Below are 144,179 nucleotides of genomic sequence, written 5' to 3'. Positions count from 1 at the left end.
TTTTTTGCAATCAAGCTGAGCTTTGCAATCGACTTAAATCTACGAAAGTTTTCGGTAAATTGTCGCATGAAAAAGCATTCATTTACCTACTAAGGAAAGTACAAGTAGTATCAATACACTTTGACTGCCACAAGAATCAAATTTCAATACATAAGTCACGTACAGTCAACATTGATGGTCAAGACTGAACTGAAAGGCTACAAGATGACATCAACGCTCTGCTATAATATCCCAGTCCGTTCCCGCATAAAATGACCACACAGTGAATATCCCTTTCCTAATGGCCACTTCGGTCAGACGTTCACAAAATTGTATTAAAATTTAATTGACTTTGTACTTTGTTCCCGCAACTACACCGGAAAATCATATTTTCCACAAAAGTTATTATCGATTTCGCAACACTCGGCCTTTCAAACGCCGCGCTTCCCCCCAGTGATATAAAATTGATGCAGGCAAGCTAGGCAATTTGGAAAATTATTTGTTCTGAACTAATAGCTGCAATGTCCTTGCAAATGGTGGCATATAGTTTTATATAATTAATCAAGGTTCCCTCGGGGCAGACTAAACCTAAGACCTCACCACATTTTTCGTTGAGAAACCAGCTACCAGTAAGGCCTTCATCATTTCAAGGACACCGCTGAAATGAACGTTATATAATGCAAATACACTCTTCTTGAAAATATTTTCATTCTTGACCGGGGACAGATGATTGGCAAAATTATAACACCATAAGGTTTTGCTTTGCAGGTGCTTAATTTCGAGACTAATCTGTCCACGCTGACATTGAAATCGTCTCTCGAGACGCCACTCATGATAAGTAGCAATTAGATCCAATTTGACTTCGGTCAATTCTAAGTTAAACAAAGCCTTAGTAAACGACCTTCTTCTACCTCCCGTTCCCGCGGGACTGTTCCAAAGCATTGAATCAGTCTCAACTATGGTTCTCTCCCTTTCTTGCATGCTGCTCAATTTTTTCTGCCTTAGCTGTTCACGAATAGTTCGCAACACCTTCTCCACTGGCTCCAAGCCTAGGTTGTCTCCGTCATGAGCCTCATAATATTTTTAGGTGTTAAACGTCTTTCTCAAACAATATTTGCTAGGATGTGTATAGCCAGCATGGTAGATACGATGCCCTTGGTTCGCCTGGATATCTGTAAGAAGTATCCTTGCTAATACGTAGTATAGGTGGCCCTATCGTGATGTCGTCCAGTGCTTCGAAAATGCTGTGGTGTCGGGAATGCAATTAGCCGATAAGCAACTCCTAGTCTCCTACGGTTTAATTTGCTTTCCAGCACAGTTGCCCAGGAGATATGTTACGTAGTGTAGGCGTATCTACCCTGCAAAATGGTATATTAACATGAAATTTGGGGTGGGGGTAGAGGGTAGCATATATAGCGCCTATGTGCGCCTCCCCCCAGAGGGTTGTCAAATAACACAAAACCAGTAACTTTTAGTGGAAATTGATCTAAAGCTCCTTTAAAGTGCTTGAGAAGATTTTCAGAGTAAGGTATGATGGAAGTCAGTGTGATAAATAATAACGGAGCTGTGATCAAAATAATGCAATTCCCTGAATTTTTGATTTAAAAATCAATAAAAACAAAACCTGGTTTTCTCATATAAGTTGAAAGTAAGCCGAATCCCTTGAGAGTCTACTGTATTTAAGCTTGCCTGGGTCGTTTAGTTGCTAGGAAAATGGCGGCAGATTTGAAGAATCTTTAGAAAAAATTTAAACGCACGCATCTCCGTTAATACTAAGATTTTCAAGAAAAGGAGCTTAATACGTGAGAGGCGGATTAAACATGCAAAATGACGGATAGATGGGGTTGTCTCAGTGCTTTCAAAATGGCCGGAAAGTGGAGGAATCTTTTGAAAAACTTTAAACCTTTAATATTGTGAATTTCGAGAAGAATAGCTTCATTCGTGACTACTTGTTCAAAGGAAGGAAGAAACTGGATACATAAAGGTGTACATAGGTTACAAAATGTCGCATAGGTTGGATGGTCTAAGTGTAGAGAAAAAGGACGGAAATTGAATGAATCTTTTGAAAAATTTTAAACGCCCGTATCTTCGTTAATATTAAGGATTTCGAGAAAAGTAGGTCAACTTGTGATCAATTGTTTAGAGGAAAATTACACCTGCGAAGTGGTAACATAGGTCGAGTAGCTCACCTCCTGCGGAAGTGGCCGGAAAGTGCAGGAACCATTTGAGAAATTTTGAGCGCCTGTATCCCCGTTTGTATTGAGAATTTCGACAAAAGGAGCTTAAATCATGATCACCTGTTTAGAGGAAAATTAGACCTGCAAAATGATATATAGGTTGGGTAGTCTAGGGGATGGGAAAGTAATCGAAAAGTGGAACAATTTTGGAAAAACTTTAAACGCGCGTACAGGAGCTTAATTCGTGATCATTACTTAGAGGAGAATTAGACCGGCAAAACTGTATATTGGTTGGGTGGCCTAGCTTCTGGGAAAGCGACCGAAAAGTGAATGCATCTTTTGAAAAATGTTCAACGCAGATCTGTGCTAATTTTGAGAATATCGAAAAGAGGAGCTTAATTCGTGGTCATTTGTTTGAAGGAAAATTAGAACCGCAAAATGGTAAATAGGTTGGGTGGTCTAGTTGTTTGAACGGTGGCCGAAAATTGAAAGAATCTTTTGGGAAACTAAAAGCGAGTATCTTCGATAATATTGAGAATTTCGAGAAAACAGGCTTAATTCGTGATCACTTGTTTAGAGGAGAATTAGACCTCCAAAGTGGCATATAGTTTGAGTGGTTTAGATGTTGAGAAAATGGCCGCAAAGTGGAGGAATTTTTTGAAAAACTTTAAGGAAGTTAATTCCTGACGATTTATTTAGAAAAGAATTGGACCCGTAAAATCTCGTATAGGTTAGGTGGTCTATGTGCTGGGAAAATGGCCGGAAAATGTAAGAACTTCTTGAGAATTTTTAAACGCCTGTATCCCCGTTTATATTGAGAGTTTCAAGAGAAAGAACCTGCAAAGTGATACATAGGTTGGGTGGTTTAGATCCTAGAAAAATGGGCGAAAAGTGGAGGAATCTTTTGATAAATTTTAAACGCGCGTATCTCCATTAATATTGATAATTTCAAGAAAATGGGACTAACTCCTAACCACTTGTTTAGAACAGAATTAGACCTGCAAAATGGTGTATAGTTTTGGTGGTCAACGTGCTGAGAAAATGGGCGGAAAGTAAAGGAATCTTTTTAAAAACTTTAAACGTCCGTACCTCCGTTAATATTGAGACTCTCGCGAAAAGGAGTTTAATTCGCGATCACTTGTTTAGACGAGAAGACCGGCACCGTCTAGTTTCTGGAACAATGGCCATGGATTTGGAATGCCAATCACACACTAATTTCATAGTTTGATATATAAAATCGTCTTTACACTTACACTTATCACCTTCTAACTGCCTTAAAATAGAATCGTCAGATAATGAAATATTCTCTCATATTAAACACCCAAAGTTTGAGACTCCTTTGCTTGCGGTTTTCGACGTTTTCGTAGATTTTTTTTTTCATTCTGATGAGATTACTTCCTCCTTCCATCTTTGCCGGATATGTGTTTAAATGACCCCTGTTCATGCACCTACTGCTGAATTTGAATTGGTCTGCGAGTATGTCTTCATTCTCGTTGCCTTGTTTGGTTTTAGCTCGACTTCAGTAAATTAAAATCAATTTACTGTCTGTCCGCCTGCCTGTCTGCCTCATGCGATCTCCTCACAAATGGCTACACCTATTGACACGAAATTCGGTAGAGAATTTAGAACTGCATGGGAGGCATGTACTGGATTACATTGCTGGGCGTTGAACTTAAGGGCGGCAAGGGTCTCCATACATGTAAAAGGTGGGTCCAACAATTTTTTTCATTCAATGCAACCCTAGCCCTAAGTAATGAAGGGCCTCGATTATCGCTTTCCAAAGCATAGGTTAGTTTTGATATTAGTTACGGTTAAAGTATTGCGGGTATCCGAAAGGGATTAATTACCCATACTCATCTCCCGAGGACCCATTCTTAGAGGATATCATGGTATCTAAGCCTCAAAATTCCCTACGGTACAATATCTACTCAAATAAAGTTAATATGTAATACTTTTATATTTTGGAAATATAATTTAATAATAAAATTTACTTTAGCACTTATTTTCATCCTAGATACGTAAAGTAGTAAAGTGCAGTAACAGATATTTAAATATGGACCATACTGGAAAGTTTGTTGGAGACCATACTATTAGCAGTTATAGTAGGTCAACGTTGCCTCTTTCGCGACACGTTACTACTCCATAAGAGGTAAAATGTCAGGACCACATTGAATCGAATGTCAGGTTTATTTTGCATATACATATACACTGGGAGCTCTCTTTCACTTAAATTCGCTTTTGATTTTGTTAGCCAAGTATTATAAATTACCAATGAATACATAGTGCACAATCTTTACTTATATTTCCCCTTTTGTTACATAACATGTTAAAGATAACATTTTGAAAGAGCTTCAAACGTAAGTAGCTGCTAAGCAATTAAACTAAACTTTTAATATGCTTAGAAATAAAGAAGAAAAGTCGCTAAGACTTGGTTCACCTCAGGCAGAAGTCATACATCCATCCGTTGTGATTCTAATTCTCCAAATTTATAATTAATGCGAAAAAGCTGTAAGCACTTTGGATGATCTAAAATCAAAACATAAGAAAGTGTTTAGAAAACCACGGAAGAATGGAGAGTATACCGACGTTAATGTATTTAAACCGATTGTGAAATATCCACCAGCCTTAATTATTGTTGGTTTTTTCAAACGTTCCATAAAGTAGCAGACCAGCTTTTTGTATGGCAACGGTAGTTCGGGCCAGTTTGAAGAGTAGAGCGCAGTTGATACCAAATCACTGGCTACAATAACCTCATTTCCATAATAGCAAGGTAGATAATTTTGGATCAAAATGCAAATCATGAAAAAGAAGAATAGAGAAAATGTCCCACTATCAGCCACAGGAGAAAGCTAGAAAAAAACAGAATGTTATTTATCTGTGAAAGCTTGATGGTATACCAATAACGTTTCTTTGGAAACCAAACTTTTCCAAAAATGAAATATTAAATTCAATGCAAAACCACCTACGTACCAATGCCAGCTGAAAAGCAGTGAAACAAATGACAATTCCGCTAACGTTGAATTGGATGAAATACGGCACGGATAAGATAGTTTGAATGTCTTCAGCTAACCTGGATTAGGAGTTGTATTAAGAAAAGGCTAAAAAATAACGATATTACCTTGTTACAAGCTGGTGCATCTCTATGCACCGAACGAGAGCATGAATTGTCTTTTCGTCTGGAAATAACTCCCCATCTCTTCGTGAATTACCAATAGCTGCTAACCTCCTAGAAACCAAACGGAAAAAGATAGATACCTGGAATGACAGATACCCACCTGTCAAATCAGTGGATACATTTGTTGTGCACGAAAGTCCCATTGCAAATACTTGGTAACTATATGCAATCCAAAAGTATTTCTGATTGTGTTTCCAGTCAAATGGAAACCATCCAGGGTATGGTAATTTATCACCATCTCCAAATGCTGAAGCATATAAGGCAGAGAGAATGCAGGACCATCCACAAACTAAAAGAAAGTTACGTTGTCTGTTGAAGGAACTGTAAGCTATTTTGAACATTTCGAGTTCGCCATCAGTTTCCGGTTCTATCAACGGGGAGTTCACTCCCTCTAAGAATTGTAGCAGATTTCCACTTCTTACAACCAAATTCAAAATTTTTATTAGCATTAAAATAATTGTTAACGTCATGTAAAAGGATTCCGTTATGTCTTCAATGTTTTTAATTGACGCTAAATTGATACACATCGAAATACCAAACGCAAAGAAAAGAAATGTTTGCACTAGCACTGCATAGACCTTGTACAAGAAGGGCCATCCCTTCTGTCCAGTCCATATACCAGAAATTTGAAATACAACTTTCATGAAATCGAAGGGTTGAGTGATGGAGAACGCTTCCATGCTATTATCGATGAAGCAAACTCGAATTCGAGAAACTGACTGATAGCCTAGACGCGGACACTTTATATATGTTTAGTTCCTTTAATCTCTCTATCAACGCTAGAGAAGTGCAAGGCTTTCTTCATTATAAAATAATCATGAACTTTCCAGTATGGCTTTCTTTTAATTACAGGTGTCCTGGAATGTTAAACTCGGTGACTTTCAAATCGGCTTTCTAAAATTATTGCAAATGTGATGAGTCCAGTATTTAACCTAATGGTAGTCACGCTTGGGGGAAAAATATTTTCTCTTAAATAAAACCAAGTCGGAAACCCGAAGCTAGTGTTTCAGATATGAAAGGTTTTGTGGATTTTTTATGTACGAATATTTTAGTACTCGATGGGTTCCATTTGTACGAAAATCGTAGTGCATATGTATGTATTAAGTAAGTCACACTATTCCGTAAAATAAACAACCGAGATCCAGTCTAGTTCCCGGTTTTGCAACGTAGTCCACTGATTCGACGTTCCTAACAACTGTTTTTAACTCCATCAAAGACAGTTCCAAGCCCATTTTAGACAAGAAGAGGGACGAGTCACTATAGTGTGACAGGGCGTATAACATCCAGGGTGTCAGGGAATACGTTTAGTAGTATTCGTTATTAATTTATTGCACCATTGTAGAATGTCCACAAGCACCTCGACAACGATATCGAAGGCCTCTGGAATGCTCGTTTTCTCCAATTTAAGACATTCGAGAATTGGGTGAGATTAGTTCAGAGGCAACTGATCACAAATCGACAATCAGTTGACCGAATTTCAATCAGCAGTAAATCTTAAAGCTGCCTTCGGATGTACGTAAAAATAGAGGCACTGACATCGACCTCGGAGGAGGTCCTCATTTAATGGTCGATTGTCTTCGCTTGCATGTCTCTTCCGACGCTTCTTGCAGGTTTGGTCATCTGCGACCCACCACGTTCAGCATCAATAGCTTAAGTGATCTACCTGTCACTAGATGACGGTCAAAAGACAGTATAGGTCCCACGGCGAAAACATGAATTGGAATCCACAATGGAGCAAAAAACCTGAGAAATGCCTGCTGAAAAAGCACTTACTTTACTACCAAATCCTTTCTCCGCCTAGAAGTGGCGACGCTGGGAGTTCTTTCTTAACGCAAAGCAGCAAACGGAAAACGATGAACGCAAGACAAAAAAAGGGCTCATTTTTTGTCTTGCGTTCATCGTTAACAAAAATTAGGCCTATGGACTCTGCGCTTCCGAAGAAAAAGTCTAAGTATAGGCTTCAGTAAAGTTCACGCCTCTACAAAGATGACTCGAAGAACGATCTTGATGAATGTCAAGACATATGAGAAGCCAATATAGACTAAGATAGGCTCACTATTCGTTGGCATGGTACTCCGGACTCGAATAACAACACCGTCTAGAATCCCCTCTGACAATCAGGTAAAAGTGAATACTAAATTCATTCACAACAAAGCCCTCCGTGTTAATAATAATCGTTGGCACAGCAATCCATATTGGATCATGGCCTTGCAATGTGTTAGAACACTTCACTCAAAATCGTAATTATACACTACAGTACACTGTAGGAGGGAATGTGGTCAGCATTGCGTTCGCCCGAGATTATTACTCTGATTTGACTCAGGTACTCATTTATTCCTCCTTTCTCCATAATGGATGCAACGAAAATTGTAATCAAAGGCCCTGGATGATCTTCACAATTAACGTTATCAATAATTTCGCCCCAAAAATATTGACCCCAGACGCAAAAATAGTGGGAACGGCTGCTTCAGTTAGCAACAGAGAATCTCAAAAAACACGGTTAGACGGAGAGACCTATCGCGAAAGGATTTCACAGAGAGAAACAAGAAGCCTGGGAGAACCAACAGGTCTGTGAACTCGAAAAATATGGGAAGTTTTACCAAGACGTCAGCAAGATGAAGCCATATACACGTCGATACTCATCCTGTCGAAACTAAAAGGGAAGTCTAATTTCTGACCGCATGAGAGCATTGGAGCGACAGGTTGATGAACTGCTCAACAACCGAAATAAAGGCGAGTTGGGGGTCCCGTCAACTGTAAACGATTGACAAACGCTGCCAACACCAATCATTGAAGAAACAGTCCGTGCAATTCATATTCCTAAAAATCATAAGTCGCCAGCAGCCGATGGAATTACAACCGAATTTGGTTAAATATGGAGGCGACCAACTACACCAACCTTTTTATGAACTTACACTCAAGGTGTGGGACAGCGAATCAATGTCTGATAACTGACAAAAGGGCATTATTTGCCCCATACATAAAAAGGGCATGTCAGTCAATGCAGCAATATCACTTTTAGGAGTACCATCTTGAAAATATTCTCCGCTGTCTTGCCCATAGGCCCACAACATTCCTTTTTAACTAATTATTAATCAATTAATTTTAACAATAAATAGGAAACCGTTGATAATTTCTCCTGTCTCGAGGCGCAAATCACAACTGATAACAGCAAGGACGATGAAATTCACGCAGGATTGCTGAAAAATCCGTCTGAGGATATTGATAAGCATTGGGCCACCATCAAGAATACTCCTTTCACAGGCGCTGTTCAGACCGTGAGCTACGTCCCAAATGGGTGTCACAACATCTGACTGTCTAAGAAATTATGAAATCAGAACGATAAACGTAATAGATTGAAGGCTGTTTTGTTCACTATGAGTGGTGGCAAGTGTGATGCGCTTGTAACCATTTCGGTCACGCAGCTTCCAGGGCAGAGGTGAGGCAACGTATGATAAGTTGCCTCTGTCCTGAATGAATCCGTTACCTATTTTCGTTAAAGGATATATGTTATTACGATAGTCAGAGATTGTAGTCGCAAATCTTACTTCTTCTTCTTACTCACGGTAACGAGCAGTTGAAGAGGTAGAAGAACCACTCCACCACCGATCTCAACCGTGTCACCTCCCATGAAATGTCACGATTTGTGAATGAAGTGGCTAATTACCGTACCTTGCAAGTACAAACTGTTCCCCCGAATAGAGAAGAGATCATCTCGGTCATCAATAAACCCGAGGCCCGGCCGAAAAAAAGAATAACAACACCGACTACATTTGTTCAAAATGAGCAACAGGAGAAAAATCCATTCTGGAGCCGCTTGTCAACTCTCAGATCTCCGCCAAAGCCAAACGCTGTGAAAAGTAACGTACGGTCATTTACCGCAAAAGGAGAAGGAGTGCACAAAAAAAGTAATCCGGCCGAGGCTCATAGCACTTCTTCGAGTGTGAACTTTGACTAACGTCGAAACCCAAATGGGAACGAAAACAATAAATACTAAACATACGCGCTAATTTGCCCAGAGCCAATATTGAAAAGGGTCAAAGCTTATACCTACCTAAAAAATCATGAGGGAAATCTCTCAAGATCCAAAGGGCCCAGAATGGCTCTCATATTTCAGGTGATAAAATGCAACTTGGACAAAACTGAAGGCTTCTGCAACCAAGTTCAGAGCTCAGTATGGGAGAATGTCACAGTAGGGGCACAAAAACATGAAATCGGTGTACAGTGAAAGGATATCGACAAAGTGACATCCAGAGGAGGTATCTGCATTCTGTTGAAAGAACAATTGAAGTTATTGGAACTTGAAGAAGAATCAAGTATATAGTATTACCTAAATGGTCGCAATGCGCTGGAAACAGGGCAAAAATTGCTATCGGACGGAAAGGTATGTAGGGAGCGGATGGGTTATATGCCACATACGAGCGCAAACTTCATTAGAGAAACACTCCAAGTGGCTTATGTTTGGATCTTACACGAAGGCATGTGCCGGCGGCATTGATCGGTCCGATCGGTTGGGAAGAACGTCAAGTCGTGCATTAGGAACCCCAAATTCGCATTGTGCGAAGACACCCACAGTGATAACCAGACAATTATTTTCAATCTATGGAAATTGCCACAGGGGCATATCCAAAAGTAAGAAGAACATCAGGCTAGTCAACTAAAACCCTGGATGAACTACCTTCGTAAAGGTTTAACTAGGCCAACCTATTAAAGCTGACAGCAGTATGGAGAGAGCACAGAGGACAATAGGCCGGATCGATGGCATATATGAAAGCCAACAAAAACCTCATGCTAGCTACCCAGCGGAGCAAGAGAGAGTACTGTAACGACCTAAGAATGTGACAGCAATTCTTACAGTCACCAAAGCGGATATTTCTTGCAACATAGAAGCAGCCGAAGTTGGTACTGCTGCCTAAGACTGGCAAATCTCCAGGTGGGTGAACCTGGGTGAATTTCTTCTCGATACTCTGGGACAAATGTTAAAACAAGTAATTTACAGTAGATTACTCTCGTTTATTGGATGTCAAGGAGTTCTTTCAAAACGGCGGCTTTCCGCGAAGTCAGATCAGCGGTGGATGGTATCAAACTGGTTATTGGCTTGGCCGAAAACGAGATAAACGGAAAAGCTAGTACCAACAAATATTGAATTCTGATGACGCTGGACGCGAGAGATGCTTTAAATTCGGGTAGTTGGAGCTTAACACGGAAGTTCCTTGTAACGATTGGTAATCCCACCTATCTCACAGCTATTATTGGTAGCTATTAAGCAGAAACAAGACTTTAGTACAACACCAATGACCAACCTCAGGAGAACATTATCTATGCGGGTATCACGCAAGACTCCGTATTAAGTCTACCGATGTCATTGTACATTATAATGAAGTATTTAGTCCACCGATTCCGGGAGAGGCGACGATGCTATATTAGCCGATGATACATCATTAGTTATAGTCCCAAAGCATCTAGAAGATGCTAAGTTATACGCATGCAAAGTATTCAGTGCTCTTAACACCTGGTTAGAGAACGCTGGGCTGACACTTGCCGAGGAAACAGCGGAAGAAGTGCGCATTATCAAGCGCTATTACAGAAATTGTACCGTCATTAGAATTCGCAATCACGTCATCACTTTCAAGGCGGCCATCAAATATTGCACTCGGGAGTTAGCCTAGGTCAAAGTTATTTCCTTCGTGTAAACCGTTAATGTTAATGTTTTGCAAAGCAATTACATATAGCATTGGAGTTACATATATATAAAATCCAGATCGAGCAAGCGGCGCGAGATCTTGGGCTACACATCAATGAAGGCAAGGCAAAATATATGGTGGCAACGTCAGCACCGAAGACAAATCAACCAACAACATCAAACCGCACTGGTCAAACACGAAGAAGAATAAGGATAGGAGAATACAACTTTGAGACCGTTGATAATTTCTCCTATCTAGGGTCGAAAATCACAACCGATAACAGCTACGATGATGAAATCCGCGCACGGTTGTTGTCAGCCAACAGAGCTTATTTCAGCTTACAAAGACTGTTCCACTCGAAACGTCTCACCATAGGGTCAAAGCTCTTACTGTTCAAGACTATGATCTTGCCAGTCCTCATGTATTCCTCAGAAACTTGGGTTCTTAGCAAAAAAAATTGCGAACTCTTGGCCGCGTTCGAGAGAAGAATCCTCCGAAGAATTTTTGGCCCCCTACATGAGGATGGAAGATTCCGTAGCCTACACAATGACGAACTCTATGAGCGATACCATGACCGTCCGGTTGTGGATAAAATCCGGCTCAATAGGTTACGGTGGGCGGGTCACTTAATCCGAATGGATGAGGATGATCCCACCCGGAAAGTCTATAAGGGCAATATCTATGGTAGGAAAAGAAGACCCTGCCTAAGATGGAGCGATGGCGTAGGTCAGGACGCCAGACAGCTTTTAGGGATATCGAATTGATGGACCTCGGCGCAAAACCCGGATGTCTGGAGTTCCTTATTAAGGCAGGCCTAGACCGGATACCAGTTGTTGCGCCGTTGATGATGATGATATATAAATGGAATAGTGAATGGGAAAACACAGAAAATAAAAACAAGATGATAAGCTTGCCAACTTTCCACTATATTTAAAAATGTGCTGAAATACACATATAATTTAAGAATATATATTTGACGAACATATCGAGGGTGATATATTTAAATATTAGAATGCCCGGTAATTCCAACTTCCTTCCTAATTTTCCAAATTAATAATAAGCGCAAACAAGCTATAAGCACCCCGAATAATCTGAAAATACAGCCATTAATACTATATTACATATATTAAAATAACCTTGATATAAATACCGATGCTAGAGCGACCAATCCAATTGTAAAATATCCACCTGCTTTCGGAGTTATTGGCTTTTTCAAACCCTCCATGAAGTGAAATACATGCTTTTTATACTCCATGGAAAGTGCCGGCCAATTGGAGAAGTACAGCGATGTTAGCACCTGACCACTCTCAACAATAACCTCATTGCCGTAATAGCAGGGCAAGGAGTTTTCGAAGAGCATGCATACCATGAAGAGGAAATACAAGAAAAAGGTTCCCGTATCAGCTATTGGGGAAAGCTGTGAAATATAAAAAAGAAAACATGTTCTTTTCAATGAAATAATTTTTTCTAAATATGAACGGTTTATAACTAGGATGTTTCACAATAACTACTTATTGTAGGTTTTACAAGTCTAATTCTGAATTTTCCAGACCAATTGAGAAATTTCCAAACCAACTTCAGCCTTTTTAAGTCGATTTCAAAATTTTCCATTTCAAATTTACATTTTTCCATCACTGGCGCTCTTTAGAAAAAAAAACCGGAGCAGCTCACCAATTTTCTTTGGTAAATTGTTTTAATAGACCATGTTATTCGGTTTGGGAAAAAATATAATCCCCTCAATCTGCTATTTTTTTAATGACCTCTAGATATAAAATAGTGTACTTGTGGCTGTAATTAATTCCGCCGTTTCCTATAGAATCTTATTAATATCCAATGAAAACCGGGAGGACTTCCTAGGTATTAAGAAGCTTAAATGTTCCGTTGTGAAAGTAATAGTTTAGACATTTACCATTCCCAGATGACGCCTTTGGACCATTATATTTTCAGCGCGGTTCAGTAGGGCATATAATGATCGAAAATTGATGGGTAGCCCACATTTTTTTGAAAGAATTCCAGCTCCATTCTCATCAAGAAGTAAAAAGTTGATATAAAACTGAATTGGAAAGGGAAAAATCTAAAATTTTTAAATGGAAAATTATGAAATTGACTTGGAAAAATCTGAAGTTAGTTTGGAATTCCCAAAATTAGTTTGGAGAATTCTGAATTGGTTTGGAAAATTCCGAATTTGATTTGCAAAAACTATATATCACTTCGTTCACTAAAATATGACCTCAATAAGCTTTAAATTTTGAAGTCAAACCTAGCCTTGCTAGATCCTGCGATCAATATACCATATACTATATGATGGAGCAAGGGTAGTAATCATAGTCGGCCTTGAAGGACTGGCATATATATTATGGTATACACACGCATATACCGACACAGATTCCAATACAACTAGAAGCAATTCATTTTCGATAAGGTAACGATTTGGTGCGACGATACAATTGGATCTGGGCCTTGAGATGTGTTAAAAAACTTCATTCAAGACCGTAACGGTAAATGATTAAGTACCTTGAAAGAGACAATATGGTCAGCATTGCGCTCGTCCGTGATTATTACCCCGATTTGATTCAAGAGCTCATTCACAGCTCAGTCGACGAGAATCCGACGTTAAATCACGATACAAATCCCACTGCCACCAATGATATTTAAACCGCAAGCCTAGTGCTCTAACCAGCTATCTGACAAACCGATAACAATAAGAAATAATATCGGTGACAAGATGCCCTTCTTTGAAACTCAAATTTCTTTGAGATTTAACACTGATGACATTTTTCATCATTATATGTCACTCTGTTAATAGCTATTTGTTTCTCCGGAATGTCAACCCTATGTAGAGCGCTCCAAATACACTCCCTGTTCACGCTATCGAACGCCTTTTCGAAAAACATGAAGAGCAGATGAAGCAAAGATCTATACCCACACACTGTTCCAAAATCAATCGCAGGCTGTTTATGTGACCAATGCAGGAGGATCTGGAGCGCTATCGGTTGTTCAAGCTTTCGAGGTGGCCCTTTATTGATTCCACGATTACTTAATAGTAGAGGTGAATAACTATGCATGGAATCCGTCAAGGGTAGCGGGAAATAAATCTGCAGGGAAACCGTCAAGCACAGCAGGTTTACTTCATTTGATTGTTTCTCTTCTATTTGAAGAAGCAGTCCGTATCCACATGTTACGTTGGCTAGCCATTTCATCCACATGAGGCGGAGCTTCCCAGGATATTACACGGTTAGGAACCGTGATGAAGTGTTCTTTCCACCCCTTCAGCTACTCGTCATCGATGACCAGGACGATCGAAGGATTTACCACCACAAGAAAGTTCTTTCGTGATGTGGAATACGATCTTGAAATCATTATTATATGCGACAGTATGTTAAATTCCTGGGGATTTCGTACGGTATCAGAACTCGGGCCCATCTCCCTCGTCGACACTCGCAGCAGTCAAAAGAGCCTTCAATCAGTTCGAGTCACTGATCCGACTCTACGATTTTGCAGTCAGCGAGAACTTGTGACTCCCCTTTGACATGCGGTCGACGACCTGAGCAACACCCGCGAAAATAGTGCTCCTGATAGCGGCCAATGTTTATAAATATTCGCAGGCAGAGTACTCAGAGGATTGTGGTGCTCCTTAACCTGGATGAGAATCTTGCAGTAAGAATTTTGTCAGGAGCCGGCTCCCAGATCAGGCGAGCGCGTCTTGCCATAGCCGTGACTAGCCATCCGACATAAATTCGTGTCTGCTACCACTTGACTTTCCAAAATACAAAAGCATATTGTCGCAAGAGAAAGAGAAGTACTCTCCAGAGCCCAACCATTTTACCCTGCTTACGCCCAGGATATCCACCTTATATTGCTAGAATTCCCACTAGAGCTAAAGAAAACGAGCATTCTGGGGATTCACAATACCTTTAGCGAAAAGCGTGCGCACATTTCAGGAAACAATCATAGTCCATTTTCGATAAGCAACGATTTTCGGCGTGAGGTCACTGTTAACGTTCCGTTAGAAACAAAGTGTCGAAAAATGTTGCTTGCTAGCTGACCAAATTCTCTTTTACGACAAGCAAAGAAGAATAGGTATATTTTTCCCCAACTCAAAGGGCACCCCAAACTACAATATCATTGAAAAATGAGAGAAAAAAGAATTAAAACGAAATCATAAATAATAAGCTTTTCGCCTGAAACAAGACATGAGTTCCTCTTTTTCAGTAGATATCGACCTATCGGCGTTAAAATTATTCAGGCTGAAGACTGAATTGGCAGCGACTTAATCCAGAACATGGTACATGAGGAAGTGTGTAGACAATTTCATGAACTTTGAGGTCATCCTTCTGGCATGCAGAGTATTTTAAGTGAATTACGGCCCTAGGCCTACCAAAAAGGAAGTTCGACGAGTCATAAACAGCTCGAAAAACTGAATAGCTGTGATATTGATCGAATGCAGCACTCCTGTTACAAGATTGCCAGTATTCGCCGTCGGTTGGCTTATAGCATAAATCTGATGGTTAGTTTTCCGGAGGAATTTCCACCCTTCCCTACAACGGAGATTATCTACCTTCTCTAAAAAAAGACGCTGTAAGACCCGCAGACGCAATAAGGATTACTTGCTTACCAACCTTCTATAAATTTATGTTTTTTTATTAGTGGAAATATGGATTAAAAGGAGTTGGTGATTTAAAGGATACTCAACTGTCCGAAATCCTGCGACAACTGAAATCGAATCGGCTTATGCTCAAACCGCATCTTTCGGGAAACAACAAAGCAAGCGCAATGAACATGTTCAGTATCCCTTCACTAGCATATGCTTTCGGAACATTGCCGTAAATGATAACCGGTCTGAAAAATGTCCAGCGGCGAATGTCGAAATCATCTGATCCTTAAAACGTTATGGCGCCTCAAAGAAGGGGCAAGACGCCCCTTCCCTCTGTACCCACTTTTGGGCATCGCGACGACGATTCCTCTATCAATAAGCTCACTAATGATACGAAAATACCCCTTTTCGGGCGCCATAACTTTCTGAGAAGTGTTATAGATTTTTTACGTAGGTAGAAAGGAAGGAGGCGCTGACAAATCAACCTTTATCATTTTACCATGATGATACCAAAGCGCTAGGCCTTTTTAATGGGGCGGGAGGGGACTGTCGCGATTTCCTAACGTGATTTGAGAGAAACCCCTCCTTTCCGTCTGCGAGAATGGGGTCCGTATATATATAATATGTGCTTTTTTAAATTTTCGAAATAAAGTTCAATCAAATGTGCTCATGACAAACATCTCTTTCTTACTAGAAGGACATTGCTTTCAGGAATCTAACCCACATCCGGAAGTGAAGCCTGATAATATACAAAATATTACAAAATGCCCGTGGGTAAATCAGTTATAAAACGTAAGAGCCCCTATTACTTCCTATTCTGAGTCCTTGCTCCAGTTTCGCAAAGTTTCTAAATTTGAGAATAGATAATTTGAATCAGCAGTTTATGCGAAGCGCTACAATAAAATTCTAGAATTTCACAAATGAAATAGAACAAGAGTGAGGATTGTTCGAATTTGTATTCCATCGATTATTGCATTTGTAATATTGAAGCAAAAAAAGGAGAAACACTAATACGTATCAAAGTTATATAACGTTAAAAGAGATACTCCCTCTGAAATCCACAATTTCACATTTGTGACGAGCGTAAGCTTAGATTCCAGAGTCATTTATGTTCAAATTTAATACTCACCAAAGTCATCTGGAAAGCTGTAAAACAAAGTACAATTCCGCCAGTGTTAAACTGTACAAAAATTGGCCAAGTTAAAATATCTTGGGCGTCATTCGCGAGCCTAGGAATAAAGAGCGATTTACAAAATCCTGCCCAAAAAATACCATTTACCTTGTAACAAACTGATGCATTCGAATACATCCCAGCAATTTTCTACATGCTTCTCCGTTTGGAAGCTCTTTACCATTGTAGCCGGAATGACCAATATTTTCAATCCTTTTTGAAATCATGCGAAAGAAAATGGCAATTTGACAAAACATGTAACCATTCATCAAATCTGCAGCTGCATTTGTTGTACACGACAAACCCATTGCTAAAATTTGATATCCGTAGATTATCCAAAAGTATCTTTCGTTATTTTTCCAATCGAGAGGATACCAGCCGGGGAACGGTAGCCTATCTCTTCCAATCGCTGAAGAATACAAAGCAGCGACAAGACAGAAATAAGCACTCCCGAAAAAAGTATTTCTCTGCCAGTTGAAATTTTTATATGCTCTTCGAAAAAGCTGAATCTCCTCTTCAGTATGTGGTTGTATTAAGGATGCATTGATACCCTTTACAAAGTTCAAAAGTTTCTTGTGTTTCATCACAATATTCACAATCTTCACCATCAATGACACCGTAGTTAGAGTCATATAAAGTGACTCAGTTATGCTTTCAATGCTCTCGATAAAAGCTAGATTTATGCACATGGATAAAAAGAAAGATACGAAGAAAGCCAATTGCACCACTACTAAGTAGAATAGCTGAAGAAAACTCCAGGAAATGTGGTCATTCCAGATACCAGCGACTCTGAATACACTTATCAAAAACTGGAACGGTTGACTGGCGTTCAAGCTCGACATACTGAAATCGTGCGGATAATAGACGCTGTTGCGGTTGAATTCCTTCTATTTATACTAAGGGAAAGCCGCAAAGAATTCAATTTTTAAAGAATGGAAAATACAAATTGTTTTCAATTTTTAATTAGTATTATGGAGTGATTGCATACATAGAATATTAAGGAGGTCAAAAGGCCCATATGACAGGGACATAACATCATAGAAAGTATTTAACCCGGTTGAAATGGTGAATTTTTCATTCCATCCAATGGATACAGATGACAGAAAGTTAAACTTTCAAAAATAGCAAAGCACAACAACACTACATCGCCGAGTTCATTTATGAAGGGCATTCATTGTTAATATCATTGGAAACACGTCGGGAAGTAAACAGCGCAGCCAATTTTTATTATTCAAATAGACCAACTGCCTGAATTCAATGAATTTATAAATCGCAATATCTGTCTGAAAGCGAAAGATGAAAGACATAAAACTATTTTAAAGTACCAAAAAGCTCAGCTATAACTCTCCAAGGAAGCAACCTTCCTTTTTATATAAACTTCGGATTCACCTTAAAATTCGTAGTGATTATAGAAAGGGAGACAAATATAATAAATTGGCAGCTATCCCGTACACGGAAATCCAGTATTGCCCTGGGTCACCGCAGAATTACAAGACCCAGAACGATTTATCCTGTAAAATTAAGGTGCTGAAAGCTTTCAATGAGGACAAAAATTTACTGCTAAACCAAAAGCATACACAACTTCGATTTTGCCAATCATAATCCCAGTGAGGAGGGAGCCTTTAACATTAATAAAAAATTTTTCCGCGGAGACAATTGGCAATCAACCCGCTTATAGTGTTGGAAGGCAGCCCTTAAAGAAAAAACAAAACAGAAAACTGTTATAAGGGTCCTGCCGCTGTAACCTCTGCACTTCAAACATGTAAGCATATGGTACACCATAGTATGGTGGTTGTCGACGAGAGCGGGAATAAGCTGATCAAATAATATTATTCCTCAAAACTTAGCGTTCGGGACAATTTCAACATTAGTTCTCATTACGCGGTAGCCTCCGAGGCGGAATAGAGAGGCAGTGTTAAGAATGTTTTCCTAACTGTCGATTTTACCGAGGTTTATAGTAAGAAAATTCGGGGATAAATAAATTTAAATAACTCTTCAACGAATTCGTGACCGCCACATGATAGCTCCAAATAGCACAGTTTTTCAGTGTATCAATGTAGCAACGAAATTCACAAATAAGGTGGTAAGCCCCTAAATAGATAAATCATCAGATCAATTAATACGAGAATTCGGTTGGTTGGTTTTTCCAAAGATCTCCAGACTACCTTGGTTAACAACCAATTTGACCAGACCGCCAAACTACTCTTTTACAACAGAAAATCTGCACACGCCAAAATGGAACGCGATCCTTACATTGTCAAAAGGAAATTAGTCGAATCAAATAATCTTTCAGGCTGTCCACAGGCGGAGATTCTTTTTTCCTGATTATGGTTTCTGGAAGACCCTATGCAAAACCATCTTACTGTTTAATTTATCAGTAAATTATCGCTCATAATGTGTGATCACATGAACCATCCCAAGTATGCTAAGTACTGCCTACATTATAATCGGGAGAAAAATTAAGTAAAGCACACAATATTCTTAAGAGTGTATCTTGAATCCACACCATTCACCAAGAACAATGTCAAAAATGCCACTAATTGGTCTGAAGCTGCGTAACTGAGAAATAGAACCAGGGAACTTTTACCGCTGCATGAATCCCAAGGAATTTTTGAAGGCATCCTAAATCTATTTCTTACCCACTTAGAGATGGATAAAAAGGAACTAATAATGCACATTGACCTGCGCCCGATAGGTCGTCAATACCACACCACTCAAATCTCAATTGGTTTCTAAATTTTGATTCAAAACGGTGAAAATCAGGGAAGCCAGGCAAACATTTTGAAAGCCCTTTACTACCCGGTTAGTTGCTTCTGTACCCTTAGTAGTAGTTTCGTACTGGCTATAATTGGTACCCCAAATAACGGAGGACATAGCTCTTTGTACATGACTTTAAGAGAAGTTTCACTTCAAGCAGATGCCGATAAGTAAAGACAGTAATGACGTCAGAAAGGCCTCGCATTAATTGGTATGAAAATTAAGCATGCAATTGACACAGTCCCTTCTTAAAGTTTTTGTATGAAATAAACCTTATTAAGATCGATCGATATCTACCTGTCTATTACACCGGATTTACTCGGAAACGACTGATGTTATTGTCACGAAGGGACTCGATTAGTACCGGAACTGACCTAATTTCTGATATTGGAAAAAGCACAGGGGAGTGAGAATTCAAAGTGTGTGCCCTAAAGAGTGAGACAGGTATCGTTCTCAGAACATATCATCATCATCAATGGTGCAACAGCCAATATCCATAGACCAGACCTTAGTAAGGAACTCCAGGCATCCCAGTTTTTCGCCGAGATCCACCAATACGATATCTCTAAGAACTGTCTTGCCTCCTAGCCCACGCCATCACTCCATCTGTGGCAAAGTCTTCTTCTTCTTCTTTTTCTATAATAGATATTGCATTGGATCATCCTCACCCATACAGATTAAATGACCCGCCCACTGCAATCTATTGAGCTGAATTTTAACCATCATCAGACAATGTAGGCTGCGGAATCATCCTTTCTCATGTGGGGGGCCAAAAATTCTTCAGAGAATTCTTCTCTTGACCTAAGTCTCCGAGGAATACATGAATACTGGCATTGTCATCACGTTATTGCGCAGTACGAACTTTAACCCTATGGTGGGACGCTTCCAGCGAAATAGTTTTTGTAAAACAGAAATAGTCTGTTTTGACTGCCAGTAACCCTGCGCGCAATTCAACGGCGTTGTTGTTATCGGATGTGATTTTCGAACTGGCGAACAAGCATATGTCCTAGATTCGCAGCGGGACTGAGGCCGTTTCCACATTGTTCAACATATTTATTCTCACCGTTAAGAGTAGTCAACAAGGATGTGCATTTAATCACCATTTACTTTCATTCCTACACCTTCTGTTGAAATTTGCTGAATTGGTAAAGCCAGATAAAGCCAGCAGGATCACTCTCGAGACCATTGAACATTAACCACGGTCTAAGACAAGAGGAGTGCCCCATCATGTGCCCTCATTAATTTCGCCCTGGAGAAAGTGTTCGGCGATGCTGATGCTAATGGAGGAGGCACCATTCTCTTCAAGTTCACTCAACTACTGGCCTATACTGACGATATTGATATTATGCCTTCATCCGTATGGAGAAGGCAGCGCGCGTTCTTGGGATGCTCATTAATAAAGGCAGGGCGAAATACATGGTGGCAACGTTAACACCAAAGAACAAAAGGCGACAATGTCAAATCGCACTGGTCAAACGGGAACAATACACATAGGACACACAACTTTGAAATCGTTAATAATTTCCTCTTTCTGGGTTCGAAAATTACAACCGATAGCAGTTACGACGATGAATTCCTCGCACGGTTGTTGGCAGCCAAAATAGCCTATTTCAGCTTACCAAAACTGTTCCGCTTGAAACATTTCACAAGACAATGATCTTTCCAGTCCTCATGTATTCCTCGGAGACTTAGGACCTTAGCAAGAAAAATTGCGAACTCTGGAGAATCCTCCAAAGAATTTCTGCTCCTTGCTTCACAAAAAAATAAATATGAGCAATATACTATTGCGTCCAAAAAGTAAGAGCCATTTTTAAGGTTTTGTGTGAAACAAAACCTTATTAGAATCGAGACGGTGTCTGTCTGTCCGTCTGTCTGTCTGTCACACCCGATTTATTCAGAAACGGCTGGACCGATTGTCACGAAAATTGGTGAGAGTATGTAATCTGGTGTTCCCTTTACATGCAGTAAGTGGCGCCATCTTGTGTTAAGTTTAAGGGGGGGGCTCCCCATACATGTGAATGGAGGGTGCAAATTTTTTTTTCACAGAATGTAGCCATGTGGGGTATCAAATGAAAGGTCTCAATTAGTACTTTCCAAAACTGGTTCAATATTTGATATTGGGTGAAACTTAGAGGAGTAAGGGCTCAAAATATGACCAACAAAAAGTGTAACAAGTCTCGTTCTCAGAACCTATCCAACCGAAAAATCTGAAAAAAAGCACAATGGTGCATCTCTATGAAATCTAGGCCTCAAAATATATCCGGTTCCGATATCTGCACAAATAAAGTTAATAATAGTATATTTCCACATTTTAGAAATTTACCCGGCACCCCCCTTATGTTCATTCCAGAAGTACAAAATTTGGCATGCGTGTAATGAAGAATATAACGCACAGTTTGGTCAAGTTTGAAGAAAATCCAACTATTATTAACAAAGTTATAGGGGGTGAAACTTTACAATTTTTTGTGAATTTCGTGCACTCTACAACCTGCATGACGTCATCATCACATATCAATTCGTCAATACCACACCCAAATGAGTTCTTATGAATTGGGTCCCAGAGAATTATTTTGTTTTAGTTTTTTTAGTTATTTGCAACCAGACATGTGTGCATGTAGGTATATAATATATGCGTGCTAATAAACTTTGCGGGTAGTGACTAATTCAAATAGGTATAAGAAGTAAATCGGAAATATGGGTACGATCAATTTATATACGTGCATATATGTGTACAGTATTCGGAAATAGGCAGTTTGATTGTTTAGGGTGAGCGTAATATTTATGGCTGTAATATGTAGGTATGTCTCGTAGTTTGGAAAAATATGAAGGAGTATGTTGGATTTGTAGCTATATACAGATAGAAAAATGTGCGCTGAAATTTCTTACCTAAGATGAACACAAAACCTTTATATCCGAAGCGCGAGCTTCCGGTATTCCGACTTGTTATTTATTACAAATGTATTTGTTTATTCTTCCAAATCTATTTTATCGCTTTCAAAGCAATCCCTCCGGATACAATATATGTGCTTACGCCAACGTATTTTCGAATCCTGGAAACAAGAATTAAAGTCACCTTCCTCGGTGGCTTTCAGAGCGCATAGCGATTCATGTTCTATCGCGTGCAGCCCTATCTTGATGCAAAAATCAAGAATTGTCTGCTCACAATTCAGGCCTCGCCTTCTGATCAGCTTTACGTAAAGGACGCATAACACTCTTTGTTGACGGTTTGACTGGATGGAAGGAATTCTGGATAGACAATATCAAGATAATCGAAGATAACTGTCAACATAACCTTAATTTTCGATCGGTTTTCATGCGATTCTTTCGATTTGCATTCATCTTTTGAAAAATATTGATTGAATTAGTTGCTGATTTCTCGGTCGTAAGAATAAATCTAATTCTCATCAGTGTCATGACTAACTGATACTCAAAAAGTATTTCATCGCAGATCTAATGAGACGTTTTTTTCAAAGAAATTGTGGTGTTTTAGCACTAGTCGAGATTTTACACATTTCAAGCCCAAAATATCTTTCCAAATGGTATTGGCAGATGCTTTTGAAATACCAGCAGCTTCATCAAGGTCTCTATCAGTCATTCGACGCATGACAAGTTTTTCGTTTTCGATTTTCTTGACCAGTTCCTCATGAGTAGAAGTTGATGGTCATCCGAAACGCAGTTTATCTTCAACACATTCACGACACATTCACAACTACTTATACCATTTGTAAGGCATGATCCCCAAAGACTTTCTTAACCATCCTCAATGTTTCTGCACATGAAATTTCAATCTGCAGATCAAATTTAATGCAATTATTTTCTTCGACCACATGTCCACGATATTCTCGGGTGTCAATCATGCCTCAGCGTTAATTTCCGCCTCCGCTCTGTGTGCGGCGAAACGTGGGCAGTTAAAAACAACATGCTTCACATCTTCCGGAATCATCACGCATGTCGGGCAATACGGGGAGTCGTCACCCCCAAAGCGATAAAGGTATGCACGGTACCCTCCGTGTGCGCTTAGGAATTGAGTTACCTAGCCGTGCCTTCGCTTGATCCATTTAGATACATCTGGAATAATGCTGTGTGTCCTGCGTCCTTTAGATGGATTATTCCCTTTTTTTTCCATTCTAAAATAGATTAACTTCGTGCCAATTGCCGACGATTGGTATAGGACTCGCCGATTGCATATGATGGGCCATAGAGGCTTCGACCCTCGTTCACCAAGATGTCTTTTTGTCTCTCCGTCCGTCTCCGAGACGGTTATAGCGATTGACACCAAATTCGGTACAAAGGTAGGAACTTTGAACATACAGTGAGTTACATCATTTTACTTTGAATTTACATGCAAAAGGGGGAGGGGTCAAATTTTTTTTTCTTCAAATATAGTCATGTGGGTTATCAAATTAAAGATCTCGATTAGTACTTTTCGAAGCCTAATTTTAACATTTGTTGGAAAAGTGGGGAGCGCGGAGGATTGAAAGTGATCATTTCTTTAAGGGGGCCATTCTCAGAAACTACCAAACGGAAAAATCTGAAAAAAAATCGGGAGGCTGCCACTATATGGTGCCTGGGCTCCGAAATACCTTTCACACCGATATCTGTTCAAATAAAGTTAATAATAGTATATTACTATATTTTTTTGTAATTGGCTGGAAACCCCCCTTAAGTTCATTTTAACACCACGAAATTTTGCAGCATGATCTTGCCAAGTTTGCTGGAAATCATCAATTGTAGGCTATGAATATCAGTATCACCCGAAAATGAACACTCTTACATAATATATGGATATATTACGTGCTACGTACTAAGAAATACACAAAGCCTTTCGTACCTAAAGAGTCCAGCTTCCGATTTCCCGACTTGTTTTGCTTGTCGTTGCTTGCAACGCTATGAAAGCTTCTTAAACTAAAAAGCAAGTGAAGCCTTAAACAACCATATATTTCAAGCACACCAAATTCCATTCATATTCTAAAATCTTCAATCTTACTCTATTGCATCAAATGCCTTCATAGAAAATATGTTAAAACACCACCATTATATTCTGAAACGTGAGTAAAAGAAGGTTAAAGCTGGTGTCGCTTTCATTTAAATTATTCAGACAAATTGTTACATTGTAAACTACCAAACGTATTAATTAGCGATGGCAATGTGTGTTGTCCAACCTAATCATGTCTCCATAAGAAATACAAATTATGGGTTTCCTTCGATGAAAACACCAATTCATATTGATTTAAATATTCACAAGTCACCGCTTACGTGCACGTGTGTATCTTCAAGATTAATTAATTTTATCTAGAAATATAGGGTTCGAAATACAAAAGGATTTTTCTACGTTGGCAGAAAGAATTCAAAAGACGAAGTAGTCATAGCGTGCCCGTATCCTATCGAATTGTATTGTCCGATTTTGGTCAGACGTACAATTATTATATTCTGTAGTATGCAAGTGAAAAGATTCCTTAAGCCTACAAATTAAATAACGCAGTCAAGGAGTCAACAAAGTAGTAATTTATGGAGGACTAGCGCTTTATATGATGTATCCTTCTAAGTCGGGATTTAGCAATGTAGATAACTAACAATTCATAATAAAATCACTGTAAAATAATAAATGTGTCAATGCTTGAATCAATACCGTTTAAAGTTCCAACATTGCATAGTATACACATTCCGGATTTCAGAATACTCATATATCAGATTATTAAACAATATATAACATGCAACCTTCAATATTATAATAACAGTGCATCGCTAACAAAGCATTATCCTGGCTAACAAAGCTTTTGCAATTTCTCCAGGTCCTCGTCACGTAGAGTGCGACTGACTCACCAAAATCGTGAAAACGAATCGAAATAAAGCGAAACCAGGATGATTGTAAAAATTACGAAAATGGGTCTTGAGGGTGGCAATTGAAAGGCAATTTGTGTGCATTGCTGTCACTTGTGACTCCGTTCATGCTGCCTTTGCTGAAAAACATGGAGGGCCAACTGATTGTCATATTTTTCCTCAAACGCCTCGACTACGCAAATGCCATTTGCTTACTCTCTTACCGAGTCATGGGCCTTGGGCAGTCGGCATTTGAAAAAGGGAGCAAACAGAGTCCGACTGAAATACTGCGAGCCCAGGTTTTCAGCCAGAAGAGTCACCACACTGTTCTTTCACCCCCACTATCGTTCAATGGGAACAATGTCATTGTTTCTACCGACGGCAGTTGAAAATGCTTAAAAAACTCTTTTTTCGTACCTTGCTTATGATTTGAAAGTACTCAAAGCAAGGAGCTGTAACATTCGTACCTCATTAAATGATTGCTGCAAAATTTTACCAGCAGCGGTCTTCAACGTGTAATGTGTTCTGTTCAGTGTTCATTTTAAACCGGTACAGATACCAGATAATTGAACACCCCCTGCTTTCTCTCCAGCCACTCCACAATAGCAGAGATCAAACGTTGGTTGCGATCCTCTCTATTGCGATTTGCTTATAGATCTCTCCCTTACGACCTGCAATAGGGAAAAGATGGACTTTATATGTATGCCGTCATCTCATTGGCGAAAATGTCAACATTCCTGAAATAATGAACGCAGTATCTTCTGAGCCTTTTCTTCTTTAGACTCAATTTGTGTGCGTTAGATAAAACATCAACGGTCCTCCTGCATTCGATATCGTTCTTCCTAAAGCCATACTCTCATACTCTGCTGTTTAAAATTGAATTTTGCATCTATCATCACTCCCAAGTATTTGATGGCCGGTTTGGAAGTGGTGAAATGATTCCCAATTCAAATGCGAGCGTTTTTCTCTTATCAGCATCTTCGAGATATTATACATTGCAACCACAGCCAGTGCTACATCGTTGACGTAACCCATCACCGCGGTCTCCTTCGAAATCGAAAGATTGAATACATCATTGTTCATAATGTTCCACAGTGACGCATCCCAATATAGAGCCCTGTGGGACACCCGTGGACACAACGTAGTCCTTGAATCCCAAATCGGTGTGCTCTTGCACAATGCTGTCGACATTAGCAGTGAGATAGGTGTAGATGTCTTCGCCATGGACTTCTGCAGATGAATCCATTAGACCGAATTGAAAGGATTCTTTTCGTCCAGGATCACTAACACGTAACTTTGCTAGTACAACAGAGCTACAGAGGCAACCTGATGACTTGCCTTCGTCGTGGACGAAACCGTAGTCGTATGAGGAATGTGCAACTCCTTGGCTTGGATGTGTCACATCACATGGCATGGGGTTGATCTAGCCACACTTCCATGAAGGTTTGTTCGTCCAATACTTTTGTAAGTCAGCCTGATGTCCTTCTCGACTATGGGTATGTTTTTTCCTTGCCTTGTGGCTCCCTACATAGTTCGAAGATAATTACATGGTGATCGCTGTGAGTACAGTTCCCGCCAAATGGTAATGTTCACCTCAAATTTATAAGTGATCTGCTCAAGTACATCCTGAGCGACCCTGCAATGGTTAAGGATTGTTTGAATAAATCTCAGTTTCAGTTCTTCCAGCTATATGCCGGTTACCCTGTTTCCCCTTTTCTTTACAAAATAGGCGTTTGGGGTCCCTATTGCACTCCCCAGGAACGTGCCGTTTTCCCCGCGCCTTACGAATCAATAGAACAAATCCGCTGGTTCAGGCCTTCGTGAAGTGCCCAAACATTAAGCACCTATTTAAGGAAGTCTGCTCAGTCAGGCGGCAGAAAACCCATTTGATTCAAACTTTTCCGAGCGACAACACTTTTTGGACTCCTATAGTTCAGACATGAAGCCGCCTTTTTATGGCCTTGGGATCTTGCGGACGTTTCCGCCTAGATCTTTTAAGTCGGGGTCAACTTTGACCTTTTTCCTTATATGACAGATTGCCGTTGCTAGAGATGACAATTGCCTCTGGGCGAATTCTCAACATTGCTTTTTTCTGACGAATCAGTTTTAAACGGGAAGTGCGGAGGCTGTGTATATAAGGTTGACATTTATCCCTTAGTGGAGTATAGCGTGCCAATCACACCATCGCGCGCAGTTATCTAAAATGGGCTTCAAACTTCCCCCATTTTCCATTTTCTACTTCCATATAGTAGCACAGAAATAGCAGCAACATAGAACAGTCGATCACATCTTGATCTTCGTATTGTGATAATATAATTTTAAACAAAACAGCAAAAGCGGATTTGATCCTCATAATGCATCGGGCGACAACCAGTTCGATACCACCATAGGCAGAAACGACACTTCCTAGATAGACAAATTGATCGAAGTCTTCGAGTTCTACCCATTAGGAAAAGTGCGATAAACCGTGAGACTGAGAAATTTGGTTTTGTTGATGTTTAACTTCAGTTCAGCTCCAGTTCCCTTCCCTTCCCAAAATCCAGAACCATTTGTCCAAGACCTGGGCAGAGAGGAAACAAATGCTATCAGCGAAGTGTTTGAGAAAAGATGTCATAGTCCATTGAACACCTTCACTTCCTCTGAACAAGGTATCATGGGTAATACCACCGCTAGCAAGAAGAAATGATATCGGCGACAAAATACCACGCTGGTGAATTCCGCTTTGGACCTCAAACTCTTCTAAAATTTCACTTCGGTGCAGCCCGTGACTTCTTGCGCCATCATATGCGCTCCGATAATATAATAGCTATTAGTTTTTCTGAAATGCTCCTCCTGTGTAGAATACTCCAGATGCACTCTGTTAACGTTATCGAAAGCTTTCTTGAAATCGATGAAGAGCTGGACCAACGAAGATCTAAACTCCATGCACTGCTCCAAAATGATCCATAGGGTGTTCATGTAGTTAGTATGTAAGGATCCAAAGCGGAAACGTGTCTGCTCTCTATCGAACAAACTTTCGAGATGTTCTTTGATGCGTTGCTGGATTATTTTAGTTATTATCCTTGGAAGAGCATGGAGTCCGCACATGCCCTTCCAATTGTCACAATCAACGATCATCCCGTTCTTCGCTCTTTGAGTAAATGCCTCGGATTCCCAGGATATCCATACGAGTGGAAGTAGCAGATCTGCAGAAACTATGGATGTAGCCATAAATAACTCTGCTGGGAAACCATCAAGTGCCGCGGCTTTACGCCGTTTGAGTGCATTGATAGCACCCGAGAAAAGAACATTTTTGATAGCGACCCAATGCTCATCGATATTCTCAGACAAATTACTCAGGGTATTTGCCGTCCGATCAGCAAGACAGCTCTTCCGCTGTCGAGGGACAGCTGCAACACACAAACAATTTTTATTGAAGTTGGGCGGTCGCAACTCTCCAAACCTGCGAATCTGCAGAAATCCATAACCCTCCCACCATTAACGTTAGGATCCCCCACCACATGTCCGAACAAGTTGTTGTCAGAGCTCACCTTGGCATTCAGATTACCCATCACGAACACAATGTTACCTTTAGGAAGCATTCCCTGAATTGTGTGCAATTGCTCGTAGAAAGCATTCTTCTGCACTATATCGGAAGTCTCCATTGGTGCATAGTGCTGAACAATTGTGATGTTCCTTAATCTGGGCCGAAATCTTGCAATTAGAAGTCAATTCTGAAACCGGCTCCCAGCACCCGGCCCTTGCAGTAGCTGGCAGAAATAACCCGACACCGGATTCGTGTCTGCTATCACTCTTCAGAGACTCACCCTCTTACTTTGCTTAGGCTCAGAATATCCACCTTATATTTTTGGAATTCACGCTCGAGTTAGAGAAAACCAACATTTTAAGGACCATCACTACCATAGTAAAAGAGTGTGTGCACATTTCAGAAAGCAATCATAGTCCATTTTTTATAGCCAAAGGTTGTTGTTGACGTTTCTCTAACAGCAATGTTTCGACATTTGGGGGTTGTTAGCCCATAAAGCTGTCCCTAGACGAGATCTAGGCCTCTATTTCAATATCTACTCAAATAAACTTAATGATAATATATTACTATCATCACCATCATCAACGGTGCAACAACCGGTATCCGGTCTAGGCCTGCCTTAATAAGGAACTACAGATATCCCGGTTTTGCACCGAGGTCCCCAATTCGATATCCCTAAAAGCTGTCTGGCGTCCTGAGCTACGCCATCGCGCCATCTTAGGCAGGGTCTGCCTCGTCTTCTTTTTCTACCATAGATATTGCCCTTATAGACTTTCCGGGTGGGATCATCCTCATGCATACGGATTAAGTGACCCGCCCACCGTAACCTATTGAGCCGGATTTTATCCACAACCGGACGGTCATGGTATCGCTCATAGATTTCGTCATTGTGTAGGCTACGGAATCTTCCATCCTCATGTAGGGGGCCAAAAATTCTTCGGAGGATTCTTCTCTCGAACGCGGCCAAGAGTTCGCAATTTTTCTTGCTAACAACCCAAGTTTCCGAGGAATACATGAGGACTGGTAAGATCATAGTCTTGCACAGTAGGAACTTTGACCCTATGGTGAGACGTTTCGAGCGGAACAGTCTTTGTAAGCTGAAACAGGCTCTGTTGGCTGAAAACAACCGTGCGCGGATTTCATCATCGTAGCTGTTATCGGTTGTGATTTTCGACCCTAGATAGGAGAAATTGTCAACGTTCTCAAAGTTGTATTCTCCTATCCTTCTTCTTCCAGTGCGGTTTGATGTTGTTGGTTGATTCATCTTCGGTGCGTTGCCATCATATATTTTGTCTTGCCCTCATTGATGTGCAGCCCAAGATCTCGCACCGAATGCCGCCTGCTCGATTTGCATGAAGGCAGTTTGTACGTCTCGGGTGGTTCTTCCCATGATGTCGATATCGTCAGCATAGGCCAGTAGTTGGGTAGACTTGAAGAGGATCGTACCTCTTGCATTTACCTCAGCATCACGGATCACGTCCTCCAGGGTCAGGTTAAAGAGGACGTATGATAGGGCATCTCCTTGTCGTAGACCGTTGTTGATGTCGAATGGTCTTGAGAGCGATCCTGCTGCTTTTATCTGGCCTCGCATATTGGTCAGGGTCAGCCTAGTCAGTCTTATTAATTTCGTCGGGATACCGAATTCTCTCATGGCCGTGTACAGTTTTACCGTGGCTATGCTATCATAGGCGGCTTTAAAGTCGATGAACAGATGGTGCAACTGTTGTCCATATTCCAATAGTTTTTCCATCGCTTGCCGCAGAGAGAAAATCTGATCTATTGCTGATTTGCCTGGAGTGAAGCCTCTTTGGTATGGGCCAATGATGTTCTGGGCGTATGGGGCTATCTGGCCTAGCAAGATAGAGGAGAATATCTTATAGATGGTACTCAGCAACGTGATACCTCTATAATTGCTGCAATGTGTGATATCTCCTTTTTGTGTATGAGACAGATAATGCCTCGTTGCCAATCGTCAGGTATTGATTCGCTGTCCCATACCTTGAGCACAAGTTGATGAACCACTTGGTGTAACTGGTCGCCTCCATATTTAACCTATTCGGCTGTAATTCCATCGGCTCCTGGCGACTTATGATTTTTAAGCCGATTAATTGCACGGACTGTTTCTCCTAAACTTGGTGGTGGCAGTATTTGTCCGCCGTCTTCAGTTGGCGGGACCTCCAACTCGCCGATGTTCTGGTTGTTCAGTAGCTCATCAAAGTACTCAACCCATCGCTCCAATATGCCCATTTTGTCGGAAATCAGATTTCCCTCTTTGTCTCGGCAGGATGAGCATCGAGGTGTATAAGGCTTCATCCTGCTGACTTGTTGGTAAAATTTCCGCACCTGGCGCGGTTGCTCCCTGTACTTTAAATATTACTATAATTTTCGGAAATTGAGCAGAAAACGCCCTTAGGTTCATCCTGGAATTAAAATATTGCAGTAATGTTGGCTCTGATGTAAAGCATGATACTACCAATTTTGGTGTAAATTTAAAATCGTAGTAAACAACATTTTTTGTCAATATTCTCACGGAAAGTATGTGACAGTAAACCAATTTTAATAGGGATTTGTAATACACTAATTGGTTTGCCGGTTTTCCAATAAAATGAATGCAATGTCACTCTTAATTAAATAGCGCTATTTTCTGCTTCAAATTGTAGGTGGGGACAATTAACATAAAGATATTGATCTATTGTCCTAAATTCATGAAGACAGTGCGCTTTCATTTAAAAAATAAAGCATTTAATAATTCGTAAGCTTCAATATTTTCCGCTATAAATCCCAGTTCTATCACTTCAAAATTACGCAATTTTCATTACATCTTGTCAGAATTTTACATAGCCCATAGCAATGGTTATATTCGACGCAAATACCAAAAGAAATGATCCATTCCAGAGTAATCGGATTTTCCGCTTATAAAACCTGGCAAGTATAAGCAAAAACAAAACGGAACAAGAAGAAACCCCAAAGGAAGGGTGAGGAGCCTCACTACATACTACCCAAAGCCTCTACTACCCGCTAACGACAATAGGGAAAAATTACGAACTTAAACTACAAAGAGAAAATTCTCTTGGTGACGAAACGATGGGAAAAATTGATATCCTGGACGGAAACAAAAGCGGCAATGGGATGGACAAATTGGAACGACAAGGTTGTTGGAATTTTTTCTTCTTTCCTCCTTTTATGTCCACGCTACGGTAGTCAAGAAAAACTTACATAGAAAGTAGAGGAGTATCGACTTTGAAGAGATGTGAACTATATGTTCAGGAAGAAGGGAAATCGGCGTATAATTGAATTGAAGCGAAAGAACTTAACTCCTGAATTTTATGCTTCAAAATTTCCGCAATTGATCAGTCAACTTAGAGTAGATATAGCAAAAAAACATAAAAGGAATCGTTTTCAAAGAAAACTACAAATAATATCCCTTCTCGATGAGTCCATTGCCGTTTTCGACAAACTTCCCTATACAAAAGTCAAAATCTCTGAAACAAAATCAAAAGAACTGTCCATGCAACCGCAACACTTGAGGCCACTTGACAACCCTGAAGAATGACGGTGGCGTATCCATTACCTTGCCGCCCACTTCAAAGGTAAACAGCAGTGACCAGGAATAAAGCAAGAACTTGCTCACCAGGATCACGTCCACTGTAGAGACGCAACACTAAAGGAGCGAATAATGCTGCTTCGAGTTAGTTTGAAGGACAATTTTTTCCACTGACTACATTTCCACTGTCATGGAAACTGGAAGCAGATTTTTCACCAACTGAAGGAAAAAATCTAATTTGCACCTAAATTGATGCACTGGATCAGAGAAAGTTTATTCACAAGGCTTGTGACTAGTTTGGGTTTATTTTTCCGTTTTTTGCTAATTTTCTTTCAGTTTGTGACGACCAAGTGTTTGGCTTTGAAGGATTATTGCAGTTTCGGCGACGTTAAATTAACTTGTAATTGGGGAAATTATATGCGGATGCGAAAAGGCTTCAAGTAACATTACGACGACAAAAGCAATTTTACAACTGAAAGGTTCAGTGAACTCTATTCAAATCAATAACCTTCTGAGAAGGCGATATCATTTTCCTGTCCAAAATGAGGAAGGAATTGCTTTGTCTTGATGGACTACCAGATTATTCCGTTAAAACCTCTTGCAACAGAAAAACCTTGTGTAGTAAATGCAAAATTAGCAAAGGACTGCTGCTGACTACCTAGAGTAGCAATAAATAGCATACAATGGAAAACTAATGAAAAGCACACTATAATTTCACTGCGAATATTCGAGCCAAGATGTCGCTTTTATTCTGCTCCAGATCATTTATGCAAATAGTAGAAAAAGACTAAAACGCTGACAAGTTGCAAACGGAGTCCAGAGTCCTAAAACTCGGTAAAAATGGCGCAAATCCAGGAAACCAATCGGAAACAAGTAGCCCAGAGCCCAAACAAAGATATTTCCACAATAACCGAATGCTGATTTCGATAAAAGGGCGGTAAAGAGAATAACGAGGCCAAGGGTGAAAATTACGCGGGCCCCTTTATTAGCTCTTGAACTTCTACTATTTCGATGTGTATCTCTATTCCAATTTCAAAAGGACTTATCCTGTTTTTATCCCCGCCTGGATCATATTATCGTTGGATATTTTGTAACGAGTAGTACCTAAAATTTTACGTTCAAGTTATCGTCACTCCCACTTAATAACCACCTTGAAAAGAGGGATGTGATTTCCAATGCTAATGAACATGATCTCTCTTGTACAGCGTTCTGCTTATGAGTTTGATTCCCTTTTCAGCTCCACAAGTTTCTGTCTTCACAAGAGTAGAACTCGACATCCTCGAGATGGTTTGTAATCGGAACCAATCCTATGTTTATAAGTTCACCTGGGAAGTCCCAGAGGAATGCTTGCGGGGTATACGGAACTTTTCTACTCCGATGGCTCAAAAACAGAACAGGGCTATGGAGCCGGAGTCTCTCGAATAAAAACGAGAAATGGGCTTTTCCTTTCAGACAATATGCAACGGTTTTTCAAGCCGAAGTATATGCGATGCTAAGGGCAGCAAACTGGGTGATTTACGAGCGGTTGAAATGCAAGCGCATCGCAATCTGCAGTGATAGCCAGGCTGCATTGAGGGCGTTGAATAGTCCTTTGATCGTCTCGAAAATCGTTCAAGAATCCAGAAACCGTTTGAGCTCTATATTCAATACCGGTGGAACTACTCTGGGTACCTGGTCACTGTGGTGTAGAGGGAAATGAAATCTCGGATGCTTTAGCAAAAGAGGGTTCAATCTCCCCCACTAGTAATTGAAGTATCAGTAGCATTAGCTAAGGCTGCCTTCGAAAACTGGGAAGAAGCTTCCCACAATGGCAGGTGGCAGAGCCTAAATGCAGCTAAACACATCAAGCTTTTCCTGTCAGAACCAAACATGGACACCATAAAGTTTATCCTGACGAAAAGCAGGAGGACTTGCAGGAGTATTGTAGGCATTCTGACAGGCCATCTCGAGTATCCAGTTTATCGTAAAGATCTTTGTAATGCTCGAGTAACAGCGATAGTTTTCTCTGTTTCCCGGTTGAGATTCTTGTAAATTTGCCAACTGACCAGTGTTTTGTTGTCGAGAAACTTGTGATAAGGGCGTTTCTTCTGTAGAGACGCGATAGTCTCTCTAAGAACTGTTTTGCAGTCAGTGACCGCGTCTCATGAGGACATAATCGATTTACGATCTATTCTTCCCACTATAAAATACAGGAAAATGGGGCAATCGTTCGATAAACTATGTATTCCAATCAAGTACAAGGGCTGTATCCTCGCCCCTCCCATTGCGAGCTCCAAACCCTTTTCCAATGCACACCGAGACATATTTTAAGCACATTCTTTGCTTAATGAATTGTTGATTAACCAGTATCAATCATATATTTACCATTACCATGTAAATTATTCATTTTTTCAGTAATTATCTAGGTTTTTATTATTCTTACTATTATTAAAATCGACCGTCTGTCACAATTATGTGGGAATCTTACTACACTAAAACCACCTCCTTCTCCCTTCTACTCTCTCCGCGGTATTATGTCGCGGGGCTGGATCAGAATTTATTCTGCACTCATGTTAATATTCATGTTTCTCTCGCGTTCATTCTTTCGCAATCACCTTTTCGACTTCGGTCCATATCCCCTTTGCTTTCACCATAAGTTCCATTATATTTTCAGGTGTAAAGGGCTCACCGGTTGTAGCTTCTAATGTAGGCGTGTTCTGCGTCCTCTGCAATATTTGGGCACTTTGGGCAATATGGCGAATCATCAAGGCCAAATCGATACAGATATGCTCGATAACCCCCGTGTCCGCTCAAGAATTGAGTTAGATCGAAACCTACTTCCCCGTGGGGTCGCTCAATCCGCCCCGCCTAAGTTGATTAGGGACTCAAGTATCTTGCTCCATCTAGCGGAACTGAAGGCAAAACATTTGCCCTCGTCAAGTGCGATCTTAGCTGTGTTAGCTACTAGGACAACTGCATCCGTTGTAGACCTCCTCTTTCGAAAACCGAACTGATTTCCGGAGAAACCACCATCCTTTTCGGCAATCGGAAGTAATCTGTTTTAGATTACTCGTTCGTTATTTAGAACGCATATCGGCCTGTAGAACGAAGCTTCCCCCAAAGGTTTGTTTGGCTTGTGGACTAGTATTAATTTCTGCTTCTTCCATTGTGTAGGAAATGCTCCTTCTTTAAGGCATGTGGTGAACGCCTCGGCAAACTCATTTGGAGCTATTTTCACTGCTGCCTTGAAAGCTTTATTGCGGAAGCTATTCAAGCCAGGTGCTTTATTTCCAACAATTTTATCCACAGCTTCGAGGACCTCCTTTTCACTTACCATGGCGGTGTCTACGTCGACAGTGGGAAGGTTAGCGGTACTCATATTCTGTGGGAAAAGATCCGTTACTATTTCATTAAGCAGATTAGGGCAAGAAATCGGTGGGGAGGGTTCGCCTTTGACTTTCGATATTACTGTTTTATATGCGCCTCCCCAGGGGTTCGTGTCAGCTTCCTTACACAGTCGCTTAAAATGTTCGCTTTTACTTTTTATTATGGCCACATGTAATTTCTTCGGTTCCTTTTTTTATTCTTCGTGTAACTGCTCGTATCCAGATCGGTTTCTACTTCGCTAACTGCGCCTTCTGGCCTTCCAACCAAAAGTTCGAAACTCGCTTCTGGAATACAGCATACCGTGGCATGGAAGCGTCACAAGCTCACCGCAACTTTTTGGCGTCAAACTTAGCTGCCTACCTTTCAGCTTTCGCCCGATACCATTTCATTCGTTTACCATGGATGATTTCAAAAATGATGGCCTGGTGGTTGTTATGCGTATATTCCTCACTGACATACCACTGGAGATTTTCCGCCAAAACATCACTAACAAAAGTGACATCTATCACGGACCCCATTTCTCTCTTTCGGAAAGTGTTCACGCATCCAGTGTTAGCAACTAGAAGATTCAGACGAGAAAGAGCTTTGAGTAATATGCCCCATTCTTCAGTCCATGCGTTGAAATCGCCAGTCACTATCTTAGAGCTATGGTTGTTTGCATCCATTGCTAGCCTCTCCACCAAAGAATGGAACTCCTCTCTCGTAAGGCTTGGAGCCGCATAACAGCTGTAAATAGATATTCCGCCTCTTTTTGCTCCAGTGAAACCACTCTCGAGAATCTTCGTGGTTCCTTCTATGGCCCGATTTCCGCATGTCCATATCACTGCCTTTCGTTCTTATCCGTGACCAAACTCACCTGTCTAGATTTTTGTACTGCTCGCAGATAATAGCAACGTTGATTTTGTTTTCCAATATAGTCTGGGAGAGCAGGTCCTGAGCCGCTTGGCAATGGTTCAGGTTTAGCTGTAGGAACCTCATTTGCGCATAGTGTCGATCGGCTTCATATACAACAGACATGCGCTGTTGCCTGTGATATGGGCGCTGTCAATGTTGTTTATTTGCCTGCAGAACAGACAATTGGGATTTTCTTCGCAGACTTTTGCAATATGGCCTTTTTTCCGCATTTACGACACAGGTCGGACCTATCTTGAACGCTAGTACAGTTTTTTGCTACGTGCCCAAATTCCAAACACTTGAAGCATCTTTCCAGAGTTATCTGCTCTCGTAGTCGGCAGACGACCCAGCCAATCCGAACTTTGCTGCTTTTGTGTTAGGCTTATGGACGCAGTTTGGGTTCCGCCATATGCTTTCCTTAGCAGTAGAATATCTCGCTCCTGGACCGACTGTATTTCCAGCTGGGATCGTAGGACTTGACAAATTTCTTCCTTCGTTGTAATCTCGTCCAAGTCTTTATACTCAATAACCACGCGATTTTTACTGAGCTTCACTTCTGCTGCCTCACCCAGTGACGTTTTCTGCAAGTCTTCTGACTTGTTTTTGCCAGGTTTAAATTCCAGCAATAGGTCGCCTTTCTGCATTAGCCTTATGCGGTTCACACTTTCACCTAGTTGTATTAACGAGGTGTCTGCTTTGACCATGCACAGAATATCAGCGTACGTAAGTTCACTTGTTTTTTTTATTATTAGCGCATCGAACCGGCTTCTCTTCTGTAGCTTTTTCGTCTTTTCCACCTTAGTCCAAGTGGAACCTTGATTGCAGTTATCGTCTTTCGCCGTAGCATCTGGTAGTCCTTCGTCAATTTGCCGTGGAGGCGTTTCCTCCATTTTGCTGCGTTGAGGAGATTTCCAACCCAATACATGTAAAAGGGGTTGTAAAATTTTTTCACCGAATATAGTCATGTTAGCAATCAAATGAAAGGTCTCGATTAGTACAAAGCCGATCTTAGTTTTGAGATTTGTTAGAAAGGCGGGGTGTGGGAGAGGTGGAAATTGATGATTTTTTAACCGACCCATTCTCAGAAACTACCCAACCGGAAAATCTGAAAAAAATCATGAAGCTGCCTCTATATGGTGCCCAGGCATCAAAATACTCTCAGTATCGATATTTGTTCAAACTAAGTTAATAATAGTATATTACCATATTTTTTGGAAATTAATTAATGTATATACAAGCGCATTTAAATTTATGTGACCATAAGGCAAAATACTCACTCAATCCTGTTTTATTTCGGCTTTTCTCCCAAATCAAGACAATAATGCAGAGAATAAGGACTTCCGCCCAGATTCCAAGGAAGGGCCACCAAGGCCACAAGTTGTCCTTTAACACGTACGAATGCGGAGCCCGATGCAGGACCAGCGTTCCCATATTCAGTTGCTGGATTTATTACGGAACATTTATATTCGCCTTATCAGTATTTTTCTACTTAAAATACTATGTTTAATTATATTTTGTTGAACTTGGGGTTTTGTCACTTTTACAGCGAATTAATTAATTAACACCGTAAACCGTACGACCGTAGCAGTTTCTGCTATTCGATGCCACCGTCTTGACGAAACCACTAACTACATTTGAAATACCCCATAGCCTGTAGTAGAAACGCAATTTCAACTACATGCAAAGAAATGATCCAAAGTGGGCCTCACTAACCCCTCAATAATCTCCTACATGATATTTTTTCTCCTTACTGCACCGAACGACGCGCACCCTATCTCACCAACTTGTCCCAAAAATGCCAACACCAACTGAAAAGTTCTTTCACGTGCCAAAGCGAGGTAATGTTGCCACAAAAATAAAAATTCCTCTTTCGCAGCCAAAATTCGAAAACTCAAACCCGAAGTGTTAAATTAGAATTTTCAAACTCGGAATACGGGCCAGAAAAATTCATCGATGTAACAGAAGTAAATCGTGCGATCGGCGGATGTAACAGTGAACTTCATTAGCTGGTCAAATCGTTCGACTTGAGATCATGGAAACCCTCTGAAATAGCAATGCCAATACCATATTGCATCAGTGGGCTACCAAAATAGAGAAGTTTACAGCCACGTTCACCGCGTTCGCTTCTTATATCGCAGTTTTTGGCACGACACCATTGATCTTTTATAGCTCAAATATCATTGCGCCTCTTGCGAGTTCCCCCGTCTTTCTAGTGAGGGTACATGGAGCTCCGTATTTGCTAGGTTCAGACTAATTTACTTACGTCAAGGATCCCCGGGTTCCGCCCTCTTTCCCTGATCCCAGTAATTTATTTTTGCTTTACTGAGGATTGTGCAAAGTACCGTGCCTTAAACAGTCCCCTTTTATTTGAGCTTTGAGCCAGCATGCTGTGCCATTAACTTGGCGGAGTTGGGGATAATACATTGCTAACAAGACTACACCAAAAAAACTCTGGGAAAGCATCAGCCGACACGGGTACCCGCAAGTTTGATAAAACATAGTTCTTCTCAATCAGCAATAAAAATCGAATTACTTTTGGAATACAGATCAGTCAAGCACAGTGACTCAAATTAAAGACGTTTTCGAAAAACCGGTGGATATAATCCACCCACCCCTTGATAAACCCTATCCAGAAACCCCCTCCAGCAACAATTATCAACACACAACAAAGACATGAGAAACCTAGTATGATGGTGCCTAAATTACCACTTGAACAAAATTAAGATAGTGAGCTCAGTTAAGAAGAAGTAGAAGGAGAAGAGTAAGAGTTAAAACACCCTGCATTTCAGATATCGCCCACCGTGCCAATACGACATGCTGGGATATACAAAATAACGATCTCACAATAGCAGTGGACAGGAAATTAAATCATCAGCAAAACAAATCATTGCTGCAACAAATACACTATGATGCATTTATACCTGCGCTCCAAGAGCAACCGACAGGATGGATCTTAAATCTTTTCAATAGCCAGTCCACCATTTAAATTCCATTTTCGTAAAGGTAAGTATTGTACCATTAAAGGTAATGTCCACCCAAAGCTGGAACCTACTCCAAAGACCATACTAGAGAAAATTATTTGATAATGTCAATATCTTACAATCTACTATTCATAATATTAGCAAACGCTAGCTCTCAGGCAAGCAACTATTTCCGAATTCCAGGATGCTTTTCTCCGTTAATACACAACACAACAGCTTTATTCAGGAATCCAAGATAGGAAAATGGAATCTCCGAAATTCCCTTAATTTCCTAAAACAAACACATCTGCAAATTTATTACTCGATTTAAAAGACATTCATTAAAACAAAAGTGACCATTCTTTATTAACCCATTTTCACATTTGCAAAGTTTCTGGGAAATACCTGCTGATCCTTTAACCCGAACCGGCAGCTCCTCCAAGACCACCAAGTGGTAAAGATCCAAGAACTGGTTTGAGAACTCCAGACGTCAAGCTGACAACGGATCCTAAGGTATTAGTCACGCCTGATAGTAAAGGTTCAGGTTCGGGTTCAGGTGCAGGAGCAGCTGAAATCAGCTGGACCAAAAGCAAAACGAAAATTATCACTGAAACTATTGCCTTCATGTTTGATTAATTTCTCTGTTCGTCTTGAACTGAAGAAAAATTTATTATTCTCTCTATTTATAGTGAAAATTAAAAAAAAACAGTTGCACGTGCAACTATTATAGTCGTCTTGAAACAAATACGATAAAACGTAAATTAATGATAAATAACTAAAAAGAAGGAGGTTTAGCCGCAGACAAATTACTTACACGCGCAGCAAACAACCTAAAATGTTCCATAGATACACCAAAGATGGCAAGTAGAACTCAAGAGCTAACCGTGTAAATAGCATTCTCTAAAGATATGATATGTATATTATAAGAATATTTACACCAGACATTGATAACAAAACATACATTTATTTAACAAAATCATAAATTAGTCATTTGTTTTCTAGAAAATATGTCAATGCCCTTTTTGTTTTCAAATTGTCTTCAGTTAAACCCCAGATGATGTCAAGTAGTTGAAACCGTTAAAAGGAGATCGTGTCAAATTTGTCATAAATATGTCAGGAATATGTGCAGTGTCCAGAAGAAAAAAAAATAAATTAAAATACTATTAAAGTCCAGCAAAAAATGTAGAATAAGTTTCAAAATAAACATCATCCTTCCATAACTATCTTTGAAGCGATCCTGGTAAGCAATATGTTTGCGCCATAGCATGGTCTTCGGGACCAATCGATTGGACTAGATTCGCCAATATAAAATAGAATGTTAACTCTAACAAAGCATTACTTACGGAACCCATCAGACACAATACACACTTGCAAGAAATGACGAATGCAATGTCCGCCCCTAGCACCTGTCACAAAGAAGAAGCAGGACACTCATACCATAGTTGATTGATTCGCTAGTTCAGTTATTGGATCAAGTCATAGTCCAAGATAATATCACAACATAGTCAAACTGGTCAAACTGAGGTCAAACAATCTGGAAAATATATGTAAATTCACCAAAAAACTCACGGCGAATTGCTCAATTCTTTCGATTTTAATAAATCTCCTAAAAGGTCGTTGGTTGCCTTTGCTGACGATCTGATAGCCTACACGGCGCACAAGAAGGTAACTGAGGTGCAAGTTGAACTTCAGAAGATGTTCAATGATATTAAGTTCTTCACGAACAGTTGGCGGATGAAAATCAATGCGCAAAAGTGTGAAACGATTCTGTTTCGAAATTCCTTGGCGTATGCCAGTAGGAACTTGAAAAGGAATTGGAGAGATTTCCACATTGTCGCGAACGAGGATAGTTCAGAGCGCATTCCTCATAAGAAGTGCGTTAGATACCTGGGTGTGCGTCTTGACGAGCGTCTCCAATTTAACGAGCACGTTAAAGTCGCGCTAGAAAGCGCTCGCAAGGCATTCATGTCTCTTCGAAGACTCTTTTATGCTCCACATCTTAGCCGGAAGGTTAAGATTATTTGCTATCTTACTTTGGTTAGACCGGTGCTTACCTACGGGTGTGCTATCTGGTTTAATTTGAGTGCTAGCCAAATGGAGAAAATAAGGATCTTTGAACGGAAATGTCTGCGTGCTTGCACGGGGCTTAATAGGACTGCTTCGTCAAACTATGAGCACTATGTAACTAATGAAGTGATGTATGCAGCTGCTGCTGTGCCAAGAATCGATACAGTTATCGTCAGATTGATTCGGAATCATATAGTGCGATCTGCTTCGCATGGTGAAAACCCTTGGGTTTCGCAGCCGTTCTACCCAAATGATGGGTATTTCGAGAAAACTCTCACGACAGGCTTCATTCCTCCCGAAGCGTTCGTGTATCTTGACAGGAATGGTCTAATTCTTGATTCTGCCGGTGATCCGGTTATGTATCATATACATAGGCGGGCCACGGACAAAAGGATAGAATACCCCCCGAATTTGACAGTGGGGGCTCCGGGATTCGACTGGAGATACTCCAGAGCGAGAGCAATTGACATTAAGCGGGATGAAAAAGAGAAATCTTGGTACTGGTGGCTGCGGGATGCCGGTTAGCGGTGGCCGTGCTCAGTCCTGCCATTTGTTTCTTGGTGGGGCTTTGTAAATATGTATACATTGAACGGGTGCTGATTTTGTCTCCAGTTGTAACTTATAAATACATACGTTATTATTCTTTGTTTTGTTTTTTGTTTGTTTTTTTTTGTATGGATGTTATTTTAAAAAAAAAAGAAAAAATGTGTAATATAAAATCTATAATTATGATAGTTTTAAGAACAATAATTTAAGTTAAAAGTGTCTTTTGAAGCGATTAAATATTTATTATTACTTTTTATATTTCTTTATTTGCCACTAAGGCCAAGTGAATTCTGTCGGGTTTTTGACCATTTCCCGACAACTTATTGTAAAATTAGATTTTCATTTCTTACTGTTTCTCTTCTCTGTCTGTAAATCGTTATTCAAAAATTTTGAGAGCCCACAGTGGCCATTAGATTTAAGTTATTTTTGTTATTTTAAAAGATTGTTTTTTTATTGTTCATTTTTCCAATCCATATACTATTGTTACCTATTTCTTAAAAATAAAAATGATTTTAAAAACAAAAAAAAAAAAAAACAAACCAAAAAACTCTACGTTGATTGCATTTCGTCAAATGTTTTTCGAACAACTTTCACATTGGCCCAAGCAGTAGCGTCGACCACAACTAAAACAGGACCTACAATACTTGATAATTCAATCAGTTGATAGTGCAGTTGGCCTACGACATAATATCTCAGATAGGGCAGGCTTGACGAAATCGCACGTAAAATTTACGGTGACAGCGTTGTAACCGACTGTGTGTTCAGAAGCTCCGACGTTTTCACGATGAAACAAGGAAGGGCGCTTGAATAATTGAAACGAATAAACGTTCCTAAGTGTGTTCTTTATAAAGATATACGCCATCTCCTCAGATTTTTACTTGTTTTGCTCTTTGGGCAATCATTTGAAAGTAAAAGCTTGTTTTAGCTAAGACAGTATAAAAACCATTTTGTCGCTACCAGGCAGGTAGGTAGGGTTCCCTCCGAGGAGACCAACTTGCACCGTGGTGCGCGGTTTTTATGTCACAAACTCCTAAGACTATGACTGTTTTAGAGTGAGTAAAGGGACCGAGTCCAGCCGAGTCAAATCTTCCGAGCCAGCACGGAGCATTCACGACCACGACGCGATCTCCACCCTGCAACTAGAGGCCATTTTGAGTTCCTCGAAGAATTGTGTACCTACCTGTCCAAACCCTGGTTCTAACCAAAGGTCCCGAGAGTTTTTCTTTCTCTCCGCTGCTTCGGCTGCGGGCTGGTCCTACATAAACCAGTACTCCGTTCAGACTGCCGTAAGTCCATACACATTCGCATATGTCCGCGTCAAAAACTCCAGCCAAATACTCCTTGACTTGACGCAGGTGGTGAGCCTTTGCCAGCTGAAGTCGGGGGCTATTAAGTAGTGCGATTAGATTGCACCCTTCACAGACGCTAGCGGACGCAGACTGCACCCACTGAAGGACTGTCATTCCTCTCTATGTTCCTATGACTGGCAGCCAGGGGAATGATTTTCAGCGTGCCGCCCAGCGCATCCCTGCACTACCCCACCTCCGAGAAGGATGTCACTTCTAAGTAAAAGACCTTAATGGCCGCCTGACTGTCACTTAGAGTGGCTCTGTTACGCCTGGGACTTGGATCATTCCCCAGCTATCGATATGCTTCTTATATCCTCCACTTGAAATACCGTATCTAATCTTGGCATACCGTACAACTCAACTACACTGTGTGTATTCTCAAAAATTCCCGCAACCACCCCCAGACCATCTTTGACCGATCCGTGGAGAATATTGTGTCATAACCGTGCAACACAACGCCAGTTTTTCACTCTGCCGTCGTTGGAAAGCCCACAGCCAAATTTCTCATGAAACGCGACTTGCAAATGGCATAGTCCGTTTGGCTTTGGTCCTGGTATTGTTAAATTCCCCCTATATATTAAAGAGACAGCTATGATATATTGCTCATAGTGTAGCCCTTGACCATACTAATTACCTCGTGGTAAGCGGTTTATGTCAATTTGCCTTTGAGGTAGGCGTGCTGAAATTTGAATAAAGGCTTCTTTACCAATAAAAAAGTGTCCTAGTTGCACTCTAGAATCTTCAATACAAAAGATATAAGCCGACTCATGGCTGCCGGTGACTTATACTCCACAATGATCAGGAGGTCGGTACAAGAGAAGCCTGCTCTCCCCCGAATCAATTTTCGAGATAGAGTTTAGCTAATACCTTCACGATAGAAGGGAGCAAGCGTGTACCCCTGCAGCTATCGTTCTCAAGAAAAGTGCTCCTTTTCGAAATCTTAATGATCATCCAATCACATATTGGGAAAGATCTCAGATTCCCAAATGATTAAGAGTTCAAATTCCGCAGGGAGACCGTTAAGGTGACTAATAGCAAAGGTAATTTTGTTTCGTTTTGGAGGAGCAGTCCGTTTCCGCATGTTACAGTAATTTGCCGTATCATTCACAATTGGTTCACCGAGTGAAAATCTTCAACTGTCCATATCGTGGATGGGAAGCCTACCATTAACGTTCCCCAAATGAACCACGAAAGGCTTACGATCACCCGCAATTTCTTTCATGATTCGATATATGGTAGCGAAACAATGAAATGGTGGAACTTTTTTTATCACGACGTATGTTACACTTACTTCTTGTACTTTTTCATGGTAACGAAACCCCAGGGCATCACACATTTCCGCAGTCAGTTAGATCTTAGAACGTCATCCGCACCAGAGACAAAGGCACGTTTGATAACGGCCCCGAGCTCATATATTTTCGGTACGTTTAGAGTTCCTGACGTCCCAACGCTGGACAGCCGGATTGCGGAGATGAAATTGGTGGACCCTTCATTCTTCTTTCCGCGACATGGTTGATTCGATTAGGTGTTCTTTGCCCGTCAGTAGAAGTCCAACCGACCTTCTTGCGATAAGCACTATGCTCAAAGAATATATCACCGATTACGAGGGGGTAAAAGTTGAAGAAGTCTCTCTACAAACCATTCACTATTCTTATCATAATCAACAGGACCATACCTCCGTTGTTAAAACCAAACTTGGCATTCAGGTCGCCGATCACCATCACAATAGTACCTTTAGCAAGCCTCTCCTCAGTGTAATTATGCGGTGTTTGTTAGCACTGATGAAGGGAACAAGTGGTTCCCGAAATATCGGTATTTGCAAGAATAAATATGCACACCAACGAAAAAGAAACAACAAGTTTTTTTAATTATTTCAGAAGCCTCTGATTCTTTTCTATATCGAAAATGTTCGATGGGTGTGAAGCACTGCACTATTGTGGCCTGGAATCTAAATTCAAACTCCTGTCAGAAACCGTCTCCCAGGTTATTCGAGCGCAAAATACAAAAACACACGGCCACAAGAAGGAGAAGAATAGTCTCCGGTGTCCCACCATCTTACTTCGCTTAGGGCCAGAAGGTAGCTGAAATTTTCGCTGAAGTTAGAGAAAGGAAGTATGGTAGTGACCCTCGCCTCTTGCCAGAAACCAATCATAAACTTTTTCCAGTAGCCGAAAGGCGACTAAACCATTAACGACAAGGAGGGAACACGGTTACTCATGATTTCAGAAAAATTGTAGGGAATATTCCAAAAAATATGAGGAAATTAGGAACAAATATGGTGCTCAAAGTGACCGCTAGTACTTTGCAAAAGGGTACTTCTATACAATTAAAAGAGCATATAATGGCTTCAAGATTTGATTACACTGAATCAAACAGCATACAGTAAAGTATATAATCGGAAGGGACTTCATCTTTCTGCCCTCTACCAAAAGGCTGCGATTGCTCCTTAGCATTTCCCTTCACTGGAAAATTCAGAAGGATTTTTTGGTTATTTTATTTGACCGTTCAGAATGTGTGTGCGGAAAGCTTAGTGGTTCAAACGGAAGGCTGTCGCGGCGCAAGGTTACGGTTCAAATCTCACTGGTGATAAAGGGATTTGTATCGTGACTGAATTTCGGAAACCAACTCAGTCAAATCAGGATAATAACCACGGACGAACGCAATGTTAACCTCATTGCCGCCCACGGTGTACCACAATAGTCATGTAGTGTAAAGTTACGGTCTTGAATGAGGTCCTCTGACACGTTTCTAGGTCTAGATCCTGTTGAATTGTCGCGCGAACGATTATTATTATTATTATAGAGTATTTTACAATGCAGACGTCGGCTTCGGAGAACTTACAGACATAATTAAGTGAAGCGTATATTGCATATGGGAAGCTGTTGCAAGCTGCTTATGCGTTAGCTATTTAAAGAAAGGACACCTTGCAGAAATATATGTATCACCGATTTGCTTAAAGTGCAAGAAACGATATAACACACTTCTGCTAGTGTAAGTGACCCTTCTGGAACTAACGCACAAGAGAAGTTCGTCAAATATAATATATTGATTTGATTAATCAACGAATTGCGTATTTTGTATGTATCTAGGTCAAAACATTCAATGTAAACAAACTTTAGTGGACTTTCTTGATGCGAAATTGGAGCGGAATTGCTATTTCCATGAATTATTGTTTCTATAATAGATTTATATAGGAATCTTAACATTGAATGTAATATTCCCGTGAATTCCATCTAAAAATCTTCAAAATAATAATAGAATCCATATCATCAGAAAATTTCTGGAGCCACTCCAACAATGGAAGCAAAAACCTCCGACCACTGAGGTAAAATCCACTTTGTTCATTAATAAACATTTATAGACATTTTTTTTGTCCTCGAAACCGCCGTAAAGAGTTACTTCGCGAGGGGAACTACACGACGATGTTCTACAGACTTATGCTAATTTTTAAAGCGCCCTCCAGTCTCCTTCTCTCTCAGCAAAATCATGGACGGTAGAATCTGACATGGTCTGAGTCCTAAGGGAAGGGATTCAACTACATTAGGGGCGAAAAGATGAATCATCCAACCTGAATCGGTATAAATACTCCCTGCAATTACAATGCCCTGACAGGAATTGGGTCAGGTGATAGTTAATTCTGCCGTATCTCACTGAATCCACTCTTGAATGAGGGGAACCAGGGTTAGCATCCAGCGACTCATTTCGTCGTTGCTGAGGCTTTTCCAACGACTTGCACCATGCCGCCCTTCGGTACTCTGTATCCTTTCGAGGTAGATTCATTCTCCTTTACTCGTATACGCAACTGACTCACTTGAAAGAATGTACATCGGGACCGTTCCCGCAATAATACTGCTTCGCTTGAGATTATCCTGAAGAGCGCCAACAAGCCATCATCTTCACACTCCTTCAATTGCTCTCTATGTTAGTGGTTCTCCTCAGATCAGTGCTGCATATTATAATGTAGAGTCAGAAGTAATCTCAGGCTGTATCTTGGTCCTCCAATATTAGGCATCATCCGCGCTAACGCTAGAACTTGTCGCTTTCTCACCTTACGTCCCGAGCCAGCTTAAAAACCACGTCTACTGCATCGATCATAAATGAGCTTGACGAAACCCAACCTGTATGATGATTGATTCCCGGCAGTAAATTTTTTTGCCTCTACCACTGAACAGGAAAAACTCATTCTACCACGCATCGTCAAAGCCCTGATAAAACACTCTGACTTGGTCTTAACAGCCAATTCAAGGGCTCTGTTGGGAGCAGTATCCTAACCTTGAACTTCATTAGCACCGACAAATCTTTTAGAAGCGAGTTGTGAAGTTGTGAACAGCACACGGGCCGGGAAGCCGAGCCCACACGTTTGTACTTACTGAAAACTACAAACTTCCTTAACGTTTGCCATTTTCTGAATAGGCAAGCAAATTCCCTTCGATTTGACCAAAAAACTGACACGTCATTGGATCAGTGGAAAACGCTTGTAAACCTAGACAAGCCAAACGTTTTATACACACGTTTGAATTTGCTATGACTTGTTGAAGTTTAGCAAACATGCTTCTTCGCTACCCTTTTGCTGGGAGGAGAACGCCGTCTCTATATCGAAAAGATGATGCGGCAGGTCAGCTGTAGTATTTGCCCGCTCATCTTCTACATAATAATCTTCTACACTATTCGCCAGCATTTTGATCTGCCTCCGCACAGAATTGCTTGAAGTATTCTCACTGACTGGTACGTACAACCTGCTTAAGTTTTTCTCGAAGGTTTGTATATACTTCCCGTTTCTCGTAGAAGTCTGGCCTTCCTCTAGAGCGTTGGTAGATCCTTTTTCTTTGCATTGTCATCTACTGGTACTGCAAGGCTAGGTTGATAATCAACGATGAATGCTTACCTTTGACATACTCGTGAAAACAAAGTCCTATCATAACAGAGACTGGGCGAGAAAAATGTTTCTATCCTTTCTATTATGTTGGTAACAGTGAAAAAATCAATGCAGAATGAAGAAACGATTCCAATTAAAGGATGGTTCACTACACTCAGTTCTTGCATTGTCGATATAAAAAAGTCCTGAACCAAGAGTGGAACCCAGAAAGACTTCAAGAACGATTTCATATGGAAAACTACAAATCAGTTCGAATTCAAAATGAAAGTGATATCTTCTTCTAATCTTGGTATTCTCTCCCTTTATGTTTTATCGTTGGTGAAATATTCCAAGCTTGCGCCCATCCGCAGCCACCATTGAAGCCGTCGGCTCCTTTCACATGAATCGATCAGCGGTCAGGAGGATATTAGCAGTTAAGTTCTGAAGCGGCATTAAAAAATGCGAGTTTGCCAATGGCTACTTAAAACTGTCAGGTCAATTTGTGGAGTTTTCAACTCAACTAAGTAATGTAGCCTGGGTCAGTCTCTTTCGGAACCAATTTAGATGAAAGCAAACATAGCAGTCTGTGAATCTTCTGGGGCATTCGAGAATATAAGCAATATCAACAGTTGTATATAACAGGAGCACATGTGGCAACACGCTACCATACGAAAGCCGTAATACTGGAGACCAAAAAGCTGCTGATCCTCAAAACTGGCTAAAATAAGCGTCTCACACGTCCGTAGAGAGTATCAGGAAACAAGCCGGAGGGCAGTTTCATCGTAATCGGGATGGAATCATGGGGCGACGAATGGCGTATCAACTACAGACTCGGAAACATCCCAATACATAAGAAGAAGCCGAAGAAGGACACTTCAGAGTACACATAAGGTACAAAGCTACCGATATCCCCGAAGGAATCAAGTAGATTGTAGTGGCTGAAGCGGCAAGATTGCGTAAGGGGCAGAAGTTGATTGATCTCCTAATTCTCAAGTCAGCCTGTAAGGCCCAAGGAACTGCCATGTCGAAGGAGAAGGATGATACTCCAACATTGGAGAGTCACAAGCAGTAACGAAGCTAATAGCAAACACAAAGGTAGCCTAAGTAAACTTCACACCATACAAAAGCTGCATCTGCATTATTGTGCTGCCAAAAGAAACTTCAGTTGATGGGGGCAGATTCATGGCCTGCAAGGAAGAAGTATGCAGGTAATTTAGGATTCCTCTTATTAAAAGCAAGAGCTTACATAATTCTTAAGTCCAAATTAAAATAAATATGTATAGCCTCCCAAGTTCTTGCTGAAGATCTTGTAGTTGCCTAAGTGCCATTGATAGCCGACATAAGACTGCGGGAGTCAAACGTAACATCATACTACTTCCCATTGGCTGATTGATGCATCTCACCCGAATAAGTTATTAGATCGGTGAAGTACTACGAAAGGAAGCCGCTACTACTTCCCCCTGCGATGATATCTCGGGAAGCGGCGACACCAATCGAAGAACAAATTTATCCTTAGCAATAGACTAAAAGTATACAATGTTTTTATCTTCGTACAGGAATGTGTGGAAATCTTAGAAAGACAAGTCCCCTCCACTTCAACCACGCAGGCATCAGAGCTAGAGCGGAAGTTCGTGCCCCGGTTTCTCCAGCCCCAGCCTCGCGGGACTACAATTTGGAGATTACTACCCTGGGTATGTTAGCACTTGGATACTCGTGCTTCGGCTTAATTTGGCTCTCCCCTTTTTAATTTCCATAGCAGCTCGTTCTTTAGTCTAACGGAGGAAACAGCCAGTTCTCCTTCAACTTCACTATCTCCGCGACTACAATCTCAAGCTCCATCCCAGTGCTTCGTTAAAACTCCTTTCAGTGAAACCTCATATGTTTCCAGTAAAGTATGATATCCTCCAGTGAAACATGATATTCTCTGCATCCTCCTCTATGCCACCGCATCCAGGACAATTCGATGAATCATCCAAACCGCGTTAATGCAAATTCTGTCTGTAGCAATGACCGTGTCCCGCAAGGAACTAAATAATATGGTAGCTGGTCCCTCCATATTTCCGCTAAAGCCATGCGTTATGCTGGGAATAAGCCTGTGTGTCCACCAAACCTTTGTTAGAATGTCAACTGGCATCATACCCGCCACTATCAGTACTGCCACATCTGATGTGGTTCTAAAAGTGCTATAAACCCTTCGAGGCATCAGCCGCAAAACTGAACTCACCTACCCCCTTCTCTGAGAGTTAGCAAACGCCTCGGCCAGAATGGATAGAACCATTCCAGCTAAAAGTAATCTTCAACAGTGCTTCGGCCAAACGATATTCGGCAACATTTTCGCAAGTGCCATGACGACACAAACTAGTCCTCCACATCCTCTAGGGGCTTTCTCTGTAACAACCACGGCCAAGCCATCCCACCAGAACTTAGTGTGTCTTTTGCTATGTGTTTATTACATCCACCGTAGAGTCTGCGCGGAAAACCCATACTAGCGCCCCAATAAGTCATTGCTGCTTTGAGTGATGAGTAACAGTGTATTGTGGACGACTCTCTCTCTCTCCCTCCCTCTCTCCCTATCCGTCTCTCCGATGGTATTAGAACTGCTACTACTAGGAAAAACTGTTATGAATAAATTAATCAGGAGCTGATTGGTTTCGGATGAACCTCTATGTCGGATCACAAATTAATAAGATTCGAAAAGCAACCCTGAACCAGAAGCAGTAGCAAGAAATTCCAACAGAACAAAGTGGGACTCCAGTAGGACTAGAAACCTCGACAGAGTCATTATTGACACTTCATCAATGGACGTGAACTGACCTTCTGGATAAGCAAACTTTTAGCAAGCAAGAAGTATACGTACCAAAAAGTAGCAATTCTATTGTGATGAAGACAACCCAAGGTTGCTGGTGGTGAAATACTACCACTGTCAATTTGGATATAGTAGTTTACAAACTCCTAGGAGAGCTAACAAATACTGGAATAAAGGTCGAGGGTTACACTGGCGATCCTATGTGATAGGCATGAAAGTTAAACCGGAAACAGGGGTCAAATACTTGGGAGTTACACTAGACCAGGAGCTACTCTACAAGGCATACTTCGGAAACACTAAGCTATAAGGTATTAAATAACTCGCAGGTCCATAATAAAGAAGAACTACACTAGAATTATGGGACGGTCAACCTGGCAGGCAGAAGCAAACTTCGCACAACAAATAGGGAATTCCACAAATTTCAATGTATGGATTGTCTGAAAGTGACTGAGACAATGAAAACATGGCCAAAGCCATCACTGGGAGTCCTTTTGATTTGGTTTGAATCCCTTTGTCTGCACATACAGATGCCGGCATCGAGAGAAACCTTGGCAATTTCCGGAGATATCAACGAGTCGGGGAATGCACTAAACTAAAATAGGATCGACATTATTTCTACGCAGAAGAACACTTTACCACGGTTCTTAACCATATCACGCTCGTGACAGATTATCCATCGCTGAATTTGCACTCACTACATATGTGCTACTGCCACTCATACGGAAATCTTGGGAATCCGAGACCTTCCAAAGTAAGTACCCGTTTTGATTGTGACAATTATGCTCCCTCCCGTCGCAAAGATAATAGCTAAAATAATGCTTGTAAGCACCAAGGGGACATCTGGAAAGCTTGATAGAGAGAGAGCAGGCCGGTTTCCACTCTTCCAACAAGAAGGTCAAGTTCAGACTGTTCTGCGCTAGTGTTCTTTCAATGTTGCTATAAAGGAAAGAGACCACCGCTGTCACTAGAAATCTACGAGCCTTCGTAAACATCGGAGTGCGATACTATTTCAAACGAAGAAATTTGTCGGCACACTGCCCTGGCACCAGTACGCAATGTGGTCGGAAGACGGAAGCATTCACAAATTAAGGAGAAATGGCGATTACACTGATGGCTACACCATGCAGTGGAATCCACTCTCCCAAGATGGCCGACGAGTAGATCGCCCCAAGGGTACTTGACGCGAAACAGTAGAGAAGTAGTGCAGGCGTCTCGGAAAGTCGTGCGAGGGAGCGTGTTTCAGGTAACCGCGAATGATGACGCGTAGGTGTGTATGACGCACTATACTCCACCAAGGAGTTAATGACAACCACATATGTATATTTTAACAAAAGCGACCCTGACAAAAAGATAACCTAAAGCAGAACCTTCCTTCTGGTTGTATCAAATACACAGGCTCCGTTCCAGTCTCAAAATAAATAGAATGAAAGAAATTCCACTACGGATTCGCCATAAGATGGTATTATTAACGGATGTCATTTTTAGCACATTAATAATATCTGCAAAATGCAGCCAGATTTGAACAATAATAAACCAAATCTTCAGACTGCTTGTATATAGTTCAGTTTCATTTAAAGATTAGAAAAAAAATTCCACAAATAATGGTAATTATTTATTAAACCGATTTTCACATTTTCAGACTTTAAATTAAAAATTCTCTTTCTTTAGGCCGGAAGGACACCTCCAAGTGAGCCAAGTGGGAGCGATCCAAGGACTGGTTTGAGTACACCAGATGTCAAATTAACCACTGATCCTAAAGTATTGGTCACCGGTTGTAGTAATGGCTCAGGTTCAGGCGCAGGGGCTGTTGAAATGAGCTGAACCAAAAGTAAAACGAAAATAGTCACTGAAATTACTACTTTCATGTTGAGTTTATGTTTCTGCCTGTCTAGAACTGTTAAAAAATTAATTGCTCCTCTAATTTATAGTGAAACTAGGAAAACAATTACGTAAAACCGCTATCACAGTCTTAGAGAAAGCGCGAAATAATATAACACTACGCTGCCACACGGCAAATTATTTAAGCCCTCGACAAATAACCCAAAATAAAAATGTTTTCTAACAGCACTATATCTTATGTACAGGCTCAAAATTTTATCGCGAACGCAGCATTCCTAAAAGTAAGACGAGTTGTTAGTATATTTACACCTGACTAGATAACAGAAGATACGTCCATAAAGCGACATCAGAGAATTTTTCTAATTTCGGAAATCTATGTCAATGCCCTTTTTATTTTTATTTTACAATGCTGCTAATTTTTCATGCTCTGATAATATGTAATTACAACAAACATCCCTATAAGCTAAAATTGTCTTTTTTCAGGTATAAAAACCTCACCGCGAATATACTACAACATCATTCGTTACATAAAGTTCGGTGTGATATCAGCAATCTAAGAAATCAAAATGAAAACCATCCTTGCCGCAATCGTCATTGTTTTCGGAATCCAATTGATTTTGGCTTCACCTGCTCCTGAGCCACTTCTGAATGTTCTGACGAACACTTTAGGGTCAGTTTTGAATCTGACCAGTGGCCTGTTATCGCCAGCTGCTGGAGGAGGTCTTGGTGGTCTTGGTGGAATTACTGGGGCCCTTCCAATTGGAGGTGCTGCTCCTGCCCAACCTGCTCCTGCTCAACCTGCTGCTGCACAACCTATTGGCGGACAACCAGTTGGTATGCAACCCATGTTTTAGCAACATCGAAAAGCCGAGAAAACTCTAACTGGACTATGCAGTCAGAAGGAGCTGAAAAACATAATTCTGTTATTATGTATTACGCTCAGTGTTCATAATAAAATTTTCTTAAAAGTTTGTACAAAAAAAATGTCTTTTATTTAAACAGATGATATTTTTCATCCCTTAAATTTGTCAAGGTTACTCCAATTCTCGGCAACATATTTAATTATCTGGGGCTTTACTTTAGTTAGTAGTGCAAGATTTGCTCATTACAGAGAGATTGCGATAGGCGAAGGCCTAGTAGGTGGGAACAAACATCAACCCATGGATAAAAAAAAGATACCCAGAAACCAAACCAAATATGAAGGACGAGTCTCGAGGTTTTTTATACTTGGAGAACCCAATACCGGCGAATTTTGGGCTTGGCTACTGTGAAACGGATCCTTTTCGTAAAAGCTCGAAGCTTGGTAGGTCAACACTGAGGGCCACGTTACCTCTTGGAACAGTGTTTTTTTGTCCGGAGAAGAAGAAGAAAAAACCCCTTCACTTGAAGCTGAACCGGGTGAGAATTCTGGGGAAAACTGGAAGTTCCTTGATTTCGGCCTGAACATAGTGCCAGCAAAAAGGAGCAAATGGACAAAAAGAAGGTCCACCCGCAAATAACCATTTTTTCCAAGAAAGAAGACATGTCTTACGCTGATTATCTTCAGAAAGAAAAAGCGTATCTGATGTTGGAGCTAAGTAAATCCAGCGAGAAAACAACGGATATTTTTCGCGGACAGGTGGAAAAGGTGTGAAACCTCGAACGCAAAAGATAATAATCGAGTGCAAGGACCTAGACAAGGTTACATCACGGGAGAATATCTGTTTTGCACTAAGGAACAGTTTAACCGTAGCAGAATAAAAGAGGGTAGGATAATGAATGAAAAAAACATATGGGGGTATCGATATCGCTATTATTATAATAGCTGACCGGTGAAGTCAACCCTTAACCTGATAACCGAAGATAAAGCATGAATAGGTTGGGTAGTGCACCCCCTTAGAGAGCAAGTATCTCTCATGAGAAGCTTCATATGCTCCGATTTCGGTCACTTTGCAGCAATATGCACTAGTAAGCACGATAGATCGAAAATGTGGAGAAGAGGGTCATATCATTAAAGATTGTACCCGATGTTCACGATCCACATTACAGATGAATACAGGGAAAGAAGAATTGGACGCCAGTAGGTGGTGAGAGGTGTCCGCCATATAAAAAAGAGTTGAAGGTCCTGTAAGTTGGAGCTTAAGAATACATTCAAAGCCTTCCCTGCTCATCTCATAAAAGACCACTAAAAGGAATATAAGCTTTGTGGGCTAGAATCTTGCTAATTTCGCAAATTGCTATCGAAATGTCAATAACGCCTCGGCTACGACCTTCGGCTATCAAACCAGACTATGATTGGTTTCTGGAATGTACACCCGTTCCTCGACAACGGTATCGAGAGTTTCTAACATGTTCAATTTCTTCAATTTGGGTGAGGATTCCAACGATATAAGATGAATATTTTGGGCCTAAGCAAAGTAAGATGGTAAGACCCTGGAGGTACTCAATTCCCTCTTATGACCATGTGCGTTTGCGCTCTGGTCGGATTTTTACTTACGGATACCGGAAGACATGCTGTTCCGACCTAGGAACCGGTTTTTGACAGTCTTCTGCAAGATTCCGTTCTAGGTTAAGTAGCATCACAATTGTACAGTGCTATATACTAATGGAGATTTCCGATGTAGTGGAGAAGAAGGGCACCGGTCTGAAACACTAGAATTGGAGGGGTATGTGCGTCCTCCATTCCGTCGCGAAGGTAACACCTAAACTAATCCTGCAAAGCATAATAAACCATCTGGAAAGTTTCATCTACAGAGACCACGCTGGTTTCTGCTCCATTAACCACTTCCAAACCTTACGGATCATTATGGATCACTGTTCGAAGTTTAGATTTCCGCTTCACCTGCTCGAGTTCGAAAAGGATTTCAACTGCGTAGATAGGGAGTGTAGCTGTAGCAGGAAGGGCATTCCGGAGAAATTAATAGCAATTATCAAAGCGACGTACAATAGCGAAAAATGTCACATATTGCATCGAAATGAAATATTAAAGAAATCTGAAGTTGAAAGCGCAGTTCGCTTGAGTTGCATCTTGTCACAGATATTATTTCTTCTTGTTGTCGGTAACGTTCTTCATACTTCTTTGTTCGGAGGGCGTGAAGGAGTTCACTAGACTATGAGATCTTCCCCTAAAAACCTCGAAGCCAATGACATCTGTTTGCTCTTTTACCTTTCACCTTTAGATTTGGAAAGAGGGGCAAAGAGGCGAATCAAGTTGAGGCTATTCTGTGCTAGTTTTCTTCCTGAATTGCCATATGGTAGTAGCATATGGAAACCGATCACCGCTGTCATTCGAAAGCTCCAAGCCTCATCGGAGTACACTGGCTAGATACTATTTGAAACGAAGAACTCGGAAGGTGCATAAACCTGTCACCCGTAGGCTGTTATCGGACGGTGGAAGTGAAAGTGTATTGGTCACACATTAAGGAGAGGCGACAATTGGCCGACGAGTCAGTCCCCACAAGAGCACTTGGTGATGAATAGTAGAGAAGGAGTGCGGTCATCTCTGAAAATCTGAAAAATTTCAGGTAACTGTAGGTCTGGTTTAATGCGCTATACCCAACGAAGTCGCAAATGGCAACCTATATATGCATACAATATTTTCACATACGAAGACCATTACTTCATTTAGAAATTATCTTCGCTTGGCATAATTAAAAGTTTGTCTATCATGCACAAATCAAAATCATCTTTTCAAACCAAAACAAATTAGCAACCGATAGCCGGCATCGGCACTTGACAGTCGCCTCGGACGATTGTAATAGAAAGACGGACACCATACATACATCAACTAGCAGCTAACATTCATTCCAACCCTTACATTAGGAATCAACTATGTAAAGCTAAGAATCTGCATCACCATATTCCCATGCACCAGAAATCATTTTATAACCCAAAGCCAACTCGAAACCAAAACAATGGCAGCTCAAAGCCAACCCAAAGTTAGCCAAAAGAACAGGTAACCATAATAAAAATAGATATAGCTTGCGGCGTCGACAGTGGGTCGACACTCTACAACTGCGGCCACCACTTATACTACGAATTGCTGTAACGTTAGGTGATGTTTTAAAATGTGATATCACATTATCATCATTTCTTCAGTTTTGTATGTCGTTTTAGCGGCTTATAATGGGGAAAAGAGACAAATTTTATTTTTTGAACACCGAATAATGGGTTTTTATTCCTCATATACCGGTATTTAGAGGAGCAATTGTCCTCTTCCTCAGTGAGTTTTTGTCTACAGATTTATTCCACACATTTCGATATTTCGAGGCATTTAAAATTATTACCATTATTTGGCATTTAAAAAATAAAATTTGTTATTTTTGTCATTATCATCACTTTTGTAATGCGGTGATGGTTGGTAATGCTGTGATTTTGTAATATTTACTAATATTTGGATCGCGCTCGGTGATGGTAATGTGATATTACCGTCAAAGGTAATAACATGTTTGTGATATAACATACATTTCACAGAAAACTGTATACCGCCGAAACGTCCTAAGAGTTGCAATCACTTACAGGATGACAGAGGAAGATGCAGGGTCTGTTATGGCCACGGTGATATCGACCAACATTCTTATTGGGGCAAAGAAACTTTTGAGCAAACCTAGAGTACGAGGACAACGATTTTACTGGAAACGCCGCTTATCTAAGTACTCCGTGACCTTAATTACCAAGCAATACACAAGATACAAGTAGGAAGGAAAGTGGGCATTTGAACTGATTCCAAAGATCGAGTCCTGATTCATGCGCAGCTATATTGGAATAAATAAATACTTCGTTCTTTAATGAGCACGATGGTTAGAAGAGCTATTCATGTCGCTTCGTATCGAAGAAACAGAGAAGAAACATGTGACCTAAGACGGAGTGAATTTGCTAAGTATAATGCATTTATAACGTTCACAACCCGCACAATTTTCTATAATCAAGGCATAGTTAAGGTTTTTGTACTCTCATCTCCTCCATGAATGCCTAAAGACAGTTCCGCGAGAAAAACGGATGGGGAGAACGAGTTTAATTTCTACGCCTTTTATGGTTTTAGTTCTACAAAAACGGATAGACCGACAAAGAATTCCAGGCTTTAAAATTAGAAAGGAGTTTTGTCCTTGTATATTAACAGACCTTGACAGGGATATGTATTTCCAAAATACAGTCAGGATATAATTAAATATGAAAGTGATCCTGAAAACTTAAAAGACAACAAACTAATTTCCCACATCCTTGCCCTCGCAGTTTATATGCTTTACATTGTCTTGATTCCTCTGTTCAAAATTCATCTTCATCGAGGTATACATCTCCAGAAAAACCGCAGCTTGGCAGAACCACGTGCATCCTATCCAACTGAACCTAATTCGGTTACAATAATATAATTGAGCAAGTCAATGAAGATGAAAATGTGTGTAACAACCCAACCGTGAAATCTGCACGACAATAATTAATTCATCATCATATAACTGTGCTTAATGCTGCATTACACTCTCCTCGAAAATTTCTACTGGAGTAAATTACATCAAAGGATTCAATCGGGATCAGTGTTTGTTTCGTTTCACATCGTTATTCTATAGATTTGGGCGTTTATGCCATGCCTCTAGGGTACATTTAAAAAAATGCACATTCATCTGGATGAGTAGCTAAAATCGGTGCAGAAGTGAAAAGGAAATAACAATTAGAGCATATTAAAGGACGAAATTATCCAACCGACTATAGATCCTCCTCATATGAGTGTGGTGCATACACGAGCCAGTCCTTTGTGAGGGAACAATCGACTCACTGCCATCATGTCGCCATCGTTGTTTTACTATGTCGCAATAAAGAGTGGGAGAGACCCAACACGGCAGCACAAAGTTGTTCATCGACAAGGTTAAAGGATAAGCACTGCCTCTCCGTAGTTAAAGCCAGTGGACCATTGAATATATTTAGCGTTCGAATAAGTTCACGGTTCAGTTGTTACAAAATTTACAAATACACCCATATCAGTGACTGTGAATGTTACTTCGGCACTATTTTATACCAGCGAGGATGTAAAGGACAGCTTTGCTAATAGACAAGTATTTTTTCGATGTGTTCTGAAACAACTAGGGAGGTTCCCGTAAAGCATCAATAAAGTAATGAACTGAGTTTTTAATATACACGTAGTGCATATATTATTTTGCATCAAATTAGTATGTAATGTAGTATGTGGTTTCGTTTTTCCTTGAAATGTAATGTGAAGGTTTCATCAGCTTTGCGGAATATTTAACAAAAATTCTTTTACTACTTGTTTTTGCGAAAAAATGGATTCATGCATCCTTAAATTGCAGTTACGATCCCTTGTCCGTCAAGTGGATTACTTCTTCTATCAACGCTAATGGAGATCATTTTGTCCTTACATACCCCGAACCAACTTCCTTTGCTACTCACTCTAAATCGATGAATGCCTTTTCAGCATCACCCAATATTCCATACCACAGTGTTGAATCACCTGAATAGGCTGAATTTTACTGATTACGTACCTAAGGGCTAGATTGGAAACCATGGTGCTTGTTTTATTACTTTTAGTTGTCAGTGTGTCCGGAGAGTGCACTCAATCCTCGGTACTGCCAGGAATGTGAAGCGGCTCCCAATATCGCTACCGTAGTCTGCTCAGCGGAAACCAAGGGGTTTCTCCACCACAGCGGCTGACGGGCTGGCGGACATCAAAACGGACGCGGCCCTCACACTTGCTTCTAATACTGACTGCCCCCTGCCTGTCTAAGGAAACTGTCTTGGACTTGCCTCCAACATCCAGTCTCGTATGATGGCTGCAGCGGCTTCTTTGTAAGATCAGTCGTCATCAGGACGGGTATGCAAATTTCGAACTCCCAGTGGGTGTTGACCACTGGTTACGCGGGTCGACATGACGAAGACGGCTTCAATTTGGAGACAGCCTCGTGTCACAGCCCCAAATTATTCGCAAACGTGTGTACGGTCTAGCCAAAGTAAAAAACCAAGACCTGTAACCAGAACGGAGAGTCGTGCGCTATATTGGAATATGGATGGTATACAATTGTCCGCTGCCATTTAAAACCCAGGACCTTTCCGAGCTCCGAGGATAGAACAGATTCGAACTGCTTTCCCTGCTCGGCAGTGATAACGGCTGAGATACCAAAGCGTGAAATACATTCTCGACAAAGGGCAGCAGCAAATGACGGTGCTGTAATGTTCTTCAGAGGTATTGCCTCAGACCACTGCGTAAACCGATCAATAATCGTGAGGCAATTCTTGTACCCGTGCAAGCCTTGCAAAGGGGCTACAATCTCAAGGTGTATGATGCCGAAGTGCTTTGTCAATCTAAGGAATACTCCGACTGTCGAAAAATCGAATACACCAAGGATATTAATCTCAGAAATCCGCGACTAAGTTGCCTTCACCATTACACATGTTGAAAGTCCGAAATAAAGTGGTTAAGTGCTGCGTTGGCGATTACGTGTCATGGTACTTAACCCAACGACTGTCAACTTCTCCGTCTCCGCTCCATTTGGTCCCCAGGCCTAATAGCGGATGTTCGTCTTGTGGAGATTACAGACACCTGACTGCTCAGACGATTCCAGACTGGCAATCTTTTCATCCAAAGCTGTGCATTTTTTGGTAAACTGTGGTGTTTTCTCGACCACTATCGTTTACCACCAAATTTCAAACCGAGCTATTTGCAAACCTTTCGGACTCTGCCAGTTTCCAAGGATGACTTTAGGCCTGTGCAATGCTGTGCAAACCTTTCAGAGATTCATCCATTCTCTACTATGAAACTAAATGGACTTCGGTTTCGTCTCCTTGGATAATATTCTGGTCGCCTCCTCCACCGAGTCCGAGCATTTGGCACATCTCGAGTGCATTCTTCAACGCCTCCTTGGCAATGACCTAGTTTCCAACGTTGAAAAGTGCAGATTCCTCCAACAGCAGAGTAGATTTACCGGCCACTCCATCCCCCCTGACGGTGTTCAATCCGACCCAGGTGTAAATGATCGGGGCCTTCGCAGCTTAAAACGGTAAAAACCTAAAAAGGTTCTTGAACATGGTAAACTACCACCGTCATTTTCTGTTCAAAGCCACTCAACATCAGGCCAAACATATTCCTTGTTTTATGACCCGACAGGAATACGTTAAACACGTCGCAACCGGTCTTAGTTGTCGGCATGCAGACCGTCCCACTAATTGTTCGCTGCTGTCAGGAATGTGGAGCAGGTCTCAAGTATCGCTCCATACATATCTTCGTGCACAAAAATTTAAAACTTCAGCAGTTTTGTCATAACTCCTTAACAGAAAATATTTGGTCCTCGGTATTGGACCGTGATTTCTTTCGGATTTAACTAAAACAGTTAAAAATTTAAAATTAAATTTTGTCATCTGGCTCCCATTTGCATGATAATCACTTGCAACAGTGCATAACTTCGACGATCAAACAAAAAGTGAGATGAAATTCAGGATCATTGGTTGAAAAAATAAAAAGAACTTAATTCAAGAACAATTCGTCTGCCATCGAGGCAAATCGCAAATATCTGAAAAAAATAACGAGGTCCACACATTACAATATATATGAAAATTTGGTTACCCGTCAAACAGATCGTATCCTCTAGACCAGGGTTCAGCTCAGCTTGCCTTCTTCTCTAACTGCAGAACTATTTAACGAAGGCCCATGACTCGGTAAGAGAGCAGCCAGATGTCATCTGCGTAGTCGAAAGTTTTAAGAAAAGACGACGTCATCCCTTAAACCCAACCACAAGAAACGGTATCGGCGATAGAATGCGACTTTGCTGAAATACGCTTTGGATTTCAAATTCCTCCGAAATTTTACCTACCAGTTTCTCCAGAATGCTCTGCGCCTCCTTTTCTGGGTAGGGCATTCAAGATACACTGCCTATTCACACTTTTTTTAACTTTCTCAAAATCAGGGAAAAGCCGGTACAGTGGAGATCTGAACTCCGGGCACTGTTCTAAATTCATCCGAATGGTTTTGATGTGGGGTCTAGAACCGTGCGGAAACCAAAGTGCACTCTATAGATCAAACTTCCGAGGCATTCCTTAATGCGTTCCAGGATAATTTTACCAACACTCTTTGCGGCGACAGAGAGCACGCAAAACCCTCTTCCATTGTAGCACTTGAGACTGGTGCCGTTTCAACACCACATCAACACTACTTGCGCCATATGAGATACATCAGTTAACATCGCCAGGCTGCAGTTGCGTGGAAGGAGTTCGAAGAACTTTTCAAGCAGGGCATTTGCAGACCTTCGAACAGTTGTTGGTCTCCGCCACTTTTCATGGTCCGTAGATCCAACGGCAAATGGAGACCTTGTGGCGATTACAGACATCAAAATGTTCAGACCAGTCCAGAACGGTACCCCATTCCACTCACCCCCGACCGTATTTTCTCTTGACTAAGTTCAGTGCTACCAAACCTATGCAGCTCCTGAATACATTCCAAAAACGGAATATTAGAGTTCACTAAGATGAATTTCGGACTGTACAATGCAGCACAAACGTCCACTTTTGTTCACTTATTTAGATGATGTCCTGGTTGCACCTTCCTCTGAGCACCTGAGGTGCATTTTTCAATGTCTTTTTGAAGCTAGTCTAGTATTCCGTGTTGAGAATGAGAAAATTTTCACAATAGCAGGTGAAATTCCTTAGCCACCCGATTACCCCTGAAGTCATTCAACTGGACCCGATGAAGGTACAAGTAATTTCGAGCTTCCTGCTTCCAAGAACGGTTAAGGATCTGAGAAAGATCTTGGGGTGGTAAACTTTTACCACCGTTTTTTACTCAAGGCTCATAATAAATCGATCTCTAATACTAACTTGTCTGGATTGAAGACAAAAGACTCCCGCCTGAATGAGTGCTCCCCATAGGCTGGCCGAGTATTTGATACCACCAAGCAGTAGTTGTTGGAAGTTACACTTTCGACATTCACTCAGCAGGATTTACCCTTAGCCATATTTGCCAATGCGCCAAACATTACCGTAGATACAGCCCTTCACCAAAATGTGGATCAAATCTGGCAGCCATCAACTTCCCTTTCCAAGCAACTGAACCCCGCTCAACGAAAATACAGCACCTACGATCATGTGATATTGGCCGCGTACCTTGCAATAAAATATTTCCGGTATTCCCTTGAAGGCAGCCATTCACAGCCATAAACCATAAGCCCGACACTGCATCGCCACGCCAACTTTAGCACGTGAGGAAGGGATGCAATAAATAATTCCCTCAAACACAGCCGCCTTGCCCTACGTGAGTATATTGCTGGCCGAGATAATTTCGCTTCTACTTGGAGGAGCACTCTATGCATATTTGTATTTAATGATTACCAGCCATTTCATCCACAACAGGTGTAATCTGTTGTTATAGAGTTAAGAGCGGTAAAGAAATACTCCCACATCAAACGACTTGCGGGTACCTGTAAGTTTGTTCGTAATCATACACCGCATCCTCGTTATTTGCCGCAGCTTCTGACTCGTTGACCAACGCATTAACAAATTGCCCTGCACACGTCGGTAGGGCTCAAACGCATCATGTTCGTCCCACCACATGATATCCAAGTTTCGGCAAGCAAGCAAATCTTGTCGCATTCTTCGAGATGTGACCAGCAATTTCACTACCGTCAGAGAAGAGCTACTTTGATTACAGCGCAATACTCATCGATTACTTCCAGCGAGCTGTTATCAGAGCCCACCTTGGCAAATCAGATCCACCATCACGATAACAATATTATCTTTAGGAAATCACTCATGAGTATGAAGGAGGATTACTATTCCTTTTCTGTATCAAAAATCTCCGTTGGTGCATAGTACTCTACTATTAAAATCTTCCTCATTCCGGGCCAGAATCATCATCATCATAAACGGCGCAACAACCGGTATCCTCTCTATGTCTGCCTTAATAAGAAACTCCAGACATCCCGATTTTGCGCCGAGGTCCACCAATTCGATATCCCTAAAAGCTGTCTGACGTCCTGACCTACGCCATCGCTCCATCTCGTCTTCATTTTCTACTATAGATCTTGCCTTTATAGACTTTCCGGGTGGGATCATCCTCATCCATTCGGATTAAGTGACCCTCCCACCGTAACCTATTGAGCCGGATTTTATCCACAAGCTGACGGTCGTGGTATCGCTCATAGATTTCGTCGTAATGTAGGCCACAGAATCGTCCATCCTCATGTAGGTGGCCAAAAATTCTTCGGAGGATTCTTCTCTCGAACACGGCCAAGAGTTCTCAATTCTTCTTGCTAAGAACCCAAGTCTCCGAGGAATACATGAGGACTGGCAAGATCATTGTCTTGTACAGTAAGAGCTTTGACCCTGTGGTGAGACGTTTCGAGCGGAACAGTTTTTGTATGCTGAAATAGACTCTGTTGACTGACAACGACCGTGCGCGGATTTCATCATCGTAGCTGTTATCGGTTGTGATTTTCGACCCTAGATAGGAGAAATTATCAACGGTCTCAAAGTTGTAGTCTCCTATTTTTATTCTTCCCGTTTGACCAGTGTGGTTTCATGTTGTTGTTGGTTTTGGGTGCTGATATTGCCACCATATACTTTGTCTTGCATTCATTGATGTGCAGCCCAAGATCTCACGCCAATCACCGCCTGCTCGATCTGGATGAAGGCAGTTTGTACGTCTCGGGTCGTTCTTCCCATGATGTCCATATTGTCAGCACAGGCCAGTAGTTGGGTGGACTTAAAGAGGATCGCACCTCTTGTATTTACCTCAGTATCACGAATCACTTTCTCGAGGGCCAGGTTAAAGAGGATACATGATAGGGCATCTCCTTGTCGAAGACCGTTGTTGATGTCGAATGGTCTTGAGAGTGATCCTGCTGCTTTTACCTTGCCTCGGACATTGGTCAGGGTCAGCCTAGTCAGTCTTATCATTTTCGTCGGGATACCGAATTCTCTCAATGCCGTGTACAGTTTTACCCTGGCTATGCTATCATAGGCGGTTTTAAAGAGAATCAGACAGCGGATATTCTGTCCGATGCTGGCTCCCAGGATATGAAGACAGGTCTAGCAGATGCGATATATACCCGATATCGAATTCGCACTTATTTCCTTCAGGCTTGCCAGAGTATAATATATAATCCAGATTTATTCTATCTCACCTCGCTTAACGACAGGATTTCCAGGCTGCGCTACTGAAACTCGTGCTGAGGTTGCAACAAGCAAACATTCTGGAAATCCTCAATACCATCGTCGAAAAGCATTCTTACATTCCATAAACTGGCGCTTCCGGTATAGTAGCCTAAAAAAATTCATAAATTATAGGTTACTAGCCTACAAGTCTTTATCCCAACACGACAAGCAAGGAACACTTTCAGTGAATTCTCAACCCCCAGCTCACAGAGGAGTCACTAGCTCAGCGGGGTACTGATTTAACAATAAACACTACTAGTCTGGATGGCTTTTCAGATTTTAGTGACTCTTCCCTTTTACTCCCCCAAAGAGGCTTAGGCTCTCTGATGGAACTTTCCCCAGTTTATGAGTCGGCTACCTACTGTTGATCTTGCGCACTCAAACTTGGGTTCGTCGGTCGCAGGCCTTGTACTGTTTCTCACTTAAAACGGGGCTAACAACATAGCTGCTCGTAAACAATTTTAAATATTCAACTCATTAGAAATTGTCATTCTCCAACTAAACGTAAAGATAATATACTAAGGACCATGGTTCCATTGACCAGGATTTCCTTTCAGAATATACTTATATATTTATAAAATATCTATCACTCCCCATGGCAAACAATAAATCGTAAGCCATCAAAAATCGATCGGCGCGCTCAATGCACCTGCTGACGCCAATTTCCACTGCACCAGCTATTGATGCTCTCTGCAGATGTGGGAAATATTCTCGATAAAATGCTCATTATATTCTCCCACCTCTTCTTAAAAACTGGGTGCATTTCGCCTTCCAAATTCAAGCAACTTATCCGTTTTCATCTCGCCCCAAATCACTCAGATGCATGCAAAGTCACCGCCTCTGGAGAAAAAAGCTCATATGCAGATTTCGCAATATTACTTGATTACAATTGGAAGTAGCTTTCCGGTAATGATATGCACCGCAAACACGACAAAGCTCCAAATATTAGCAAATATCATTAGGAAGATGATGTGAATTATCTGGGTACATTAAGGTAGGTGCAATCAGAAATGAACACATTTCCACCGAAACAGTTTGCCTTTAAAAAAAAAACAAAAGAAATTAATTTTTTTCTCTGAACAATATAATATCTACTGTGAAATCTTCTAGCAATTTCTCTGCTGCGCCGAAAATAGAAATAAATCAACACTAACTGAGTGTTATTTCAATCTTTCCTTCAGATTCATTTAAGTCTCGATTTAAAATTTATGAACCGCGGAAACTTTCAGTCAGAAAAAAATTGTGATAAGACCCCGTCACGTCAACTTTCACACTTTCTGTAATTAAAAAAACTTGAAATTTACCAGCCTAATAACCTAGAAAAAGTTGCCAGAATATAACTCAAAACCCCAATATATTATTTTTTGCACATTTCATAAATAAGGGACTTAAGCCGTTTACAATGAAGGCTTAGTTTCTGGCGATATGGCTTTGTTTCTGGAGATAACATAATTTGTTTCGTCTACTTTTACCAAAAAATTTTAAACTTTTGAAGTTTACAACCTCATAATATAAGGGAACATAATATGTGAGAAAATAAATCTAAGCATATCTTAACCTAGCAGGTCGATAACCGCCATAAACCAAAGAGAATATATGATGGTACTCAAATGTTAAAAACCAGAAATCTGTTTGTTTACAAACTATACTTTGTGAGCATAAACATGAAAGCATAATAAAAATGGAACAAGGAAACATATCGGGGCCTAAGAATTATTTCATGTTTAGGTAGCATTTAAGTTTTAGCTTCGATCAAACAAAGGAAACATTGCTCAGGGAAATTTGTTGATTTTAGTTATCTTCAAGTCATGGGAATTTGCACTTCTTATGGGAAAGATATTCTTCATACAAACAAATTTAATAAGTGACCTAACCATCGGCCATAAATCGGAACGTCTTGCATAAAAAAAATCATTTCAGACCGATTTAAGATTTTGATTAATTTCGAATAAGTTTCCGACAATGGTAACACGATACTCTTGCTTTACGATTATTGTTGCTCCCTCATGAACCTAAGGGTCATCAGCGACCTTTAAGGGGGTCATCCCTTGTGTCGGGTTGGAGAAATCGATTTTTGTTTTGCATGAATTGTATCTATATATAGTGGAGAATATGTGGGCAAAGGGATTTTCCGATATTCCGAGTCGTTCAGAAATCACAGGGTTAAACAGGCAAGGAGTTTGCAGCCGTGGCTAGAGTACTCGATCAGAAAGAGCATCGAATCTTTTTTTACCTGGTAGTTTTTTACCTGAGCCTTATAAATTCGAACACAGGTATAAATATAAAAAGATGGAAAACCAATTAATTGTCTAAACTTTTTTGCTGTTTGGAATAAAAAGGATAATCCAGTCTAGAGTGAGCACTGAAAGGCTTTCAAACTATACTCAATTATATTTTGTAGTAAGTATTGTGCTGTTTGTGTGTTCAGTGATTTTTTTAAATGGATCGTAAAAAGGGAGGTCGCTTTAACGTTCAACGTCATGCTCGCACTAAAAAACGAGTATTTCATTAGAATCGATACTTATCAGAGAAGAAAAAGGACTTCGCATCAACATCAACAAGAAACTTTTAGCAAGCATGAACATGGATGTTCCAAGTGCGACAAGTTTTGTATATTGTATATTGGATTTTGCTGGAGTTTTCTCCGGTATTTCTGCAAATTTCTGCAAATAATAAAATATACGTTGTAGTAAACAAGTCGGGAAACCGGAAGCTTGACGCTTCAGGTATAACAGGTTTTGTGTTTCCCTATGTGAGGAGCATAACGTAGTTCTTCATTGGCTTATAGCATTGACCCGAAATATTTAAATCGCTCAGTTCTGGACAGGTTACTGCCATTGCCAGAACTCAGAGTCAATGGTATCAGCCAATGGAGAACTGCGTAATAAAAATGCTCCACGCATCAACGCAACCTGGATGAAGTGGCACTCCACAACTGGTGTCCTTTAGATCGATGTATCAGCCCATGTCCCAAATCTAAAATTTACTGCGATGTCGTCCGTCTGCCATTCTCTATAGTTCTGAGTGTTGGCCGACTATAAAGGACAATGAACGGCGTCTTGCGGTAATGGGGACGAAGATGTTCCATTGCACTGGTGGCGTGGTACGTTTTGATCACGTCTGAAATGAGAAGATCCGTGATCAATATGGGTTTGCACCGATCATGGAAAAGCTACCAGAGAGGTGTTTTCGATGGTGTGGTCACGTAATTCACGCTAACGAGAATTCACTTACCAATATTGTCTGAACATCGAAGTTAATGGTAAGCAACCAAAAAGCCGTCCGAAACAACGGTGGCTTCATACGCTGGATGGAGATTTCAAGGCCTCGCGATTACATCCTGATCAGGCATTTGATAAAATAAAATGACGATAACGGTCACGACGAGCCGACCCCGCTTGTGAGCGGGACAAAGGCTGAAAAAAAAGAAAAAGATGTGAGGAGCGAAGAGTGCACGACAGCTCTGTGCCACATAGCTACAAATTCCATTGCCCGCTACTTTTTAGAAACCGATTTAAATAAACCATTTGATGGAAACCCCTGTATTGATAATAGTCAACCTCATGCGCTTCACACTCCGAGTTTAATATTATTAGCAAATGCCAAGAATGTAACCTACATCAAAAATAAAAAACGGCTGGGGAGAATTAGATTCTTCTTGAATGGAATTTTAATATTTCACTCGAATTTCAATTATTCTCGTTAATTATGACGTCAGCATCTTATTTGTATGGCTTAGGATGCTGTTATTTAGCACGAAATTTATAAGTTTGAACTTCTCTAACTCTGACACTAATAGTTGGATTTTCATGGAACTTGGCATGTGTATGCACGAGACTGTCCTCTATGTCGGCGCTAGGCCTAGGATGCGCTTAAAGGGAGTTTTTTAGTCAATTTCTAAAAGTTGATAATATACTATTAGTAAATTTATTTGAGCAGATACCGGAATGGGACATCTCTCGAAGATTAGATTTCACATAAGTGTTTTACACAAAACCTTAAAAACGGCTGCAGATAAATAGATTCTTCATAAATGCGACTTTAATATTCCACGCGAATGTCAATTATTCCGGTAATTATGACGTCAGCATCTGATTTGCATGACTTTGGAAGCAGTAAACTCACGCGAAATTGCTAAGTTTGAACTGCTATAACTTTGGCGTTAATTGCCTGATTTCCATGAAATTTAGCATACGAAATATTGTCCCCTATGCTGGTACAAAATTACTAGGATGAATTTAAGGGGGGTTTTTCAGTAAATTTCTAAAAAGTAGTAATATACTATTAGTAAGTTTATTTGAGCAGATATCGGAATAGGACATATTTTGAGGCCTAGATTTCATCTACGCGCACCACCCTGATTTTTTTCGGATTTTTAGGTTGGGTAGTTTCCGAAAACGAGTCCTGTCTCACTTCAAGTTCATACATTTTGACTCCTTACTCACGCACTTTGCAATTTATGCCAAAACTAATGTCAGTTTCGGAAAGTACAAATCGGGACCTTTCATTTGATACTCTACACAACTAAATCCGGTGAAAAAAATTTTTGAATCCCCCCTTTGCATGTATGGAGAGCCCCCCTTTAAACCCCACCTAAATTTATGCCACTCACTGTATGCGTGAGCTTTCATAGCTCCCATCTGTCCACCAAATTTCGTTCGGATCGGTTTAGCCGTTTTGGAGAAAAGTGCGTGTGACAGACAGACAGACAGACAGACAGACATTGAATCGATTTTAATAAGGTTTTGTTTTACACAAACAATCATCAAACCAATCTACGGAGATTTGTCACCAGATGATCTCTTGGACAGATGTTTAGGAGCAGAGACCCAGAATAGCAATGAGTCGTTATATGCATTGATCTGGACTTTCGCTTCTAAACACCTTCATTCTGAGGCCAAGGTCGTAGAAATAGCCAATTTTCTGGCTGTAATTATTTTCAATGAAGAATTCATTGGCATTCTCAAAATCCTAGTGACAATGGGATGTCAAGTTGGTCACACTTGTCAGGTTTATGTCGACCGCCATAATGAAGCGCGAATTTGGCGGTCCGAACGACGATCGACTGACCTCGCTAAAAGAGCCAGAATTGAAACCAGACAGCAACAATCGGGCTTACAAGACTTTTTTGAAGAAACGGAGGGTGCTCTTTATGGACCAGGTATAGCAGATTAATGGTGAGTTAAAATTTTCCTGTTGATAATCACATTTAAATTTTCAAATGCGTTTTTCTCGAAACTGCATCTTGAAAATCGGCTGCCACCATAGCTCAAAATCTATCCAACCAAATTCCTTGAAATTTTCACGACTTCTTTAATACATATTTCTACGGTCCGCAAACTAGGATAATTGCAATCGGACGGGTATTTTTTTTTATTCATAAAAAAGCCGTAAAGCCCCGTAAGCCCACCAAAAATTTACCTTTTAATATTTTCTAATTATCCTAGTTTGCGGACCGTGGAATATTGTCCACATTAAAATGCCGTTTAGTTTTTTTCCTCAGATGAACACAGCGCCCTCCAGTGTGGCAGCAGAAAATCACCTTTTTTTGGAGATGGGTGCATAAATTGACACGTATTCCGAAAACTAGCTACGATATCAAGCTGAAAAATCTATCACATATACTCGAAATATCAATAAACATATGGTGAGAAACTCACGTTTCTATCTTTATCCAGTCCTTCAAAATAATTTTTCAAAAAAAGACAAAAAAAAACGGCCTTCACACGGGATGACCCCCTTAAGGAGTCGTTTACCTTACGGGGTGTGATGTCCTCGAGGCATCCGAGTTAGTAGTTCTGACCCCCTAGCTGGCAATATACCTGCGTCCTAGGTAGTAGCCTTGAGAAAGCCTCTCGGTGAAGAGCGAACCGCGAATGACCGGTACACGTCGGGACACACTGGGAGTCGACAACTCTCTGTCGACGTCGCACAGTGTGGTCTTAGGACAAAAATCGAAATTGGTCGTTAAACACTTAGATTTTATTTATTTATAAATATATATAATAGGAAACCTCCAAGCATTGTTATTTTAGGCTTAATTTATAATTATGATCACAAAAAATTTAATTCTTAAATTTATTTCCTTAGCTCAAATTTTTATGTTATTGATAACTCACTCAAATAATAACAAAAACAAAAGTAACAAACTAAGTTAAATAAGGCAGTTCTTCAAATCTACAAATAAAACATTCATTGATATCGTCATCATTCTCGTCATCGTCATCATAATCACTATCTTTTTTTGAAGCAGGTTCTATTAATTCAATGGTTTCACCATTATGAACGACGAATTCGAGGTAATTTTCGATATCTTTTATATTGCCGCCATTAATATCTTTTGGCTTTGACTTACTTTTACCCGATATAAAAGGATCTGACATGTGGAGTAAAGTATTTAACAGATCTTTATTACTATCTTCCTGACTTGTTTTGCGCGTATGATATAACCGATGATGTCTAATGGCTTTATGTCTTGCTTCTTCAGAAGTGGAAGATCGAAAAACTGTATTATGTCACAACCATGAATAAGTATTTTATGTACAGTGATTGGCAGATCGGACCAACTATATAGGTTCAAATACAACTCCAAAGTATCCTTCAACAGCACGCTAAATGTGACTGTGTTTATTTTATTGCCACAAGATAAAACCCTTCAAATTATATTAAATTTATGAATTAAATTTACGTCACGTTTGTTATTTGCGAGCTAATTTCAGAGTTACTGAAAAACCTCCTAGCGGTATTCCCATCATTTTTGGAGCCATATCCCGACTTTGGCTTGTTAACAACGAGGCCTAAACGAGACTTAAATTGCACTTGGACATTCAAAGAATCTTATCCAGCAGTGTAAAGTGGATGACCCAAGACGATATTGGTCAGTATTTAGAGGTATTTCAGTAACTCTTCCTAAATTCATCTCCATTAGGGTCGCCCCGCAAATATTGTATAACATTTGAAGAGTTTTTGTTCGATAAAATGTTGCTAACACTTCCGTCTACCATTGTAAAATTTTATTTGCACAGTTTCACCCCTTAAATTGGTTACACACCGAGAAAGATTTTAAATTGATCGTTTATGTTACATTCATGTTTTCTTATTAACGATGCACTTTCCTTTGTCCATATTTTTGATTATTTGCGTCTTTCAATTTAAGAAAACTCGTCGGTCTTTGTGGAAGAATTAACAAATATTTGTTTGTTCGTGCTATGACCTGAGTTTCGATCAAACCCCCACTTACAAACAAGATTGGGAGTGAACTCGGGAATGTCAACCATTTTAAGAATACTAATTGTTGTAAAGTTTAGTAAATCCTGCAAGGATACTTTTCATTTGTTTAAAAATGAACGAAAAATTGTATACTTTCTTTCACTGAGGTCTAAATCGAAATACAACGCAAGGATATCGCAGGTCACCGCGGTATTTTTGAATGTGGTTGAGTTATTGAGAAAGATTGTTGAGATTTTTGTAATATTTCGGCGGGAAATAAAACTTCTTCTGGACATCCAGAAGACACTAAGTCCTGAACACGACGTCTTTTAATTCTTAATGATGCTTCAGAAAATGGTATTTCCGACCTGCCTCGACTAAAGGTTGGTTGGGATTCGCTGAGCCTGAGGCTTAAACTTCTTCCGAAACATAAATATATTTATCAAGCCACTGAGAATGTCGTTGGACCAGATATTTTTTGCACCGGAAACAATCTTTCCATTTTTTGCCCAAAGCTAAGCAATAATTGTTGAAATTTTAGCGATTTCTTCTTCTACTGCGTCAGGACACTCGTCTGCTATTTTTAGAATATTGTTTAATTTTGAGGTATTCGCCGATAATTTTTTTTCTTGTCGCTGGAAATCCAAATTGCCAACAAATCGTAATTTTTGATGAATCGATCTTTGAAAAAAATTCATAAAAGTTACTGTTGCAGTTAATTGCAGATAATTTTTATCTGATAACAAATTAGAATAAGGGACGTATCCAAGTCAATTGAAACTACAGGATGATTTTAAATATCGATACTTACCTCTACCAGACATTTTTAGCAAAATAAACACTCTCACACCGTTAAATTAAACGTACTACAATTCGCAAAGACATTTTTGAAACAAATTTCAAAACGCAACTCACAAAACATTGCAATCCTATTAATTATATGTTTACCTTTCGAGTCATACATGCATAAAAATACGCTCTTCTTTTGTTTATAAACATTAATTAGTTTACCGTTATACATATCTGAAATAAAGTGCGTAGTTCTAAACCACCAATGAAATTAAAATTTTTTGATTTTTGTCCACTGAGGGCCGCACTGTGGCCGATGAGGTAATGTTTGCTAGCTATACCAAGGTGGTAGTTGTGAGCCCTATTCGTCCGTGAATTCCTGGACCAGCTAAGCGTAGATTAGGGCGCAGGGAACTGGTATAGGGATTATGTCCTCGAGAGTACATCCGTTCCTACCTATTGCGGCCCGCTCCCTTGCACACAATGCGCTGATGAGTTTTCCATGGAGATTAAACCAAAATCAACAAAAAAAATCGAACGACGACGAAATATCAGGGAAGGAGAAAGAGCTGAGTGCGTTTGGGTGCAGCACAAAAATGCGTCGTTCACCGCAGCGATCAGCGAAAGAAGCAGCGATGGTTGACATGCCCGATGTGACACCGGAACGCCCAAATAAAGAGGAAGTCTTACCAAGTGGCGCGACTGACGGCACGTTCTGAAAAAAGCCCAGTCAGAATCGCTAGTCTTGTGTAGGTGGTTTGGAACACGAACGCTTCAGTGGTGAACCATATGCAGTCGGCAACGTTCCTCCAGAGGAACGTCCGCAAAGGCATCAAAAACGAGTTAATGGAACTGGAGGCACTATTGGATCGCATCTCCTTCTACAGGCGAACATAGAGAGCAGCGTAAAATGATTTGAAATCAGAGACAGCCGCACTCCCCGCTGAAAACGCTGCTACCGCCAAATAGACCGCAGATTGCCCACTTCCAAGCGAACTGGGGAAAAAGCGGAAAGAGAGCAACGTGCCTGATTAGAAAATTCATTTCACGTGCCAAGCTACCTCTTGCAAATATTGAGGGATTATCTGAAAGACCGCTCCTTTCTCTATGAGATGCTAGAGGGCTAGAGGAGGATGGAAATCATGTCGGGGGTAGCGCAGGGATCCATCCTAGGGCCGGAACTCTGGAAGGTTTCCTACGATAGTCTACTGAGACTCGATATGCCCGAAGAGTCTCGTCTGGTCGGTTGTGTAGACGACATTGCGGCACTTGTTGCCGGACGCACTGTTGAACAGGCGCAAAATAGACTTAGGATATAGATGCGACGAGAGGGATGACTGCTCATGGTTTCAGCCTTGCGCTGGAAAAACAAAGTAGTCATTTTGACTAGAAAGAGAATCCCAACCCTGCGTCCTATATCGATTAGTGAGTTGACTATAGAGTCAAAACCAGCGGTTACATACCTTGGTTTAATGCTCGACTCGAAAATGAGTTTTTCGAGCAAATCGAAGCGCCAGCGGACAAGGCTGCAACGGGGGTATCGGCTAATGGCGAATGTTGGGAGAGTAAAGCTATCTACCAGCGTAAGGGCGAAACTTAAGAAAGGTGGTTGCGCGTGAAGAACTTCAACGCACCCTTATCGAGTGGCGACTCTCTTGGCAAAATGATCTAAGGGGCAAATGGACTGCGCGGCTGATCGATAATTTAGGCCCGTAACTAAGCCAAACGCACGGTCACATTGATTACTTGCTTACCCAACTTCTAAGCGGGCATGGAGAATTTCAGTCTCACCTGCACCTTGGGAAGGCGCGATCTCTTGGTTGTGTGTTCTGCAATGGAGTGCCGGACGACGCTGAACACACCTTCTTCTCCTGCAAAAGGTGGGATGGCTTTCGTAAGCAGTTTTATGCAGACACAGGGGGTCTCTGTGTCCGGATAGCTGAGTGGTTAGAGCACAAGGCTGTCGTACGGAAGGTCACGGTTAAAATCTCGCTGGCGGCAGTGGGATTTGTATCATGATTTGACGTCGGATACCAGTCGACTCAGCTGCGAATGAGTATCTGAGTCAGAGCAGGGTAATAATCTTGGGCGAGCGTAATGCTGGCCACATTGCCTCCTATAGTGTACTGTAGTGTACCGTTACGGTCTTGAATGAAGTGCTCTAACACACTTCAAGGCCCTGATCCAATATGGATTGTTGTGCCAACGATTATTATTATTATTACAGGAGAACTCTCTCCAGACAACATTGTCAGAGATTCAGCATCTCCCTGACAATGTTGTCCGGAAAGAGCTCCTCTGCGTCTGCATAAAGCCGCTGACGAGCGCTGGCAGCTGGAATCATGTTGCGCATCATGTTCGGGCTCTTCTTATTGCGAAAAAAATTTAACTCGACCGGCGGAGGGACCGGATGGCAAGGGGTTCCCTAAACTAACAGCTCCCTTCCTCCCCTCCGCTCCCGTTGGTGAAAAGGATTCCGTGACTTAAGGCTTCCAAAACACGACAGCCGGAGGGCTAGCCGGAAGTAATGAGTCAAACGGCTCCAGGCTAGTTCTCTGATGACAGGGAATTGGGTAGTCCAACAGTGTACTGTTGCGTGAGTCCAACACTCTGTATGTAAATGCATTCACCTACCCTACTTCAAAAAAAAAAATCGGAACCTCTTGTATAAAAACAAAAACCATATCAGACCGATTTAAAATTTTCATTAATTTCGAATAAACTTCCGGCAATGGTAATACAATACCCTTGCTTTACCATTATTGTTGCTCTCTCGTGAACCTAAGGTCAACTGACTGTAGATGCTAAAGGAGAAGAGCGAATTTATATCGTCAGTCAAAATTATTGACAAGGTACTGCATCCACCCTCATCTTTTTATCAAAAACCTGAAAGTTGCACAACCTCCTCAAATTTGGAGTACATTGTTCCTACAGTACTTAACGTGCAACGATATGTTGAAAAAACATCGAGAAAACATCAACAATACCATCGAAAGATTTCGAATTTGCATTAATTCTTAACTACGGAGCTTCTTCCTCCACTCCATGAATGGATCTGATCTGAGAGTCATTACAATGCAATGAAGTCAAGCTGCTTCAAAGATAAAGGACATAGCATTATTAAAGGAATAAATTGTTTGAAAAAAAGACAAAGAGATGATTAAACTTGAACTTCCATAAAAAAGGGGGAAGAGGGTGACTAGAATAGGCTAGCTAAAAAAAGTGAATTTACCCAATACGGCTATTCAACATTAAGTCATATCAAATATCACGCTATCAAAAATTTAAGCTTATAAAAGTTCCAAGCCCGGGTTTCCAACCAGGTCCAATCGATAAGATAAGCCTAAATAGACTTATTTAGAGAATGCGCCGCCCACATTTGACATTGATTTCTTCAAATTGATTAACTCGTTCCAGTGTCTAAGGTCCACTTTATTTAAATATCTGATTCCCTTGGATACCTCAAAGAAATCGATGTAAAGTTGAATTAATTTGACCAGACATTCCTCATATTGAAAACATACTTTCAATAATCAATATTTAATTGTCACAAGAACAAAACCGAAAAGAAACATATAAAAAGAATTTATAAATATCACCTTATAAATATATACTTGATAAATCTAGTCAAAAATATTACGATAAGGAGAAATGACAAATTACTGAAGCTTCACGTATCTAAAACCAGTCTAGAAACCGGAACTTGCTCGCTTTCAGTGTGAGAGCTTTTATATATTTCTTTTGAGAAAAACTTCGTTTACAACTGTCTTATTTGTATTTAGCTAAAGGTTTGAAATAATTCATCAGTTTGCAGGACTTTTTTCGATGGCACGTTATTTCTAGGCAATACGGTATCGAGTATAGTCCACATGTATTATTATCTGCATTTACGACAATGGTTCAACATTGTCTAACAAGCGTATAAAAGATTGAAATTAACATAATTACAAAAACCATTCTGAAGTAGCTTAATCTGTTTTCCAGCAAATTGGCAAGGAAAAGAAAATTTAGACTTGCCATATTTTTGTTAATAATACTAAGATTTCGACAAAATTTATTACTACCATATATCATGCATCTTTTGTATTAGTACCACCTAGACCCGGAACCTAGACGCTTCAGGTATGAAAGGATTTGTCTATTTCTGTTATAAAAACATTCGATTGGGCATTTGTTATTATATGTGAAAATATCCACATAATATGACAAATGTCTTGAATTGGCATAGGAGCGACAACTTTGGCGTATTATAACTTTATTAGTAATAGTGCAGCAAACTTGGTAGGATCATGCTCGATGTTATAGCCAATACTGCTGCAAAACTTTGTAATCCTAGGATAAACTTACAGGGGTCATCCCGTGTGAAGGCCGTTTTTTTGGCTTTCTTTAGAAATTTTTTGTGAAGAACTGGATAAAGATTCAAATACGAATTTTTCACCACAGATTTACTAATGTCTTGAGCGTGCATAGTAATTTTTTCACGCCGATCGCATAGTTGTTTATTGAAATACAGGACAATTTATACACCCATCTCCAAAAAAGGTGTTTTTCAGCCGCCAAGCTAGAGGGCGCTGTGATCATCTTAAAGAAAAAAAGCAAACGGCATTTTAACGTACAGAATGTGAAAATCTCCAAGTATGATTTTGATATCAAACTTAGGACATGCTTTGATAGTCCGTTCAACTGCCTCGTAGAAGAAAATGTTTTCTCTCCGAGTCTGTAGTATCCTCGGTAGGGGTGTGAACGTTAATGAGGCTTATATTTCTAATTGAAGGTCATTATAGATGCCTATGGTGCAGTAGGTCTTTTCGAGAAAACCGATCCCTGTCCAACGCATCTCTTGCAATATTGTTACATCAGCCTTATATTGAGACAGTATATCGGCTAGCTGCTGAGCAGCATTCAGTCTGTACAGGGAGCGCACGTTCCATGAGAAAGTGCATAGATCGTTATTTCGTTTTCGTTGAAAAATCCATCCTGTCCGAGACTCCTTTCGGGGCTTCATAGCCTCGGTTTTCCATACAAGGCTGTCAGCCATACTCAACCCCCAACCTGAAGGACCAGTCGGTACAATTTATACTGTTTTTAGGCGCGAGGACTCGCATTCATTTTTCTACATCTGGAATTTTTCATTAAGAAAGAACTCCCAGCGATCACCACGTGGAGGTGGAGCGGTTGACGATGGTTCAGCCGGCGTTTCCCAGGCTTTATGCTCCATCGTGAATACCAATCCACGTTTCGTCCAGAAACCTACCCTTTGAAATTGTTAACTTAACGCTTATTTGTTTCACATGAGCGTTTCAAATTTCAAATCCATAGCTTTTGTCATTTTTTAATTTTTTTTGTAAAACAACTCCTTATTAAAATCGGTCTACTTCCTGTCTATCTACCTGTTTGCGCATGTAATGCGTCGTTGCCAGTCATCAGACATTGATTCGCTGACCTAGATTTTGAGCATAAATTAATAAACCGCCTGGTATACTTGCCCGACTTCATATTTCACCTGTACTTTCGCCTACGCCTGCGTCGTCTTTATGCCTTTGATGATGGTTGGTCGGTTGATTCTTTCGCGCTTGGCGGTGGCATTGTCTCCTCCGTTATCTTTAGTTAGCGAGACTTAACACTGGCCGATATTCTGGTTGTTGACCAATTCATTAAGATATTCAAGCCATCGCGCCAACCTGCCTCGTCGGAAATCGATTTCCTTCTTTGTCTCGAAAGTTTATTGGGGTTATTGCGGCATAACTTTCTGACTTATAGGTGTTACAAAGGACTTTCACTCAGAGAAGATTGGAAGTAGTGTTGCTATTCTATCCCGGAGCACTATGCCAAGGAAAAAGGCATGCGAGTCTATATTGCCCCCCTCCCCCAAATGTTCTGACATTCATTAAGGGAAAGTGACAGCGTTCGATTAACACATGGACAATTTGATTGAAAATGGTCCCGTTTGCAGAGGCCCTTGTTTGTTTGCCGACTTTTTTCCCAAACACTTTCAACACCGCTAGTTGAATAATCCATAGTCTGTTGTCATTGGTGTTTTTATCAATATAGGAACCAAATACGGGCTCCGTAGCTATTTGAATGTTGGAATCTTCATATGTGATTTTGATATTATACTTGGAACAGGCTTCGACATCGTTGTCAAATCCATACAATCCGAGGCTCCTTTTTTGGCCTCGCAATATCTAGGTTTTCGTGTAAGGTTGTCAGCGCCTCCCAATTGGCACAATTTGTTCCGTTTCTCCTTCCTTCTTCAGCTACTGTTTTCCATTATGAAAGAACTCCTGTTAATCACGACGTATGGTGAAGATTAGGTTTGGTAGTAGGGCTGTTGGTGTTGTTTAGTAAATACGAACCCACGTTTTCGCTCTGGGTCTCTAAACACATAAACAATGTAATAATTATTTTAATTGTAACATTTGTAATTGTTGCTAATATAATATAGTTATGCAATAATTGCTAATATATTTATTGTTAATTTTGAGGAAATATACAAATTTATATCAAAATAATAATGTGCCAAATATTTAAAAAAATAAAACAAACATAACAATAAGACAAACAAAAATAGTCAAAATCGACAATTAAATCGAAACATCAAATAGAAAATTGTAAATAAAAAGTCATGTAATGTAATTTTTAGAGCTGTAGATATATATATATATATAATATTATTTTTGTGGATATAATCTTTTATTTTTCCTTATATTGTTAGAGGATTATTTATAAAGGTGGGGATTAATTTTAAGTGTGTAGTTAACTTTGTTTATTTATTTATATCAAGAACTTTGCTTCGATACCTGGTTTTTGACCACTTCTGGATCATTTTGTGCAAATATGGTAGTTACAATATATATAAAGTTGAAAAAAGAATTATATCCCGAATTTCGTGTTACTTAACTTTGTGTACTGTCAAAGGCCATTTAATTAATACTTAATACGTGTTCCTGTAAATTTTAAGATGCATTTTCTGTTTTTTTTAACATGTTTTTCATTTTGTATTATAAATTAAAATAAATTTCTAAAACTTAAAACCAAGATTAAGGATTAAATACTGTTTAATTCTCGGGATTTGACATAGCGCAGATAATAAATCTTTCCGAGTTGGCTAACCAGTGTATAAATAGTTGTCGACAAGCACTAATTTAAAACTGCTGACTTTTCGATTTATTGGATACGACTGCTAACAGCATACTTACAGTCAGTTAAAAAAAAAATTCTCGACAATAAACGTTTTAATAGTTCTAGGCTATATAGCAACACAGTATTGTGTATCTGAACCCTAAAGTGTGACTAAATTTGATGTACATAATTAACCATGACTAGTAACAGAAAAAGAACTAAAATGAATGATAATCGCAGCTATCTCTTGTCAGATATCAGGGTTAATAAAATATTTTGTTATCGAGAAAAATATCATGTTCTCTTATCCAATCTTCTTCAAAAACTACCAGATAAGACTTTAACCGCGATTTCTTTTTTAAAAAGTTAGGAAATTGGCATTATGAAATAAAAAAAAAAACGCAGGGATTATATATACTTAACTACCGATTAAGATAAACGCAAAAATGGCAGCGCTACCCTTACTCTGTTAGTCGCGTTTGAGACCGTCCACGCTTGCGGGTACGTACGTCAGACCGCTGTAAAGCACATATCAATCGCAGTGAAGAGTGAAATCGGGCCATGAGTGTGTTTAACTTTGTGATTAAGCCGTAAATTGAGACATTGACTCTAATAAGTTCTCAATCGATACATCTGAAATCAGCCTCCGCGGACACTTTCGCATCTGAGATTTTGTAATGTGTACCATTTAATATATTTTTAAGTCTTTTATTTTAAATTTTTTGTCAAAAAAAAACTTTATCTGTGTTCAATTGGTGAGCCTTAATACAAACATAACTACAAGGATCATTTTTCATCAGGTATAGTATCTACAATTCTGTGAGTCCTCTATCATTAAATTCTCTCCATACTCCACAGAAAGTGCTAATAAGCATTATTGACTTTTTATATTTCCTAAGAATATCATGGAATAATTATCGAATCAACATTAAAGTTGTTAACCAGATTAATAACGTCACTATTGGAAATATTATTCGCAAAAAGATCATCGCTAAAGCTCGACAGATCTACACGTTGGTGAAATATTTTGGAGTGGGAGTTAATTCTACCAAAAGAAAACCATGGGGAAGGGGAAGGCGACCGTAACATTTAGGTAAGATGTTCAAATGCTAATAGAATAAGCTTTCCTCATATTTAAGTTTTGTAGAAATCCAAGTTTTGGATAAATAGTAAAATCAGTCTTAAATCGATTTCTGACAAGATACAAGTAGCGCATAAAAATTTATTAGTGTTTTGCGGTAATTGAAAATTGAACGAAAAAAACAATGCCGAAAAGCCACATAGAGTATTTGAGGGAGCTCATGTAAGTGGTTGACTTTAGAAAGTGTCGTTACCTCAAATATCAAAATGTTTACTCATATCAATAACAAAATATAAATGTCCTTCACACATATCTCTTTTGAGCCTTCAAAAAAAGAAAACAAAACACCGGAAATAGTTGACTGTTGAGTCTTCTCACAAAAAAATGCGAAAAACGTCACACATCCAAAGACAATTTAAGTAATCAAAAGCTAGATTAAAACATCAATCGAAAAATGTGCGTAATCAATAATATTTATTGCATATTTTCCAATATAATTACAAATTTAGCTACCTAAATCTCAGAATTAAAGATAAGGAACTGGTGTCAATCCATGAAGTATTTATTGGAAGTGCTCTCGGGAATGGTGTGGTATTAAAAACTTGATACTTTTCTATACCCCTTCGGGTAAATCCCCGCATAGCAGTGTGGTTCGAAGACAATAGAAGTGCAATTTCGTGAGAATACAATAGACATTCAAATTTAATGGCTTGTAATTCAGTTTTTATTATCGGAAAGTGAGTGAATGGTTGATTCATTTTATGATAGTTACTAATTTCTGTGCACTAGGAAGTATAATAGATAATGACATTCCCATTTTGAGAGAGAAACTTTCAAAATTACACCCCATATTTTGGATAAGGCTTCGGTTATGACTCTTTCTTGAGTTCTGTGTGCAAACCACCCAAAATAGAAATGATTATTTGAAAATGTACCTTCAAAGTTAAAAACGATTAATATTTCTGGCTTGATTGATTGATAGATAAAACTCAATTTATTCCCAGACGAATGAAAAAATAGGAACACAATTGTAATAATAAATGAAATACTATGGACAACAGTGCATACCGTCGAACAGTGAGCAACATCAGTTTCAAGGGACTGATAAACACAATATGAATTGTACTCCAAAAATGTCAAGTGGCATTAACTATAAATTTTGGAATTTTGGAAAATTAGAAACAACTCGACATTTAAACAGTTATTATACAATTCGACCAAATTTCCAATTAATACTACTTAATGAATTGCTATCACTTGGAATATACGTATGTAACTACATAACCCCCGCATAAATCAAGTTTTGTGCCAAAAAGAGGTAAATCATTCATTGGCGGATTGCTGTATATATATTTAAAGGAAAGTCACCTGCTGAAAGTGCCTAAGAAGTATGTGAAGCACCCAAAATGTTAATATATGTCAGGCAATTTTGACTTTCCTTTCAAGTGCAAAGATTCTACTCATCACCGATTTTATTCTAATAATACGACTACAGTCAGCCATTAAGATGAGAATCACTATTTATACACAAAAAAACCTCACGATTTTGTTCCTAAATAGGATCGAAATCATGGAGTTCGTTCATCAGTAGCTTCGAAATTGAGGAAGCATGCATATTATATTTTTTGGACGAATATTGAACAATGCAAAAGATTTATTTCTCCTTGCCGAATTCCCATTTGGCAATTGTCATTGCATCAGCTTGAACGTTTAAATTTGTTAGTCACTTTCCGCAGTTAGCTCAAATACCCCTTTTGGATCCAAATTTGAAAGGCTATTATCTTGTACATTGTATGTTCTCAAATCTTTCTAAATACCTTTGTCAAGTCGATAAATTTGACTTAGCAGACGGAGATAAGCATTTCTAATATTCGCGTTTCAGCAAAGGAATTGGAAGGGTTCACGATTTTATCGAAAGTACGCTGAATAAATATTTTCTTTCAAACCTTCTCGCTTTCAAGAGGAATCTGATAATATATGAAAGCCTTCATATTAGGTTAGTGTTATCTGCAGTAGGTTAGAAATGATCAATCCCCACTGCAGATATTGACATTGTACGCCTTGGTCCACTAATTCAATATATCTGCGCCATTGTCCCATCTGAGGTAGAGTCTGTACGTCTTCTTCTTATAGACTTTCCGGGCTGGATTGAATAACCCGCCCACCGCAATCCATTGAAACGGAGTTTATCCACAACCAGATGTTCGTGGTATCGCCAAAAATTCTTCAGAAGATTGTTCTCTCCAACGCTTACAAGAGTTCCTAATTCTTCTTAGTAAGAACCCAAGTCTCCCGGAATACATGGAACTGGACGACGTTTTGAGCGAGACAGTTTTTGTAAGTTGAAATAGGCTCTATTGGCTGCCAACAACCGTAAGCTGATTTCATCTTCATAGCTGTTTGTAATTTTCGACCTAGATAGGAGAAAATATCAACGGTCTCAAAGTTGCAGTCTCCTATCTTTATTGGTCTTATTTAACCAGTGCGATTTGATGTTGTCGCTTCTTTGTCCTTTGGCGTTGACGTTGCTACCATGTACTTCATCTTGCCTTCGTTAATGTGCAGCCCAAGATCTGGCGCCGTCTGCTCGATCTAGGTAAAGACAGTTTGTGCATCTCGGGTTATTCTTCCCATAACATCAATATCGTCGGCATAGGGTAGTAGTTGGGTAGACTTGAAGGAGGATGGTGCCTCTCGCATTTACATCAGCATCGCGGATCACTTTTTCAAGCGCCGGGTGAAAGAGAATATATGATAAGTTGGGATACCGAACCTACAGTGGATGCTCAACCCTGTTCACTCGACTTGTTTCCACTTGATGGATTATAGAAGTCAGACTCTACTTCAGTTTTACTATGATCACACTTAACACTATGCGATTGATAAGCTCACAGCAGCGAGACAAACACAAGGCGAGCACAGACACCCATGACGATTGCGATTCGAACTTAGAGCAGCAAGATCAGGAGGTTGGTGTTCTACCCCCATAACCATCGCACCGTGAACCGTTGAAATTCAATGCTGAACCTTGGCAGACAATTCTAACATGTGCTCATCATATTCCTGTAAAATGTGGTATTGATGCGTTGTTTGATCAGAATCAAAACCTTCACAAATAATGCATGTTGAACAGGGTATGCTGCTCAACATTTTTAAATTATTAAATGATGGTGTATTTTCAAAAAAATAAAGCCAATATAGGAAGTTAGATGGTGTACAACATTCAAAACTGCTCATTCTCGAGTCCAGGCAAACTCTAGTCTTGAGACCATTTCTGAATTCAACATAAAATTTCCCGTAAGAACTAACGCATCTCAGACTTGGTGATTATCAATTTTCGACTCTATTTCTTCAGATAATAACAATTTAACTGTACGAAGCCCCCAACTATACATATTAAGTATATTATTTATCTTGCCCCTTAGCTCACTTAATTTAATATAAGAGTATAAGTAAAGTATAGTGCGCGAGTATAATATAAGAGTATAGTGCGCTAACTATCACGTATCTAATTTTATCAAATCAAAAATCGGGAGTACCCTGGCCTGAAACTATCTAAAGCAAAGAACTCGGTCATCGCACAGGCCTAACACTGTGTACGCACTGTGATCAAAAGGTGGAAGTGTCAGGCATTAAGGAGAGGTGACAACTGCATTAATGGCTACGCCATGCAGTAAAATCCACTCCGCCAAGATGACCGACGAGTGGGTCACCCCAAATGTACTTGACACAGATCAGTAGAGGAGGAGTGCGGGCGTCTTGGGAAGCCGTGGGACGAGCTGAACGACATTTCAGATAACAGCGAACGCATAGGTATGGTTGACGTGCTATACCCTACCAAGAGTTGAATGGCAACCTTGAAAAATTCATTTAGAGGATAAATGTTCAGCAAATCCATCTCGTTTGCCAATTTTTCCTTTTATGTTTGGCGCGCTGTTTAAGACTCGACAGTAAACCAGACAAGCACACTGAAGGAAACCGCTAAATATGCAACAGGACATTCATTAAAGAACGCTGTCTACTAATTGTGATTTTATTTACCAGGTCAAGTTTTTTGATACTGTTCACGAAAAAGGCTATAACTCTGCAACAGTAGGCAATAGAGTTGCGCGATTCAAAACTGCAGCCAAGGTCAAAATCCCACTGGATCAGACTCCTTAGATCGAGCATCTACAGGTCTTCAGGTTTCTGAATCAAAGTTGCACAACCTACAACCAAAATTGATAATTGAGAAGTCATGCGAGCGAGAAAACAACGGCTGACGAGAAGGATTTTTTTTGTGCTCTCCGTGATCTTGGATCTTCTGCTGAACAGAAGTGATATTCGCCATGGAATCCCATTCTGTGATCACCAAGTTCAAAGGATACAACTCAGTGATTATCTTCATTCGAAATTTATCTAAGCGCAACAATATATATGCCGACAAATCTAATGAAGAATAATACCCCTTAATGTCCAGCAAGAAACAAAGCTGGTTTTCAGCTATATCCTGTGCACTTCGTTGTGAAGCATACGGCACCCATGCTGTTGACTCTCCCTTATTTATTTCCCCTCTGTTTCCTTGCCCTTTATGACATACTCCATCGTGTCTTCCATTAATTACAAAAGAAGTCGAAAACCGGAAGCTCGCTTCAGATATAAAAAATTTTGTGAATTTCTTGTGTATATTTATTTGAGTGCTGAACTATAACTATATAACTATATAATTATCAGATACACAGAAAGAAGAATTTTGGCAGTCATGTCCCATTGAAAGGTTATGGCGCGTCGAGAAGGGGTAATCGTCTCACCGATGTGCAAGGGAGGTTGCAGAGGAGGGTCGGCCCGAGCCACTCCACTTCCCTCACCTGCGTGAGGTGGCCACTGCGATTTTTCAACCGCCGCGAGTTTTCACAGGTTTGGAAAGGGGTGACTTGCTATTCCCCCAAACTAAACCAACAAAATCGCCTGCAAGGATGGGGCTGAAATCCTGAAGATTATTGAATATGTCATCCTAAAAATTGAACGTTGGAAGATCAGCCAAACATGCACAGCAACTGTCATCATCGATGGAGCAACGAATATTGTAAAATCTGGTAATTTCACACCCACATTCGAGCTGCAAGGACATAAAGGTCCAGGGGGCTTAACGTACCAGATAAACTCCGGTGAGCTTCGTGGCAGAAGCCACTACAGACGAGTCCCATTGCAAACGCAGGTTTGATCGCCTTCCTTGAATACATGGGGATGAAGTACAAGGGCAAGTTTATCATCTGACTTGTTTAGTTCTTCCAGTGCACATAATTCAAAAAATTAAAATAGTGAATGCATCCTTAAAAGGGCGAATCTGCATCCCAATTTTCTACTATAAGAATTTTCCGAAAATCCAATTTTCACACGTACTGACTATGCTATTATATAACACAACTTTAGCACTGTAATGTTACCAAAGTCTGTCAAATCATGGGAAAAGTTATAGTAGCAACAACGTATGCGACGAAATATTTACTCAAGCAATTTATGATATTCGTAGCAAATTCTTTGTAAAGAATATACTCTAGTCTGCCAATATATGTTATTACCTTCACCTTTAAGTCAAGTACAGCATGTCAGCTGCCCCCACTCGCCCACTCCATTGCAACCCCACATCGATCGCGAATGCCTTCATTTCGGGTGTGGTCATAGCGTTTTAAGCCACTGGTCCAAGGTAACATTTTAGTTGCCCGTGAGTAATTGTCTAGCGTGTACTGCGTTAAGAGCTCCGCAGTTGTCAAGAAACCAGGGTTGGTTCAGGGTTAGAAATCGCACTATTACTAATAAAGTTATAATAGGTCAAAGTTGTCGCTTCTCTGCAAAATTAGGTACTAAGTACTAATGGAAATAAAAGAAACACACAAAACCTTTCATACCTGAAGCGCTCAGGTTCCGGTTTCCTGACTTGTTTCATATTAGAACGAACATGTTTTCTTGTCAGATTATGTTCTACCCTCCTCGATAATCCCATTGAAGAAGCGGCGATGTCGTTAGTTCCAGTTGGTTTCCCCGATTTCATTTGTTTGACTGCTCCCTCCTCAGTGGCACTGACAGATGGAATTCCACCGAAAGTCGGTGGTTGTGGCTCGTCGACCGGTAAGCAAAGTACCATTCTTGTTATTAATGCAACAGACGTATCCAATATCATATGTGCGTTGGTGTCGGCTTTTGCCGAGTCGATACAGACCTCTCTCGCCATCCCAGTTGTTCAGTATATCGTGAAGATCTTCCTTATGAATCGCTTGAGTAAGAGAAATGACTTGCTTTGCTACCAGACTGGCAATCCCGTTAGTTGCATAGATCACTTTGTGGGAAACGTTTTTGGTATGTTTACACGATTGTTTGACATTCGCAATGGTTGACAAAGGCGTAAGTAAGATCAATTCCTCTCTCTTCACACGAAATCGTCTCCATTTAACTCGAGGCGGGACAGTGAGTGCTTCACCTTGTTTTATCGATAGCGTGATTCGCAAAACAGCAATCTACTGCATGTATTGACAATTGCGAGGTCGTGAGTGTTCACAAAATCAATTATACTCTCGCAACCCTCATTGCATGCTCCAAATCCTCTTCCTTCATGGCATCAATTGCCGTCTGACCATTGACGTCATCGACAGACACGGTTCAGGTCTTTGTGTCGAAAAGTTGCTAGAAACCATTCTTGTCGGAATCATGTCGACCTGTCTGTGGTGCTCTTGCGATGAAGAAATGAATAGTGCGACCAGCTTATATATACCTAATGGTGAGCTTCTTCAACCGGGCATCAAATCGTTCGACCTCTTTAATGGCATTACGGAAACGTTCAGAGATAGCAATGCCATCACCATATTAAAAGTGTGGACTACCAATATAGAGAAGTTTATAGCTTCTATGTCGCAGTTTTTGGCACCACACAATCGAACTACGAGTTTCCTGTAGAGAGCCAATATCAGTGTGCCTTTTTTGAAGGGCTGCCAGTTCCTCGGTCTTTCCAATGAAGGTGCCAACATTTGGCATGCAGACACGTATTTGTTTTGCCCGAACTAATTTACTTGCGTCTTGACGTCCATGCGTCAAGAATCCTTGCCCACTTCTCGGCAGGACCCGGGCCAGTCCTGCCGTGTTGACTGAGGTGGGTCCTAGCGTTTCTCCAAAGCTTAACATCTCTCAACACGATAATTTTATTTTTAACGACATTGGATGCATTTTCTTGATCGGTCTGTCGCGGGACCTGTCACAAAGAGAGATCCGGTATTTGTCTCTTTCTCTAATCTCAGCACTACACTACAATCACACATATTCGTCTAGTTTACTCATTGCCAAACTAACCCAACCAGCTGAACACAATTCAGTTCTTCAGTATTCTCCCAGAAATCTGCCGCATGTGTCCGCCATTTTAAACTGAATAATCTACTCTCTATCTTGCATTTGCTGAGTTACTCTCAATTTTACGAAAATATAAGCCCCTTACGATAGGCAGAAAAAATAACAACTTTGAATAATGGAATAGTTGAAAATCTACAACAAACATGCTTGTAGCGCCATATCTTCAATACAGAGATCTTTCATCTGGTTGCGAATAGCATTCTCAATTGGCGCATTCAGTGATAGTGATCTGAGAGCCTCACTTTTCCAAGCAGATCAGGTCTAAGGCCCAGCAAAATGGCGAAAACCGATCAAAATGAGAATACCCCGCTTCTGAACGAGACAAATGCTAAAGAAGAAGGGTATTGATTTAGTTAGTATCAGCTTATGCCGACGGTATACATTTTCCAAGCACCCAGTTCTATCATTTGACTCCTGATCTTTAAAATAATTCCAGAATATCTGATTTTATTTGGCGAATTTCTGAGACAATACCTTGATTTTTGTACCGTGTAACCTTCTGATTCAAGGTCCTAAATAATTAGATTTGTACCAAATATAGGAATCCCAGAAGGAAGTTAATGTTTTTAACAAGACGTTCACACTTCTCTAACGCTTATGAAAAAGTTTCAAATTGAATAAAACACAGCCTACAGAAAACGGTGTTACATTCATGGCCGAGATGATTGGGGCGTCTATAGTCATGGATGTTTGTGATTGTCTAAAGGGGTTAACACAATGAGCCTACTAGCCTGGGTTTTGAACTACGGTTCCCCCCTTTTTTTAAGAAAAAAAAAATATTCATGTACTTCAAAACTTTAGTTCCTTAGTAGAATAAAACGTTTTACGTCAAGCTAAGTGCGCTTGGCCCTTATAGTTGACAACGGAGAAAATGACTACTTTTTACAATTGAAACCCACTTAACTTTCTTTATTCTAATGCCGGCTCCACACGATTGCCACTTGCAGCAAACTCAAAACTTGCACAAACATTGAGCATCATTTTGAAACCAAATATCGTCATCCACATGTTTACGGGTGCATTAGTTGTTGATAGTAGTTTTCTGAGCAGGCTGCAAGCGCTTTCAAAACTACACAAACCAAGACAAACACTCTATCCACACCTTTGAATTGGCAACAGCTACCTGAGGTTTGTCAAGCGTATAGATCCGTCATAAACACATGAGATCTAAAAGAGAAAACTCCACATAGATTTCACTAAACGGTAAGCCAGTTGTAAGTAATCAAAACGAAACCCCATCGCCTTCCACCATAGCAATAAGGAAGTACAAAATACGAACTGAAAAAGTATAAAAATAAATTAATAAAGTCAATCGAAATTATAATATTGGCGTCGAATATTTAAGCATCTTAAATGCCATTCATCATTTTCAGTAAAGTATCGTTAAATCGATTATAAGGCAGATCCACCTATTAGTAGTGACTACGCTTCCCAGATGACACAAACGGTGACAGTATTGTCCCCTATAATAAAATTGTATCTTAAAACAGAAATGAAATCTTAAATTAAGTTAAAAATGTTCATACTTATTATTTACAAGCGTTTAATTTAAACAATTGCTGCAACTTCGAAGCAATGATATACCACCATAGGTTAAGTTTCAACATCACCTCGTACTTGCCTTCGAAAGAAATAGACTGGCTGCCATACAAAACAAGGTGTTCAATAAAGCTTTTGTTTTTTCAAAGCCTACGCAAAACATCCAGACTATCTAATCTATTCGCCAATAACATTTTAAAACCAATGCATACAATTATCATCATAAACCAACTTCATCCATTACCTATATCGTCATATTCGTAGGTTAAATAACATGAAACATCCCACACACGCCCTTCCAGGATGTTACTCTACGTCATAAAGATGATAACATTCTAAGAACATTTCGGAAATTCAAACAGAAAACCAATACAGAGGGTTAAAATTGGATTAACAGAAAATCTAAAAAGCCTACAATTACCAGCGCAATATAGGAGCGTCAGGTATTAGAAGGAATTATCTCTAAGTCGGAGAATATACCAATAAGATAATTGAAATAAATAAGACTTTGTAACGATGAGTCCCTACATTTAATATCTGAGGAATATGTGGTTCAAGTTCCAGACGATCACATATAAAACATAGCCACTCCTCATTCAAAAGAAATCGGGCAGTAAATTGAAAATCTTTAATAGGTCAATGCTTTCGATGATGGTCTGATAAAAAGATAATTGGAATTTTATATCATTTCTACAAATGACTTTCTATTTGGTGGTAGTGTTTTTTGTTAAGTGCAGTAAGCTCAAAACGCGGCGCTTAGATAAACGGGAAGAAAAGTTTTGGAAAACTATAGAATATCTTGTCCTGGTTTGCCAACGGCTCAGTATAAGTGGTTACTTAGGATATTTTATACAAATTACCAGCATTTATTCTTTATGTGAACAAAGCTGAAATAATACCATCGTGGTGAGTTTATCTGAAAGTGATGAAATATATTTCGATATTTATTAATTTAAATTTCCTTGCCATTTACAAAATCTAAAAACATTTGAATTAAAGTTGAAAGTCTAACCCAAGCCAATTCAAAACTGATTATCTTAAACTATTCTCTTTGTTTCCAAAATATAGCCTCCAATTTTCCAAATCATTTTGTGACATTCCCGATATTTTCATACAATAAATTTTCATCTAAACAATTATCGCCCAGGGCAAGCTTGTGCATAGCATCTCACGGCTATCGTGAAAACTTATTGAAATAATTTCCATGGCTCATTGATTTACCTAATCTCGAGTGTCATGTCAGATTCGCAATCAATAAATTATCATTAACAATAATTTGATTAAGTGATTTATCAATCAAAGTTAAACGTTGCGTGTGAAATGGTGATAAAAAAATGAAGTGGTTCCACACATTTTTGTACAATGATATTTGCTTATGGTTTTCCCCATGGCTAGTACTGAATGATGGTAGTCACAAACAATATTTTCTGAGATAACTGGAAAGCAAAAGTAAATATTACAAAATTTCTTCATAGCTAGGCGATATCCTCTTCATGATTTACAATTTCATTGGCGTGAACTTGAATAAAATGAAATATGATAAATAAAGCAATGCATTGCACAATACAATGCAGTATTATCCGTTTACGGTGAACCTCCAATCGCAAAATGCAATAATGCTGAAATTCAAAAATATAACATTTGTTTTATCCTAGGGTTTTCAAACTATCGGACTAGGCCTATATTTAATGCTAAAAAATTTGGTAGTTCTTAATATTCACTTTTTGAGCTGCAAACTTCTCCTAAAATTGAACCACAGACTGAAGCGAATCCAATTTGTTTCACTTATTGTAAGAATCCGCGTAAGAAAGAAGGTGATATACCATATTTCAAAAAATGGAGAGCAGAACATTATCAACTCTTAGACTAGTTATATAAGCCATCATCCCCACTCAAACTTAATATGAATATTTATGTTTTTACCTGGAACTAGTTTTACCAAGCGACTAGCGAAAGAAAAATAGTCATTTCATCCCTTGCAGCTAAACTAACTAAAGTCTTACTTAAATTAGAAAAAAACGAACATATAGCCGCAATTGGCATATTAATTAGCACACGGATAGACTACCCGAAATGTGGAAAACATTGCTCAAAAAACTTTTCGTTGGATCCTTAGGGAAACTTAGGGAAAAAGCTGAAGCCTATTGACTGGTTTATAAGTTTGTAGCTTTAACTGGTATAGCTGATTCTGTTGGACCTTACTTTATATTTATACTTGCCCTAAATTTGTAAAGCCATTAATTTCTAGTGGCCAAAATCTATCGACTACTACCAAGGAAATCGTTGAAATTCTTTGCTACAATTTAATATATTGCACTATAATGTAAATAAACTTAATTTGAATATTTCCGGGTTCACCTGTAAATATAACATAATGTCTACGTGGGAACCGCATTTTCATGGAGCGGGGACCGTATAGAGCAGTTTGTTATTGAACATCAAACGTAAAATATATACAATTCTTTTCTTTATATTTTATCAGCGTGAAATTTTCAGAGAAATACATACGCTCCATTTCAGGCGTGTAAACGTTAGAATTAAAGCGGTCTCTCCAAACACCACACGGGACCACCATTTAGGTATGACTTAACAGAGTGGGCTCACCTTTAAACACTCTTTCTTCCAACTCTTTCAATTTCTCCGCCTTGTCTTTTCTAGCAGCTAGTTTTGTATTTTCACAATCGAGGAGGGAACTGCAAACCGATTCTCCTTCAATGTTAGGAATAAGCTCACTCTTCCACCGAACCTCCGAAGATAGTTCAAAGTCGCAATGCTCGTTGCGCCTATTCACCCACTTGAAATAAGTTGATTCGTTGCAGGGGCAAGTTATAACAATTTGGGTAGGACCAACATATTTTTTAAGAATAAATACATATGCAAGGTGTCCCGTTCATGGTGGTAGAAGTTTTAGTGGTAGATAGTACCACTTTTTTCAGGAAGACTGTTCCAGGGAACTGGCCCTCTATCTTTGACCACTGCAGATTTATGCATTTTCCGTGAATAGTGTCAAAAAGTTTGTCCTTCCCAACAAAATCACAATTTTCCACTCCTTCAATCATTTAATGCTAGATTTTTCAAAATATTTTTTTCAAACGAGTATTTCTCAAAATTACACTTTTCGCATTAGCGGGAATCCTAGCTCAAAAAGTAATGGATCGATTATTATGAAATTTCGAGGTACGATCGTGTACAAAATTACGAATAATATCGTACTTCTAAGAGTGCTTTTTTCCATAATTACTCAAAAATGTGATAAAAATTTAAAACCTTGTAAAGTTTTTGATTTTTACTATTATCAGCTGCATTGGTGTTCATATTCCATCTACCGCAGATGGTGATCTCTAGTTACGACCTTCAACAGAGTATTGCCGTGTAACTCTTCCATTTTTGGTTGAAATTGTTCAAAAAAAATTCTCAAAACTTATTTGATATTTGAATATTTTAATGTGCAAATTTAATTAGATCCCAACAAATTTTTCCCACTCAAAAAGTAGGTGGAAAAGGTTCTCTAATGTGGTTTCTCCCCTTAAAGATGGTAGTTTTGAATGCAAACGATGAGAAATTAATGCGTCAAAACACTAGACCTACCATGTCAAGAACATGTTTTCTCCCATTTAATGCATGATATTTCTAAAGTTTTCATAATTAAGCCCATCATTTTTAGATGTCATTTGAAAGCTAATACAATGAAGCAATTTTTGGCAACTTTATAGGTTTGTAAGTTTAAACTACCATTACAATTGAAATTTCTTCAAAGTTTGAACAGTTATTTCTCCGAAATGATCTTTGCAATTAAAAAAAATATCCACTTATAAGAAATTTTATGTAGTTTCTGAAAATGGTAGAAAATCTGGCATTAAATGATTGAAAGAGAGCAAATTTTGGTTTTTGACACTATTTACGAAAAACGCTATAACCCTGCATCGGTAAAAGATAGAGTGTTAAACCAATATAGATAGGCCAATTTTCCACCCTGTATATACCAAGTTTCATGGCAATCTGCTGAACGGTTTTGGGGTCTGTAAATCTCAAACGGATATATATACCAGTATCCACTATTAAGGTTTTCTATGTATCAAATGAAACGTTTTCGTTAGTACTTTTTAAAGCTGTCATTCTCAGAAAGATTGCAAACCCCGAAATATGAAAACCACGAGCCGCCACAATACGGTGCCAAGGTCTCAAAATGCCCTCTATGGTAATATCTGTTTAAATAACGTATTTTTTTTTATATTTTTTAGAACTTGACTTCAAATTACCTTAATTTTATCCTAGAATCACCGAGTGTTGCATTTGCATTTTTTGGCTATTTTCTTTTGTGTATTATATGACTAACTCCATCCACTTACCTGAACTGTAACTCATATCCTTTAATTTGTTTCAAGTTGAAATTTCAGTTCAAAATCAATTCAGTACAAGTTCAATACCATATCTGAATTATAAAAGAAACGCAGATGATTGCTTCATAATGTGTATCCTGTATATTCTATTAGAGATATTCATATGATTTCGATAGATATATTCGCTACTTATTGCGACCCCAGATAATAATGATCCGTATTTTTTCGCGACCCATATGGATTAACACATCCTAATGCCACCCGCAACCGTAGCTTGATATTAAAGCATGTAGATTTTGTACTCGTGTATGACGTACGTTAGGCTGAGGTATCCAAAGAACCATTTGCTCAAGAGGCATAGATGAGCAAAAAATGATTTCAGGCGAATTTCTTAATAAAACAGCCAAAAGCATCGGAATGAATGATCACAAGGGGGAAAATACTTTAGCATTCGTAAATGAAGATGAAGCCTGATCTGCTGAAATCTGATGTGTATGCCAAAAGCAATTCAAAAGAGGAAATTGATCCAGTAACGCTTCTTCCACTACTAGGTATCTATTTCATTTATTCCTTAAATTGAATTGCAAAACATCAACCAGACAGTAAAGCATACACAAAAATTGATTCTAAAGTTGAAAGCGTAAAGTACATACCAAAAATGCAACTGTTGTGAAGCGCCTTTACACAGCTAAGCATGTGCTTTTTTTAATGAAAATTCCATTCAAACGGCGAAAATACCCAATTACGTAGTAAACAAATTATCGGCCAATTTCAGTGAAAATTCATTTCATAATGGTCTTGCTTTCACTTTCTTTCCAACGAACCAAACAGGAGGAACCATAGTGAATATCGATGAACGACTAAGATAGTTGAGCAGTGGCGCCAAAAACGTCAGCAATAACAACAAAAAGTAATATCGGTGACAAGATGTAACCCTGGGGAACTTCGCTTTAGACCTCCATGTGACATTTTACCAAGTTATATGTCACTCTGATAATAAATGCCAGTTTTTCCAGAATGCTCCTCCTGCGTAGAGCATGTGAGATGCACTCTGTGTTCACGCCAAGCTAAGCAGCTTTACTCTGTTTGAATGCATTGATGGCCGACAAGATTCCTTTTCTGTTTGGAGTTACAGTTTGTATCCAGATGTTACGGTGACTAGCCACTTAGTTCACAAGAGGCGGAACTTTGTCGGATGTGACATGGTTAAGAACCGTCGTGAAGTGTTCCCTCCACTTCTTCAGTTACTCGTCGTCATGGATAAGGAGTCGACTGTTAACGTTCCTCACGCTCCTTTGCTGATAGCGTGAAAAATGCGCCACCAATGACAAGGCGGTGGAAGCTGCAGAAGTCCACAAATCCAATGGAAGCTTCTCCTGAACTGCGTATAATTGTTCATAGAAAGTATCATTGAAACTTCGTTGATACATAGTACTGTGCAATTGTCAAAAATCGACTCCCGATTCAAGAGAGCTGGATTCCCAGCTGCTACCACATTGCCGCAAAAGGGAGAGGAATATTCTCTCACTTTCTCACTTCACTTAGACCCAGAATGTCCTACTTACATCGTTGAAATTCTCACTCGAGTTGGAGAAAGCAAGCATTCTGAGGACCCTCACTAGAGTTAACAACCATAGTCCGGCCGTAGTCGTGAGATCAGTCTCTATTCGAGGTGTTGTTGACAGTTCGCTAGCAGTATAGTTTCGAAATTTGCGGATTTAATAGCTCACAGATCTCTACCTCCTTTAGTCGCGTTTTAAGGCAAGCAGACAAGACTTAGCATGTATTTTCAACCCCACAACTTATAGAATCATTTGAACAACGAGTGAACACAAGTAATATTGACGTTGTTGCGCCGTTGATGATGATGAAACACGCGACGTTTATTTGCTGGGAAAATAACTCTTTAAGTCAAGCTCCTTGACACAGAGTACCGCATTAACCATTCTAAACATACTCTCCATTTTTTTGAAGAATGTAACTTATTGCAGCACAAAGAAAACGTTTTGGCATATGTTTGGCGCCAAATCATAAATGTCGCCTCACGATTAAAATAGCTTTGAAAATCTCGATTTTGATGTCAACTCTTTAACAAGTTGTTAAAGAAAATCTGCGTAGAAACTAAAGTAAGAACAGCGTCTTCTCTCTCAATCTTATCATATAGCCTTCTGCCAAGCTTTTAAAAAGCAGAGCATGGAGGGCAACTGGAATTACGCAATTTTCATTCAATTTTCCTCTTTTCGAAAGCCTAAATTAGGCCTAAATCTTCCTAAAAACATGTTTTGATAATTGATTTGATTTCGGCCCTTTGGAAAAAAACTTTAGAAGTGGCAGAAGAGGGAGGCAGGGTTTAGAGCGATAGGACAACTTTTTGGCAATATTTAAACCAATTTAGCAATAAATTGAAATTCGTATATTTAAAACACAACAAATTTACTTTATTTAACTTTATCACAAGATGCGCGTACAGTACTTGCTCACTTATTGAAATTCGTGTGTACGCCGCCGCGGTTGGAAACAGAAGAGACCGGCTTATTTCCATGCGGTCCTTACTGTCCCAACCAACGGCATTTTTCCACCGCTAATTCTCCACTCCCTTGGCGCGTTCTAAAATGAGTGAGTGGAGAGCTCCGCGCCATCCATCCGTCCGCATCTGCAACATTCGAAATAAATTTCGAATGCCGCAGATCCTGCCGCGCCACATCACTCCGCCCCCAGACGAAACCTAGGGGGTTTCGGCGGCGGATCCCGGAACTTCGTTCCCCGTTAATCCACAAAGCGGACACGACGCTGCTTCGGGGCGCACACGGGTTTCAGCCTGGGCAAAGAGACCGCATTTTTGTGTCCACCGATCTCGAGCTGGAAGAAATGTTCTCCCCTCTCGAGAACGCGGTACGGGCCCTCATATGGAGGCTGCAGCGGCTTCCGGACGGCATCCGTCCTGATCAGCACGTGCGTGCATGTGTCCAGTTCCTTGGGCAAACAAACAGGTATGGACGAGTGTCGAGTGGGTGGTGGCGCTTTGATGCGTCGGAGATTTTTACGATAATTATGATGATTATATTCTCTGTAAAAGTATTAACAGGGCTTTCCACAGGTCCTAGTACTGATAAAAATATAAAAATTGCAGACAGCTCTTCGCCATGGCAGAGGCAACGCTGATGTCGAGCAAAACATCATTAATTCAAACCTTAGCTATCCTCTAAGCCCAGACAGAACGTTTTGTTTGAAAGTTGAATGAATGGCGAACGCTGCATGTGTAAAAATCACACTTCCTGTATAATCACCAAACTTCACGCCAGTAGGTAAAATTGATTGTGCAAAAAGTTTCAGACTGATATTATAACTCAAATTTTTCAATTTTTGGAGAAATAATTTTCACTCAAATTTTCAAGCCATAGTGTCTTAATCAATTATGCATATTGATAACCTATTTTCTCTCTCTACTAAATCCTAACATCCTTCGAAATCCTGCAAGAATACAATTCTTATACCCTGCACTTTACCACAATTTTCAAATCCCAATCACAATTTTAAAATACGTATGTGGTTCTTTTTTACGATTGCCATACATACTTGGTATTTTCAATAGATTTCGATTGTAACTATTATATAATCGGTTAGACACCAGCTGCTTCCACAATCCATCCATCCATTTCGCGAAAAAACAGGAGTTCAACCTCCCAATCCTCTATTTGCCATTTAGAGTTTATTTTCTTTTAAATTGTAACTATAATAATAAAAGCCTTTGGATATTAATTTCAAAAACTGTTTGAAAAAACTACTGGAGACTGAATATAGGTTTCTTAAACACTCAATGCTAATATTGATACAAAAACCAAGATCATGTGCTTCTGGTTTTCAGCACATATTTTGTTTATCGAATTTTCATATTAAATCACGATAAATATTGATTTTTCATATCAGAAGACAAGCTTCGATTGTTCTCAAGACACTATCGCAAATTTATAGAAGAGAATCGCCGCATCCATCAAAATCCTGGCTCCTGGACTCCTACTCAGTTCTCACAAAATAACGTTTGCTTTCTTACATACGTAATCAAAAATTATCGGAGATAACAAATATTGAACAACCATACTTCAAATATGCTCGTATAAATCCGAACCAATAAAAGAAATTAATTAAGATTAACCTCGTAAGCATCGAAACGAAGCGATTTAGAGATAATCATGTGCGAAAGCTAGATAAATTTGGTTCTCTTCCAATCGTAATCGTCACTTTCTTTACTTTAAACCTTATTATATGGGTTAACTAAATTGAATTGATAGCGTTCGCTATTAAAGTGCAATATTCATATGCCGCCGTGTTTATCTATCTTGCCGATATCCGAAAAGAATCGAACCGATGAGTAAAGAATTTGAATATTCTGACTTGCATTCCAAAGACATTACCAAAATGTCTAGCGGTGAGCACGGTAGTTCGGTTCCGAATACTAGCCATCACAATGGTATTCCCGGGGAAAGAAAGTCCTTAATTTTGGCTGAGGAAGTTCGGTAATCAAATTGAATATCAAAAATTATAATTCAGATAATGTGATTTAGTGGTTTGTGCGAAATTAAAAGTGGCATTTGACCTGTAGATTTTTATATTCACCAAGAGTGGAATTGGAAAGGGAACTACAATTAAATAAGAAGACTACGTTATTTGACTGTAAATTTATTGAATTTGTCCAGCTACCCATCTCAATAAAATTAAAAATAAGCTCGAATTATGCTCCAAAACTAATAGTTTTCAAGAAAACTATTCAAATTAGTGCCAGCTATTGCCTATAATCAGCTTATACATACCATAAAATCAAAAAACTTAGAATATCTTCAAGTTCACTTAACAAATCGATAGATCGTTCTGGAATATGTTTTTATTTTCAATTAGTGTGACTGTGCTAGACCCAATTCTATTCTAGATTATGACAAAGAAATAATTTAAATATATCTAATGCCTTATTTCCAACTCACGAGATGCATATAAGTATTTAAAATTAAATTTTTAAATTTTCTTAACTAAATATTTATTTTTGTGAATCCTATTTGATTTTGAATGAGAACCACTGAACTTTATCCATTGTAGAATTATTCAAATCCATACAGAAACGTGCGCAGATACAGGCGATTTATTCCCTTACTATGACTGGTTTTAGCTGCAAAACTGAGGTGATAATGATATCATTGTTACGAATCTATTTTCAACAAATCTAAATGAAAATAAATTATTCAAGTGACAAAATTTAAAACATTATAGTTTGCAAAAATAAAAATTTATATCGGCACTTGCGACAGATATAAATGACGCAGATAATAAAAATTATAATAATCTTTTCACGTTTCGCCAAGAGGTGTGAAGGATATTTTGAAAGAAACAACGCAATAATGCGCTCCATCCATTCTTAACAATAGAAATAGCAAATAAGGTTAAGACTATTTTTGTACACTGCTAATGATATCAAATCATGAACTGTCCAGAATTGCTAAATTTAACACTAAATTCTATTATAAAAAACGGTTAGCCAAATATAGTTGGATGTAGTTTAAATATAAATCGAATATTCTAAAAATATTTTCACGTGGAATACAACTAGAATTCATACTTACATGTAAATTGTACGCCAACTTGAAACTCAAACGCGCTATAAACTGCTTGATTTATTTTATTAATCGACACTCTGAGTGATGCTAATTAACATATGCATATGAATAACTCGCAACTAGGTAATAAAAATCAAGGCATGTATACAGGCTGTAATAGTGCCTCTTGTAAACGTTTACATGATTGTGAATGCATTTTTTCCATTCTTTGTGTTATTGGTAGCAAAGGTGGCCATAGATTCTTCATTTAGGGGAACACTTTACCAACGACGGATATTTATATATTCTACTTACTTTTGGCCACTCTATTAGAAAAAAAATCATCAGATCAACTTTATTAGCTTAGTTTGGTTCAGTTTAGATTTATGCAGCCGCTATATGAACTGTTTATTCCTCTTCAGCCTTTGTCTCATTCGGTGACAAGATTGCCTCATTTGAACCGGGTTTGCCACTTCTTGCGATCGTAACCTTGATCCCAATTAATTTGGAAGATTACCATGTTTCAGTCGGCCTTTCCTCGACTTGCTTGTTTAAACCAATCTTCAAAACAATGGCAAATCGAATGCAAATATCTGCATTTCAGGCCTAATTATGATCGCTATGGTTAGTTATATAATTTTATCAACGCAACATATTCACTTCTCGAACCGCAAGGCGACGTTCTTTGCCGCGTGATAAAAGCCACTCCAAATTCCCCACTACCATTCATCCTTCCGATGATGAACACTATGTGATATGCATAACGACTTTGGTTCACTTCGTTTCCGAATTATTTCATTTCCTGGAGTTATAAGAAACTATCTTGATTTAGGAAAGCTTTCTTACGAAACTATGGTAAAAATGTTATCAAATGTTCAAAGACCACATCCTTTTTAGCGCAGTACCTGATGCTAAGTAGTGTAAGCCTGTGTTGTATACTTCATTTCTTTAGTGATCTTGCCAAACGAGTAATCAGACGCTGCTAATGAGGACAAATGGCCGAATATTTTTCGAGGTTCGAACCTCGACCTCTTTTGAGAACCCTCTTCAGCTTTCTAGGGAGATTTCTAACTGTCTTTCAAATCAATGGAGATCACCGTTTTTCACCGTCTTTCAAATCAATGGAGATCACCGTTTTTGCCATTCCCTGCTCTGAAAATTCTTCGCAAAAGTAGCTTTTGGAACATCCAAAATATATAGTAAGTGTTAGTTTTGTTTTGCTTGGTCACTTTAAGATGGAGTGCTTTGCTTCCGAACTAACACCTCATTGGAAGTCTTGAGAGCTTTGTCCTCATCAATTTCAGCCTTGACAGCTTCCCTTCCGCAATCGATCAAGAAGACGGCCTCACTTCTAAATGAGACAGAGACTGAAGAGAAGAAGAAGTAGCAAGGTTAGTTTGTTTAGACGGTATTCTCGGTCTTAAACTTGTTTGAATTTGAACCGTCATCTAACGTATTAAAGCATCGCTGGTTAAGCCGGTCTTTGGGTCGCTTCGCATCTACCTCAAAGCGGCGTTCATTGCATTTGATGGCCGGGTGCACTGAAACCATAGAAGGCGAAAAGGCAAACGACACTTCGTTAGATTTTAGATTTAAAACGTTTACTAATACGTCGATCGCAAAGCAACACCTACCTCAAAATCTCGATATTCTCAACAATATAATTCAAAGATATTTGTTTGACCGCAATTGAATTAAAAATAAAAAAATATAAATGTTTGATATCCAAGCCCAGAATATTGGCGCTACATGCTGATGTCCCCCCGAATTCTTCAAGTAAGAAATTCAATTCGAACTCGTAAATTTTATCTTTTTAACTTTGTTACTCTGCTTATGTATACCGGGTTTCATTTAGTTGACAATTTTTGAAATTTTCGAATAAAATGAATATAAAATAATAAATGATTGGAAAACTATAGAAGTGTAACGGTGATCCAAAGGCTCGAATAACCACAAGCGGACACAAATAAATGCAATTGTGACTTGAACTTTCAATACCAGAACAAGTCACGTAGGTAGATGTTTCAAGTGCTAAGAAGTTAAGAAAACAGAGGATATCACTTACATAAATATTGCAAACTACGCCTCAAATCAAAAGTTAATTCATATGAACTATGGTTGCTCTCATGCAAGATAAAGATCTTTTATCTTCTAGATACATCTTATCTGGGGATATAATGTATTTCTACAATACTCAGCGCTCTATCTGAATATCTGAAAAATTAACCAAAAAGTGATCATAAAAATCGAATTCCGGCAAATTTTAAAACAGCTTTTTATTAGTAACAAGATTCTCGATGGTGAAAATTTCACTATAATTGAGCTGAAAAGAACCTTGCGATAATTAGAAAAAAGAATGAATCTATAATTTTTCAATGCCCGAAAATATACGCCTCATATTAGATGAAATTTCATTATGAATTCATAGAACGCATGAATTAATCAATATAAATAAATAATAAATAATCTACCTCCGAAAAAAATAGGAACCTGCCGTACAAATTTATGGAAAACGCGGTTATGTTATTTTGAAATTTGAAATTTTGTTGTTATTTTATGTTATTCCTTTATTAAAGTTGAGTATTTAGATTTTTTAAAGGATCGAACAATTTTACCGTGCTTTTTCATAAATCATATATCATAAAACACATTTGGAAATAAAACTGTTCCATCTTTGGACATTTTTGAAAATTTGGAAGATATCTAAGCCCAACATGATTTCACCACCTTAAGGTAACTGGGCGGCAACTTATATAGTGCCTTATGTCCAGTATGGTTTGGGCTAATCGTTGAGCTCAAGTTTGAGTGAAAGTCCGAGCACTGAGCGACAGTCAGCTTAAGTTCAATATGGTTGACACGGATCATTTTCACACAGTGGTGAAAGCTGAGAACAAATAAATTCATCGATGCAACAGTTTTCTGTTTCCATTGCTTTATAAAAACTACCAACTCAGCTGTGTTCATCAAGTCCCAGTTCGAAGTTTTCAAGCCACATAGATTTCTACTTCACTGAGATGTTGTAGTCATCCCGAAGTCACCTGCCAATTTTTCGGAAATTTTTAATACCGTTGGGAAGATATGGTGGTATTTCTCTATTCCCGCGTTCTGCCGGTAGTTGGAGTTACGCTTCTAATAGTATGCGCGTCTTGGGATGGAAGCAATATATTTTTTTTTGAAAACCTGTAACGGATTATCTACAAGAATTTCAGTAAACTTAATATTCGAAAGCAGTACTTTAAAAAATGTATCGCCATCAAATGATTTTGATGACCAACCAGTCTCTGGTCTTTTCAGGTTGGGATTTATTGCTTTAACTCAATTATCAACCATGGTATATATTGTCTGGTGGGCATTATACGTATATTATATTCTTCGCTGATGTGCCAGTGAGGATACTTCCGCAATGAATTCAAGTCAGAGTCTAGTTTCCTACGACTAAACGTATTTACATTTCCAACTTTGCTCAGAGTAATGTTTACATAGGAGAACACCTCAAGTAAAACCCTTCCCCTTTCATTAGTTTCCGAGTTTCCCACTCCACCGCCCAGACGTCAAACTCGCCGCCAATAATCTTGGGGTTGAGTTCTTTGACTTAGTCTGCGCAACATATTAAAGTACTCTGAGAGTATCATACTTGTCACGGCATAACAGTTGTGTATGTAAAAATCGCCCATTTAAATCCTCACAAAATCGTATACGAGGTTTTTCATCACTTGTTACAAAGCTCGACTTAAGCAGGATCACACCACAGCCTTTCTATAATATTTACATCCATTTCCCAAACACCTCGATGAAGATTCTTGTAGCGTTCACAGACACAACTAGACTTCCTTTGCATAGATTTTCTGTAGTAGCAGATCCCGATTAGCATGGCATTAATTTAAAATCAGCTCGATGACTCTCGTTTGTGTAATGTATCCTGGAAACTGAGTACCCGATAGTATCCGTTGCAATCGCAATAACAAAAAGTGAGGGTTCGTATTACAGTCTTTTGCTAAACGATTTCTCTCCTCACATCTTCAGCACACCTTTGATCTGTCAGTAGCGTTAGTTTAATTTTTCACCATGCCTCCGAAACCGAGGCATTTAAAGTTCTCCTTTTGATACCACTTGCTCAACAAAGCCGCCCACGACGCATTCTATACGAACTTTCTTCCAGAGAGTGATTTTCTAGTTGATACCTCAAACGCAATAATGGTGGTTGCCCATGTTCTGCCGAATGCTTCTAAGGCTCTTCACATCCGCATCCTGCATATCCTCTAGTGTCAGTTGCTCCTTAAGAGTTGTGCAAATTTCTTCCCTAGTAATGATCTCGTCACGATCTTTGTATTCTATCGCATTCATAAGTCGACTTAGCGGATGGCAGCTTGTTGACCGAGTGATGCCTCAATATTCTTCTACAGATCGTCCTGCTTATTCTTACTCCTGAATAGTTCGATTAACAGTGACCTTTTCTTTGTTCGTCAAATTCGCGTAATATGGTCGTTAGGCTCCTTCAACGCAAGTTCTGCCTTAATCCTAAGTAAAATGCCATCGTAAGACATACCCTCTTTTGTTGTTGTTACCAGTGAATCTTTGCAGTTTAGTTTTCGAATCTTTCCTTCTGCTTCGTATTGTACTTGACTCCATTTGGCTGTGCATTCCTCCGACCCAAATATTGGTTAATTCTTTTGGAGTCTCTACGAAGGTCCTAAAGGTAAAGTTCGAAGTGTGGCCGATGTATCAAAACGGCTACGTGTCTCTGTCGATCTTCATCAAGGAACCACTCTCTCATCACTCCTCTTTGCTCTTCTTATGAACACTGTTGCACGGGGTATCCTACGTCCAGCGCCCTATACACTGCTATATGTAGATTTTAGTTTCCTAGTGTTTAATAACCAAGCTGATCTTGAGCAACTTCGACAAAAATGAAAGGATCACCTCAAGCAACACGGTCTTAGAATCTGAATAAAACAGAATTTTTATCGACCAATTTCCATGAAACAGACACTATCACTGTCACTGGCAACCACCTGCCCAGAATTGAGCGATTCAAATATCTCAAATCAATGCCATCAGCCAATGGAGAACTGCGTTATGAAATTCCTTCACGTATTAGCGCAACCTGGATGAAGTGGCATTTCACAACTGGTGTTCTTTGTGATCGACGTATCAATGAGCGCCTCAAATCTAAAATTTACCGAAATTTCATTCACCCTGCCGCCTTCTATGGTTTTGAGTGTTGGGCAACTGTAAAAGACAATGAACAGCGTCTCGTGGTAATGGAGGCAAAGATGATGCCTTGGACTAGTGACGTGACACGCCTCGATTACATCCGAAATGAGGATCAATATAGGATTGCACGGACCGTGGAAAAATTGCGAGAGAGGTGACTTCGATGGTATGGTACGTAATTTGGTGGAAGGAGGAGGAATTCGCTTGCCAAGCGACCAGAAGGCCGAACGAAACAACGGTGGGTTGATACGTTGGATGTGGATCTGAGAACCTCGCGATTGCATCCAGAACAGGCCTTTGACTGAACAAAATGGCACAACAGATAACGATAAGACGAAACCTCTTGTGAATCGGACAAAGGCTAAAGAAAAAGAAGAAAATACTGAGTTGCGTCGCCAGCGGCTTCTTTGAGACGTTTTCGTGGTTCTATTCTTAGTTTTGACGAAACTCTCTCAGGGCGGATCTCTACCAGATGGCTCCTGTAAAGCCGCGAATTATTTGTCTGTTTGCCTGTCTGTCTTTCTATATATGCAAATATGGTCATCAGGGATATCAAGTGAAAGAGTTTTAGTACTCTTTGAAATTTAATATTTAAAATTTTGTTTACTATCCGTCTGTCTATTTCTCCATCGATCGTTAATGATAGTACATGAAGGGCATTTTTCACTCCGCCTCTGCCCCGGGAGGAGCGTAACTGAAGTGCCTACTGGTTATTATTTTTCCCCATATATATAATTCATAACAAGTCGTGGATACGAATTATATTTAAAATGAAGCCTAAGCGATACTGTTGATTGCCTAAAGTTTCTCCACTAAATTTATGTACGGCGAACAAATAGGACTACGCAAAACATCGACTCGTTGAGCAGCATAAGGGTAAGTAGTTCCGCGGATTCGCTCACTCTCTCTGCTCTGAAGCACCCATCAGTTTCTGGTCCAAGCTATGAGTCCTTGCCACGCTCTTGCAGTTTCTCTTTTTGCTTCCTCATGTTTCAAATTTCTTGCTTAAATGAAACTTTATTAGCGTGCTATTCTTTGGTATCTTGGAAAAAGACTGTCGACCTCGCCTTTATCCTTATGTGAAGAAGAAGAGGAGCCCATCCCAGATGGACCAGCGCGGTACTACACACCTGAGGAATATTAGCTATCAACCGACTTTCTTATGGTTTTAATTGTAACTCATTAATCTTCGATTAAGATGGAAAAATTAATAAAATGAATCTCTTAAACAATTAATGCCGATCTCTAACCCCATTTACATCAATGACTAAATGTATCATTATGTCTCCATTCTTCTATTGTTCTCCGCATCAAGGTTAGGTCATTCTACTTTATCTTAGAACCATGCATCAGTTTTTTCCGAGGAAAATTCTTCAAATTTATCGTCATTGTCTAGCCTTGTTCAGTTGAGTGGCCAAACCTATTGTGATGTCACTAGTCCCGAAAATCTGGACACACTCTTAGATACAAGTAAAAGGCAAGTATGTACAATCGATAAAAAAACTAGACAGGCTTTTCCGCCCGAAGCGCTTAACTTCTATCTTTCACTAGATAACATGATCACATCAGTTCAAACTGCCATTTTTCTGATAAAATGAATTTATAAATAAAATCCATTTAATGTGGTAGCCAATACCTATGTACAGCAATAAAATAAGCCTGTTTACCGGTCTACGACAAGGCGTTAAAAACATATACTATCATATGATATATAATCCGCTTGATTCCCGGTATGTGTGCTTCAATGATAGATATTGAGATATTGAATATAATAATCGATTACTTGCGCTATTCCGCCAACTGAAACATCTTCATCAGTCCACCTGATATCGTAACATGAAACGGAATATATTTTATTTATATTTAAATTTAAAATGAGATTATCATTTGGTTTCAACAATTTTAATGCGCGACGGTAGAATGATTTATTCGTGTCTAGTAGAGAACAATGTCCGGGTAAAAAGTTGTAAAATTCGTGTACAAATAGTGCAAAATCAATTCACACCCCAACGTCACTGTATTGTGTTTCTAAAAAATAAAAAAGTGAAATCATTTTAAAAAATAACGATCCATCATTGAGACGTTATCACAAGTGGTGCGTGAACATTTAATTCAATGGCAAGTGTTTGCAAAAGTTGCGGTTTTTTAGTATGATCGCAATCGTAAAATCACAGTGTTTAGTAGTAGTTGTAAATACAAGATCCGACTGAAGCATAGTATCCCTTCAGTCATCTATATACTCTGTTTCTTATGTGAAAATTTAGTAAGTTAAATACATATATCTGTGTTATTTAGCACCAGTTATTTCACTATTCATGAAGCTCATTGTGAAAGTTCCCTGATATTTACTGATCTCAAAAAGTGATATGGAAGGCTACCGATAATTGTGTTATATAAACCTAAAAACCTTGACTGACATTTCTCACTTAATAAAAAATACTCATTGTTATACTCACATAAATTGCCTACCTAAACCATGGTTAACGTTCACTAAGAATTAGGAGCAATCGCCATATGTAATAGGTATAATTAGATGTTTGTTTTTATACACAAATGGTAGTGCAAATATTAATTTGATCCCACGTTGGGCGCTCAATAAACAATCCAGTGCAAAGAGTATCTTATATATATTGAAATTATATTGTTACCTTTTAAGGCTAAATTAAATCTGCATCGATAATGCTTATTATCCAAGTTGGCGGGAAATGTTTACCCCTTCGAACATTCATCTAAAATTTAATTTAATTTAATTTAGTCAAAACTCTTGAACCGCTTCCAAATGTAGAATTTGCTTTAATACTATTAAACAGTGATACAATGAAAACCAATTTCGGATCAACCCGATTACGCATTTGCCAAACTTCGGTGGCTAGCGTTACGGGTAATGTCCTGATCCACTGTCCCATGAAAAAATATTTGGCGACAAAATTATATAAATTACATATATTGAATGACATGACACAAAAATCTATTTCCTCGGGGATATTCAAAGCCCATGCGTATAAGCAGCATGGAGCAAATCAAGGAAAGACAGTGCATCAAACCCCGAAACACCCCGAAAAATAACTCTTATCACCAATATCATTGCGTATATATAATAGATAGTGTGGGGTGCGATACATATCAAACGAAGGCATTATGGCATTCAGAAGGAAATTTTTTCATCGTGCTCAAACCATATCGTGTCCTGTCTGTTCGTATATCACCTTGCTTACCACAACATGAAACTGTTAGTCAAAAGAATTATTATTACGGATGCCTTTGGTACGTGAAAATATAATGGATAGGATTCGATCGCAAGTGGGGAAATCACGGTATTTGCGGGAAGAATATTTTTTGCTACAGTAGACCCATGCCGACAGTGCGACGGTGTGAGTTTATCGCTTGCATGCAGTGTGATGAACTGAAGCATAGTTTCACTCTGCATGGACTATTCTCTACCAAGGAATGAACAGGAGCTAAAAAACAGCCATGTCGTAGGACTTTGTTATATGTTGTGACGTGTTCCATTCTACAATATAAATTACAGGGTAAATGAGGCATGTAATATTAAGAAAGTGATACCACCTTAAAGTGTGATATCACATTGCCATTACCGATCGCGACCAAACATTACAACATCACTTAGCATTACACGGGCGCATGGCATCTGAACTTGCAACAGGATAGGCCCAGAAAAGCTAAAAATAACTGAAATTATAATAAATGACTAATATTAAAGTGTAATGAAATAGGAAAACACAGGCATAACCCAGATTACGCGATCGACCAGTGGGAAAAATTTGTACTTCATATTCTATATGCTACTCGCCTTAATTTCAGACAGCATAATGAACAGTCTTTAGGTTTTGTGCATTTGTACTTAGCATTTAGTTTGTCAGACCGTTCACTTTAACATGGTACTGACATTCAAGTCTTAGAAATTTGCAAAACAGTGCCAACTTTGACCTATTTTATTCCTGTTAGTAATTATGCGATTTTCAACTTCCGAACCTGGTAGTATCATGCTACAAGTTGTAGTCTATATTACTGCAAAAGTTGATAACTCTCAAATTTCTAAAAAATTTACTCATAATAAACATGGTGATATACTATAACTAACTCTTTTTAAAAAGGTATCGATATAGAGAATATTTTGACGTCTAGATACCATGTGCATGATTCACCATACTTCTTTTCAGATATTTGGGTTAGGAACCTAGTTTCTGAAAACAGGCCCTTGAAGTAACTGTCCAAACCCGCCCTTTACAACCAATGTTCAACCAATCGCTTTGGAAAGTACTAATTGGGACCTTTAATTTGATACCCCACATGACTACACTCGGTTGAAAAAAAATTGTACACCCCTCCCCTTTTTAACCTCAACATAGAACTATGTTGCTTACGTGAAACTATGTTACTCGCTGCATGCGATGGGATTCACAGGTCCCACCTTTCTGCCAAATTTCGTTTCAATAAGAGTAACCGTTTCAGAGCTAATGGGTGTAACACAGACGGATAAACAGGAAACCGATTTTAATAAGGTTTCGTTTTACACCAAACCTTAAAAAAAGAAGAACAGTTCAAAAACCGGAAGCTGTGGATATGAAATGTTTTGCCAATTTCTTGTGAGGAATCCCCCTTTACGGATATTCTGTTTGAACGTAGTTAAAAATTCAAGTTTGCACCGTTTCGTCTCGATCGTTTGTAACTTTGCTAATAACTAAAAGATTTCCACAGAACTGTATATTTAATATTAAATTCTTAACAAAAAAAAGAAAATAAAATGTTTGTCCGATCTCTCCTTCGAGTTATTAACAGCTCCTAACAAGACTTAACCTTAATGATCGGGTAAACCCCACTTCACTCTCTCGCTGTATAAATGGAAATTGAACTGATATTGATAGATAGGTTCTTGGCTTCAGAAGACATTTTCGGAATCGTCCTCGAAAGATAATCGTTTGACACTTTCCACCATTGAGAACTAGTTTCCACTTGGTAAAGTATCGATAAAACCCATCCAAATATGAATTCACACGACCTACTATACCCTTTATGAATGTGTAAAGTATAAAGTCGTCGGCATAATGGAGGATCTTGAAGACCAAGAAGAGGGTTGCGGAAAGAGTGGATCTTTGTGGTAGCCCAGCACAATTGGTATGCGAAGAGAAGAGCTGTTGCTGAAATTTCGCTTGGGATGGGAGGTGCATACCAAGAAGACAGGCTATTGTGAGTGTCTTGCCATAAACTGCGAGCAATATAATAGTTTTGAGAATTAAAAAGGCGTGTTCAACCGAATGACCTGTTCAGTTGGAGAACTGAAAATATGGGACAGTATTGTTTCTATCACAGTGCACATCGATATATGTTTTGTTGGCCCCCTTGAAGATTTTGGCGGAGATTAAGAAGATAGAGATAAGCCTGCAGTTATCACGAAGGAGAGGAGTTTCATTCTTTCTGGGGATAGGAAATAGGAGTTATTTCAGCAGCAGAAAACAATGATTAATGTGGGAAGGCAGAAGGGACTGATAGTTACAGACTATTTTTTTTAAGGATAGTGGTGAGCATATTGTCAACCCGATCGACTTTTTGTTTTTACTCTGCTTAATAGAGCTTGCGACCATTTTTCGCTTGACGAAGTTAATGGGTGCGAAAGAGCCGGTAAGCCCAGTGGTCAGGGTGCTGGAAAAGACCAAATTGGTTGTTTTTTGGGATATGATGTTGTGGATTTAAGAAACAATTGATTTCATTGACTTCGGCTGCGAAGCGTTGATCACGTACGTGAAGTGTGGAATTCTGGGCTTTAGGAAAGTCGTTTATAAGGACATTTGATTTTTCAGGGAGGGGCAATATGTCATTGCACATGGCAGTTTTGCCAAGTCCTGGGATGGCTTTTCGGATTTCCCTGTTTGCATTTGGATTGAGTTCTATATGGGATAGAAGTATCGAGATCATGAAATCCGTTCTTTAGAAAAGAGAACATCTATTTCTAAATAATTTCCGCCGGCTATTTTGAGAAAGTTGGATTAGAGATAACTTGGACCTCGTCGCTAGCTAACCCTCCTGAAGTGCTATCTCTATCGGGTAGTTGAATGTCAAGGATAATGGTAGCCTGGTCACCTATGCCACGAACGGTTTTGTTATTTAAAATTAGCCTAACCAGGAAATATAGTATGTTTACCGTTTAAGTCGTCTCCCAAGGATAGGGACCAACATTTTCCAGCTGGGTTTGGTTGCAAAAGAATATGATGGTGGACAGGTCATTCAGGTCATAGAACTGATGGACGCAGTTTTGATTGAGGCGACAATTACCTATAGGACATTAGTGAATAGGAAGCGTTGCATCGTTAGCAACTTACCAGAGATGAGATGTTGAATATCCTCATAAATTGTTGGGATTGCACAGCGAACCGAGGGAGATTTGGGATAACTTTGAGTCGAAGGAAATAGGTTGCCGCAAAATAACTCTTCATTGAAGAGAACCGAGTGAAGGAGGGCGTTAAGGTCACGCGAGGTTTGTTCAATTGATTCGGGTTGTTTTGGAATGTACGGGCTTACGGGAGTTGGCGAAGTACATTGCTTCCTCATAGGTCATGCGCTTGAGACTTTCGTCCGGCATTTTCAAACCTAAAATTCAATCGACCGGCAGCACATTTTTTCTGTGCCCCAAATGGCACGAACTAGATACTGGCTGGAAAGGCCTACATAGAGAATGGCATGTTAAATTTGGGTTAGAGTCCTCAATTTACGCTGCGTATTAAGCTGATACCAGTAGCCCCTAGCACCTTTTAAATCTATCCTATCCAAAAAAAATTGGTGGACGAAAAACATAAACACGGAAGTTCAACTCAATACATGTCAAAAATTGTACTACCCTGTGCATATTGTAAGTCTGACACCCTGTTTGAAGTGAAAATGGAACATTTTTAAATAAACAACTACTAGTGAAAAAGTACAATAGCTATATCTGCAAACGTATGGGTAAGCCATATCCCAAGTATAATATATCTAACTAAATCTTCGCCCACTATCACGGCTACAATACCCCATAATATGACAACGTTATGAAACTTCTATATGCACTACCACCACTAGATACGCCTAGAGATAAAACCAAAGAAAAAGCATGATTGCAGAATATAATTAAGAAACTATGCAAAATCGACTGATTAAATTGCATATTATACTGTCGCAGATATAGCAACTATTGGAATTTATCATTGGAATGCGAACGAAGCAATAGATAAGTTATAAATATATATGTACATAAATTAGAAAGCCAATTAAATAATAAAATCAATCTTATTTCTATCTGACATAATAAAAATAATTTTAAATAGTTGAACATATCTCTGAGCCTTTTCCATTTACGGTGCAAAATTAGTAAAATTAAGTGCTAAAAAATAGTAGAATTTACCATAATCATCGATAAGCTTCCAAACAGCACCCTTGATTTAATTAATATCACAAAAAGCACATATTAAAAGCAATCAACTAAACAGACAATAAATGAAATGAATTTGTCAGAAAGTTCGTGCGGTTTTATGAAAAAATAGTGTAGAAAACTACGAAAACAACATAACTTTATATCTCAGAATAAATGCCACTACAGATTAACCCTCAATTTGCCAGAAGAAACTTAGTGCCTGCAGTTCCTCAAGTGGAGAGTCTCTCGACGTTAATCGGGAAAGGGGACACCCAGATAGAATAAATTCCAAGCTGTGTGCTAAATGTCCTCTTGAATTCATTCCTTGGTGTCTATAGCGGCTGTCTTGTTGCAAATATTCAATAATCAACGGAAAAGATTTTAGGCAAAGCTCTATGTTTGTCTTGTGCTGAACACAGAAGAAGAGTTTTAGGTTGGCCCATACTTGAACTATTTGGAATTAGGTTGAAATTATAATAATTACGGTATATGTCAAGATGTCAAGATCAGCCATTTTTCTTATATTTGTTGTTTCTGAACCTCGGAAACCACCTTCGTGCTACACGGACAGAAATCACATGGTATCTGTAGACAATTTTGTGCAAAAACAGAAGCTGCTGCATGAAAACAAATAAAAGTTGTCAATATCGCTATAGACTGGAACTGCTTATACCAAAACTTTTGAGAATAATGTCAAAAGAGTTCCTGGACACGGTAAACTTCCAAACATACATAATACTATTCCTTTTAACACGTTTTTTTAGTATAATAGTATTTGATGACTTAAATACTTTTCCTATGCCTGTATAAAGTTTACTACTTCCTTCGCAACCCAACCCCCTGTCTGGAGGTCCTTATTAAAGCAGGCCCAGACCGGATATCGGTTGTTGTGCTGTTGATAATGAGCTATTGCTCTGGCCAAGACAATACCAAATAGAGGAACGCTGCAGTACATATCTGGATTCTTTTTTTCGTTGGGGTAAGGATGGGTGAATGCATTTATGCACAGAGTGTTGGACTCCAGCAACGGTACATCGTCGGATTACCAACTAAACACCTCACCATCCTCACAGATTTAGTCTGGAACCGTTTGTCACATTACTTCAGGCTTGCGGAACCTTCAAATCAGGGAATTCCTTTCACCAATGGAAGTCGAGAGGAGAAAGGGAACTGTCAGTTCAAGGAACACATTACCGTTCGCCTCCTCCTTCGGTCGAGCTCTATCTTCTTTGCAACGTGAAAATGAGCAACACGGTTCCACTTGTCAGCGCTCCTCAGCATCTCCTCGGCAATGTTGTCTGGAGAGAGATTACCTGTGTTTAAATAGAGCTGCTGACGAATCCTATTCCACTTTCCACGAGAATAAAATCTGGGATGGGCGTCGTCCACAACTTCTTTGCAAAACATATAATCAGGAGATCGTGTCTTTCCATTCTTGTGCACGTAACACTGAAAACCTCCGTGCCCACTTAAGGATAGCCAGGCTCACCATGCTCCCGATTCAGCCACGCACATAAGTGGCAAATCAGTCGCGCAGCCCATCCAGTCTTTAGTTGCATTTTACGAAGAGAATTGCCACTCATCTAGGGTGCGTTGTGGTTCTTCATGAGCAACAACCTCCTTTGCGCTTGTATATAGCTTTACGCTACTTAGCAAGAAGAGCAACAGGGATCAATCCCGCGAACACCATCAGGGCCGATTCAGGAACAGTGCGGCACGCAGACGCCACACACAAAGCTCACCGTCTTTGTACTTGCGCGAGACGCTTACGATATACCTCCTTACTAAGAGCATCAACCCATAGCTCTGCGTGTAGAGTAGGACAAACTGCGTTGAACTCATTAGAAGACGTCGCAGCGCCGAGCAGTAGGTCTGGATGATGTTGGAACACCAGTTTATATGGCTCTGCTGAAATACCATCGGGTCCTGAAGCTTTCTTGTTTTTCATAGAGAGGACTGCCTGTTCCAACTCTTTTAGGGAGAAAGGGGGCAGTCCTCGACGCTCTCCTCGCCGACGTCATCATCGCGTACGGGGTGCGCAGGGAATAGTGCCCGTACGATGCGGTCCATTTGCTCGGCCTTAAGTGAACAGAGTTTCCTCAGAGCCCCGATTTTTGTAACCAAGTCCCCACGGACCCGCATAAAAGACGGTTTAATTTTGACATCCACAATTTAACCCATGATAACTAATTTCCCGGCTTTTTCGCACATCTGGTTAATACGGCCCAATTGCCGATATTATGTTATCCACCATATTTGCTATACTGCAGGGTAATCTGTAGCCATTTACCTTCTGACGGTAACCTAGATCAATAATCAATTTGGTAATAAAAACAATAATAAGTACGAATGGGATAAAAATGAGGATTAGGTGAGACAATGAAGAGACCTCTTTGCTTCCGAAAAATATCACTTGCATTTTAAAAATATCTTTGACTTAACTTATCTTACAAAACTAAACTTTTTCCCGAAGTTAAAAGGCTCCAATCACATAACGGTATACCTACCTAGATCATTTCCAGTATTTTATCATAATGCATGAAGGCCTCATTAAAAGTAAAGCTATGTGACAACAGTAAACTATGAAGTAAATATCATAAATAATTCCTCAATATAGATGAAGATAGCAATTAATGACTCAAAACAGATGAAGTTAATCTCTAATAATTTTGCGTAAAGCTTAGCCGACAAGCACCGAAACCATCTTGAAAGTAATAGTTCTAAAAGGCAACCAAAGGTTAGTCTCAATCAAATAAAGAAAAAAAAAGAATAATATGAAATAACCTCAGGCCGTAGTCGTCCATTGAACTCGAAAGCTAATGGGTACTAAATATTCCTAGACGTAGACCTTCTTATCCAGAATGCCTCATCCTTAATGAGTAAACACATTTCGAAGAAGGAACAGTCAATCTCCAACTTTTCAATCTTTTGTGTAATAGCAACCCTGCTAAAGTTGATTCAGTACCCCAAATTCACCTCTAAACGGTTGAGTCTGTTGCCACGAATTGTGGTAGGAATATCTAGTATATGCTTTACATAGTTTTTTAATTAAAGGAGGCGACGAAAGGTGGTGTCAAATTTATTTTCTTAGAAACTTTTCATAAAGGGAATGAAATAAAAAACAACTCGTGTATTCTAGAAAATGTTGCCAAGATTTATGAAACTACTACCCATAATATAATAATAATAATCGTTTATGGGACAATCCAATTGGATCAAGGCCTTGAAGTGTGTTAGAGCACTTAATTTAAGACCGTTTCGTACACTACAGGATTACAGTACACTGTAGGAGGCAATGGGCAGGTACACTAGCATATTCCAGGCGGAAATTTACGCCATAGACAAATGTGCCTCCTTTAATCTGCAAAGGAACTACAGGGGGCAGAACATAGCTATTCTCACCGATAGCCAAGCAGCGATCAAGGCACTTAGGTCCAACCAGGTGAACTCTAAACTGGTATGGGAATGCCTTGAGAGACTGAATACACTCGGCTCGTCCAACAAGGTCTGGATACTTTGGGTTCCAGGCCATGCTGGGCTGGAAGGCAATGAGGCAGCGGATGAACTAGCCAAGAAGGGAGCAGGGATGCCTTTATACGGGCCAGAACCCTTCTGTGGAATCGGAAACGGTTTCATGGCTATGAATCTAAGAAACGAAGAAAAACGGTTGAGGGAACTATATTGGGCGGGCCTACCAGGGATGGAGCAGTCCAGGGTGCTTATTGGGGGATACGAACCCATGCGCACAAAGGATTGCTTAAACCTCACCAAAGGGAACCTCCGAATCATAGTGGGAATTCTCACTGGTCATTGTCGGCTGAACTACCACCTAGGGAAGCTAGGGATATCTACGGACACTGCCTGCAGGTTCTGTGAGGAGGAGGACGAAACCTCTATGCACGTCCTGGGACAGTGTCCAGCACTTGTGCAAAGTAGGTCGATACATCTGGGAGAACACTTAATACCAGATGCAAAGCTGAAACTTCTGGAAGTGGGGAACATACTAAAGTTCCTAACGGTTACTGGCCTGCTTGAGATACTATGATCAACAGGTACACTATAACCAGTAAAAGGGGCACAATAGTTCTTCAAGGACGCGGTGCGACTTTCCCTTAACAGAATAATAATAATAAGGAGGCAATGTGGTCAGCATTGCGCTCGCCCTTGATTATTGCCCCGATTTGACCCAGGTACACATTCACAAATGAGTCGACTGGTATCCGAAGTCAAGTCGCGATATAAATCCCACTGTCACCAGTGAAATTTGAACCGCGAACTCCCGTATGACACCCTAAGCTCTAACCACTGAACTATTCGAGCCTGCATAATATAAGCCATTCTAATGAAAAGTCTGGTGCAAATCTTACTACTATCATGAAAGTTATACCAAATAAAAAATGCGCTTCCTCAGGGATAACATTAAAAAAAAAAATTTATACGCTAGTTGGCAGCTATTTGCTCATGAATTTAGTTGGTTTTTGTTTGCATTGGCAGTCCAAATTTGAAATCAAGGAGACGAACATAGTGCATACGTCCCACAATGGGCTATGGGCAGAGCTCGTCAAAAAGTAGTGCTTATGTTATTATTTCTGTAATGTCACGTTTTGAAACGTAAATGAATTATCAATGGACTAGGACATACGCATACATCAGCCTAGACTGCCCTCCAAATGAATTGAAACACCAATTACAACAAAACGAAGTCGACTATACTCTGCTCTGCAGATGATCTGTTTCTGGATAGATGCTCTGCACCTTCTAAAGTAAAAGTTTTGATTTTAACAAACTTTGGGTGCAATTAAAGATATTATTTGATTTGAAAATTTAAGCAAACGTGATAAATTAACAAAGAAACCACTTCCAATGCAAGCAGTACTTTTTGCGGTCAGTAGTACATATTTGTACCACTTATGACAACGGTATTTCTTATGTATACTCGTTTAATTTTTGCATTCACTACTGTGGAATATGCTGATAATATGTGAACTACAAAAACTGCCAATGCAACTGGTCCAGTGCGTCATCAAGTTTATGCGGTCTGAGGAGTCCTGAAACAAACAAAAAAAAAACAGATAACGTAGTTATGCTGGTCGTTGATCATAACCTTGTAAGGTGAGGGTTAAGGTGAAAAAAAACGTTTTCACTGTAAATTAGCCTCTCTCTTTATCTCTCGCCCTACTCAGTTTATAGCCCTTGAATATATACATATATTCAGAGCACTGCAATGGAAGCAGTTCATATACTAATTCTTGAGTCAAACTGATGGAGGGGATAAAGCATTGGAAGATATATTAAAAGAACTGAATCTAGTCCTTGTAACGTCCTCTTACTCTCATACTGCAGTTTGTACGAAGCCCCGAGGAAACTGGGACAGATCAGAAAAGTACGTGGCGTGGTATACTGAGGTTTTCGATACAAGGGTATACCTCTGGAACAAGGGTCTACCTCTTGGATAAAACCGAAAGGTGCGCAATACACAACGGTCTTCCAGGGCGAAATAGATACAATTCTAAGAGCGACAATCTTTGTGATTGACAAGCGATTGAAGGTTTGGGCATCGCAATCTACAGCAACCGCGAAGCAGCCTTGAAGACGTTGAGCAGTCCCTTGATCATCTCACAAATCGTTGAAGAATTTCATCTGAACTCTATATCTAAATTAAATACAATGGAACTATGCAGCTATGAACACATCAGAGGTCAAATTTTAGGGCTGTTGTTGTTGTACCGGGTAGCATAATATTCAGCAGGACATAAACGAATTTGGAATATCCTGGACTGGTCCATAACGATTTAAGTACCCTGAGACCCTTATAGACACACTTCATTGGTGCTTATTATGCATTGATTTAAGTCATCTTATCAACGGCTCTAGTAACAATCAACTACACTGTTTTGCTTTTATCAGCCGAAACTCTACAAAATGGAATTTCCTTAAAGTTACATAAAGAGTACAACCACTGAATTTACTTTTAAAACATCTACACTTAAACTACATGAGATTACTGTCTCTGATTATATTTTTAAATCAGAAACACGCTAAATTCGTCCGCCGAAAGGATATTTACACGCTTTTATTGATATTGGTTGAATTGCAAAGATGTATTTTTCAATGAATTTTGCATTCAATCAAGGTTCTGCAAAGGAAATTTAATATCATAAAATTTTTGAGCTCCAAAAGCTAGTCAAAGGAAAAAATGAAATGAAATGATTACAAAAAATATAATTGTCAGAAATCGAATTAAGAAAATCAAAGTTATGTCTAAGTGGTATAATAAAAAAAACAAGCAAATTATAAAGAAATCTTGAATTGACTAGAACTAGTGTTGAACAACTTAAACTCTTACAGGCAATTATCTAATCTCTGCTACCGTCGTCGCAGAAGAAAGTACATAACTGATCCAAAAACTAAGACGCTCGGTGTTACCATTTTCGTAATGGCTGCCTATAGAAAAAAGCCAAAAGAAGAAGTAGAATCGGTGGCGTAGGTATTGGAGCACAATGTGCTCTTTGGAAAACATAAATATATTGATAAGAACTGAATCTCGTCATCCACACTAGCAAGAAGATGCGCTTATTTGCTTGAAAACATTTTTGCTTGCAGACACTTCCATTCAATATTTTAGGACGCGTCATATCTATTCCCAAAAAATAAGAACAATTGCTCTTTGAACTCAAAGATGTAATTGATACAATCTAGGAAAGCCACATGAACTTCGCCTTCAGAATGATCGGAAGAAACGCTCGACCAACCTTTTGTGCACGTGCACATCATTATAATCACGCAATAATGGCAAATCAAATATTGTTATTTCCAAAATATCTTGATCTTGCCATTTTTAATTGAAAATAATGGCTCCGCGTAAGCTTTTTATTTAGCCATAAATTAAACTACAGATGAAGTCCCAAAAAAAACAGATTTAGGATCTTTAATCTTAACATGTTGGAAGTCAACCAAAATTCATTCATTCATCAGTCAGACATATCAGCCTATATATTTTATAATGATATCGAACACATTGGATACTGAAACAACGCTGCTATCTTATCACCTCTTTTTAGGATTAGGAACGATGTCTCTAATTAAGCCGTCTCATATAATTATAGTTGCATTCAAACCCCTTCTCATATACATAGGTCCTTTGCATTGACAACTTGTGGATAACGTAAACACGTTGAGCCCTGAACAAAATACCTATCGCGAAATTGGCGTTAGATGTTGACTTTATTAATAACTTTATCGATAAGAACACAAATGTTTCCGTGCCACTTTTACTGACTACCATGGAGATACTGTATAAAGGCAAAGCCGACTTCGTTCACAATGACCTTATATCTCGAGTAAGGGGATTTGCGGCTTATTGTTATTGTTGATAAACATGCATGTTTATTTTGGGGTATGATTCGGCAAGGAATCCCGCTTAAAATAATTTAGGAAGATACCACGTATTTTTAATTAGATTTCGAAAGCTAATAGAAGAAATAATACTATTTCCTGTTCCAAAAAAGAAGCAAATTATCATATTGTAGGATTAATTAATAGATAGAAGTAGTGTAGTGAGTGAAGAATCATAACGTCTTATATAGTGTTGTTCATTGCCAAAAGAAATAAAAGGGCATTTGCACAATTTCCAAAAAAGGATAAATTTATACTCGCCACTACTAACTACTTCCCCTTACCCAAAGGAATTTCTAAGTAGATGAGTTTCACGGTTGCATTCGAATTTATCGCTTCCCCTTTCCCTTCCCTTCGGGGATTTCCCTCCATTCGGATCAGTTTTTGTAAACCTCATTACTTTATGCTCATAAGGGCTCAATTTCCAACTTCATTGCCACTGAAACATCTATTCATCCCTACAAAATTAGATGTATCTTCACTGCCCGAATCAAGGTGAATGATTCATCTCGTCGAGCACAATATCTACAATATATGCCACTATGTACCATTTGAATTCCTTCATTGGATGCAGCAAATTTACTTACCATTTGCCTTTTGAAGGGATGCAAGTCCTCTAACTTAGAACAACCTATGTTGCTTACATATTAGAACAACCTAAGATAAACGATTAAAATCAGGATCGTCGGAAAATTACTTGAAACATTTTTTTTCATATTATGGAGTTTCCATTGAAATTCAAGGTCTTACAATAATTAAAGGTATCCCTGCATCCGCACTTAAATCAATTGCTGTTCGTTGCAAGTACTAGCTGTCTATAAATTATATAATAGATGGAGGTGGCTATTATTGCTTTGAAAAACCCGGGTCGATAAGCTCATTGTACTACCCCTAGTGCGCCAGTTCTTGCAGCCTCTTGCGTGAACCACAAACGACTCCTACAAACGAAAAGGATGCAGATTCTTCATTATCAATACCTTCCTCTAACAGAACCCACCAATCTAAAGCGGGAATGCACACGAGAGAACCTCCGATCCGCAAGAAGTTTCAATGTACAATCAAGATCGGCCAAGTTCGCTCCACGTCGGCAAGTTACGTTCTGATGACAGAATACGCCATTTGCAATATGGCGACGCTTTCCATTGTCGGCTGGTATCTTTGAATGTAATTAATTTGCATGAATTCGTTTTGAGAACTGCGGAAGGCACTATTTGCATTGCAATTACTAATGTTCGAATTCCCTACCCCCCACTAAAGTCGCTTCATTCTGTCAAATTGAAACAGCACCTTGTGAAAAATCTTGATATAATATTTTCACTTTCGTCATTTTGTATATGTTGTACAATTTACATTAATAGTTGCTCATATACTATCCACGTCCGTTTCCGTGTCGTCATATTAAATAATTTGGATTCTCTACACACCCCTTGGCTACCAGATCGTTTCCTTGACTACACCTTCTGCGGTCCTACATTCCTGCATTCGATTTAGAGTTTTGCAATAGAGATTCAACAGCCACACCACATACTATATATTTAACAAAACTTTTATACTCAGTTCTGTAGAATTCCAACTGCACTTCAACGATATGACAATCTTTATGTGATTGTAGTATTCATTGAAGATCCATGACATAGCGAGAAAATGTTGGCCATGGGTGAACATTATGCCGACCTAACTATTATTCATTTATTTTAATAGAGTCCTCACTCCGACCTCCCCTCCCGGCCCGGAAGAATCAACTCTTTTCCTGTCCTTCTCTTCGGGCATACTTCTAGAAGGGAGCATTTAAAGTGTGAAAATTGTTACATTGAGTTAATAAGCCGCTTTCTTTCTTGAAATAAACAACCAAAACTGTCACTCACGCACAAAAAAGATAGCAGACAAAAAGCAATATTATCCAGATGTGAGCACCATTGATATAAATGTCACACATTTTCATACTTTAGAAAAAATAAATCGGTACTCAGACACGTCTCCAGTAAAAATTCAAGCAACTCCTCGAAAAACAAGAAGTAATAATCGAAAAAATTGTCGAAAAGCAGACCTCAGAAGGGGAGGGCGAAAAGACGATTAACAAAATTTGAGACATGGTTTCAACATACGTTTCACCCCTAGATTTAGACTTTCTTCATCTAATCCTAGCTGGAGCACACAATTGTTTGGCGAATTCGCTTCATCTGCATTGTGGGGTAGAGTACGAACTCTGGGGAATGTAGCGTATAGTATGGAAGGGCGGGCCCTTTTAAAATACATTTCAAAGAATTAACCCTGAAAAGATATGCACACTTCCGCCAAATATCGTAACAGTCATGTCCTAAACCTTCGTAACATACCTGCATTTTTACAATCTGCTTGCGAGAAAACTGTTTCTGACGTAGATCTTGCTTCATGAGAGTTCTTCGAACCAATCACATCGCGGCGGAAATTTATAACTGCAAAGCCAATGACCACTAGAACACTGCTCTCATAGATTTTGGCATATCTCGTTGTGCATGAAATGTCAAAGCAAAATAATTCTTGAGTTAGTGGAATAAGAAGAGGCGAAGAGAAATCTTCACCTGGTAATTAATCAAGGCAAAAAACTTTGTTGGCGCGAACTAATTGCTAATGATGCGCGACCTAAGAATTATCTCCGATCATCTCGTTCAATGGACTGTGTCGGTGCTAATTAATTCCAGACCCTTACCTGGAATTCGAACTTTGAATTATCTTTCTTTTCAACCCAAGTGATCTCCTCCCTAAAATTTAGTTAATTGCTAGATGGTTAAGTAGAACAGTCACTCGGTAGAAAGGGAAGTCTGCTCATCGCTTTCACTTTGTGAACACCACAATGAGAAGCAAATCTCATATGTAAACACGGCTTTCATTGCATTTCTGCTATCAACCATCAACCTGACCTGGTAATTCCTAAAGGACGTTATAACAGCAGAGGAGATACCTCGATTAATCCTTCTACTCACCCTCTTCGAATCTCTTGTTGGAAGGCCGAAGTTGGAAAGTTGCACAAACTCCTGATAACTCACAAGGTGCCACGCAGATTCTAGTGCTTCATTTTAGCATTCTATCAATTTGAATGGACAAAGACGTCTCCCTGTCGTACGACATTTAACCGAAAGTTTGAAATTTAATGGAAGTCTTTTCAATAAGGTTCATCATAAGAATATTTCCATTCCATAAAAGGCCCCACTTTAAAGAATTTGTATTTAAATTTTAAAAAAGTATTCTAAAAACAGATTGCAGACTTTGTAACTTCAAAGGCGAAGTGAGGTTTTGATGAATTTCACAAACGTTACGCAGAAATCCATACCGGTGAAAGAAAAGCAGGTCTCTGGTACAAAAACTGTGGAGAAAATTTTCAGAAGTCTCAGAACCTCTTCTCCTACTTCCTCTCTCTCTCTCTCTCACGACGGCGTGCAACCTGCCCCGCATCTTCTACGATACCTGTCCCTACACCTTGCTTAGTCGAGTACCCGATTAACAACTTTAACGCCAACATTAGTCACGATCCTCAGCCCTCCTAACCACATTTTCCTAAAAACCAAACAATGGAATTCCCTCCACCATTGCATAATTTTACCATTACCATTTCCATAATTTTACCATTACCATTTTCCTAGCCTGTAGAAAAACCCTCTAATTTATCACAAATGTGATGATAACATGTTCAATAAGAATTACCGTCACATCTCCCTCCTCCCCTCCTGCTCTAAACTCTTTAAGTAATATATCAACGACTGATTGACTGTTCACTTTGACCACCTTATTGCTGAAGAGGCAAACGGCTTTGTGAAACGTCGGTATACTCCCACCAACCTAATAAACTTCATCAATCCCATAGTTAAATGTCTAAATTCTTTGCAGGAAGTGCACTTCCCCTACACGAATTTTTCTAAGGTCTTCGACTCGGTTAATCACACGGTGTTTTATCCAAACTCGCCTGTCTTAGCATTCCCGTATCACTCATTACATAGCTTGCCCCTACTTTTCTAACAGTTCTAGCAGAATTTGTTTATATGTTATCTTATCCCATTCCTTTTCCCGTCCTCTGGCGTGCAACAGAATTCCATCCTGAATGCACTACTATTTTATTCTTCATCAATGAGATTCTTTCCCCCCCCCCACAGCCCCTTGCTTCCTCCTTTCTGACCCTTCAGCCGAACTTGGACACTGTGATTGATGTGTGCCCACTACTCTCTCAAATTCTCTCCCACACTATTCTCCTACCCTCTTGGTGGCCACACTTTATATTACCACCCAAGCCATCAATGTAACTTTCGACGATAAGCTTCTACAAGTAGGTAGTGTACCTTAATGTCAGCAATTGCACTTCTACAATATCTAGTTTCATCTCTAAATTTGACTCTGTTCAAGACTCTTTAAGGAAAGTAGTGTTAACAAGTGTTCGTTTTGATTTCCCAATTGAGTGGAAAATGTACTGAAGAAAGGAGCAAGTCGGTCCAATGCCTCCTTAACAATTTCAACTCCCTCGTTACAAGCATTCTTGAATATTGCTCCATGATCGGGTCCCTTTCCCACAACTATGACTGTCTTGCCCTCGGAAAACGCAATTTCAGCCAATCTCTGCTCTTTTAAAACAACTTTTCCCGTGTTGACTACCTTACCCGACTCCACTCTCTTAATCTCCCTTACTTAAAACAGAACCTTCCTCGATATGTCCTCCTCCTAATGGCCTAATGAACAGTTCCAGTGACATGCTTCACACAGTACGCACAAACCCAAAACTTTCAATGCGTTTTTCGCGGAACTCGAACTTTATATCCACTCCCCGATTCCGAAGCTATGTCAGCACTATAAGACACCACAGCTTGGTTCACCAGACTCTTATTCATACTTTAGTTTTAAGCGCAGGCTAAGCTTTCTTGCTTTCTCGTAACTTTCATCGGGTTTCCGTTCTAAGGCACTAGAGGCCCTTTTCAACATTTGATCTATCATAACCGTAATGAAGATAACTTTTTGTATTCAACCGTATCCTCTCTGAGGCCTTTCTTAATTCATTACAATAAGTACTATCATAATATTATGATATATAAGCTATCCGTTGAACACTTTTCAACTCCCTTGAATATTTCTCAGTAGTTCCATCTTCCATCCTTCTGCAGCTGTAACTGCCTCGCGTTTGAAGTTATACAATGCAAATTCGACTTTCCACATATGGGCTATTTTCCACGGCTCCACACACTCTATCCTCCTTACCTGCAACAGCGCTGAAAATTCCTTGATATGTGTAATCTTCCCAATTATCTGATAGGCAGCTCTTCGTCCTCGGATATCATTCCATCCACATTGAAAGTGTATAGCACATGTAACACAATATATGCAATTATGCTTTTAAAGTTCCCTTCACAGGATTCGACAGCTACTTTCACTCCCTGGCCCCGAGGTTATCTCTGGTCGCTCACCCTTCAACTTGTTTCCTTTGATATTGTCTCTCTTCTTAGTTTTAAGAGTAAGATAAGCTATTTAGTTGCTTCACCCTCTGAGGACGAGACGTAGTTGAAAATTTAATGTAATGAGTATTGTTCCTTTAAATAAAATAAATCAAACATATTTCGATTCACGGTCCTACTTGGAATTCCTTCATTCTTACTTTCCTTTTGTTTTAATGTATTCTAGAATCTGTCGAACAGTAAGTGTCTTGCTGAAAAATAATGCTTCTACTTCAATAGCTTCTGAAAAGAAGTAAATTTTAGAATGCTAGGGATACTATTCTTGCTGACGATTCCTTTAACAGTGTTTCTTTCCGCCTCATAAATTTCTTTCAAAATTAAATGAAATCTTGTTTCTAAATATTCTAAACACACAATGTTAACACCGTGAATACGTGTTACATATAGCCTGTCTGTCAAAGGTACAGGTCCTCCATTCTCTGAATTATCCAAATGCGAACAATCAGCATAGTAAGTTTAGTTAGTTTGGCCATTCATGATTAAACTGAAACTCTTATATTGCCTTGATTGTTGCATTGCTAAATAATATCTATAACTAAACGTATATCTGCGGTTTTTTCAACGATTCAACAAAAATGAAGCAATAAGCGATTAACCAAATTGAAGCAATAAGACACAAAATATGTCTTATTGCTTCATTTTTTATATTTAAATTACACAAATTAAATCTTAAATATAATTACACGCACTTTGAACTATAGTTGCCTCAATATTACGAAGATGAACAAGAGCACCAAAGCGTTAGTATACTTAACAATAAGAAATAAGTGTTCATCACTGCAGCCTCATCGTACCACACTTATCATTAAATTATGGAAGCTTCCCTGTCATTAAAAGTTAATTGTCCAAAACACCGCATCCTGGTGTGAAATCAATTATTATCGACGAAGGAATGATCATATCCTTACATAGAATTTCAAATATATAATTTCGGAATCAAATCTCAAAAATATTGTCATAATCACCACAACAGGATCATTTGACCTGATCTTAAATCATGCAGAATAAATTACATTGAAAATTATGCATTACAATCCTATCCCTTTCATATTTTAGTGACGCACCAACACCGAGAAGGTCCATACCTAAATCCTCATCGGCTAAACAGCTTTTCGATAAAAGTAGCTTATCGACAGTGATTATAGATAATCTGGGCCATAAGCATAGTGGATCGTCAAATAATAATCTTAACGCGATGCCGATTTCACCTTTAGTTACTCAGACTCAGTCTGCTTCCGATAGTGATGGTGGTCACAGTAATGCAACTACCGCACTAGTACCAACTAATCGTATGCCGCGCAACGAATCCAGTACATCAGTCAATGTAGCGGATGTAGAACTGCAGATATCACGTCGACCTTCCATACTCTTGCACGAATTACTATCAACACGACGTCCTTCAGCTGTCATGGCCACCCTACGGGCACCAGCATATACACCGAACAACACAAGGCCTAGAATTATGGGGTGAGTAAGGTTTTTCGTTTATCTTCTACCAAAAAAACGCTTATATAATTTTTTTTCTACAATATATCATACTATATTTTCTACATATCAAGCCTAATAACCAAGTTAAAATTTTCTGCATTCTATATTTGTTGCATATTAACATACAGTGCCGTGCCAAAAGCTAGTTTAACCAATCCTGCGAAAATTGCCCTTAAATTTTTATTCAAATTTAAAATTGGTTAGTACATTTTAGCATCACAAGTAAAAATCAGGACATTTCCAATGATAGTAAGAATTTGAAAACAAGAAAATTAGTTGCTTGGATCCATCGATTCAAAATTAATAAAAGACTCTCTCAGCGGGTTCCTGCATGGGCATACAATATCTTATTTCAATATATACTCTATTGAATCTCTCATTACATTCATTACACCACAACAGATTTTTAACTACTCAAAGTCCGAAGTCCTTAAGAAGTATAATAGATCAACCCTTTTTTGCTATTTTTCATTTGTCCGAACTTACGAGATTATTAACTGAGATGACCCATAGGCAAGTCAAATTTACTTAATTAAATTTTTTTAATAAAAGCAAAAATTAATTTGTCGCGAAATTCCAAGAATATATGATACAATCAAAATTCGAAGAATAGCTATTACTGGTCCTATTCTCGTTATGCATATATTGCCTTCTCGAAAAAAGTGACAGGGGTTCGAAATTGATTTTCAGTTCAAAATTGATTTCAGTTTGTCTAGTTTGTTTGCCTATTCCCATCAGAAAAACCAAAGCTCTAAGGAGTTTCAGAATCAATGAAAAACATATTTACTTTTCTTGACCAAAAATGCCTCCCCGTGTAACCGTCTGTTATGGCAAACAAGAAAGACGGATTCAATGTGGAGGCAGAAAGTCATTAAAAGCGTCAACAAATATAACCACATCAAAGATTTCGCCTTTGCTAGTCACAGACACCCCCATATATTCCGAAGTCATTCAAATGACCAAAATCAGTTTAATATCTGTCTTCTTTTAGTTATGGAAAGATGGAAAGGTTCAAAGCCTACCGCTAACTCCTGCAATACAGTTTTATGACTGTGAGACATTTACCCACTAAAAACGCACAACTTTCCTTGACTTGTTATTCATCATCTTCCTCCAAAGCTCCTCCTTCTTCAACACATTTTGAAAATCCTTCATGAATTTTACCACTGGCCATTGCAATTATTCAAGTTGTTTCTGAAGCTAGCATGTGCTTCACAATATTTTCGGTTGACAACAGTGCCCCAGTGAGATTTCTACATCCGCCCTGTGCGCCACACAACCATCTCGCATGTCAAGCAATATCGGGAGACATCATGCCTGAAGCGGTAAAAGTATGCGCGATACCCTCCACGTCCGTTTAAGAATTGCGATAAGTCGTAACTAACTTCGTCATGTCGTCGTTTGAACCACTTTAAAACATCTAAAATAATTCTGTAACTCCAGCTTTCTTTAGATGAATCTTCCTATCTCTTTTGCCATTCCAGCATCGATTGACTCTGTGCCAACAGGATATGAGTATATTGGGCGCCAAGATGCCGATGAGGGCTATGCCTGCCAGATCGAAGCTACATAGAGCAAGAGCGAACTAATAAATCTCCAGATAGAGAACAGACAATTTTCCCTTGAGCCAATTATATATATATATAATATTAGGCAACATTTTCGTCAGCAATGTACTCACTTCAGATGCTTTTGTTGCTAAACTCTCAAGATGTGGCTTGGAAATTAGTTTCAGATATTTGAACATTGGATGCGAATATATGGTACCCTTGCCAATCCTGATCTTTAGGGGGTTTCCTTTCTTCATTTATGCCTTTTTACGTCAAGATACCCCATTTTTTTCAAATTACCTCAATTGTAAAGATCTCCATCGGTTTAATGTCTTGTGCTACGATAGTCACTCCGATACCATCTGAAAAACCAGTAACATTCACCCTTTTGGGAACTGCAATGTCAGAATGTCAGTATAATAATAATAATCGTTGGCGCAATAATCCATATTGGATCAGGGCCTTGAAGTGTGTTAGAGCACTTCATTCAAGACCCTAACGGTACACTACAGTAGTACACTGTAGGAGGCAATATGGTCAGCATTGCGCTCGGCCGAGATTATTACCCTAATTTGACTCAGGTACTCATTCACAGCTGAATCGACTGGCATCCGACATCTAGTCACGATAATAAATCCCTCTGCCACCAGTGAGATTTGAACCGCGACCTTCCGCTACAACAGCCCAGCGCTCTAACTACTTTAGCCATCCGGACACCGCATGTCATTATATAATCCATTATTATCTACAGGACAGAAGGGAGGAAAAATCCTTGTGGAACCCCACAGGTTGTCCGATACGTTTTTGGTTCTTGGTCCGTAGTACAACAGAATCTCGGCTCCTTTTATCCGGCTTGATTATAGCGACAAAATAGCTTCCGACAATATCGGAAAAGTTAATAATGATAGTATTCACGGTCAGGATTAATGATTGGCAGTGAACATTAATTCTTGAATGAGCAGACCACCTTATGTGAACTCCCGCCTTCCAGGTATCAAAGTTCTCTTCCTTGCATAAAGTCTCCAATTTTGCTTCTCAAAATTCGAGTCATTCATTCCTCGCATGTCTATATTGATTGTGCAACTCTCCAAACTTAGACCGGTTACTATGTTGGTTTCTGGTTCTAAGGCAGGCAATGCGGCTTTCTGCAATCGCCGAATTCTACCAATAATTGGACATTCATCATCATCGTGGTACTGGTGCTTAACGTCGGAAACTGGGCACTTGGATCGTTGCTCTCCAATTATTTCCTTCATATAACTGCGTCCTCCAATCTTGGAAGCCCAATACTTGCTCGGTGTCCGTATATATTGTGCTCTCCCACCATGCTCTAGGTCTTCCTCGTAGTCTCGCTTCGTCGACACGTCGTCCGTTCATAACCTTTTTAGGCATGCGATCGTCACCCATTCCTTGAGCGTGCCCTGCTCACTGAAGGCGTCGTAGTTTAATGAATTTCGAGACTTCTAGTTCATCGTGCAATTCTTACAACTAATGGTGGTACCATTAGTTCCATCCATCACGGTCGCGAACTGCTCCGCAGATTCGTCAAAGGACTTTTCATTCGAATGTGTTAAGCAAATTGCTCGAATAGCGTATTCGAGTCCTAGGTTGAAGAGCGTCGGCGCCAGTCCGTTGCCCTTAATCAAACCACTACGTGTTTCAAACGGATCATTCAACCTGTTGTAGATCCTGACCTATGAGATGGAGTTGGTCACAGTCATCTTCGTCAGCCGTACTGGTATACCAAATAACAGCGTTATGTTGTACATTACTTCATTATCTATACAGTCGTTTGCCTGCTTGAAATCGACAAAGATTTGGTACACGTCAATGTTATATTCCCAGCACTTTTGAAGGATTAGTTTAACGGTGAAAAACTGGTCGGTTGTGGAGCGACCCGGCCTGAAACCGACAGTATTTTATAAGACGAACAGACTAGAAGTATAAGCGAACGGCTATGCACTCTGCGCTTGCGAGGCAAGTTTAGAAATATAAGCCTCATAAACGTTCACGCCCCTACAGAGGAGACTGCAGAGTCGGAGAAGGATACCTTCTACGAGGCAGTAGAAAGAACCCTCGAAGCCTGTCCCAGATATGATATCAAAATCGTACTTGGGGATTTTAACAGCCAAGTAGGGAAGGAGCCCGTATTCAGGCGATACGTTGGCTCCCATAGCTTACACGAAAAAACAAATGATAACGGACTGCGGACTATTCAATTAGCAGGGTCACACGAAATGGTTGTTGGAAGTACCTGGTTTGCGCGGAAATCGGTCCACAAACATACGTGGGCCTCTCCAGACGGGACCACTTTCAACCAAATTGACCACGTGTTGATCGAACGCCGCCACCTCTCAGCCTTGATGAATGTCAGAACATATAGGGGGGCCAATATAGACTCGGATCACTATCTCGTTGGCATGGTGCTCCGAGCTCGAATAACAATACCACCTAGAATCCCCTCTGACAATCAGGTGAGAGTGAACACTGAAGCTATCCACAACACAACCCTCCGCGACACCTATAAGAGGGAAATGGATGCCGCAATAACCGCAGTCAATAGAGGACCTGGAGATGAAGCATCAACTAATGATCTTCACAACCACCTGAAGAACGTTATCATGGATACGGCCACAAATATACTTGGCCCCAGCCGCAAAAGGAGTCGGAACGGCTGGTTTGACGATGAATGTAAGCTAGCAACGGAACGGAAGAATGCCGCATACCGAGTAATGTTGCATTCTCAAAGAACGCGGGCACGCGCAGAGACTTATCACGAACTCCGTCGAGCGGAGAAGCGACTTCACAGACGGAAAAAGGAAGCCTGGGAGAACCAACAAGTCTGTGAACTAGAAAAGTACAAGGAGCAACCGCACCAGGCGCGGAAGTTTTACCAACAAGTCAGCAGGATGAAGCCTTATACACCTAGATGCTCATCCTGCCGAGACAAAGAGGGAAATCTGATTTCCGACAGAATGGGCATATTAGAGCGATGGGTCGAGTACTTTGATGAGCTACTGAACAACCAGAACATCGGCGAGTTGGAGGTCCCGCCAACGGAAGACGACGGACAAATACTGCCACCACCAAGTTTAGGAGAAACAGTCCGTGCAATTCATCGGCTAAAAAATCATAAGTCGCCAGGAGCCGATGGAATTACAGCCGAATTGGTTAAATATGGAGGCGACCAGTTACACCAAGTGGTTCATCAACTTGTGCTCAAGGTATGGGACAGCGAATCAATGCCTGACGATTGGCAACGAGGCATAATCTGTCTCATACATAAAAAGGGAGATATCACACAGTGCAGCGATTATAGAGGTATCACGTTGCTGAGTACCATCTATAAGATATTCTCCACTATCTTGCTAGGCCGGATAGCCCCATACGCCCAGAACATCATTGGCCCATACCAAAGAGGCTTCACTCCAGGCAAATCAGCAACAGATCAGATTTTCTCTCTGCGGCAGGCGATGGAAAAACTGTTGGAATATGGACAACAGTTGCACCATCTGTTCATCGACTTTAAAGCCGCCTATGATAGCATAGCCAGGGTAAAACTGTACACGGCCATGAGGGAATTCGGTATCCCGACGAAATTAATAAGACTGACTAGGCTGACCCTGACCAATGTGCGAGGCCAGATAAAAGCAGCAGGATCACTCTCAAGACCATTCGACATCAACAACGGTCTACGACAAGGGGATGCGCTATCATGCGTCCTCTTTAACCTGGCCCTCGAGAAGGTGATCCGTGATGCTGAGGTGAATGCAAGAGGTACGATCCTCTTCAAGTCCACCCAACTACTGGCCTATGCTGACGATATCGACATCATGGGAAGAACCACCCGAGACGTTCAAACTGCCTTCATCCAGATCGAGCAGGCGGCGCGAGATCTTGGGCTGCACATCAATGAAGGCAAGACAAAATACATGGTGGCAACGTCAGCACCGAAGACGAATGAACCAACAACATCAAACCGCACTGGTCAAACACAAGCACGAACAAGAATAAGGATAGGGGAATACAACTTTGAGACCGTTGACAATTTCTCCTATCTAGGGTCGAAAATCACAACCGATAACAACTACGATGATGAAATCCGCGCACGGTTGTTGTCAGCCAACAGAGCCTACTTCAGCTTACAAAGACTGTTCCGCTCGAAACGTCTCACCATAGGGTCAAAGCTCTTACTGTACAAGACTATGATCTTGCCAGTCCTCATGTATTCCTCGGAAACTTGGGTTCTTAGCAAGAAAAATTGCGAACTCTTGGCCGCGTTCGAGAGAAGAATCCTCCGAAGAATTTTTGGCCCCCTACATGAGGATGGACGATTCCGTAGCCTACACAATGACGAAATCTATGAGCGATACCATGACCGTCCGGTTGTGGATAAAATCCGGCTCAATAGGTTACGGTGGGCGGGTCACTTAATCCGTATGGATGAAGATGATCCCACCCGGAAAGTCTATAAGGGCAATATCTATGGTAGGAAAAGAAGACGAGGCAGACCCTGCCTAAGATGGAGCGATGGCGTGGGCCAGGACGCCAGACAGCTTTTAGGGATATCGAATTGGTGGACCTCGGCGCAAAACCGGGATGTCTGGAGTTCCTTATTAAGGCAGGCCTAGACCGGATACCGGTTGTTGCGCCGTTGATGATGATGAATCTATCTCCCTTTTTGTGGATGGGACAGATGATACTCCGGCGCCAGTCGTCTGAGATCTCTTCGTCCTCTTCTTCATTCATTCTTTGTGCCGAGTGATATTCTGGGATTTGTATCCCAAGATCTTCTCTGCGACTTCCTTGGTCGGCTCAGGTAGCTCAGGATTTTATCAGCCGTGAAGATTTTGGTAGGGCTAATTCCCGATTGGTGCACTGAGCACATTCTGCACCGATATGTTGCTTTCGCCAAGTGGTGGTCCGAATCGCAGTTTGCTTCTCGATAGGACCGTACATCCAATACACTGGACGCCCATCTTTTACCAATGACGACATGGTGAATTTGGTCGACGGTATATGCGTCTGTTTGTGAATCCGCCAATGCAGGAAGCATGTGCAGCTTACGACAAGATTTCTACTCCTGACGAAGTCAATTAATCGTTGACCGTTATGATTGCAATCCTCATAGAGTAGTTCCCCGATGCCAGCTTTCATTTCGGATTTTCACATTAAAATCCCCCGACAGTATTTTGACATCGCTTGTTGGGAGTGAGTCAAACAGTGCCTCCTGGCGAGCATAAAACTCGTCTTTGATTGCATCTTCCTTCACTTCAATCGGGGGGTGCACGTTGATGAGCTAGAGGTTGAAAAGTCGGTGACGTGCGGCTTGAGCTGTTTCCTCACTATAGATGCAACTCTAAACTTGTGACCCTATGATTTGCCACTTTTGAAAATTGTGTGCGAATTCATATCGCTTATTTCGCTACCAATCCAAGTTGTTTCCTGGACTGAAATCATGGTAAATTTGTAAATCTCGACCTGTTGGAGGAGCACTTGAAGGTTCCTGATTTGTTCAGGGAACGTACATTCCAGGATCCAAAAGAATAGTCCGTTAGTTGTTTGCTTAGTTGTGATCGTTTATCCGCCCAATTCGAGGCAAATGTTCCAGGTTTCTTATCGGCCCATCGCAAAACCCTATCCAGCGACCTCGGTGATAACTGCTTCAGGTGATTCGAAGTGTGCCAGATTTCACACAACTATATATATTGCAGGTCTAGCTATGTAATTCGTGACACCTTACTGACCTGAGCCGCTTAGGTAGCCAATCAGGCTACGGCTATCCCTCCCCCCTCCTTTCTCAACTATGGCTTCAGACAGGCTACAGCGGAGTTAAATGGGCATTGGATTCTTGAATACAATATGGCGTGGCATGGACGCGTCACATGCTCTCTGTATCTTTCAAATAATCCGTAACACCACGCGTTTCCTGTCGGCGTCGTATCCTGCAATAATACTTACTAGAGCATTTGTTTTTCAAATTTCCTGAATGTTCAAACCATTACTGTAGTTTATTGTCTGCGTCTCTCTATCACACGCTCTTTTATGGACGAACGGCAAAATCTATTGAGAGTAAAATTTGGGCGACATATGTAAACTATGAACTCCCACGCATATAATGAAAGGCATAATTTTGTGTCGAGCGTTAAAAGGGAGGGGAGGGGGCGGTTCCATTACAAACAAATGTGTAAAAAAATTTGTTACCCACTATAGTCGTCTGGAATATCAAACCAAAGATATCAGTACATTACAAAACATGTCCCAGATTAGGTGTATTCCTCTCCCCATTGGGGTCGAATCCCTCCTTGCCAGATTCCTGTGTACGAGTCTAAGTTTCATATTTCTTCTGTACTCCTTCAATACCAATAACCTCGGAGCAACTAAATGTGCTGTCTATTATCACTTTCAAAAAATTTAAGCTGCATTTGAAGCAAAATTTGAGCCTTTTTCTGTTCAGCGCTGTATGTTGATATATATTCTTTATATAATCATCCGTCATAACATTATTTATTATTTTCTTATTTGGACTTCATGTGCTTCCAATGCTAATCCAGAACTTGCTTACAAACTATTGAAACTCCTTTCTCACTTCAAATCTAAGTCGCTGCTCTTCAAAATGAAGTTGATCGTACGTTAAGTACTCAATTTGTATCGTGTGCTAAAGCAGACTCAATGTTAATGTATTTTAAAATTAAACTGGCCAATAAAGCTTCAGAAGTTACTTTATTTGCAAATAATCTGAGAATCTGAGAAAAATGATATAATAAAAGTATACTCCCAATTCTCAAGCCCTAGGGTTCGAAATACGGTTGCGTTTGCATTTGCTGCAGGCATATCACATGAAGGTTGGTGATAATAAAACTGAAGCAGCGTCTCTTGAAAACGAAATGGAGAAAAAATAACAAGAGAAAAGATACTATGGAGATACCCTATGTTTCACAAAGGAATAAACAGTAGACGTATACTTTGCGGATTTTATGGGTTTTGTGTCCTAGAACACCGGATCATCATCATTTTGGGGGAAGAGGATTAGCACTTCTTCTCCCCTCCTTATCATGCTGAAGGGACATGTATAATGTAATTTTTGAAATGTTATTGCGTGAACTACAAGACGCATTTCGTTACTTGGACCTCAACCACAACACACCTCAATTGATAGGACACTAATTTCACCCTGTTCCCCGCTCCCTTTGGAACTAGTTCCACGAAAAATGATCGACATCTTGATATCAGGCAAAGCCAACTTCTTATGATCAAAGAAAATCTAGTAAATTTTAATTATTAGGCGCACCTTCAGCATTAGGATTGTTTCGCCTTTGGTATTAGTAACACTATTGGTATATATTAGTAGGAAAGTTAGTCGTCAAAAAATCCATACAAATCCCGAAATGTTCGATGAACGATTGAATCCTATATTCCGCGAAAAAGTAGCAGCTATGAAGGGACGTCTATTAGCAGGCTCTAGAGCAATATATCAAGAAAATAGCGAAATAGTAAATAATAAGCTTAGACTCACATAAATTCCTTAAAAAATATATAAAACTACTCCTTTATATTCAGGTCCCTTCAAGAAGATCCAGACAATTTCTCAGCACCAAGTTCCAATGGTAGTGGACCGGGCGGACCAACCAACCAGCTAGCCGTCGAGTCACGCCGGAAAAATCGAAGAGTTGGAGAGTAGGTGACTATGCACATTAAAAATAAACAATTTCCTCAAATTATCTTGACGGCAAAACATAATATTTACAACACATCGGGAATTCCATTCAATATTTTGGCTGATCAGTGCATATTTGGTACAATCACAAGATTAGAAAATTGAGACGCGTGGTGTGTAAATTATCACGTCATGCCATCACGTTACGTTTCCATTCTTCCTGCGTAATAATTGTGTTTTTTATGCTTCAGCCCGACACTACTGTCAATAACCAATTTATTATTTATTAATTAATCGAACAAACAAATGTACGTACAAATATAACAAATAATTCAATCTATGTCAAGTTGTGAAAAGTTTCTGATCTGAGATTGTACTAATGCCGACAGTCGTGTACCTCTTGTACATACACACATATATCATTTGACAAATATGTTTTATAATTGCTTCATGTCAGAAAGAAATCAGTTTTGATAAATTTATTATACAAAATATCTTTAAATGAATTACCTTTATTTCCAGTGATGCTTTGAGCACGGCCTTATCTGCATTGTACTGTAAGGTCTTGGTATTATTAGGAGTTGCATTTCCTGTAACGGAATTAATCACATCAAAAATACCTACACATATATATCAAGGGTTTTACGTTTTTCTATACATTGGAAGTTTGGCTTTCGTAGTGTTCGTCTATGCAGTCCATATGAAAAGCAGAGCACTATTCAATATACTGAAGACTTTCCGTAAGTATCTTTACATTTTTTTTCCTTGTAATCCAGTGAAAGTCAAATTCTAATTTTTCACCGTTCGACCAATTCACCTATTTACAAACTTCGATTTCTTCTCCATCTACTGAACAGAACCAATTCACCTATTTCCAATCCATCCAATATACACCGATAAATGCAAATCAATTGATGAAGTTATAGAAAATGCTTGCTTTTTGGCTACCAAAGGATGCATTCAACAAATACTGTATTTCGGGAATCAATTTTTTTCGTCTTCAGAGTTTAGTGAAAGAAGTTACTTACTCAGATATGCTAGTTCGGAGATTAACGTTAATTCCCACCAATCGAAGCCGAATTCCAAAATAGCCTACGAGCAATACCTAGTATTTTAAGTGAACAAAGGCTCACCGTTCTACAGGAGCCTAATCCATCGTCAATATTTGGAAATTCATTGAGGAAAACTCGGTCCGATACTCACCAATGTAGATTATTTTGCTACCACGAGCGAGCCGCTATTCCCTCACAGGGAACAGAGAAGTCTTTGAAAATATTCAGCCAAACTCGCAATTTGAAATTAATATACCCACTACTTCGCATTCCCACTAGATCCATCGATCCAGCAAAATGCAACCAAATGCGAAGTGCAAACCACACTCAAAAGTATGACATATTTGTGGAAAAAACGATCGAGATTGGTCGTCCCCGCTACTGCTACTGCTATCGGTATGGAAGGTATTTCAGAGGCTAGACAGCATATAGTGGCAGCTTCCATACTCGCCCATTTATCTCAAATGCCAGAACTGGGCTTTTAAAAGTACTAATCGAGATTTGCTAAAAAAAAAATACAAGGTTTTTTGCATGCTACAGTTCGCAGTTCACAGTCCACACCTTCTCAGCAAATTTCGTGTTAATTGTGCGGCCATTTCTGAGAAAAGTGGGTGTGGCAAACAGGCAGACAGTAAACCGATCTTAGTAAAATGTTGTTTCACACAAAACCTTAAAAAAGCGGGTTTTAGAAGGCTGACCAAGGATTTTGCGACAGACAAAGAACAATACCATACAAAGTTTAAGAGGTCTGCAGTCTGTGCATCGTACTCAAAGGCATTGCGACCGAAATAAAAGGAGAACTAACTAGGCTAGGAATGCCGCAAAACCAGTTAATGTTATTACTAATTGAAACAATACCGCAACCGTTATACAAAGCTGAGCTAAACCCGGGGAGTCACACATTAAGAAAAAAGGACGTCAACCCAATGTACAATCATTGCTATCTTTCGCACAGGAGAATCACGGTCGAAAGGCGATATAAAAGCAAGTCACACTAGATAATACTGTACCCTCAGGTGCATGCAGAAAAACCAGTAGCTATTATCAGAGCGACATATATTAGTGCAAAATGTCACGTGCTGCACTGAGGTAAAATCTCACGGGAATTTTTTTGTTATCGGTAACACTCTTCATGCTGCCTTGTCCGAAGTACGAGGTCAATGGCCGCTAACACTTTGCCTCAAACACCTCAACTACGCTGATCACATCTTTTTGCTCTCACCAGGTCATTGACCTTGGCTGAATGGCTCTGAATCTGGAAAGAGAGCCAGGTAGGGTCAGATTAAAGATAAACATCAACAAAACCAAGGTTTTCAGTGTGAAAGGTCATCGTACTCTCCCTATCTGCATTAATGGGCAGAGCATCGAAGGCGTTGATCAATTTTTATATCGAAGAAGCGTGGTTTTTGCTGACGGTGTCACCGAACTGGACGTTGACCGAAGCATTAACATCTGATCCACCGTTTACTGCCTTGTATAAAATCTGGAAATCTACACCAAGATCAAGTTAACACTATTCTGTGTTGTTATATGAGAGTAGCAGTAGCATTATCACTTGGCACTTGTACGCGTTGCAATTGGAAGGGGGAATGGCAGAGGATATGTCAAACATTAAGGAGGGCGATGATTGCACTACTGGCTACGCCATGCAACAGAATCCTCTCTCTCAAGACCCCCAAGGGCACATGGCACAGAACAGTGGGGAAGTAGTGCGGGCGTATCGGGAAGTCCTGTAGTTAGCTGAAGAGTATTTCAGAGAACCGTGAACAAGTGCAGATTTACTTCAATAAAAATAAATGCAATCATAGTCCACTCGAATATGTATTCCTAGATGTGACAGAAGCGTTTTATAAGGTTCCGCATGTGAAGTTGAAACGCAAAAACAGGGATATGTACTGGCTATTACTGCATCTTAGAAAATGTTTTTTGGAAGTTTTGTGCAAAACGACACCTTATTAAAATGAGTTCGCTGTCTATCTATTCCTTTATGACAGGAGATGGAATTCTTCGAAAGGCACTGATGCGCCAGTTGCATCCGCTAAAAATGTTCCAACTTACAACCATATTCCGGACCAAAAGGGAAATCATCCAACTCAAATAAGTACAGATATTTTCTGAAACCACCATATCCTGTCTAGAATTACATCAGGTGGTAGTTAGTCTCGCCACGCCGTCGTTCAATCCACTCCTTAATATGAGGTATCAATGTCTGGGTCCAGCACTGTTGTTGGCGTTTTATCGGTTATTCTTGCCTGTAACTTTTTCAAGTGCATTTATTTTACTTTCCTCGTACAAGCAGAACGCCCCACTTACTAGGAAACCTATCAGACAGTTCCTGCACTTTTTTTACGGATGGAGATGGAAATCATCTGCATCGCGAATAACTTTTTCCAGGACCAGATTAAAGAGGATGCATGATAGGCCATCCCCTTGTCTCAACGGTTATGGTGAATAGTCTCGAGAGTGATCCTACTGCTTTTATTTGGCCTCGCACATTTGTCAAGGTTAGCTTAGTCAGTCTTATTAATTTGGTTGGAATATCGAATTCTCTCATTGCCGTGTACATTTCTACCTTGAAGTCAACGAAAAGATAGTGCAGCTGATGGCACATTCCAACAGTTTTTGCATCGCTGGCCGTATATTGCGATCAATCGATTGCTGATTTGCCTGGGGTGGAGCCTCTTTGATATGCGCCAATGATTTTCTGGGCGTATGGGACTATCCGACCTAGCAAAATAACAGGAAATATCTTATAAATGGTACTCAGCAACGTGATACCTCTATAATCGCTGCAATGCGTAACATCGCTCTTTTTATGTATGGGACAAATAATGCTTCGTTGTCAATCGTCAGGCATTGATTCGGTGCCCCATACCTTCCGGACTACTTAATGAACTGCTTAGTGTAGTTGGTGGCCTCCGTATTCAACCAATTTGGCTGTAAGCCGATGAATTGCACGGACTGCTTCTTCAATGATTAGTGTTGGAAGCATTTGTCCGTCGTTTTCAGTTGGCGAGACCTCCAACTCGCCGATTTTTTGGTTGTTGAGCAGTTCATCAACCCATCGCTCCAATACGCTCAAACGTTCGGAAATCAGATTTCCCTCTTTATCTCAGCATCGTTGTGGCTTCATCCTGCTAACTTGCTGATAAAGCTTCCGCGCCTGGTGCGGTTACACCCTTTATTTCTCGAGTTCACAGACCTTTTGGCTCTCCCAGGCTTTCTTTTTCGGTTTGTGAAGTCCCTTCTTCACTTCTAATAGTCAATATTTATCCAATACCTAATCTTTAGGCTCATAACACATCTGCCAAACGTTCCCTTGTCTCCACGAAGAGACTCGACTGATGGGAGATTTGGCAACTCAACATAGGCCATTCCTGCGCTATAAATACCACCTCGCCTGAGGTTGTCATCACACCTGCATACCTTTAGTGCCACCAAACGGTATGCCATGCTTTTCCTCTACCGATTGCTCTTACTTTGCTGTTTCCTCCCAGACTTTTATTGCTTATAATACAATGGAACGTATACCGTGTCTCCAATATTGGCTATCATCTGTGCTAACTATCCGCTGATATTTGCCCACTCTATGCCAAATCTCCACTAGTTCCCTATTGTCTGTCCATCCGTCTGCCTAGCTGTCACGCACACCAGTTGCTTTGATCATTTCAAAAATCATTCAAATTGTGATATGCATACATATGTACACAAGCATAGTTACACTTGAAATTAATGAATTTTATTTACAGATGAAAAAGCCAACAACATACACATAAAACGGCGTACTCAGCAGCTTGGAAGTTTCTACCTTCGAGTTGGTGCCATCGCCTTCGGTATTGGAACCATGGTCTACTCAGGCCTAGAATTCGGACAATTCTTCGAGCTGAGTGGTCATCCTGGCTGTGATAATATATTCATTGCCCTCACACCTGCTTGCCGCATGGCCTTAGCAATTATCCAGATTCAATTCATCTTCCTTAACACCACAGAACTAGATATTGGTAGGCACAAAGTGGTCGCGAGGTTCGGGCTCATGCATATGATTGCTACCAACCTTTGTGAATGGTTGTATGTTCTAGTCGAGGAGACAAAGCACGAAATCTACCACATTATGCATACAACAACGAAGTCAATGCCAATGATTCAATTAGCGACTGACGCCCACAACATCACAGGACTAAACGCAAGCTCAGTTCCATTGTCAATATCCAAGAGATCTGACACTGGAGCGTATGTAAGTTGCCAAAGAACCAATATAATGGGAACCCTCGTACAAGACTCGTCACCATTCTTGTTTCCATGCACAATTGAATATTCACTAATTTGCGCTGTTATATTATACGAAATGTGGAAGAAGGTCAAATCCATTCCGGATATACAACGATCAAGGAGCAACTCCCAAAAGCCGCACGTTCGCAGCGCATATCACTTTTCTGTAGACTGTTCGGGCGCTCACAAGGGCATGTTTGCAGGGATCCTAGTGACCGTCCTCACCATAATCGCCTTGATTATGTACTTCGTCCTCCAGAAACAAGAAGGCTATTCCGATGTGGCTGTTTTAGAAATGACTATTTGCGAAATTATCATGTACTCACTCACAATCCTGGCCGTAATTATAGCCATGATCAAAATCCGCGACCTAAAGTACTTGAAAGGAAACGATGAACATGAACATTCTATGGAGTTGGATTGTACACTTCTGGTCCTGGCTCAAACGGGAGTCTACTTGTATTCTATGTTCAGCATGATGGGAAGTTTCTATGCAATATGGCGAGGAGATCAAGGTGGCCGGGAAGGACTTGCTGCCGAAGCTTTGGCAATGCTACAGGCGTCGGTCCAGACTTTGTTTATTCTGAACGCGTGTAAGAGAAAATGCAAAGGAGCCCAACAGCAGCGCGAGAAACCCGGCAGGGAACTCGTCACGTTTCTGCTTATAGCTAATATGTCGATATGGTTCATAAATGCACTTGTGAAAGGACACGCTTCATATCGCACGTCACATAATGATTTCTTCGGAACATGGGCATGGACTATAATTGTGCATGTTTCTATGCCATTGGCGATTTTTTACCGATTCCATTCGACCATTTGCCTATTCGAAGTGTGGAAAGCAACCTACAAAGCAAAAAATCACGACCAGGGTCATCACTAATTACTAATATTGTGTAATGCTAGGATTAGCTAAAGTATTGTATGTAGCTAGCTTCGCTAGGATCTATACAATATTAGTTTTCTTTTGTAGCTTTATGATACATATATATCGATAATTGCCTTATTTATTATGTTTTTTAGCTTTAAGTGTACAAATAAAAGTGCTATTTTTATAATATTGAAGCTGTTGTTCTGATATCGAACCTTCTTTCTTACCCTGTGTCCCGTTTGTAACAAGCATTTCGTTTAAAAAGAGTTCGCCACTTCTCTCGGTCTTCTTCTTCTTCAGCTTTTGCCCCGTTCACAAACAGGACCGACTCGTCTTGATCGGTTGGGCCATTTTGCTCTGCCAAAAGCCTAATCTGGATACAGTCGTGAATCTTTCAAATCACCATCCAGCGTATCAAGCATTCGTTGTTTCAAGCGGTCTTTTATTCTGTCGCAATTTTTTCCACGATCGGTCGAACCCCATATCGACCGCGGTTACCCTCATTTCGGATGTGATCATCGCGTGTTACGCCAATAGTCCAATACGGCATCTTCGTCTCCATGACCACGAGGATCATTCATTGTATTTAATAGTCGGGCAACACTCAAAACCATAAAGGGGCACAAGGCGGACACTACTGCCGCAAATGCTGCCACTTCATTCAGATTGCGCTAATCGTGAAGAAATTTCATAATGCAGTTAACCATTGGTTGATAACATGGATCCGAGATATTTAAATCGCCACATCTCTTGGTGATGGTGTTGGAGAGGGTTGGCAGTGACCGTTTAGTATGTAAAGCTAAGCACGAATTCTGGGTTCCGAGCAACCGCCAGTTTCAACTAACCTTGTCTTAGCAAAAACGGAGCTCTGCTATTAACGACTTACTTTCCTCGGTAAAAGAAAAGCCACACAAAATAAATATTAAACTTCGATCGTGATGATCCCACACTAAATAAGAGGGCAACCCTGAACTCATCGATGGAGAACCTCTAGATTCAGAATCGCCACTTATGCAGTTGGGAAACAATCTAACTGGGACAGATCTTTTATATCAGCAATCCTTACCTCCCTGCGGACAACACCTCTCTGAGGAAACCATAATTCTATAATTATACCAAGGTCAAAAGGACAGGATCATTCGAGGCATCTACGGCTAAGGGCAAACCGGTAGGAAATCCAAATAGCAACAAAGAAGGCTCCATCGGCAATGGCTAAATCTTCATTTCCAGCCAAGATTATCGAAGCCGAGGGATGGGATGGGATAGGATCTTTTATGACGACATCAATATATCAAGTACAACAGTGAGCGGTGCAAACAAATTAAGAAAAAGTTACTGCTAAGTTTTTCCGACCAAAGTAGGAATGATTGACTCTGTACTGTTCTCCCTTCAACGATACGTGGGAGGATGTGGTACTAATCCTGAAAAGGGTATCTGAGCCACCATGGTACAACAAGTACTTTGTCTGGATTTAAGATGAGGGGCGAAATAACCCAGATAACTACAGCTGATATGAAGCTTTCGAAAAGAACT

The 144,179-nt window shown here is 39.8% G+C and overlaps 3 protein-coding genes and 1 long non-coding RNA gene across 12 annotated transcripts; 1 reads left to right on the top strand and 3 right to left on the bottom strand.

Annotated features, from left to right (window-relative positions):
• Positions 1-4,165: 4,165 nt before the first annotated feature.
• LOC119656814 (odorant receptor 94a-like) lies at positions 4,166-6,055 on the bottom strand. Of its 2 annotated transcripts, none has more exons than XM_038063446.1 (4): positions 5,275-6,055; positions 5,127-5,226; positions 4,739-5,005; positions 4,166-4,682 (listed from the first exon to the last, which is right to left on the bottom strand). In XM_038063446.1, exons 1-4 carry the CDS (start codon positions 6,009-6,011, stop codon positions 4,629-4,631), a joined length of 1,158 nt encoding a protein of 385 aa, XP_037919374.1. In that variant the 5' UTR covers positions 6,012-6,055; the 3' UTR covers positions 4,166-4,628. The 2 variants fall into 2 exon arrangements, with proteins under 2 accessions (XP_037919374.1, XP_037919375.1); XM_038063447.1 differs by having other exon boundaries at positions 4,743-5,005.
• Positions 6,056-11,930: 5,875 nt separating this feature from the next.
• LOC119656815 (odorant receptor 94a-like) lies at positions 11,931-17,626 on the bottom strand. The gene is made up of 4 exons (XM_038063448.1): positions 16,889-17,626; positions 16,739-16,838; positions 12,166-12,432; positions 11,931-12,106 (listed from the first exon to the last, which is right to left on the bottom strand). Exons 1-4 carry the CDS (start codon positions 17,620-17,622, stop codon positions 12,053-12,055), a joined length of 1,155 nt encoding a protein of 384 aa, XP_037919376.1. The 5' UTR covers positions 17,623-17,626; the 3' UTR covers positions 11,931-12,052.
• A 63,201-nt stretch (positions 17,627-80,827) lies between these two features.
• On the top strand, positions 80,828-142,840 carry LOC119656813 (proton channel OtopLc). 8 transcript variants are annotated; one of them, XM_038063438.1, is made up of 7 exons: positions 80,828-81,155; positions 81,255-81,448; positions 119,242-119,376; positions 126,816-127,226; positions 136,358-136,474; positions 136,977-137,194; positions 141,256-142,840. In XM_038063438.1, the coding sequence occupies exons 2-7, from the start codon at positions 81,417-81,419 to the stop codon at positions 142,656-142,658; spliced, it is 2,316 nt and encodes a 771-aa protein (XP_037919366.1). In that variant the 5' UTR covers positions 80,828-81,155; positions 81,255-81,416; the 3' UTR covers positions 142,659-142,840. The 8 variants fall into 8 exon arrangements, with proteins under 8 accessions (XP_037919366.1, XP_037919365.1, XP_037919370.1 ...); XM_038063437.1 differs by having other exon boundaries at positions 81,214-81,448; XM_038063442.1 differs by lacking the exon at positions 119,242-119,376 and having other exon boundaries at positions 81,214-81,448.
• On the bottom strand, positions 108,139-136,886 carry LOC119656816. Its single transcript, XR_005250101.1, has 3 exons — positions 136,545-136,886; positions 136,314-136,482; positions 108,139-108,217 (listed from the first exon to the last, which is right to left on the bottom strand). It is a non-coding gene; the product is annotated as an uncharacterized LOC119656816 (long non-coding RNA).
• Positions 142,841-144,179: the final 1,339 nt, after the last annotated feature.

The sequence above is a fragment of the Hermetia illucens genome, chromosome 5 (assembly GCF_905115235.1).
Source record: "Hermetia illucens chromosome 5, iHerIll2.2.curated.20191125, whole genome shotgun sequence".
In the NCBI taxonomy this organism is placed as follows: domain Eukaryota; kingdom Metazoa; phylum Arthropoda; class Insecta; order Diptera; family Stratiomyidae; genus Hermetia; species Hermetia illucens.
Note: the sequence above shows the minus strand (reverse complement) of the source record. Positions and strands in the feature narration are given on the sequence as shown.

Coding starts and splice junctions, on each gene's coding strand:
- LOC119656814 (XM_038063446.1), bottom strand. CDS start 6,011: ATGGAAGCGTTCTCCATCACTCAACCCTTCGATTTCATGAAAGTTGTA. Junction 5,227..5,274: donor ATGCACCAGCTTGTAACAAG/GTAATATCGTTA, acceptor CTCCTAATCCAG/GTTAGCTGAAGACATTCAAA. Junction 5,006..5,126: donor CTGCTTTTCAGCTGGCATTG/GTACGTAGGTGG, acceptor GTTTTTTTCTAG/CTTTCTCCTGTGGCTGATAG.
- LOC119656815 (XM_038063448.1), bottom strand. CDS start 17,622: ATGTCGAGCTTGAACGCCAGTCAACCGTTCCAGTTTTTGATAAGTGTA. Junction 16,839..16,888: donor ATGCATCAGTTTGTTACAAG/GTAAATGGTATT, acceptor CTTTATTCCTAG/GCTCGCGAATGACGCCCAAG. Junction 12,433..16,738: donor CAGCTTTCCAGATGACTTTG/GTGAGTATTAAA, acceptor TATATTTCACAG/CTTTCCCCAATAGCTGATAC.
- LOC119656813 (XM_038063438.1), top strand. CDS start 81,417: ATGGGGAAGGGGAAGGCGACCGTAACATTTAG. Junction 119,377..126,815: donor GAAGAAGTAGAATCGGTGGC/GTAGGTATTGGA, acceptor TTCATATTTTAG/TGACGCACCAACACCGAGAA. Junction 137,195..141,255: donor CAATATACTGAAGACTTTCC/GTAAGTATCTTT, acceptor TTTTATTTACAG/ATGAAAAAGCCAACAACATA.